The sequence below is a fragment of the Camellia sinensis genome, chromosome 3 (assembly GCF_055761805.1).
Source record: "Camellia sinensis isolate YWXY chromosome 3, ASM5576180v1, whole genome shotgun sequence".
Lineage (NCBI taxonomy): Eukaryota > Viridiplantae > Streptophyta > Magnoliopsida > Ericales > Theaceae > Camellia > Camellia sinensis.
This window is the reverse complement of record NC_138963.1, coordinates 15,095,174-15,239,352: the sequence shown is the minus strand read 5'-3', so window position 1 is coordinate 15,239,352 and position 144,179 is coordinate 15,095,174. Positions and strand designations below refer to the sequence as shown.

General features: G+C 38.4%; 1 protein-coding gene, 2 long non-coding RNA genes and 1 pseudogene across 6 annotated transcripts; 3 read left to right on the top strand and 1 right to left on the bottom strand.

Moving 5' to 3' along the window:
* Positions 1 to 26,560: 26,560 nt before the first annotated feature.
* LOC145822348 (uncharacterized) lies at positions 26,561 to 33,590 on the top strand. The gene is made up of 3 exons (XR_014363475.1): positions 26,561 to 26,687; positions 28,985 to 32,875; positions 33,002 to 33,590. It is a non-coding gene; the product is annotated as an uncharacterized LOC145822348 (long non-coding RNA).
* A 46,810-nt stretch (positions 33,591 to 80,400) lies between these two features.
* LOC114278919 (laccase-7-like) lies at positions 80,401 to 88,662 on the top strand (annotated as a pseudogene).
* A 2,136-nt stretch (positions 88,663 to 90,798) lies between these two features.
* Positions 90,799 to 96,669, top strand: LOC114278918 (laccase-7-like). Its single transcript, XM_028221073.2, has 6 exons — positions 90,799 to 91,025; positions 91,116 to 91,267; positions 92,200 to 92,444; positions 94,876 to 95,004; positions 95,140 to 96,096; positions 96,323 to 96,669. The coding sequence occupies exons 1-6, from the start codon at positions 90,930 to 90,932 to the stop codon at positions 96,451 to 96,453; spliced, it is 1,710 nt and encodes a 569-aa protein (XP_028076874.1). The 5' UTR covers positions 90,799 to 90,929; the 3' UTR covers positions 96,454 to 96,669.
* Positions 96,670 to 128,881: 32,212 nt separating this feature from the next.
* On the bottom strand, positions 128,882 to 137,545 carry LOC145822346 (uncharacterized). 4 transcript variants are annotated; one of them, XR_014363472.1, is made up of 4 exons: positions 137,093 to 137,545; positions 136,610 to 136,663; positions 135,956 to 136,081; positions 128,882 to 129,331 (listed from the first exon to the last, which is right to left on the bottom strand). It is a non-coding gene; the product is annotated as an uncharacterized LOC145822346 (long non-coding RNA). The 4 variants fall into 4 exon arrangements; XR_014363474.1 differs by having other exon boundaries at positions 135,956 to 135,999; positions 137,093 to 137,541; XR_014363471.1 differs by having other exon boundaries at positions 136,610 to 137,543.
* Positions 137,546 to 144,179: the final 6,634 nt, after the last annotated feature.

Below are 144,179 nucleotides of genomic sequence, written 5' to 3'. Positions count from 1 at the left end.
AAAAACATGAATTAAATTTAAATTTGGACAAATATGAAAATAAATTCTAATTTATATTTGAGAATTAAAAATTAGTATGATTTTGAATTAAATTTCATACATGTAAATATTTTTGAAAGAGCCTTATAGCTTCAATTTATGTTTCATAAAATAAAGAAAGATGATTTTTGAAACATGGAGAATATGGCACCAAATCACACATGCATACATAAGTTTGTTGAATCTCATGAATTTGAGTGTTATTTCTACCATTTGAGATGAAATTAGAGTCTACATTTCACATGCATGCACAATCCATGAAAATATAGAATTTAAGTGCATGAGTCTTGAAGTTATGGAAATGAATTTGAAATAATTCGGGCTTATATGATGAATCCTTGGAGATTTGAGCTTCAAATCTTGTAGAATTGGCATTATATCATGTTAGAAGTTGTATGGTTGACATATAGGACAAATCATGTAGGTTGTAGAATTTAAAGTTATGTTTTGAAGCTCAAACAACATTTTAGAAAACCTATAAATCGACTTCATCGCTCGAGCGGAGAAGTAGCCGTTCGAGCGTAAAATGCAAGTAACTAGTATTTTTGTAGACCAAGGAGTCCGCTCAAGCGACCAATGTTACGCTCGAGCGAGGAACTATGTTTATGATAAGTTTGAAAAGCTGTTTCATGTCCCTGTTTCTATTCTCTTTTATTTCTAAGCACTCTTAGGCATACATTGAACATTATAAATAAATTAAAAGAGTAGAAAAGAAGCCCAAGAGGATTAAACAAGTTAAGAGTGGAATAAATTGTATTGTGACTCGATTTCTATGTGTCTGATGAATTGTGTAGGGTCAACTACAAAGGCGAACCAGGCATCTGAACACTGTGAGTAATACTTTAGTAAATATATGTTCATATATGCTATTTTAAATACTACTCATGTGTAAGTTTTCTAGATTGGTGAATTCGAATTATGAATGAATATTCTATTCATCTGATTGTGCTAGACTCTATAATGAAATTGAATAGTATGAAATCATTTGATTACATGGACCAAAGGTCATTCTGAATGAATATGACATTGGCCTAAAGGTCTATATATTTGACAAAGGATATGTTTGATAACAAATGAGCCCAAGGCTGTCTAATATGTGTGTCAAGGACACAAAATGGGCCTAAGGCCGTCTTTATATGAATACGATCATGATCCCGAGTGTAAATATGCGCATAGATATGAATATGGAAATGATGGACCTGAGGTCGTTTTGTATTATGATTAGGCCCGAGGCCGTTCTGTAATATCATTGGACAAGTATTTTGGACCCGAGGTTGTTCTGTATAAATGAGAACTTGGACCTGAGGTCGTTTTGCCCCTTTGATACACCTTGAACATGATGGATTGAACTTAAAGTCGTTCTGACTTGAATTCACATTTATTACGCATAAATATGAATTAATTAATTAAGAATCTCATTCATATAACCTATTTACTTTGGTATTATTCACTAGGCGTTAGCTCATTCTTTATTTATATATATGTCGGTGTAGGTGAGCAAATAGAGGATCAACATTAAAGTTTGTCCAGGAGTCCGCCTCTTTGTCAAGCCACCCAAGAGTGCCTCTATGTAGAGGCTTTGTTCTGTTTTGTCTTGTCAAGCTTGGGATAATCTTTGTACTTGGTTAGAAGTCCTTCACGTAGTGTGTCAGATATGATATAAAATGTCTTCGTACATGTATATATGAAAGTGTGTTAAGAATGTTTTAATTACTGCAGTTGATCATGCACGCACAACTCGATGGATATCATCATTTTTGTTTTTCTTCCACTTCAGGCCTCAATAAAATTAAATATTTTGAAATTTTGTCATTGAGGCTGTAGGTAATCTACGGATTACTGGCTAGTTACGACGCTAAACCTATAAGGGCGGGTTTGGGTCGTGACAAGTGCACTATAATATTAATTCCCCAAAGCAATTATGGTGCACTAAGAAAAGTTCAAATTGGCTACAATGAACATTATGTGATGCAATAAACAACTAGAATCAAGGAACCATCTATTCAAAGACAAAGTATTCATTTCTTCATTCATGAAACTATCTGTGGCTGGACGTAAAATGAGTGATGAAAGACAACGCTAGAGAATTGCTTGGGAGATAACATAACGCATTTAAATTTCAAAATATAATGCCATTTGATATGGGAGCAATCTTGGATAGAAGCTATGTTGCCTCAGCATCATATAATGCCATTTGATATGGGAACAATTGTGGATACTGTACAAAAATCTAGCATTCCAATTGATATTGTTATATCAAGAATTAAGTTTCATGTATAACCATTCAACAAGATAGTTTGCTAGATTCTGGCCCAACAACAACAAAATTTCAAGACAGGCTCATATAAATATTTTATAAGTAGCAATAGCAGTATGTCAATGATTACAGGTTTCAACACAAGTAAGCAATAGATCTCAATAACCAAATCCAGAGAGACGAGAAGGACGGGCTTGAGAGAGAGAGAGAGAGAGAGAAAGAGAAAGAAATCAATACCTCGTAGTGAAGCTTCGAAATCGATCGAGAAAGAGAACTTCAAAATCGAGATTGCTCTAAGATGAATCTCAAAATCGAAATCGCTCTGAGACCGATCTGAGAAATCAAGCACAACCTCTCCTGAGATCACTTCCTCTGCAATCGAAACCAACCTCTTTTTTCTCTTCGCAATCTCCCAAAGCTTCAGATTGATGTCGTAGAGAACAAAGGATGAATCAAGACACACACACACACAGAGAAAGAGAGAGAGGGGAGAGAGGGGGAGGAGCTTCAGAGCTTTAAATCGAAATCGCTTTGATGAATCTATATGAATCTCAAAGATGAATCTTAAAAAAAAATTGCTTTGAATCGAAATCTCTCTCAAGAGTTTAGAAGCAATTAGGGGTGAGCAAGAGAGAGGCGTAAGGATTGTGAAGGCGTGAGGATTCAAAATAAGGGTTTACAAAGCTTTAACAAGTATTCTCAGATTCAAAATAGGCGCATAAGGTAAAACGCATTTGAAGGCATTTTTAAACCCCTCCTATTCCAAAACAGGGTCGTTTTATTAACGAAATATGCGATGTTTTTATAAAACGTCGTTAAATATTAATAAAAGTGGCGTTTAAAAAAATGCCATTAAAAAAAGCCGCCTAAACCCCTCTTGAGATTGAAAGTATCAAAAAAAAATTATTTAAAGGGTAAATTACACTGACACCTCTTTGAGATTTGGTCTAATTGCATTCTATCCCCTGACGTTTTGGAAATTACATTTTCACTCCTACAGTTAATAGTCTCATTTCACAAACTTCCCCAACTTATATAAAAGACAACAACTCCTAATAGAAAAATATAGGAAATTACATTTAAAAAAAAAAAAAAACTAAAGCAAATGAAAGAAAAAAAAAAACAGAAAAAGTATAGCAAAGCAAAAAAAGAGAGACTGCATGAATTCAATATCTTCATTCCACCCAAAAAATTACAATGATAGGGGGGTTAGTGTAATTTTTCAAAAGTCAGGGAGTAGTATGTATTAAATCCAAATTCCAGGGAGTGTAAGTGAAATTTACCCTTATTTAAGACTTATCCTTATTATTAGTACTCCCTCCATCCTAAAATATTAGTCCTTTATTTTATTTTTTATTGTTTCAAAATATTAATCTCTTTTTAAAAATTAAAGAATAAAATAATAAGAATTTACTATTTTGTCATTCTTTCAAATTTATTAATAATACAAAAAGTATAATTGTGGCAATCGATATTCTCAAAAAAAATATTAATAAAAAATAATTTTAAAATACAATAATTGTATTATAAAAAAATTAAAATTTCTAAAAAATTTTATTATTTTAAGATGAAGGAGTATCATCAATATTATCATAATTAGAGGAAGCAACAATGATAAATATCTCTTTTTTTGAAGACTCTCACAACTCCTAGAGTGATCTACTCGACTCATGATGTGAACTCTATACATATATGAATGAATCCCACGTAGACATAAATGACATGAATCACTTTAAAAGTTATAGAAATATCCAAAAAGACTCATTTTTCTTTGAGGAAGGGAAGGTTGGATTGATTGAATAATGAGAAAGAACAGATCTCAAAAGCGACCGTTGTCCAACTGCAACTATTATGAAAACTGGTCCAATTCTATAGAAAAGTCAAATCTAATGATAATGATGGTGAAATTAAAAACTAAATGCTCAAACATTAATTCTATACAAATATTATATATATATATATATATATATATATATATATATATATTTCAGAACTCTAAATTAAAAATGTTTTAGAATTCTAAATTAAGAGTTCTAATAGAGTTTTAAGGATGGTAGGACTCAATTGATGTGATGTTTTGATTTTTTTTTTTTTTTTTTCATTTCAAAGCATATAAAACTTTCTTTAAAACTCTATTTTTAGAGGATGAATCATTGTCCAATTCTATATTAGCCAATGGCTAGTTTGGTACCAAAGAAGAAGAAATGAACCCTTGCTTAATGATAAGATTAAAAATCTCACTACAACATATAAGAGTTTTAGAGATCAAATGTTCTGATATCTAAAAATGAAAATTTTGTTACAAAAGACATTTAAGGACCAATTTCTATCGTCATGAAAATAGTAACTAAAAGAACGTCCTGAAAAAGTCAAAAATAAAGCTTTTAGCGACAAAATTTTGAAAATGTCACTAATAAATAGACTTTTAGAGACAAAATAATTTGGTCTCAAAATGGTTTATTTTTTTAGATAAAAAATTTGGCCTTAAAAGAATAATAATTTATCACTAATTTCTAATTTTCGTTGCTAAAAATATAATAACGACACTTTTCGCAATTAAAATATTTGGTTCCTAAAAATTAACTTTGTTCCTAAATTTTGGTCTCTAAAACCTTAATTTTTTATTTTTATTTTTATTTTTATTTATTTTTTTTAAGTGTCTTAAGATTGAAAATCTTGAGTCTAAGTCACATCAATACTAATTGAAAATTTTGAAATGTGTCATTTATGATGAGAGAAAATTACATAAATTTTTTGATGTATTATGTGTTTATATTTTTTAGTCAATCATCATTTATTATATTTTCTCATATTTTTTAATCATTTAATATAATACTTCACTTATTCTTCTTTTTTATCAATCATAATATCATAAAATATCAAGTATTCATATTTCGAAACTACTAGAGCTGATGTCAATTCATTCAATCACTAAAAAATGCGGATACCAACACATGAATGTCTCATATAGGTGCCATTTGGGAACAAAAGAAAAAAGCTATGTTTTGTAGCTTGGGCCAAGTGGCTTTTCTGCTATCAAACTATTTGGGAAGGTAGTTAAAAGCTACTTGTGAAATTAATATTACACCCTCCATGTTTAGGGGTGTAATTTTGGCTCGGCCCGGCCTAACTGAGCTCGAGTCGGGCCGGGTCTGTGTCAGGCCTTGTGGGCTTCCGCCAAAAATCTGGCCGGACCGGGCCGGCCTACGGGCCAAAAAAACTAGGCCCAGGCCTAAGCCCAGGCCCAGGGGTATTCAGGCTTTGGGCGGGCCAGTGGGTCGGGCCTCGGGCGGGGCCCATGGGCTTGGGCCTGGGCTCAGGCTTTGGGCGGGCCTAAACAATTTTTTTTATTTTTTTCACCAAATATTTATTATTTTCCATTAAAAATAACACTAGGCCTTGGATGAGTCGGGTTTTTGGGCGAGTCTTGAGAGGGGCCATGGGCCGGGCCAAGCGGGCGGGGCTTCAAAACGATGGCCCAGGCCTTGGCCCAAGGCCTCGGGCTGGGCTTGGGCTCGGGCCTTAACGGGTCGGGCTCACCTCAAGTCGCGGGGGGCTTCGAGCCACCCACGGGCCAAATTTACACCCCTGTCCATGTTGTTTAATAAGACACATGAGTGAAAGTGGTTACTATCTAAAATGGGTGGGGGGTATTTTGATCATTTGATTATGATGTGACAGCATAAATAAATAATCAACTTTGCAAATGACTTTCTGAAAAAGCTATAAAGTTTAATTAAAAGCCAAAAATTAGTTTTTAACCATTTTTCCAAAACATCATATAATAATTATTGAGTTATGCTAACATAGAAATGTTTGGGGCCTCGAATGGTTGAGCCTTGAATGTCTCGAATTTCTCTTCTTTTTTATTATTTGTTAGGACTTATTATTATTTGTTAGGCTGTGTTGGTTTTGTTGTTGTTGTTGTTTTTTTTTTTTTTTTTATTATTATTATTATTATTATTTGGAAGGGTGATTATGTGTAATGGTGTGCCAAAAAACTAAACATTCCGCACCCACTTACCCTGGGTGGTTTGATAAGGCGAGTGAATTGAGTTGGACTGGTCAGATGATAAAATTAACTGATCAGTTAGGAATAAAAATATAATAGGGACTCGTACAAAATTATATGAAATTAACAAATTTCAACTAGTAGCTTAACTGATCAGTCAATTTATCACCCAATTAGTCTAACTCAGGCTAAGTTGGTGCGAGATGTCCATAAACCAAACCAAACCAAACGAAGCCTTAAGTCCCATCAAATGGGGTCGGCTACATGAATCCTTCTTCTCCACGCGGCCCTATCAAAGGCCATTTCATTGGTCAAATTAAGTAGATTCATATCTCTATTTATAATGCTAGTCAACGTTAATCTAGGCCTAACTCGTCCCCTAACACTTCCATCTACCGTTACAGCATCGCATCTCTTCACCACTGCCTCTGTTGGTCTCCGTTGAATATGACCAAACCATCTCAAACGATTCTCTCTCAACTGATCTTCTATCGGTGCTACTCCTACCCATTCTCGAATACACTCATTCCTAATCCTGTCCTGTCTAGTCTTACCACACATCCACCTTAGCATCCTCATCTCAGCCACACTCATCTTATCTACATGTTGTTTCTTAGTTGCCCAACACTCCGTCCCATACAACATAGCTGGTCTAATAGCCGTTCTATAAAACTTACCTTTGAGTCTAGTAGGTATTCGTTTATCGCACAATACCCCAGACGCACTTCTCCACTTACACCATCCCGCCTTAATCCTATGGGCCACATCTGCATCAATCTCTCCCGCTGTTGTGATAATTGACCCTAAATAACGAAAATGTTCACTCTTAGGCAGTTCTTGGTTCTCAATCTTCACTTCTCCTCTGCTTTCATTGTTACTGTTACTAAATTTACACTCCATGTACTCTGTCTTAGTTCTGCTTATCCGAAATCCTTTAGATTCAAGAGCTTTTCTCCAGATCTCCAACTTTGTGTTAATTCCTTCTCTAGTCTCATCCACTAACACAATATCGTCTGCAAAAAGCATACACCATGGCACGTCATCCTGAATATTTATCGTCAACTCGTCCATAACTAAAGCAAAAAGATAAGGACTTAAGGTAGATCCTTGGTGTAACCCTACAGTGATAGGAAATTCATTTGTTTCTCCAGCTGGCGATCTAATAGTGGTCACCACCCCTTCATACATGTCCCTAATCACGTCCATCCTTCCAAAAAATTAAAAAAAAATTAAAAAAACAACCAAACCAACCCAACCAAGCCTAGCCCAACAAATAATAATAATAATAATAATAAAAGCAATGCCCAGCAAATAAAATAAAATAAAAATAAAAATCTATACTATATATTAAGCAAAAGAGGATTTTTAACCCCCCAAGACTTGTGGGAGTTTCAATATCCCAATCTAAATTTTCTAAATTTTTTATTTTTAAAAAAAAACTCAACATTTATTGATTTGGTCAAGATCTCCTGATCAGCATTTATTAACTTTTTTCAATCCACAAGTCTTTCCACGTGCCTGCATTTATTAATTTGGTCAAAATCTCCTGATCAGTATTTAAAATCCCCTCATACAAATAATTATAGATACAATCCGTGTATAGTTACTGTAGTACCCTTTTCAACTTCTCCCATACACTATGGTTAGTGATAAGATTGTTAAATTATTTTTATAAAAAATCTTAAAAAACATAATTTATATATTAAAAAAATCTAAAATAAATATTAATATTTATAATTATCCCGTACATAGCACGGGTGATAAGCTAATAAAAATAAAAAAGAAAGAGAGGAACTGTCGAGCCATTCGAACCTCGAGAATTTGAGCCTAGCACTGCTGACAAGCACTGCCGACAAATAATATATATCAACACTTTGCCAAAGTGATTATAAGAGGACAAAGTTGGGAGGCTCTATTTACACACCACTTTCCCTCTCAAGGCAAACCACTTCTAAAGACACACCAAAAATAATTTGCAAAAATAAATATTTTTCTCATCACAAACCACAAATTTTTATATTTACCCTCACTCACACACCCACCCACAACAATATACACACAAAGTTTCATCTTTGCTCCCAAACAACCACACATCCCACACCCACGATACTCATCTCCCCCCCATTCTCTATTCACACCGGTGAACACCATTGCTGAAAACACTCATCAAGAAGTCGTCGATGGTGTTGCTCAACACAGTTGGTAATAAATTGACTCATATAGTCAACAAGACCCCTAGATCCAACATTACTGCATTCCATGGATGCACAGTTTTGACAAAAAAAAAATTATAACTATTCGGTAGTACAGAGTTGAATTAAATGAAAAAGTTCGATCGTAGTAATCCGAACAAATTGCACTTGTTCGATTGTAGTTTGTTGAACAGATATGAAAAATCTAGAAATCCCCCAGATATTGATTTGTGATTATGTATCGATTTTAAGCAGAATATAACATTCTCAATCAAACAATCAAGACAAAGAGACACAACGATTTTACGTGAAAAAAATTGGATACCTCCAATCGTCATCAAAAAACCACGGGCAACAGCCACAAAACAATCCACTAAGAAGATTTAAAGGAATTACACAGGTATACTCTCAATTACCTAGCGAATCCACGCCTAATTAAACCAACCTCTGTGTGCCTCTTCCAACCCGTCTTCACCTCGGAATTGTCTTTACGATGAGCCACCCCGGAATCCACCAAAGCTTCAGGCTCGAATTGTTCAGAATCTACCGAAGAACAACTCTCTCTTTTGTAGAACAAACAAAACCTTTGATGTACTCTCTTTAAACCATGAGTTGAATACTCAATAAAACATCAAAGAAAACTAGCAAAATATCTCCAGATATAAACCCTAAAACCCAAGAAGAAGATCTGGAGTAGAAATCCTAAAATCTGACCCAACACGTGAATTTATAGAATCTATCCCGCGATCTCCGCTCGAGCACCCAACAACCCGCTCGAACGACTTCAGCAAAATATGCGCGTGATATAACAGAGGTCTGCTCGAGCGCGAAATCACATATCTTAGTACTTTTACAGGCGACCAAAACTGCTGGAACCAAGGATTCTCCGCTCGAGCGGGGTAATGTCCACTCTAGCGGACAGGCAACTTAGAATGCATTTTTCCATTTTACTTCGGGGGCGCTGCCCCTCGACCCCGCCTGAGCGCTGCCCCGGACCCGCCAAGGGGCGCTGCCCCTTGAACCCCCGCGAGTTGATTGGGCAGCTCGATCCCCGTCATAATCAGCAAAGTGGCAATCTTGAAAGTATTAGCATCACAAACTTCTCTGAAAGGCACAATTCGAGTTGGATTCGCATCTAAACACTCATAGCCTCACTGAAATAAAAGTGCGAAAATAAATACAACTGAAAGGAGTTTTGTCAAACGAGATTGCCCAGAATAAAACCTAACAATCTCCCCCTTTGACAATGCCGTGACAAAACACACCTAACAAATAAAATCTTAAACACCCCAACCCATTTCAGCCAACAAAAGCCAACTTCTTTCTCAAGGTCATGATCTGCAAAACAGTTATTAGTGCCACAATCTCCAAAACAACTATTAGTCCTACAAGAGTATATGAAAAAACAATAGACATATGACACAATTATCTTGAAACATGAGATGGAAAACATGAATGGATGAAAACTAAGACTTATGAAAAACAACTCTCAAACAACAAAAGCAAGATCACAAACCAACCCAAGCGAAGATATGACGATGTGAATACCAGGAACATGTAAGAAGGAAATAATTAGCAAACGATGCATAGAAACTTGCAAAACATATAGCCAATCTCCCTTACCAAACATATCAAAATATTCATGCTAAACAACTCTTGCAATGAAAAACCAAACTCCCTTACCAACCCAAATCAAGATGAACCAAACTCCCCATCACTAAAAGCAACCACAAATACTGAAAACAGTGAACAAAAAGAAAAAGACAAAAAAAAAATATGGTGGGGCAAGCAAGAAATCTCAGATTTGTATCTTAGAACACACAAGATTATCCAAGAAGCACAATTACAAGAAAACACAATGTGCACAGCCTCTAGAATATTCCTCATGAAAGAAAGTGATGCATTATGTGAAAGCATAGATCCCATGATAAAAGTGTGTGTGTGACTCTTGGAGTTCGACAAACACTAGATTCAATCCTAGTAGTGATATGAAAGCTGGACCTCCGACAAGAGAATCTAAGCACAACAAAGGAAAATCAAACCACTGGGAATCAAGGGGTATTTGGTGAGTAAAGGTGGAGGCTCCCCCTCAATCAATGAATCCTTTATTTTTCACATCTTTTTCTTTTCTTTCTTTTGCACATCCTTTTTTTTCTTTCTTTTGTACATTTTTTTCTTTTTCTTTTTCTTTTTCTTTTGCACATTCATTGGCGGCTGACACGCTCAAGAGTATGGAAACCGAACTAGAGAAGCATGGATATAATAAGGATGGCCTGGTTGGTGACTCTGAGGTAGCCTTTTCCTCATGGCTAGACTGCAAAGAATAGAGGGGAAAGCCGTGGAGGTGCAAAAAGATGGAAGATGGTTAAGAGACTCAACATCACCCATGATATGCTAGTATAGGTCAATTCCTCTAGAAAAGCAAACGATACAATGCCAGAAGTCCATAGAGAAAAATATTCACTAAGGCGGAAGACTCCAAAATTTGCTAATCCAAGAGTGTGTACAGAATGAGACATACTAATCAAAGAACACACACTCCAAAATGAGTAATGACCACAGAAAGCACACACATATTAACATGTAATGAATATTCTCATCAATTCCAATATGCACCAAGGACCACTCAAAAATTTCAAACTTGCAAAACCATACTAAGAAAATCTTTTTGAGTTTTTTTTTTTTTTTCAAAAATAAAGCAAGACAAAAAACGAACAAGCACGCATTTTTTATTTATTTATTAAAAGTAACACACAGAAACCCAAAAGCTAAAACAAATAAACAAATTAGCACAAATCAAGTTTTCTCACCCAAACCGCTTTAGTATGAACACAGTTGTGAGTATTGCGGTTCTTGGATGGTGTCTTGACGTTGTGGTTCCTTTCCCTTGCAATAGGAACCCGTCTTGACTTGGCTTCAAACTTCCAATTTTTAGGTCTAGGAAAATACATTCTCCCATGCAACTTATAACAATAAGGGCGAATATGACCATGCATACCACAATGATGACAAATAAAAACAGGATGTACAGGGTGTACCTTCTTTTCTTTTACCTTACTAACTCTAGGAAGTTTGAGAAGTCCATCCTTATGTTGAATTTTTTGTTCCCCCTTTCCTTGAGTTCTTATATCATGAGATGTGGAAGCACTCTGTTTTTGTTCGTTCTTACCACCAAAACCCAATGCCACTCTTGTCAGAACAAATTTGTTGAGACCCAATGATATTGTCCAAAGTCTTTGATCCTCTATTCCAAAGACCAATGGTAGCCATAGCACACTTGAGTTCTTCCTCTTTCTTGATCATTAGTTCTTCCAAAGCAACTTGAGACATCTCGAGAGTTTCAATTTTTCTTCATATGTTACATAGATTTGTTGTAGCTCGTTCCTCTCTATCTCACAAGTCAAGAGTTTTGCACAAAGAGCTTGTCGATCATTAGCTATCTTGATGGCATCAAGCCTAGCCTCAGAAATCTCCTCATTCAGTTTGACATTCTCACTTTCACATGCTTTGAGTTTCTTTGTGAGTTTGTCATTCAATTTGAATAAGTTAAGAGACTCCTTATATAACTTTTCATGATCACTCTCCGAGGATTCATCATCAGTAGTATTCTCAACTGACCTCTTCGAAGACTCTATTTGTCCTTCAGTTTCGGAAGCCGCCATGAAAGCAAGGAATTGTTTATATCCCTCTTCGCCTTAATCTTCGTTGTCACTTTCATCTTCATCAGATTCTGATTCATCATCCCAAGTGATGGCGAAGGCTTTCTTCTTCCTCAAACGAGTGGGGCATTCTGAAGTAAAGTGGCCAAATCCTTGGCATTCATAGCATTGGAGTCTTTCAGAGTTCCCTTGTATCTTTCCTTTCTCCTTCTTGGCTATAGAATTAATTTTGAGTTTATCTTTGCCTTTAGATTTATGAGAATGAGTAGATTCCAAAAGATTAGGATTCTTTTTCAAAAAAGATTTTTTAAATTGTTTAACAAAAGCAGCCGTAATCTTGGAATTTATCTCACAATCCTCATTAGAATCCTCTACCACTTTATGAGCACTACTATAAGCAATAGTATCTTTTTGTTTCTTTTTGAAATTCCTGTGTGCCTCATAAGTTTGGAGATTTCCAACCAACTGATCCAGCTTGAGGTTGTCAACATCTTGAGCCTCCTCAATAGCCATAACTTTTGGTTGGAACTGATTGGGCAAGGATCTCAAAAATTTTTCCACAACTTTGGATTCTGGAATTTTTTCACCTAAATTGAAGCTGGAATTTACAATGTCACTCAACTTCGCATAAAATTCATCAAAGGTCCCACTATCTTTCATTGAAAGGTTTTCGAAACTAGACGTGAGCCTTTGAAGTTTTGAACGTTTAACCGAAGGAGTGCCCTCATGAATAGTTTGTAATATATCCCAAGCCTCTTTTGCGACTTCACAATTGCAAATACGACTAAACTCTTTAGATGTGACAGCGCAAAAGAGAGAATTGATAGCTTTACTATTCCAGTTACTATTTTGGTAATCAGTTGTGTCCCACTTATCTATTGGTTTGGGAAAAGTTACTCCATCAATAGTAATTGTTGGTTCGGTCCACCCATTCATGACAGATTGCCAAACCTTTTCATCAATAGATCTCATCCGAGCTTTCCAAAAAGAATAATTAGATCCGTCAAGTAGGGGTGGTCGAACCATAGAATTTCCCTCACGAATTGAATCCATTATCACAAATCAAGCAAGATCTCGTTCTAAAAGAATATTTAAAAAAAAAAAAATAGAACGACCCGCTTTGATACCAATTGAAAAATCTAGAAATCCCCCATATGTTGATTTGTGATTATGTATCAATTTTAAGCAGAATATAACAATCCCAATCAAACAATCAAGACAAAGAGACACAACGATTTTACGTGGAAAAACCACAATTAGACACCTCCAATCGTGATCAAAAAATCACGGGCAACAGCCACAAAACAATCCACTAAGAATATTTAAAGGAATTACACAGGGATACTCTCAATTACCTAGCAAATCCACGCCTAATTGAACCAACCTCTATGTGCCTCTTCCAACACGTCTTCACCTCGGAATTGTCTTTACGATGAGCCACCCCGGAATCCACCAAAGCTTCAGGCTCGAATTGTTCAGAATCCACTGAAGAACAACTCTCTCTTTTGTAGAACAAACAAAACCTTTGATGTACTCTCTTTAAACTATGAGTTGAATACTCAATAAAACATCAAAGAAAATTAGCAAAATATCTCCATATATAAACCCTAGAACCCAAGAAGAAGATCTGGAGTAGAAATCCTAAAATCTGACCCAACACGCGAATTTATAGAATCTGTCCCGCGATCTCCGCTCGAGCACCCAACAGCCCACTCGAGCGGCTTCAGCAAAATATACGCGTGATATAACAGAGGTCGGCTCGAGCGCGAAATCACATATCTCAGTACTTTTACAGGCGACCAAACTGCTAGAACCAAGGATTCTCCGCTCGAGTGGGGTAATGTCCGCTCGAGCGGACAGGCAACTTAGAACGCATTTTTGCATTTTGCTTCGGGGGCGCTGCCCCGGACCCGCCAAGGGGTGCTGCTCCCTGGACCCCCGCGAGTTGACTGGGCAGCTCGATCCCCGTCATAATTAGCGAAGTGGCAATCTTGAAAGCATTAGCATCACAAACTTCTCTGAATGGCACAATTCGGGTTGGATTCGCATCTAAACACTCATAGCCTCATTGAAATAAAAGTGCGAAAATAAATACAACTGAAAGGAGTTTTGTCAAACGGGGTTGCTAAGAATAAAACCTAACAAGATGTAAGTTGTTCGATTGTAGGCTGTTGAACAGATATAAGTTGTTCGATTGTAGTTTGTCGAACAATGATATATCATTCACCTCTGGTTAACCGAACAACAATTTACCACCGATAAATGAAAACGAGAATGAAAACAACAAAAAAATAACCTTTTCATTAGTCCATTGTTCTGAATGAGAATTGTCAGATGCATCCTTCATTGAATTCAATCAAAATCTTCAATAATACTATATTTTTTATTATTTGTTGAAGGGTTTTTGATTTTAGTTTTAGGGTTTTTGGATTCTTGACGGAGAAAATACGTAAGGAACAAGTTTCAAATTGATGATTTATATTATATTGATTCTTGTCCTTTATGGTAAATAAACAAATGGGGTGTATCATAACTTGTCCTTTATAGTCATTTCACTTAAGGTTAAAATTGTAATAAAAAATAAATTAATTAATAATTTGTCTTGAGAAGAAAAGTGGTGTGTTAATAGAATGACCTGACAAAGTTTCTATGTCACAGTGTTCTTTTGGCCATTTTAATGTAGAAATTTTGCAAGAATGATATTTTTGACAATTATATGCAAACAGTATCAATTGGCTACTGATCTTTTGTCCCCAATTTTTATTTTTTATTTTTTATCATTCTATCTCATTCAGTGGTGGAGGGAAATGAGGATCACGGGGTCAGGTGCCCCCTGTAATTTGGGCTCTCTGTTTTTTTACAAATATAAAAAAAATATTTTAAATAAAAAAATTATAAAAATATTATTAGAGTAAAATGTCAATGACATTTTAAAAATTATAAGAACAATAATAATTGTTTTGATTGAAAAATAGACTATTATAAATCATATTATTTATGAAAAATTTTGAATATAACGGTGATGTTATTATTATTGACATGTAAGTATAAGTAATCTCATTATAAAGATATGAAATTTATTAGATTGTTAGTTACATTTGACATGTGAGGTTCACTCTCTATGTTTTTATTTACTATTAGTTAGTGATATCACATACTAATGATGAGGTAGTATTACCATTATATTGAATTTTTAATCAAATTTTGTATAAAAAAATAATTTATCATTATATAATTTATTTTAATACTTATATCTATATTTTTTTTTATATTGTCCATGATACACTAATTATAAATAACATTATTTTTTTGATGTTTCTCGAAATCAATCGTAAAAACTTGCGTGAAATATTTTCGTAAAATTTTTTAATATTATAATTAATAAATGCCTTTTTTTAATTTATTTTTCTGACACCGCCACTGATCTCAATGTATTTTCAATTATTAAATTATGTGTGCGAATATCAACATATTTGAATCTTAAGACATGATCCATTATCCATTGTTTAGAAGCACATTAGAACAGAAAAATAAAGAAATGACAGAAAATTCGGTGCCGAACCATCATATAGCTGACCACAAAAATAAATAAATAAATAAAGCAAAAACAAAACATTATAAATAAGTGATATATTCTTAAAATAATTACACTAGATGTGAAATCCTTATTTTTTACAAATTTGACTCACAAAAAATACTTATACTAAATACACACAAAAACGTAATCTAATACAAGAGATTTAAACTATCATAAAAATAAAAATATTTGTTCAAACATATGAGAGAATAAGATCGGCCATTTAAAAAACTTCAACACTCACATTGCTTTGTCGGGTTGTATTCTTGCGCCCCCCCAGGTTACCATTGGTTCTTGCCAGCTGTTTGGAAACTTATTAAATGGGTTTGATTTCTGTTTTTTGAATTTAATTTTTTTTAAATTATATATTTTTATTTTTTATATTTTTTATTTTTAGTGAATATTTTTAAAATTTTAAATAATTTTTTTACTTTTTTTAGATGTACCTTATTTATATTTGTAATTTATTTGGATTAAAATAATTAATAAAAATAAAATAGATTAAAATAAATAATAAAATAAAATTTTTATATTTAAATCATAATTTTTTTTTTAAACTATCAAATCAACTATAAAAATAAAAACAAAAACAATTATCATCTAAATATAATTTTTTTAATTAAATTAAAATAGTTCAATAATAAAAAAGCCAACTACAATAATCAAGCCATAATAATGATGTTGATGGTTTGGCTAGTGAGCGTACGGTTGCAAACATAATGGGATTTTGCATCAGTCTCGTCAACAAACACTTGAAAATGCCTTTTTAGCAATTTTGTTTAAACTTTTTTTTTTTTTTTTTGAATTTTTTGAATTAAATTTTTTTTACAATTTTAAGTTCTACTCAAGACTTCCTTGAAGAAAAAAAAACTGAAAAAGGTAAGTAGTTGTTTGAGATATGTTATATAAATGTACTTTTTGATTTTTTAGTTAAAAAAATAGAGAAAAAAATATATATTTAAGATAAATTTTTAACTTTTTACGAAAGATATATAATAAAATATTGTAGTAAAATCAAAATGACAATTTTACTCTTTTGACTTTTAAGTTTTAACTTTTAACTTTTTGACTTTTTAGGTAGTTGAATTCAAAGGTACTACAAGAAATCAGCTTTTTAGAGACAAATTTATTCCATCCCTAAAATGTAATATTTATTGGAAAAAACTTTAGCCAACTAATTTCTTCGGTTGCAAAATTTGTCCCAAATGCCTCGTCCAGAAAAGCCAAAAATTGATTTTTAGAGACAAAATTTTGCATATGTCACTATAAATAGACTTTTAGAAACAAAAATATATAATCGCAAAAAGTTTCGATTTTGAGACAACCAAAATTTGTCTCTAAAAGTCTAATTACATTCCAGGTCAAAAGAAGCAATTATGGCGACAAAAAATTACTTTTTGAGACAACAAAAATTGGTCTCTAAAAGTTTTAATTTTTGAGACAAATGAAAGTGGTGGATAAAAATTTTAATTTTGAAGACAATTAAAAGTGATCTGTAAAGGTTACAATTTTTTTGATACAACTAAAATTAGTCTCTAAAAATTTGATATATATATATATGCCTCTTTGATTTTGTAACAATTACTATAAAGATACTAGTTTGAACATCAACTTATATTCCTATCTATCTTGATTTCTCAACAATCAAACAGAAAATATCCGCAAACAATTCTTAACTATTTTGTGTGTTGGTAAAGCATTAAACTTTTTTAACATTACATAAAAGATGCCTTTGCGTGCATATCATAGGGATAGAGAATAACTATTAACTTACGAATATCAGATTTCTCTAAAACTTAACGTGATATATAAACCAGAAATTGACAGTCACTACAAATATTGCATTCCGATCCGTAGCCTATATAACAAGAACACAAAATGAGCATAAACACTCGTTAAAACCAAAACAGAGCGAGGCTCATGCATAGGCAACTGGAAGAAGTTCAAAAAAAAAAAACTACTACGTCGCATATAGAAAGCATTGCTAAATCCTACAAGTAGTATCATCAACTAAATACTGAGACCCCTCATTTACAAAAGAACGGATTCATTGATGACTCTGAAAATCAAAATCCATCTCCTTCCTGCAAGGGCTCACTTAAGAAAGTGGATTCATCAATCCCGCAATCTCAAGAAACCCAACTCGGTCTCGCCCTACAAAAATTTTCTTCAGCTTTTCATCACAGATTATGACCTTCTTGTTTTCAGGATCCTAACAATGAGAAGAAAAAAAACGAGTCAGTATAAAAAATGGTTTGTTAGCAACTAATTGTGAAAGTTTTAACAACCCATTTATTAAAAAAAAAATGCACATTACATTCATGTATATTAGCAAAGGAAATGGTAAAAAAATTAACTATAGCTACTTCGGAGGAATAAATATGCATATACATATAATACATTACTGGTGGTTAAAGCTTTTTAAGGCTCTGTTTACCCAAGTCCACCACTGGACAGTTAACAACTACTAGTTACTCCTTTGAATTCTGTCCAAAGGCTCAATATTGGAAATGAAAACACCTCATTCATTTAGCATATAGATAGCAACAAATGGTTAAATAGCTAGCAAGTTGTTTTCACCAAAAGGAATATAAGAAACAAGTTATTTCACATTTAACTTTATCGGATACTTACCAGTGTATGTGTAACACTGTCTGACTCCAACACCTATCCGTGCAAACAGAGCGTAAATAGACATAAATAATAATAAAAAATCAGAAGAGAAAAATTACATAAAAAGATCTCTCGTATCAACGACTTTACTCGTATAAGAGAACAGACCAGCTCCCACATCTCCAAACATGATCATTTTTCAAGACTAGTACCATCAATGGTGAAAGCAAAGTACCCAACAACTTTCCCCAATATTAGCCAACATCAGCTAGGGTAACCAGTTCAAATATCTCAACCCACAAACAAGACAACTATTCCTATTCCTATTACTACAACACCAAGTGTAAGCTACATGCATGTATAAACACACACAGGCAATACAAAAATTATAGAGTAATTGGCAGCAGGATCAGTTTGGTGTAGTGATGTTCCTCTTTCAGTAGCTTTTTTGGCCCTATTTTAATTCAAGCTACTGAATAATCAACTATTTTAACACATACATTTCCCCTGAATTAAAATAATCAACTATTTTAATTCAAGCTACTGAAATGTATGAAGTATTCATGTGTAAAACTTGTGACGTAACTTCATGCACTGATTCTGATGTAAATGGGTGCAGCGTAGACGATCGAACTGATTTAAAAGATGCATGGGGTGCAGGTGTTGATTGAGAAAGTGTTGAGGGACCCATATTAATGCAAAGCATTGTAGAAGAGTTGTCAGTGAATTTAGAGCAAGCCAGCTGCTGCCTGTGAGACTACTTATAATGTATTTGACTAAACTGGCTACAAACATGTGAGACCATCACCAACAAAAAACAACTAACACAAAGTATAGGAGAGGGGCACAAATGCAATCAAAATGTCTGACGAAAATTTCTAACGAAGAGTGGGCATGTCGCAGTTCTTAATGAAAAAGTGAATCCTAGCTGAAGCCAAGGACGGAGGGATATTTGGATGTGTAACGAGGCAAAACCAAAGACAAGTCAGAGTTGATTCTAAAAGAGGACTTAAGTTTATATCCACTTGCCCCATGTGTAATATGAGATGGTACATAACATTATTACCAGTACAGTTGCAAATTAACAAAATAAGAACAACAATAATTTATCAATACAAAAACACAAATGTCTATGAAAAGTAATGGCAGCCTGTCTTACCTTAATGACTAAATTATTGGCAACTGTTCCAATAAGAAGAGGACCTGCAAATGGCAGTATCCATGTTGCAAATATCAAGAAACGAAACAGCTATCCAGATAGTGCAAACCAGATGAAGAATATTGTCTACACATAAATAAATACAAAGTGAGCTAACAGAAAATTGCACAGCCGGAGACTACAATATATGAAAATTGAAATACTTAAATGTAATTCATGAATATTAGGCTACCAGTATTAGTTTCAAAAACAAAATTAAAATCATTGCCTTGTCTATTCCCAATTTAATATACTCATCATGGAATAGGTGCTCCCTTTGACTAATATTTACATAATTAATATTATGTATCACACTTGCTGATTCAATCAAAGCTCAAATTCTCAATATAGCAGCCGTAACAGATTAGAAATCTAATCCAAACTATTGGATGGACCTGTTGTTCTCTATTAACTTTGACCCACCATAAAGTTCATTAGCCATGATGAACAACATCATGCCACATAGTTCAATCAAGAAGTGCACAGCATGCAACATGAAATTGGGTGATACTCATAGCAAAACTTTTTCCAATAGGAGTGTTCGAAAAGTCATTAAGTTGCTTCCTGTACTGCAAGAATAGAAAAAAACAAGAAATCAGTACAATTAACAAAACTTCTCTTTCAGCAACACAAAAAACAAGAAGTCATCTTCTAGCACCAACAAATAACAAAGCAACACAACTAATACAAATTAAACTACACAATTGTTCGTAACTAAGACCACAAAAATTCATAACTTTTCTCAAGATAAGGGGAGTGCATAAGTGCATTTCCAAAAAATAAGGTGAGTAATTTTGAATCACCACAAGGCCAATAATTGTAGCTCCAAAAGGACTGCTCATATAAGCATTTCATGAAACAACCTATATGCATACAATAATAAAGCAGTTTTAGTAATTAGTTGATCCTAATAGTCTTTTCAGCATTGTACCACATATTTAAAAAAGATTAAGACTCAATTGAATTGAATGAATTATTACAGAGTTTACAATCTCTATTTATACAAAACTATATCAGCTAACCAAACCATAACTAACTACTAAACTTAACTATAGTTAAGTTCTAACAAACTATCTACAACTAACTAACTAATTACAACCCTGCTCGTGTATGGGGCTGCAGCTGTGATTGTGTAGACAGTTGAAACTGTGGCTGAGATTGCAGCAGCTCAAGCACTTAGATTTGGATGATTTGGAACTGTGGCTGAGATTGCAGCAGCTCAAGCACTTAGACTTGGATGATTTGGATGATGCTAGCTGCTGTGGTTCAGGTGGTTTATCATTCCCCCTCAAACGAGTAGGGCTAGGAAGAATAGAGAGTTTGGCTTGCAGATATTGAAACTGAGGAATAGACAAGGGCTTTATGAAAATATCAGCAATTTGGTCAGTGGTGGAAATATAGCTAATGTTGAGCTTCTTGGCTTCCACCCTTTCTCTGACAAAGTGATAGTCAATCTCTATATGCTTGGTACGAGCATGGAAAATAGGATTTTTAGCCATGGCAATAGCAGATAGATTATCACACCAAAGAGTAGGTGTAGGAACAGTAATATGAAGCTCCGCTAGGAGCATACCAAGCCAACTAAGCTAGGAGGAAGTCTGAGCCAAAGCCCTGTATTCTTCAGAGGAAAACTTGGACACTGTTGGCTGCTTCTTAGTAGTCCAAGCAATCAAGTTAGGTCCAAGATAAACACAGTAACCAGTGGTGGACCGTCTATCAACTGGATCTCCAGCCCAATCAGAATCCGAGAAAGCATTAAGGATAAGAGGACCACTGGAAAAATGGAGACCATAAGACAAAGTGCCCTTAAGATATCGTAGTAATCTCTTGACAGCAGCAAAATGATTATTGGAAGGAGCTTGCATGAATTGATAGGCATGGTCAGTGCTTTAAAAAGCCCTAGGCGCATCGAGGCACCAAGGTCACCTGGAGCCTAAGCCCTGAGGCGCGAGGCAAGGCGCACGCCCCACCAAAGCGAGGCGCAAGTTATAGAAGTTAAGCAAAATATTAATAAAGCACAATTTTCAACATAAACAAATATTTAATATGTATATTATTAATTTTTTTAATAAGAAGAAAAAAAATAATTAATTTTTTAATATATATATATTATTTTATTTATTTATTATATTTTTTAAATAATGTGTTTTAATTAATTTTTTTATTTTATTTTATATATATGTGTTTATTTTTAAATAATTAATGTATTTTATTTTACATATTATCTATAAGTATATTATATATTATATAATAGGTATTGTATTATATTATATATATAAATCAATTATATTTTATATATTATAAGTATATTGTATATTATATATTATATATTATATAATAGGTATTATATAATATTATATATATATATATATATGAATTAAGAAGAAAAAGGGAGAGACAGAAGAGAGAGAGAGGTAGATCGCCATCGCGAGAGAGAGAGAGAGTGATCGTGAACGAGACAGGAGAGAGAGAGAGAGAGATCGCAATCGCGACCGCGAGAGAGAGAGAGTGATCGTGGCGAGACAGAAGCGAGAAGAAGACAACGAAAGAAGGGAAGAGAAGAGAAGACGAAGACGAAGAAGAAGAGAAAAAGCAGAGAGAGGAGAAGAAGCAGAGAAGAGAAGAAGAGGAGAAGAGAGCAGAACCTGTTGGAGTGGAAGAAAGCTGAGGCGCACAAGGCGCTCGCCTTGCGCTTCGTAATAAGGCGCTCGCCTCATCGCCTAGGCAGCGCTTCCCCTGTGTCGCCTCGCCTCACCATGACTGAGACGCAAAGCTGGGCCTTGCCTCGCCTTGAGCTTAGGCGCGCGCCTAAGCGCGCTTTTTAAAACACTGGGCATGGTTGACTGCAAAGGCTAGATCAGGTTTAGTAATAGTCATGTATTGAAGTGCACCAACTAAACTGCGATAAAGAGATGGTTGAGAAAAGGGTAGATCATCAGTGGAAGAGGAATGAGAATTCTTAGTAGCCATAGGAGAGGAGTATGGCTTACAAGAACTCATACCAGCTTTAACTAAAAGATCTGAAGCATATTTATGCTGAGAACGAACATAGCCAGTGGATGCAGGAACAACTGAAATGCCAAGAAAGTAGTTGATGAAGCCAAGTTCTTTTATAGAAAAAGCAGAATGATTGCTTGAACAAGGGTTTGAATATACAGAGAATCACTCACTGTGAGGAGAATATCATTCACATATATGAGAAGGATGGTAATGGATGTGGAGGTTTTCTTAACAAATAAAGAGGAGTCACATTGGCTAGGAATGAAATCCTGAGTGAGGAGAAAATTAGAGAAAGTAGAGAACTAAGCTCTTGGAGCTTGCTTCAAGCCATAAAGAGCCTTGTTAAGTTTGCAGACAAAGGATGGTTGATTGGACTGAACAAAACCTTGTGGTTGATGCATATAGACCTCTTCTTCAAGAATACTATGTAGAAAAGCATTAGAAATGTCCATTTGATTGATTGGCCAATTAAAATGAAGAGCAAGGCAAAGTAGAACGCGAATGGCAGGTTGTTTGGCTACAGGACTGAAGGTTTCATGATAGCCCACCCCTTCAATTCGAAGAAAACCCTTGGCCACCAATAGAGCCTTATACCTAGCTATGAAGCCATTTGAATTTTTCTTATGTATGAAGACCCATTTACAACCAATAGCCTGCTTACCAGAAGGAAAAGGAACCAGAGTCCAAGTGCCCTGCCTCTGAAGTGCCTCATATTCATCAACCATGGCAGCTTGCCAAGCAGGAGAAGAGAGAGACTGCTAATAAGTTTGTGGCTCAACAAGGTCTACAGAAGCAAGCAAACAAGCAGAGGGAAGTCTAGTCTTGGATCTGGTGGGCATAGGGTGAGCATTAGAAGAAGCAAGAGGTGGAAGATCAACAAAACAAAAGAGATGGGAATCTGAGAATCATGACAGGCTGGAGGAGCTGCAAGACTAACCGAAGAAGGAGGAACAGCAGGATTGACAGGAACTGTAGAACTGGGTAGAGAAATAGGAACTTCAGGACTGATTGAAGGATCTGCAGCAGAACTGTTTGAGGATGAAGAATGACCAGTAGATGAGGAGAAAGGAGCTGAACAAGGCTGCTGAGACTGAGAAGATGCCCAGAAAAAATTATGCAAATGAGAAACAGATGAGGAGGATGAAGATGATGAGGAAGATGCAGTTTGAAAAGGAAACAAGTGTTCATCAAAGATCGCATGTCTGGAAGTATATATTTTGCCTGTTTGAGTATCAAGACATTGGTACCCTTTAGTAGAATGTTGATAGCCTATAAAAACACAAGGAACAGACTTTGGCTGAAGCTTATAAGAAGTATAGGGTCTTAACCATGGATAACATCTGCAGCCAAAAGTCTTTAAGAAAGAATAATCAAGTTTGTGTTTGAATAAAGCCTTATAAGGAGTAAGATGATTAAGCTTGAGAGTAGGATGTCTATTAATAAGAAACACAGCAGTGGCAAGGGCATCCACCCAGTAAGACAAAGGGAGAGATGAGTGATGCATAAGAGTGATTGTAGTCTCAATAAGATGCCTATGTTTCCTTTCAACTACTCCATTTTGAGCAGGTGTATGAAGACAACTCAATTGATGTTCAATGTCTTTTTGGCAGAGAAACAATAAAAATTCTTTACTGAGATATTCACCTCCATTGTCACTTCTCAAAATCTGAAGTTTGGTAGTAAATTGAGTTTCAACAAAAGCTTTAAACTCAAGAAATTTAGTAAAATCCTCACTCTTGTAATGAAGAGGGAACAACCACGTAAATTTGCTAAAATCATCAATGAACAACACATAGTATTTAAAACCTGAAATGGAAGGGGAGAAAGGACCCCAAACATCAATGTAAATAAGTGCCAATGGCTTATTGATAGTAGAATTGGACAAACTAAATGATAATCTATAACTTTTTGACATACAACAATGTTCACAGAGACTAGAACCATTATTGGAAAGAACAGAAGCTGAACCTACTAAATGACCATGTGAAAGAAGATGATGAAGTTTCTTAGAGGAAGGATGGCCAAGTCGAAAATGCCAATTAGGAGCTTGAAGAGAAGATTGCAGAACATTTGAGACATGCTGGTGTTGCTGCAGTAGAGGTGGAGGAAGAAGAAAGGAAAAGATAGAGACCATTGGTATAGCATCCTTCATACAGCACTTTCTGAGTACTCTTGTCCTGAAAAAGAAAAGAATTCTCATCAAAAGTAATGGTACAATGGTTGTCTACAGCCAACTGATGAACTGAAAGTAAATTGGAATAGAGATTGGGAGCATAAAGCATTTTCGTGAGATGAAAGGGAAATGAGAGAGTAGGAAGAAGTCCTTTACCAGTATGTGCAATTGGTAAGGTAGTTCCATCACCAATGGCAACCTGAACATGACCTTGATATGACTGATAGAGGGACATATTACTGAGATCATGTGTCATGTGATTTGTGGCACCTGAATCAAGAAACCAATGGGAATCAGGCTGTGATGAGCTAGTAACTGGTGTCGATGCAACATATGCCTTGGAGTGACCTTGAGATTGTGAGAATTCAGTGAAATAGAAACGCTGAGTAGGCTGAAAGGCAAAATCAAGTCTATGCCAGCACTCTAGGGTAGTATGATTTACTTTTCCACAGATTTGACAAGTCACTTGTGCACGAGCAGTAGTACTAGTTCTACCTCGAGAAAATTGATTTGGACCTCCTCTCTGATAGTGACTAGTCTGAGAGTGACTGGTCTGAGAAAGCTGAGAAGATTGACCTCGAGATCTGCCCCCATCTCTGCATCTATATGAATTTCTGCCTCTATATGAACCTCTGTGACCTCCTCGAGAAGAATAATGGCCTCTGTTAATAGCATAGGCAAATGGAACTTCTGAAGCTTGATTTTGTTTCAGAGCAGCTTCAACATGTATAGCTTCTGAGCAGAGTAGAGAGCACAGAGTATCCATAGTGATAGGTGCAAATCTAGCACGAATTATAGTTTTCAAAGCATTATAGTCATCAGGTAAACCATTGAGAATTAACAGAACTAAATCCTCATCATCCACTGGGGATGAAGCTAAAGCTAGCTAATCTGCAATTGTCTTGAATTGACTAAGATAATCTTCCATTGTTGCTCCTTTTTTAACAAGTCTGCTAAGCTTGTTCTTTAACTGATGAATGTGAGACCTCAACAGAGAGATGAATCTTTTTACAAGAGTACTCCAAACCTCATTACTGGTTTGACAATGCATCACAGTCGTAGAGACAGATGGAGACAAAGTTACTGTTAAACAGCTTAGAAGATGTGCATCAATGGTGAGCCAGTGAGTATGATTTAGATTCAGAATTTCATGATTACTTGAATCTAATACAACCGGTGGAGGACAAACCTCAGATCTATCAACATATCCAAGAAGCTTTGTTGCTTTTAATATGTTCTACATCTGACTCTTCCATACTATATAATTTGTGGAATCAAGTTTTGTGGAGACAAAAGCATTGAGATTTGAAATCAGCAATGTGAGATTTGGAGGTAGAACAGAGGTGTGTGTAGAAGAACCTATTGCAGCTATGGTGGTTGAATCAGTAGCAGCCATTGAAGCTTCTTGCTTCAAAGATCGAAGCTTAGAAGAGCCTAGGGCTCTGATACCATAAAAAAGATTAAGACTCAATTGAATTGAATGAATTATTACAGAGTTTACAATCTTTATTTATACAAAAACTATATCAGCTAACCTAACCATAACTAACTACTAAACTTAACTATAGTTAAGTTCTAACAAACTATCTACAACTAACTAACTAATTACAACACTGCACGTGTATGGGGCTGCACCTGTGATTGTGTAGACAGTTGGAACTGTGGCTGAGATTGCAGCAGCTCAAGCACTTAGACTCGGATGATTTGGATGATGCTAGCTGCTGTGGTTCAAGTGGTTCAGGTGGTTTATCAATATTAACAATCTGTAAAAAAAATAAAATAACTTTTTTTTTTTTTTTTGGTGATATAGCAAGATATCGCTTTGCAATCCAACCATATTAAAACATCCTAAGATTCATCAGATCTATTGAATGAAACAAATAACAATTACTCAAACATTCTGAATAAATGCTCTCTTAGGCTGAAGCAGAAGAACTTCATGCCCAGCTCCTCTCACTGTGGCAAAGGTTAGTCCATCATACACCTCTGTCCACCATCCTACCTATTTATAGAAAATTAGTATACCATTTACAGAATGTTATTTTCCTAGATGGAGCATTTATTCTTTTCCAACTCAATAGCCACAATCACAAGAGAAGAACACAAAACAAAACACACAGAAAGAGAGAGAGATGAACAGTTTGTAAGGAATTTATCAGAGCAATTACGATGAAAAATCAGAAAACAATAACAGAGAGATGAACAGTTTGTAAGGAATTTGTTATGAAAACACTTCTAATGCAAACAAACAATCAAAAATAAAAAATTGTTTCAAATCATTAGTCTCGCAAAAAAAAAAAAAAAAAAAAAAAATCTCAAATCAAATCAAAATCATTCAGGAGCAGTGAATTATCTATTTTCAATGGCGATTCAAGTCTATGGATACAAATATTTTACCTTAAAATTGACCTATCTCTCTTCAATGGTGATTCAAGTATATGATTAATCAGTATGATTTTACCTCTTTCAATCCTTTTTAGCTTCAGCTTCGAGGAATCAAGCTAATATACCATCGATTTGATTGATCGAGATTTACGCTTCTTTTGGTTGGAAAATTTGGAGATAGATTTAGAAAAGAAAAATATAAAAATTTGTGAAGTGAAATATAAACACAATATTTTATTTATATTTTATTTTATTTATTTATTTATTTATTTTAAATTCTTTTTCAAATTCTTAAACTAAGGGTTGGTTTGGGTGTTCTAAAAAAATACACTTTTTATTTTTTAACGAAAGGATGTGTAGAAAAGTAGAGAAGTGATGTGATGAAAAAAAAATAAAAAAAAAAGATAAATTATATAAGTTATGTCAAACTTACCCTAAATACAGCATTAGGGATGAGAGAGAGAGAGAGAGAGAGAGAGAGAGAGAGAGGGAGGGGGGGAAGAAGGAAATGAAATCCCCATTGCTGAACCTCAAACAATGAAAATAAAATAAAATAATGTATGAGTTAGTTTATTGGGACCAACGAAAGTTGTAGGCAAAAAGTCAATAATTTTTTTTTGGCAATTAAATAGTTTTGTCTTAAAAATGTAACAGTAGGATTAAATATATATTTTTAAATTTTTTTTTATTTTATCTTTAAAAATATAATTTTTAGAGAAAAATTATTTTTACTTCTAAAAATTTGTAAATAAAATCTTAATTTATTATAGTAAGGGCAAAATAATAATTTTACCCTAATGACTTTCCTTACGAGCTATTCTTAAATAATATTGACTTTTTTTTTTAATTTTTTAATAATTTTTTAACTTTTTTAATTTATCCCAAATAAGGCCTAAGTTTAAAAGAAAGCATTTTTTAACTAATCTCCAACAGAAGAGGGTCATGCTAACATGTGTTTTAAGGTAGATATTAAGAAAGTTTAAAAAAGAGGAAATATCATTTCTTCCTTAAGCTATTACGCGTTTTTTACGTTGACCCTCATATTTCAATTTATTTTAATTTAGTACTCGAACTTTTCACAAATTGATCAATTAGATCCCTGCTGTTACATTCCGTCCACAATTGGACGGAATGTGCTGATGTAGGGGACAAATTGATTTTTAAAGTATAGTTTAGGGGGCAAATTGATTTGGGGGGTAAAATGAAAATTTAAATGAATTTTGGTACCATGTCAGCACATTTCATCCAATTATAGACGGAATGCGACGGCAGAGGTCAAATTGATCAAAAATTTAAAAGTTTAGGTATAAAATTGATATTAATCGAAGTCTAGGGATCAACATGAAAAGTGCGTGATAGTTTGGAAGAGAAAATAATATTTCCTCTTTAAAAAATTTGTTCATTTTTTATTACACACTTTCATACAAAATTAATAATTTCTTTTTTAAAAAATAAAAATTAAATAAATAAAAAAGAAGAAGAAGAAATCATCTTAATATTTTTATAACTTCTCAAATCCTCAAGTTTGGTTAGTTTGGAGTTTTGCATCACTTCGTCTGCACCACATTAAGAATTGGGAAATCTCATTGGAATGTGGCAAAATTCTTTATTATTTTTTTAAGGTGAGTTTTAGATGTCTAATTTATATAATATTATTATTAAGAAAATTACAGTGGTAGTTTTTGTAATGGTTTTTTTTTTTTTTTTTGGATGTATTTATTTAGTCCCTATGTTCTAATTACAATATTATTATTCTTTCATTTTGCATTTTGTGTCTAAACAGGTCCAATTGATAACAATCATAAAAATTAATTACATCAATGGTCCTTATATAGTACCAAACACTTTAAAACACTTTTTTTTTTTTTTTTTGTTACAGGAAAATCCTCTCACTCTCCCGCAGGTCCAAGGCAGTGCCCCTTGAGGAGATCACCAGGGTATCCTGTTGTCCGTTCCGAGTAAGAGACTATAACCTGGAAGCTTGTCCCGACCTCCCAAGACAAGCTCCACTTAAGTCAGGACTCGCACAGCTGGGGAGCATTAAACCCACACCAAACTGCTGATTAAGTATCCTGAGGTCAACCTCCTAACCAACTGTGCTAGGCCTAAGAGATTGGCCCAAAGAAGAATCGAACCCAGGACCTAGGGGCTTAAACCCCAGACCCTTACCAGGTTGCCACCCACCCCTGGGTTTTAAAACACTTTTCATTTAGTTAATTAAATAAGTCTTATACAATAGTTTTCAAATTGAAATAAGGTTGCTTGAAAAAACAGTTAAACATGTGTTTAAACTACCCTAAAATTACACCAACTACATCCCATACGTCAAGTCCTATGATGAGAACGTAATTACATTTGGACTTTAAAGCCATCGATGTTACAATCAAAATTTAGACATTATTTTATTTTTATCCTTGTACTTTGTCATGTTTTTCAAAGACACTCCCAGACTATTATTATTTTCACGCGTACCCCTATACTATGTGAATTCCTTTTAATTTTACCCCTGCCGTCTATTTCTATCAAGGAAGTGGACGGAATGGGTGACGTGACCCCCTATACTTTCACATGGAGAGAAAATTAAATAACCTGGCTGAGCATAATCAAGTTACATACATTGGGGTTACTTAGAACTCCCAAAATTGCAATTAGGGCTTTTAATTTTTTAGCAAAATTCCAAAATCAAAGCTGAGAGTGAACAACAACTGTGAAATCACATTCAAATTAAAGGTTGATCGATGGGTTGGGTGCTAAGAGAGAAGAATAACGGTGGAGGAAGACAAACACATGTATATGGTATGTATGTTTTATTATTTTTTTTAATGTTGTTTTAAGTTATTTTTTGTTGTTGTTGGAAATCACATGTGTTTGATGTTAACATTATTTTAGGAAGGTAAAATCTTTGTTTATTTGTATGTGACATGGATTTGTTAATGAAATTTGTTTATATTTGTTTCGGTTTGGACAGTTTTACTTTAAGAAAATCCTTGTTTATGTTTGTTTGAAATTGATGAACACATATGAAATCTTTGTTTTTTTAGTTGTTTGTATTTCACATAAATGACTACTTGTTTATTATTTATCTATCTTTATTGTAATGTAATAGGATTTTATCATTGTGAGTTCCATTGAATAGTAGTGTTAATGGCACATTTCAAATTCAAAATGTAGAAGATGGATCTGGGTATTTTATAATCAAAATGCATCATGGAGGTATGGTGAGGTATATTCCACAGAGGGTTTACAGTGGTTGTATGGTAAGTCATTTTGACTTTTGTCATTCAGATCAAATTTCCATTACAAAGTTGTGTTGCATGGCTAAGGAATTAGGACATAGGCCAAGTAACTATTACAGTAAGGTTAGTGGTTATAGTGGGATGGAGTTATTAAAATTTGATGCTGATGTATTGATGTTAGACACATATGTGGATGAAAACAGAGTAATATATGTTTATATAGGACACAATTTGGATGATTATGTAAGTACACAAAGTAGTCAAGTAGGCTCAAGTGTAGAAACAAGTAAGAGTAAAGGGGTAATGCCTGATGTTGAATTAGAGCAAGATGAAGATAGTGATGAATATGATCCTGACCAGTCAGACTCATCCTCTGATGAGTCTGAAAAATATAATGACAGTGACTATGAGCAAGGTGATGATGATGCTTTATATGATAAACATGTTGACAAAGATGTGAAATTTGGTGGTTTAGGAAGTAGTAAGGATGCTATGGGTGATGTGGCTAACAATGATGACCTACAAAGCATGGACAACTCATCTGATGAGTTAAGAAGCCTTCATAGCTCCTCTGATGAAGATAGTCAGTAAACTAGGATTAAGTATCCTGTTTTCAGTGAGAGTGACATGCATAATCTTACATTCCAACTTGGCATGGAGTTCAAAACAAATGTGTTTTTTTAGAGATACTGTGAAGGAGTATGCTATTAAGTGGGTCAAACAAATCACATTTACTAAGAGTGACAAACAGAGGGTTAGGGCAGAGTGCAAATCGGGTTGTCCTTAGGTTTGCTATGCTTCTTTTGTGAAGGGTGAAGGGGTGTTTAGAATCAAAACTTTTGTAGATGAACACATATGCAACAAAACATTTGATATGCTACATGTGAGTAGTAGATGATTGTCAATAAGTATTGGGAAAGGATTAGGTTAAACCCTAACTGGCCAATTAAGTCATTGGCAGACACCATTACAACAGAGCACAATGTCAAAGTTGACCTGCAGAAAGTGAGAAGGGCAAAAATTAAGGCTCTCACAATAATTGAGGGTACTGCATCTGAACAATTTGCAATGCTTTGGGGTTATGTAGAAAAGATTAGAAGTAGTAATCCAGGAACAACAATTTCCATGAAGGTGAAAGAAGTTCCAAAAGTTCATGAAGAGGATGCGCAAATGCCCAAGTTTAAGAGATTGTATTTGAAGAAGAGTTTCCAAAATGCTTGTAGACCAGTCATTGGAGTGGATGGTTGTCATTTAAAAAGGCCACATGGCGGAGTGTTGTTGACTGTAGTGGGGATGGATGCAAATAATTGTATATTCCTATTTGCCTATGCCATTATTGAGAAGGAGAAGAAGAAAACACGGTTGTGGTTTCTGAATTTGTTGGGGAAAGACTTGAATATTGTGAATTCTCATTATTACACTTTCATAAGTGACAAACAGAAGGGCCTAATTGATGCAGTGGCTGAGCTCTTTCCAAATGTCTCACGTAGGTTTTGTGTAAGGCATTTGTACAACAATTTCAAGGGTTAATTTAAAGGTAGAGTATTGAAGGATTTGTTATGGAAGGCAGCCAGGGCAACCACTGTTGGTGTATTCACTAAAGTTATGGAAGAAATGAAAGGAGTTGATGAAAAAGCATACAATTGGTTTGCTAGAAGAGCACCAATCCATTAGAGTAGGAGTCACTTTCACAGTTTCCCTAAGTGTGACATTTTGTTGAATAATCTTTGTGAGTGTTTCAATGAAAGCATATTGTAGGCTAAGGATCAACCTGTGCTGTCCATGTTAAAGAAGATAAGAGTAATGTTGATGAAAACAGTTCAAAAAAGAAATGAAGCAATGAAAAGGTACAACAGAAGTGATATATGTCCTAAGATTTAGAAGATTTTGGAAAACGTCAAGGTGGGTGCAGTTGGATGGATTCCTAGATGGAATGGGGGTTCTCAATATGAAGTTGTTGGCCCATATGGTGAGCAATATAAGGTGGACTTGAAAGAATGGACTTGTGGATGTAGGAAATGGGATCTGTCAGGCCTTCATTGTGTCCATGTTGTGGCTGCTGCAAACTATATGGATGAAAAACCAAAAAAGTATGTGCATCATTACTATAAAGTTGAAAACTACCTGAGGATTTATAAGAACATGTTGACTCCAATCAATGGTAGACAAGTCAATATGGTAAAGTGCTACCACCTGATGTAAAGAAGAGAGTTGGGAGGCCAAGACTGAAAAGAGGAAGGGCACAGATGTCCCAATTGATGCAACTGATTCAAGTAAGCCGGGAAGGAGGGGAACTCAGATGACATGCAAGAATTGTGGGAAGTTGGGACACAACAAAAAGACATGCAAAGTCAAAGGCCAATTCACCTACCTGAAAGACCCTATGAGTTCCAGTCAAGTAATTTATATTTATTTATTTTTTTCAATTTTGTTAACTTACACATTGCTAACTTTTGTTTTTTAGTTTTTGCAGTGCCAGCATGAAGGAAGCCAATGTCAGGCCCAGACTGAATAGGAGCCAAACTTAAAGTCAGGTAAAATAAAGCCTGGTTGGGAGTCAGGTTACAAAAGCAACTCAAGTTAGGAAGAAGAAGCAGGCTGTAAGTTTTGCAAAGGCCTCTTCGTTGCATATGTCCTAACAATGATGATGGCTATTATAGGTAACAAGGAGAAAGGTTATGAGAACAACTGACTCAACTCCATTGCATGCAAGTTAGGATGTGCCAGGGTCTGCAGTAACTTCCAATACTAACATTCCTGTGCAAGCTCAAATGAGATGGAGAGGAAGAGTGGTGTACAATGCTAGTGATGTCAAATCTGTTGTGGGTCAAACCAAGAATGCAGCTAACACAGAGTAATGGATGTGAAGGACCACCGTTTTTTTTTTTTAAAATGTTGGAGAAGGTTTTTGCTACTTTTGTTCATGAAATACAATGTAATGGATGTGAATGTTTTTGCTACTTTTGTTCATATTCCATAACCTTCATAGTGGTAGGGGCTTTTTGTACATTTGAAGCCTAGTTTTTGTATTGGCTGCCCCTTTCTTAGTATATGTTTTGAACAACAAGAGTGGCGAGTGTATAATTGATCAACGTTTGAATGATAATTTACTGTTGATTTGCTGTTGTTTCCAAGTCATGATGTTCATTGGTTATGTTCACAATTGTTGATATTCATTGTTCATTGGTGATGTTCATTGTTTATTGAATTTGGAGTGATAATTATGGTCACAAATTGTGTACCTACTTCTGTATGTTTCCTTTGTCTATGTCAGAGTCAGAAAACACAAAATAATGGAGACAACATTAATAAGTCACCAAGTGCACAATTTTCATCTCAAAAACATATTTTCTATTAACAACACTTCACCCATTGCATATGATTCATAAACAGGATATAGACTTCATTCATTCTTACACTACCATACAACTTCAAACTTTACATTTTAAACCATATTCCTACAACCAACCATGACAAAACCAAGCAAATCCATAGTTTCCTCTCTCTTCGAGTCCTTCTCTTCAGTTGTGCTTTCATTTTATTTATAGTGATCTCGGTTTTCCTCTCATGTTTACTGTATTCCGGACTCGGTTCCGTTGGTAGTTGTTGTTGTCTGTATTTCATTTCTGTCCTTTAACTCTTTGTATTTGAGTTTAGAATTGCCTTAGGCGTGTTTCGAACAGGTTGGTTGAGCTTTTGTCCCAACTCTTGTTGCCCAGATTTTTAGTGATCCGCTCGAGCGGGTCTTCTTGCGCTCGAGCGGAGTTTGCATACCTTCAGTAGTTTGTCCGTCTGCAAAAAAATACTACAGATGTGTTTTTCACACTCGAACGGATTTCTTTACGCTCGAGCGGGTATCCTTGCGCTCGAGCGGATGTTCAATGTCTGTAAAAATACTGGAAGAAGGTAATCTACGCTCGAGCGGGTGGAGTTTTGCAGTTGTGTCTTGGAGCTCGAGCGTGTATCCTTGCGCTCGAGCGGGTCCAGTTTTTGTGTTTGACGCTCGAGCGTCCTATTCTCTGCTGTAACAGGTCATACGTATATCAGTTGGCAGCTGGGCCATTTTAGATCACTTTTTCAACTCTGTCTCTCTCTCTTACTTTTCAAAAACCTATTTTGAGAGCTTCTCTCACTACATTTCACCTTCTCTCTAGGGTTTGATCTAGTTTGAGTGATCTCCTACCCTTGGTCCTTTGTAAAAAGTGTGGAGCTTGGTGAGGGCTACCTTTTGATCAGAAAATTTCTTGGTTTGGAGCACTTTGAGTTTTTTTCATCTTCTCCTTTGAGTTCCGAATTTGAGGTAGGGATAACTACTCATCTTTATGGTCTTGACATAAACATGTAGTTATTTTGATTAAATGTTGATTAGGGAAAGTTTGGGAGTTAGGGTTTCAAAAGTTATAAAGAGGGGTTTTGTGATTTTAACCCATAAACTTGAATTTTAGGTCTTAAAGAGAGATTAATGATGTTGTTGTTAATATTTGAGCCTTAGGGTCACTGTTGAGGAAGAGAGAGGAAAGCCCTAATTCTTGTTATGAATTAATTTATATAATTAATTTGGGAATGTTATGGAAATATGAAATTTAGTTGGAAATAATGAAATTGACTCATTATGAAGTAGAATGGTGGAGTTGGGCTTAATAATCACTCACCTTGTGAATTGTTGATAATTTATCTGTTGATGCATTTATTATCAGTTTAGAAATAATTGTTTTGGACTACCGGTGGAGGGTAGTCTTGATTGTTGTAGACAATGCATGATGATTAGGCGAATTAAAACTAATCAATTGAATATGTCATCGAATATGATGGTTGGAATAATATATCAAATTTGTGTATTGATTGGACATGTATATAATAAACGTTTATATACATTGTATTGTGTGGGAGGAGATAGGGGATGTACTCCACGGTTTAGGAGGAGATAAGGGATGGACTCCTAAACTGGATATTGTTTGGCAGAAGATAGGGGATGGACTCCATTGATACAGCAAATATGTGTATCATATATAAAGTATGGAAGTGTTTTATTTGAGATTGATACAGCAAATCTGTGTATTATTTGTGAAGTACAGAAGTGTTTAATATGAATTGTTATCTCATTTGAAATTGAAAGTATTGTTGATATGAGTCGTTATCTCATTTGAAAATTGAATTGTTGATAAAGGAAATGTGTTAGAATGAGATGTAATCTCATTTGATTTGTTTGGCCATGTTCTGAGCCATGTTTATTAATTGAAACTGTATAAGTAAAGGAAATTTGTGACAACCCTCACCACGGATTAACTGTTAAACTGTGACTGAATATGATAAATAACTGATTAGACTGAAATTCTGAACTGATTGATTGAGTGTATTAGTTTAATTGCAATCTATCTGTTTGACTGCTAAATGATCTATTCATGTTTTATGTTTTAAACTGCAAATTGAAGGCCTTATCGGCAGTTGAATATGAAATTGATTAGTGTTTTATGCTAATTAGAATTTATGTGATTTTATGGCATGTTTAATTGAAATTTGATTTAGTATGATTAAATTAGATTAAAGAATGTTAAATTGCTTTAGTTGGTTTAATTACCAAACTTGCCATTGAGTGGCCATTTCCTACACCCTTGTTAGTGACTTAACCATTGCATTATAAACACCATCTCAACCATTTTCTCCAAAGACCAAACCGACAAGAGAGAGAGAGGTAGGAGAGAATTGTTTCATCTTGAATTTAGCTTGGAATTTGAAGGAATTGGAGGATTAAGTGCATAGTAGGCTCCCACACATGAAATTGAAGACTTAAGGTAGCGAATTTCCCTTTTTAATCATGAATTTCAGTAGATTCTTGCATGGTTTATGATATATTGAAGATTGGAGTCAAGTATTAGTTTAAAATGTTGAATTGAGAGCTAGATCATGCATGCATGTGCACATTATTGAGTTTTAAGGTGGCTTCATGGAAATTCTTGCATGCAAGTTTACATTCTTTTCTAGCCCATGAATTCATCATATTCTTGAGCTCCCTCTTGTCTTGGATCATGTTTTAGGGCATTAGAAGTCATTAGAATTCATGCATGTTACACGTACATTGTGTTCATGAAGTTTTGTTTGAATTTGTGTTTAATTGAACTACCTTTGGGCTTTGATTTTGCAAATTGATCTTTGAAACATGTCATATTATAAGTTTTAAAGTGTTTTCCAGAAAATTAGCCCAAAAGGATCGAATTTGATGCATTTAAAGTTGGTTTTGAGCTTGGAGGTTCAATCTGAAAATTCCAGATTTTGGACCCACGCTCGACCATAAGCCTTTGCGCTCGAGCGTACACTCTGAATACTTGCATCCCGCTCGATTGGGGAAAGTAACGCTCAAGCGTGAAATGCGTGTATCCAGTACTTTGCATGTGTTTACAGTCCGCTCGAGCGAGGGAATGCACGCTCGAGCAAGGACCTGAGTCTCATGCTCGAGCGTTTATCGAGCGCCCATCGAGTGTATTTTTGTGCATCTAGTACTTTTATTGTAGTTTACAGTCCACTCGAGCGAAGGAAGTCACGCTCGATCGGAGCTCCTTTGTCTGCATGTCCACTCGAGCGTAGAAAGCCACGCTAGAGCGAGATCCCTGTTTTCTGAAAATTTTGAAAAGTGTTTTAAAGTGCATCTTTGCATCCTCATTTTATCCTAGGCATTCCTAGGCCTAGTTTAAGGCATCTTAATGAGGATATTGATATAGAACCACACCGAGTCAAGATAGGGACTAAGTTATTGTTTCCCAAACGTACAACTTAGTGTGTGTTCATCCTGTAACTGTGTAGGGTTGGCATTCGAGGACACTCACTAGCCTATCTGTAGCCCAGAACTCTGTGAGGAACAATGTTATAAAGATATGTTCAATCATGAATATTTTCTGAATGATTAACTGTACTGCTTTCCGAAATGATATTTCTTACTGAATGAATGTTTGTCCTATTTGCGAACTGTATTCGTGGCATCCTTAGCAATTACTGTTACTGTTACAAAGATCTATGTCGGTTCCCATGTTGGAACCACTACTATTTATTGATACGATCGCCATCAACTGACTGTTCGGTCTAATAAGACCAATTGTACTGTTTGCTATTGGATATACCACATATGATTATTATGGTTTATAAATGACTATTATGGCATGAAATATGAGTCACAAATTGAATGACTGATATACTGTTATAACTGACTGTTTTAAACACTGGAAGGACATTCATTCTTAACCTCTTTATGCATATGTTATTCACTGGGTTTTAGCTCACTGTTTATATATATATATATATATATATGTAGGTGTACAGGCATTGGATCGGAGCTAAGAGCGTTGGGTTAAACTCCCTTTTTGTCAAGCCAACCAATCTGCCTCACTTCGAGGTTCCAAGTGTGTTCAAGCTAAGGCTGCTTTGGGGTGTTTCAGATTTCCCCTTTCTGTTTCTGTTGAATAAACTATATAGATTTGTATTGTACTGTTATGGTAAGGATTTGGTCCCTAACTTGAATGTCTGTATATAATGTATGTACATACTGTTTTGCTTATAAATGTGAACATGATCGAAAAAGTCTTTTTGCATACAGACTATCACAACTCATTGGACATCGTTTATTACTGTTTTGGCTTCCGCCAGCCCCTGTACTTTGTATTACTGTTGTTACTATTAAGCAGGTCTTCGGTAATCACGGATTACTGGCCGGTTACGGTGCTAAACCCATAGGGACGGGTTTGGGTCGTGACAAAAGTGAAACGAAGCACGGACATATTTGTCATGGAATTAAATGTGTTATAAGCTGGTTTATATGAGTTAAACGTTTATCAAATGCTAATGTTTTAGTTATTGCTCATACTATGTTTAGCATATCTCTACTGGGCGTTGGCTCACCCTATATGGGACATCATTTTCAGGTGCAGGTGACATGCCACCTCCAAGGACGTAGCTTGGGAGGCTTGAGGCTGTTAGACCTTTTTGTTGTTCTATTTTGTATTACATGTAAATTCAGGCCAAGGGCTTAATTGTGTAAAGAGTTAGAACTCTATTTTGTTGAACCTAAGTGTTAACTTGGTGTAGACACCCCATTTTTGACCGTCCTCAAGACTTGGATGTCACCGTTTGAACACTCGGTGATTATCCATGTTTGCGTTCGTTTGGAGTTCCCGGAGGCCTCGGGTCGCGTGCCTTGCCTCAGGATCTCCGAACTCGACCGTTGAGTGTCTGGTTTTGCACCAAACACTTGTGTTCTGCCTTGGAAGGGAAGGGTAGGGCTTGTGGACCATCCCCACCCATCACCGGCAGTGGCTAGAGGCCACCGGCTAGTTTTTGCTGCCACCGGCAATGTATATTGCCGGCCGGCACTATTTGTTGCCAGTCAGCACTTTTTAGTGCCGGCCGGCACTCTTTTTGGCCAAGATGGCATTTTTGGCCGGCCGATTACTGTGCATCTGCTTTTGCAGATATTTTAAGACAGCTGTCTTGCTTTTTGCTCCCCACCATGCACGTGTATGGAGGGATCTCCCTCTTATGAAGCTTGTCTTGTAAGCTTTACAAGACAAGAAGTGCCATATAGAGAGGAGAGGTCTCTTGGCTTAGGGGGGTTAGACATTTTAAGATATTTTGAGAGCAAAAACAGCCATTGTTAGGGTTTGAGATCTAGGGTTAGGGTTTGTTACACCTTATCTCTCTCTTTTTCCCTCTTGTGTGTGTTTTAGTGTGTTTAGTCCATACTATTGCACATAAACACCTAGTGTTTCACCTTCCTCTTGGAATTGAGGTTCTAAGGGACTGATTTTGAAGTGTTGGTGTTGGATTCAAGCTAAAGGAGGCCATTGGAGCACCATTTGTGAAAGAGTCTTCAAGGGTGAGAACCTAGTCTCCTTTTTCCCCATTTTTGTATTGATTTTCTACCTATCTTAGAGCTGTTTTTGTACTTATTGTATAATACAAAAAAGTTCTGTTTTTAGGCCCTCTTTATTTTTTATTAAGAGTGTTTTGTTGTTTGAGGGTGGTTGACCCCCCTTAGGCCTTGAAAGGCCTCATTCTGAGCCATTTTGTGCTAGCTCCGGGATTTTAGTGTTGGGGTCTCTTCACCACTGAAATCTTGAGGGATTTCAGTGGTAAAGATGATGCCTTAAAGTCCCAAGAAGGAGAGGGCCACCCCCTCTCCTTGTTGTCCTTGAAAAGGGCATGTTTTGGCCTCTTGAGGGAGCATCATGATAGAGTGTGTATTGACCATGACTTGGCTATTTTTTATGCTTAATATGTCATGTTATGCCTCTGTTTTTACTTGGTTTTGGTACTCCATGCATGCTTAGCATAGTTGCCTTGTAATGCCTTGTTATGCCTTAACATGTCTTAGGTTGTTAGCCTTTGTTGGAGCATGTTTTAGGCTTAGTCTTGTGAAGATTTTGTGCATGTTTTGCCATGTTCTAGGTCTGTCCTAGGTTGTTTGGGTCGAATTTGGCATGCATCATATAGCCCCTTTGTATTTAGGCTTGTTGGCCTTGAGCATATGAATGTATAGCATGGCATCTTTGCATTGTTTTGGTGATTTGGGACCACCCTATAAGCTATTTCAGTCCCATTTTCATGCTTGCTTGATTGCCTTGCATGCCTCTTTGATGCTTTGGAAGCATGTGTTGCATGCTCCATGTTTTGACCATTTGTGCATGCCTTTGTTTTTGAGTCATTTAGATGCCATCTAAGTGGTCTTTTGGGCCTTATGTTATGTGCTAAAATTCTATTTTTAGTCATTTAGTCCATGCCATGTTTGGTCTTGCTAAGTGTAGTTCAATGCCCCATTGGTTTGCTTTGAACACTTGGACTATTTGTTGCATGTTTGGCTTGATTTTGTTGCTTGGTTTGGCACCATCCTAACATGCATTTTTAGAGCTCATGTTGCATGCTAATTAGTCCATGATCCCCCTTTCAAATGTGTTTGAGGGTTGTTCAACTTGTGCCCAAGTGTTGGCCTTTCAACATGTGTATGTGTGCATGTGTATTTGGCCCCTCATTTTAGCATTATGGCTACTGTTTTAGGCCTATTTAGAGCTGCCTAATTCATGTTTAAGTCCATCTTCCCATCTATTTGCATTGCCATATGTATGCTTGTATGCTTGCATAAGCTTGTCCCCATGCCATGTTGCATCCTTAGCTTGTATGCTTAGGTTGCATTGTATTTTGCATGCATTCCTTGCCCCCTTGATTTGGTGATAGGGATTAGGACTTTGGTTTGATTTGGTTTGCATGCATTTGAAATCAAAGTTACATACTTGGTTCTTCAGGCCATCATGCATGGAAATGCGTGATTGGTGGTCCGAGAATCGAGGCACATGCCCCTTTGAGTCATTATCATGATAAGGGACATGGTTGGTGCATATATGCCTTGAATTGTGCTGCCATGCTTTGCCTTGCCCTCTGTTGCTGTCATTTACAGATTCTGCAGGAACACTCTGCCGACCGGCAGTGTAAGGTGCCGACCGGCAACAATTACTCTGCCGACAGCTTCATTTTGTGCCGATGGCCACACACCACTGCCGGTGGTAATTCCACTCAGCCGGTGGCACTCCCCAGTGTCCAAGGATGCAGTCCTGAGGTTTTGACAGCCTCCAAAGGAGTGAAGGAAGGAAAACAGAGGCAGCCTATGTATGGCGGCGCGTTTCCCGAGGTGGTTTATCTGTTTTCTTAGCTTAATTTAATTTGTTAATTAAATTAATTAATTTGTAATTATTAATTATCCTGCGTAGTTAATTAATTTGTAATATTTATTTGGTCCCTCCGAGTGAGGGCAAATCTGTAATAAGTGTGCGTGGGTGGTGTGTATGTCTTCCAATCCCCACTTCTTTCTTCCCTTTTATTTACCTGCTTATGATGGTAGATTAGGGCACATTTATTTTAGCATACCTTATGCTATGCATGCGTGCATTCATGCATTTGTTGACATGCATCAGGCTCGGCACATCATGCTAACTGCATTCGTACTTTAATTTCAAAATTGAATATGTGATAGTTGATCGCATTTCGTATGCCATGTTTAGGGTTAGCCGAGCCTACCTAGATTGCATTTTTGCATGTGATGCATTAGCCATTTTTAACATGAACTAGGACATGCATGTTTGCTAACTAGTTTACTGTTTTGGCACGGAGTACGATGTAAGTATTTATGCTTTAGCATCCCGCATGTATGTGAGTGTTGCCATGACAGTATGCCTGCCATGCGGCTAAGTGCTTATATGAGATAAACTGTTTTGAATGCCTGTGGGTGGAGGTTGGATTGTTTAAGTTGGAAAAACTCGTTGAAATCCGTATTTTAGCCTACTTGCGAGTAGCAAATTCCAAAGTGCTTTTCAAAACAAACGGATATGCAATGCTTATTTCCAAATTAGACAATCTAGTCTATACTTGTTTGCTGCGCGCATAACATAGTAATTCTAGGCTAACAATTGGAATAAGAACACGTAAAGTTTTCAAAATCGGATATCATGATTAGTAGAGGCAGGTCTTTGGACCGGGCGAAAGGGGGTGCTCATAGCTGACCTTCCCCGATCGTACCCAAGCTCCCGAGCCGAGACAACTCCGGTGATGACGAACATGTGGCCTTCGGCACCGAGTCAGGGTTTCCTAAATTTTCCCATTTAAAAAAAAATATTTAGGTGGCGACTTTGTATCTGGCAAAGCAGTCCATGTTTGGCACTACTTTTTCAAAAATCTGTTTCTCAAAACGATTTACCAGATTTGGACTCTTTGGTTCAGATTAAGAACTGTGATACAAATCGAGTCCGAACTGTAGCAGCGAGGTCCCCCTCCGCGGGCGCGTCTACAGTTTCTGGCGACTCTGCTGGGGACTTTAGAGAGCTTGACTCGAATTCATGATATCCTGTTTTGATTTCGCTTATGTGTTTCTTTGCATTGCATGTGCATTGGTGCGCCTAGGAACACAGTGTTTGCCATCTGCCATTCCTGAACGGTTTGCCGGAGGCTTTTCTTGTCAAGGCATGTCCATAAGGCTGACCGGCTATGGGCTCTGACAGCATGGGAACACAAACCCCGGTTTTACCGAGGCACCCTTTTGCGACCATTCGACCTAGTACATATTCGGATCCATAGTGACCATTCCAAGTTAGGACAGGTTGCTTACTCGATGTTAGGTTGTTTGAAAACCGCTGTGTGCGTAGTGAAACCCTAGCTCCTGACGAAATAGGACAGGGAAACCCTACCCTAACATAGGGGTGTTTTGGCTCTCTTTACTTGCTATGTGCTTCTAGAATGTGTTTCTACAGGAAAAGTACATGTCAGTTTGTGAGTTTGAGTATCGGGCCCGAGGGCACCAGAATCAGTATTGTTGAAAATCAGTTATCAAGAATCAGTTATCCGCGGGTATCAGATTCAGTATTTTGGGAACAGAAATCTGGGGAACAGTGATCAGCAGTAAGGTACAGTTGTCTGGCCACACCCGTATTTAATCCGATTGGGGCTGAAATGCTGTTTGTTTCTCCTTTCAGTTCAGAGAGTCGCAGAGTTGATACAGAATAGTCAGTGTCTCCCCTTTGCCGAGGCAGGATTTATGGTGGCACAAAATTTAGAAGAAATTGTGGTTATGACGGCTGCATTGGAGCAGGGGACCGCTCCGCAGAGTGAGGCCAGCATCAGTATGTCACACCCACCCAGGTCGCCCGTTGTGCACCCGGTCTGGGCTCCCCAGTTATATCAGGCTCGTGAGCCCACCACCTTCGAATTGATGGGAATGATAGGTGACCTCCAGAGGACCGTGGCCGATCAAGCCTATGGAATGTCGGCTTCACCGCCAGCGGCGCCATATGCCGGGAATTTCATACCACAGGAGCCCCCGCTACTGGGGCGGATTGTGATAGAGCTCAGCCAGCCAGAGGTGGCTTCCAGCTACAGCCGCGACATGCCAGCACCGACCCAGACCCTTGATCAGGCTGAGGCCAGAGGAAAAGAAAAGGCAAAGGTAGACGCCGATCCTATTGAACAACTGCTGTGGGCAGTCGAGGCTCTGAAAGTCAGAGGGATGAACAAGCAACAAACATCTGCGATAGTGACCAAAGTTGTAGATGATGTTTTCCCCGCTCCAATCAAAGGCAGTTCAAGCCAGGCAGAAAACCGGGATGGGCCCCGTCATGCCCAGACAATTCCTGTCATTCCCAACCCCGCACCGGGAAAGGTTCAAAAAGCCAAGGCAGTGCCAGCCGACCCTTTCGCCAGCGCATCTGGCAAGAATCCTCAAACTTCAAAGTACCTGCCCCGAGGGCGCAGGGTCTTTCACGACCTCTACATGCCTTTGTCTAAGGCATTACTAATATTGGCGAAGAATGGGCATCTTAAACCTTTGGAGCCTCGGCCACTCCCGAAGAATCTCCCCGCCACGCATGATGCTACCTTGTACTGCGCGTACCACCAACAGTCCGGTCACAGTACCGATGGGTGTTCCCGCCTTCGTCATGAAGTGCAGGATTTGATCGATAACAAGGTTATCCTCCCACCCACCTCAACCAAGTCCGTTACCACCCAGTTGTTGGATTTCGAGGGCTCAGATACTGCGAGTATGTAAAGTGAACCACCTGCGGGCGACATTTGGTATATTTTGGATGAAGCGTCTGGCACGCATTTTTGAGCATCGGTGAAACCGAGTTTTGTAAATCCTGGCTTGGATATCGAATCAGTCTTTTGTTTTGAGTCTGTCTCTTTGTCTTGAGTCAGTCTTTTTTTGCTTAAGGGCCTGTCTTGTTGTATCGAGTCAGTCCCCTTTGTATATAATACCAGGTGATTCTGGGGTTGTTGCCTCGAACACCGTTTTGTTTTGTAATTATCTGTTTTGTTTTGAGTCTGTTTCTGCCGAGGGGCCAGTTGCACCAACAAACCCGAGTGAAACAGCTGTTGCTATCTCAACTTCATGCTTGCTTTCAGCATAAGTGCCAGAGAATTTGATTGGGCTGACAGTACATCTCGTCTGCTCCCCTGCGTGCCAAACTCATTGCATTAACCTAAGTTTTCCAAAAAAAACAAACCTTTTGAACACTGCGGTGATAAAAACGAAGAGGAAGGAATTCCTCGGGTTTTGCAAAATTTTGATCATTTTGAGAGAAAGAGAGGCGTGCTAAGCCTTTTAATGAATGAAACCATGCTTGTCAGCGTGAGTACTGAGAAGGATCCTGGCCTGATCCAGATTGGTTCCGCACTATCTTCGGCGCGAGTGATTTGTCGCTTTCTTAAAAACTTTCAAAAACAAATGTTTTACGCGGCCCTGTGAAGACTTGTGTGGAATCCCTCTTGAGGTCGCGCAGCCTAGGATCGCTCTTAGCCTCAAGATTCAACCTGTTTGTTTTCCGACTTTGAACCCGTTCAGAACGTTCAGAAAGTTCAACGGACAAACGCCGTGAAAGGTCTGTATGGCCAGTTTGGAAACAGCCCTCGAGCAAGAGGCACCAAAGCCGAATCAGAAGGAGTAGATCTCACCAGAAGAAGCTCGTAGAGCAACCGTGATGGATTCTTCTGCAAATCATTGCAACAGCCGTTCTCCTAGACACAGGAGGGGTTTCCAGTTCAGGAACCATTTGGCATGGACTTGCTACACTTTTACCATTTGAGAGGCTCGCTGGGCCGAAAACCCGGAAGGGCGGCCCAGGCAAAAGTTAGAGCAAGAGAAAAATACAAGAAAAGAAAAGAAAAAAAGAGAAGAAGCAAAAAAAAAAGAAAAAAAAAGGAGAAAAAAAAAGAAGAAGCAAAAATACAAAAAAGAAAAGAAAAAAGGAAATAGAAAATGAAAAGAAGCTCGCAAGGTCGAAAACCCGCATTGGGCGCCTTGGCAAAAGTGAGAGCCAAACAAAGTGAAGGTTAAAATACCCGAGTGTACCTTAACCGGAACTACGTGAGGCTTGATTCCCATGTTTGGGATACGTAGGCAACTTCATCATGAAGTCCAGCCCCCAACGCTTTCATAGCGTCTCAGTCCATGCAATGGTTTCGATTTCATCCCAAAGTCCAGTCACCAATACCCTCCAAGGTGATTGTGTCCATATATTTGTTGTGACCGTCTTCGTCATCGCTGTGTCCAAGAGTTCGGCCACCGCCAATGAAGACTATCTGCGGATTGCTGCGGCACCACCCAAACAAGGGGCAACTTTCCGTTGCCACGAGCTGCCGTGAGCCACCATTCAAACTAGGGGCAACTTTCCGTTGCCTCCCACCCCCTTCAAACCAGGGGCAATTTTCCATTGCCTCCGATCCGAGGTTGCGCATCTCGAAGAGTAAGTTCCAAGCTCGTTGAGCATTGACTGTTTGCAAAAATAGTTTTTGAAATTTTTTACTGAGGTTGACTATTTTCTCGAAAACTATTTCATTTTCCAAAACTGGACCATTGTCTTGGACCCAAAAAGGAAAATTTTCAGTGTTTACAGCCTGACTTGCACGGTTTTCAAATCAAAAATCGAACAAGTACGTTAATCCGGCTCTCATTTTGATCAAACTTGTTTTAGTAGAAAACCGAAACGAAAAGAATGGTTAAAATGATGAACCAGGGGCACAGTTAAGCCAGGCGTTCTGTCTTTCCCCCGTCATCGACGTACTTGCCGGAAGAGCACTCTACCCGCCAGAAGAAATAGCTGTGAGCTAACGGTGTTGAGCATGAACCCACACCGTTCTATTTATCCATCAATCACCCCGGGGAGGGATGAAAAATGAGAGAATGAAGAATAGAGAGGTGTAAGTTGAGAGAAAAGTAAGGAAAAGGTTTTTGAGAGAAAATTCGAGCTTGAGAGTCGAGTGATGTGAGAATCACAAATCAGACAGGGTGGGAAATAATGCTTAGAGAAACTGGCTCCTCGTGGTCTGAGGTCCCCCGTCTTCGTCAACGCGTCTGTGTGTCGTGTCTCTTTCACTTGACGGTCTCGTCTCTTGTTTGTAGTCTTTCCCGAGCGTGTCTCGTTGTGTTTAGGTCGTGTACCTCTTTGTTTGAGCCCTCCCCGCTGTGTTCAGTTGTAGGCTCGATATCCCGGTTTGAAAAACCCTCATTCGATTTCAAAAATCATTTACACTCAGAATGCTGCGCCATTCTCTACATTTGAACGTGTTTCGACTCCAACAGGTTCCATCTTTGAGGTCCGTCCTGTTAGATTGGGCCGTTTGTTCAGAATTTGCTGTGTGCAAAATGAATCGAATGCTGTGTTATGGGCTGTATGCAGGTTAATCCCCAACAGAGTAAGGGCTGTGTGTCCAAGAATCAGGCAGTGGGTTGCTTGGGTTATTTTGCTGTTGGCTGTTTAAGTTATCTGGTTATTACAGTGCGAGTGTTCAATTTTCAGATAACCAATCAATTTCATTTACATTGAGGTGTAACATGATGAGATACGATGCAATACATGAGATATGCAAATGTAACACTTTTTAAGCAAAAATCTGTTCATTTCATAATCTTTTTCAAGTACAAAATTTTGAAGAAAACAAAATCTGCCTGCGGCAGTACAAGGTAATCTATCTACCGACAAAAAAACAAAAGTACAAGAAAGAAGAAAAATGACAAAAATCCGCATCTGTATCGAGCACTCCAAGGGCCGTCAGTCTGTCCTGGTCCTTTTCCTGGACGAGGGTCCAGGAGCATCATCAGCGTCGTCATCAAAGCCCGAGCTAGAACCGCCTCCGGACTCCTCCTCCGATGACTCGGACTCCGCCTCGGCCTCCGCCTCTGACTCCTCGTCATCATCATCGTCCGGGACTGGAGCTCGCGAGCTACTCCCGACATGAGTACGCCCTCCCCTGGTACGGGGAAATATCCGGCCCTCCTCATCTCTCCCCCGGGCAGGGACAGAAGGTCCAGCTGGAGCACCTCCTGCCATGGGAATCTGGAAAGGAGGCTGAAAAAGTACACAAAAGGGAGATGCATCAGTATACTGTAGACAGTTTATCAGTGCAGAATGCAATGCCGAGTACAGTGTATGAATGCCGTGAGCTGTCTATCAGTGCAGAATGCAGTGTGTGAGTACAGTGTATGAATGCCGTGATCAGTCTATCAGTGCAGAATGCAGTGTGTGAGTACAGTGTATGAATGCCGTGGGCAGTTTAAACAGTGCAGAATGCAGTGTATGCAGTGTGTCAGATACTGTGAGATCAGTGTATCAGGTGTTGTGCCGTGCGTCAGATTATGTGAAGCAGTGTATGAATGGTTGAGGCCAGTGTCAGAAGAACATATCGGTATGCTGTAGAGGGCTAGGAGGTCAAATGTCCGCTGAAGCATCCCCATCATCGAGGCATTCATCGCCAACGACTGACGGGTGTACTCAGAAGAAGCCTGCAAAAGTATCAGATGCATCAATATTCTGTGAAATATCAAATAAACTGAAAATGAATGACTATACAAAAGTGCAGTAATACATACTGGAGGTAGATCGGGGACATCGATGAACTCGTGACCAGCCGGTGGAGGGGCGAAGGGGATCTGATAGGTCGACCCACCCTGCCCCTGGAAAGTCAGTACAGCGGGCAGGGCAGGCCAGCCAGCTCCCCGTCCTCCCTGCACTCCGCCCCTGCCACAGACCCAGGCCCTCCTCGCAGCCCCTACTCCAACTCCCGCTCCGGCCCCAGCCGCCGATGCCACAGGCCTGGCCCCCTCTGCTCGACGGCCGCTCAGAAGTCGCATCAGGTACGTCCGCACGTACTCCTGATAGTCTCCGGTGCCTCTGAAGCCGGCCTCCTCCCAGCCAATGGTGTAGTCGTCCATCTGTTTGCTGGTGAGCCTCTCGGTCTCCCTCATATCCGCAGGAGGGTGAACCGGGACTATCTGCTCAGGTAACCCCAGGGTCTGGCGTAGGAAACGCTCCCCCAGGTACCAAGCCCGACAGACCGGGCCCTCAAGCAACATCCGGAAACGCGAGGTCTCCTCCGCACCAGCGAACCGATCCCGCATTGCCGCCGGCAAGGGAGCCCACGGCCGCCATGTGATTTGAAAGTGACAGACAGATTGTTATCTACTGTTATTGAAAATGCAGTGGAAAAGCAAACCCTAAATGAACTGCAAGTAAAACATACCTCCGCAGGGGTGATAGTGTCGAAGTATCGGCGGAAGAAGCCGAAAGTCTCCCGTGATCGCCGGGTGCATCTCCCGTCGAAGCGACTTGAAAACGGGACGGCCAGAGGAGTCTCCGCAACTGGCACAGGAGCAAGCCTAGGAAAGTAGGCGTAAACCCACAGCTGCAAGGTAAATACCAGTGCATTTATCAGAAAAAGCAGAATATGCAGAATAAAGCAGAAATGGCAGAGCCGTGTGTTGTGCAGTGTATTGTGTGCAGTGTACAGTGTGAGCAGTGTACAGTTAGTGTGAAGCAGAATGTATGTGTCTGCCGTGTGTACAGTATACAGCAAGTATAAAGCAGACTACAGTGTGTGCAGTGTACAGAATACAGAAAGTATAGAGCAGAAATGTAAAAAGCGGAGAAGAAGTGTACCTCCCAAGCCCGCCAGTAACCTCCGAGTAGCTGGCCGCTGCCGCGAGAAGCCGAGCTCATGTACCCGTAGAGAGTGGACAGAGCGGCGCCGCCCCAATCATAGTGCAGAATGTCCCGGACGTCCACCAGTGCGCTGAGAAGACAGAGAGGCACGGTGTTCGCCCGGTCGGCGAAGATGGTAGTCCCGAACAGGAACATGAGGAAGCCGCGAGCATACCTCTCCACGTCCTCCGGGGTCATCTGCGCCTCCTCCTCTAACACGGGCTGGACTCGAAACTGGACCTCGAACCAGGAGTATCGAACGAAACCTGGGCGAGCTAGGGGTGGCACCTCCCCCAGTAGATGGACCTGAGCCGCGGTCCACTCGTTCATGTCGATGTCGAAAGGGATCGGATCACCCCCTACCCCGATGCCTGTGAGCATCGAGAAATCATAAGGGGTCATCGTCATGTCCCCTGCAGTGGAAAAATGAAAAGAATCGGTGGTGTCCCACCATCTCTCCGCCAGAGCAGCAAGGAGAGGCCTGCATGTGGAAAGCCTGGAGAGTCCTCGGCAGAAGGCACCGAAACCCGCTCGATCCACGATGCATCGGACTGCATCAGGGAGCTCACCGTACCACTCCCGAGCGCCAGTATTCCCATACCCACGGATGGTATGGGAACCCTCCTGTAAACAGAAAATAACAATTGCAAGACAACATTCAAAATGCAGTTTTGGAAAAGCAGATGAAGCATGTGTGCAAGTTTGACAGATTCAGGCAAATACTGGGTGCCGGTGTGCTTACAGTGAAATACGTGTGATGTGTCAGCGTGTTTGGGTGTTTCAGAACAGATATAGCATGTGTGCAAATTTAACAGATTCAGACATATACTGGGTGCCAGTGTGTATGTAGTGAACTACAGCGAGTGTAGTGTGTTTGAGTGATTCGGGGCTAGTGCAGTGTGTGTGCATGTGTCAGTCTCAAGCAGATATCAGTTGTATGTATGTTTATAGTCAACTACAGTCTACAGCATATCAGTTTTCAGCAGTTAAAGAATACAACTAGCTATGACAGTTTTTGTATCCTACATTGCGGAAAGTAAAGCAGAAGACAAAGAATTACCTCGGAAGTGCCGAATGAAAGGTGGGAGGTAGGCTCACACAGTAGTAGCTCAGGCGCCACGTGCCTCTCAAAGCTCCGGAACTGACGCAGGCCGTCGGGGGGCAGAACATGGATCGCCGGTCGGTAGATCGCCGGGTCGAACGGGCGCTCGCTCAGTGGTAGGAGCTCGACCCCGGGATCCATCTCGTGGTCCGGGGGAGTCCCGCCACGTGGAATGTCGTCCGCCATATCGAAAATGATGAGAAAATGGCCGGAGGAAGGAAAACCGGGCCGGAATACGAAGAGTCAACCGAAAAAGTCGACTCCCGAGAGGGTCGAAAATGGCCGGGAAGGCCGGAATGTGAAAAGGCACGGAAATGAAGAGGAAAACGAGGGGAACAAACCCCGAAAAGGCGGGAACGCCAAACGAGGCACCGAAACGAAAATGTGATCGGTTGAAAATGTCCGAAACACGAAGAAAATCGCGAATCCGACGACGAAACGGGCGTAGAACGCGAAGAAACGGAGAAACGGGGGGACAACAACGCTCTAGAGAGAGAAAGTAGAGGTTTTCGGCGGTAGAGGAATGAGAAATTAGGGTTTGGAACCCTATTTTAAAATGCCCAAGTTGAAAAGTCGAAACTGCCCCGAATCAGCAACTGTTTGCCGGTCGGCAATGTTTTGTGCCGGCCGGCACTTTTTTGTGCTGATGGAGTTATTTTTCAGCCGGTGGACAGCCAGTGGCCTCCCCTCCCGGTCGGTGGTGTTTCCACAGCCTTGTTTAGGCCATGTGAGAAGTTTTGGGTCTTCATAGCTCAAGAAGGTGCAAGAAAGTGCATTTTTGACGCTCAACCGGCCTCCGTTTTGACCTCGGGTCGTGTCTTCTGTGCGTGGCACTCCAATTCATACAAGGTGTATCCTTTCCGTATCCTTTTGACTTTTACAAGGTCCAAAAGTTGCCCCATGTGTATCGCATATTAATCGCACTGTTTTGTGCATTTCAATCAATCGCACTGTTTTGTGCATTTCAAGCCGGCGCACTGTTTTGTGCATTTCAAATCGGCGCACTATTTTGTGCATTCAAACCACTCGCACTGTTTTGTGCATTTCAAAATCAATCGCGCTATTTTGCGCATCTCATTGCATTTTGCATGCATTCCATCGCACTGTCTTGTGCACTCGCGTTGTCTAACGCATCGCGCTATTTTGCGCATCATACCGTCGTGCATGCACGGTCTGGCGAGACCTTAAACACGTACGGGCTGGCGAGACCTTAAACACGCATGGTCTGGCGAGACCTTAAACACGCACGGTCTAGGAGACCCTAAATCCTCTGAAGGTGCAATTCCTTCGGTGTTTGTCGTGCCCGAACGACTGTTGATAAGTTGCATCATACATGTATCTTAAGCCGCGTGTTGTCGCGCATTCCATGCAACAAGCATTTTATACATCATTTGCATTGCATCTCAAAAACAAAAAAACAACAAAAAAGCGCATTGTCATGCATCATCGTAGATAGTTGCATTGTTATGCATCATTGTAATATAGTGTATATTGCATTGTAGATTGCATGCATTCATTGCATACATCCTGCATCACGGTCTAAGAGACCTTAAATCCTCTAAAGGCGCAATTCCTTTGGTGTTTGTCGTGCCCGAACGACTTTCGGTGGTCTGGTAAAGCCACCCGTCTATGTTTGCGGTGAGTTCCTAGAAGACCAACTGGGACGGTGGAAACTAGAGTTCGAACGGCTTATGCCTAGAACGCAAAGGTTCGGGAGTTTCGAGACTAGAGTCTGGTTTAAATAGCCAGGGGTGTATCCTCAGCTTGAAATCTGTATGGAAGCCCCATAGATTGAGGCAGCATGTCTACGCCTCAGTTCTGGATACTGAACCAACCTAGTATATCGCCCTGTTGGTAAGATAGGGAAAGCTGCAATCATAGCCGTTGCATCACAGTGCATTGTCATGCATTTCCATTGTAGCTTGCATGCATCCATTGCATTTTCCCCAGTAGTCGCATCGCACTGCATTGTCATGCACTTGTGTAAATATCCATCCCATTGCATATTTGTAGATATTGCATTGTAGATTGCATGCATTCACTGCATCGCCTTCCACCTATGGCTTGCGCCTTTCCAGGTTAAGCTTGGTTCGGTATGTGCCCTTACTTTTCATGTTAAAACACAGTTCTGCATGTGTATCGCGCCGATTCCACGCTGATATGTTGGTTGAGGGTTGCGGCACCTTTTCTGTGTTACACATGGCTCGTATGTGTACATGCCTTTCCTAGGCAAGATTTGGTTTGGCTTGCGTGCCATATCCATTGTATCCGTATCCATTTCGTTGCATATTTGTAGATATTGCATTATAGATTGCATGCATTCATTGCATCGCCTTCCGCCTATGGCTTGCGCCTTTCCAGGTTGAGCTTGGTCCGGTATGTGCCCTTACTTTTCATGATAAAACACAGTTCTGCATGTGTATCGCGCCGATTCCACGCTGATATGTTGGTTGAGGGTTGCGGCACCTTTTCTGTGTTACACATGGCCTGTATGCGTACATACCTTTCCTAGGCAAGATTTGGTTTGGCCTGCGTGCCATATCCATTGCCATCTTCCTAGCATATCCATACATATTACATTGTAGTGTAATTTTTGCATCCGGCATTAGGATCGTAGTCCTTTCTCCAGCGGGTCGTTTCCCCACTTATGTCAATTCCACCCAATACTTGTTCTTGCGTCTATCTACAATGCTCATAGTTCAGTTGACCGTTCTATGGTAGACAGACTTGTTATCTCCATCAATCTATTTGACATAGGTGTGATTTCGAGCCGCTCATGATTGGATCATGATTCAATTGCTTTGCATGTAGCTTGCATTGTTTCAATTACATTGCATCTTCATTTGCATTATTTATACATTGTTTTGTATATATTGCATATCGTTTTGCATCCGTTTTGCATCCATTTTTCATTGTCATGCATGTTGTTAACAATATTGTATCTGTTAAGTTTGTTTTCTTTGCAGGAACGATATTGTATGTACGGTTCATTTGAGGTTGGTGCAACCAGACGAGCCGCACAGGTATTGTATCTCCCGAGTGAGACGTATTGAGAATTGCATAATTCTCTTACATCCTTTCTGCATTGTAGTGGAGTTTGGTGTATGCTAGCTTAAAACTGTCGTATGTATGCTTCGTTACAGCTTTCTTTGCATGATCATAAGTTATGCTCGGCTTCGTGCATTGTCTTGCATTTTGCCCCTGCCTTCGGGCGCATATCTTGATTGTCTTGCATGTTTGTCTAAGTCTTCGGCCTTGTCAAAAATGGGTCGTCTCTGGGCTTTGACATTCACTCCCGTCATTGTTATGACTTCCGAGTTCTGTCAAAGAGGGGCAACTGTAGACACCCCATTTTTGACCGTCCTCAAGACTTGGACGTCACCGTTTGAACACTCGGTGATTATCCATGTTTGCGTTCGTTTGGAGTTCCCGGAGGCCTCGGCTCGCGTGCCTTGCCTCAGGATCTCCGAACTCGACCGTTTAGTGTCTGGTTTTGCACCAAACACTTGTGTTTTGCCTTGGAAGGGCAGGGTAGGGCTTGTGGACCATCCCCACCCATCACCGGCAGTGGCTAGAGGCCACCGGCTAGTTTTTGCTGCCACCGGCAATGTATATTGTCGGCCGGCACTATTTGTTGCCAGTCAGCACTTTTTAGTGCCGGCCGGCACTCTTTTTGGCCAAGATGGCATTTTTGGCCGGCCGATTACTGTGCATCTGCTTTTGCAGATATTTTAAGATAGCTGTCTTGCTTTTTGCTCCCCTCCATACACGTGTATGGAGGGATCTCCCTCTTATGAAGCTTGTCTTGTAAGCTTTACAAGACAAGAAGTGCCATATAGAGAGGAGAGGTCTCTTGGCTTAGGGGGGTTAGACATTTTAAGATATTTTGAGAGCAAAAACAGCCATTGTTAGGGTTTGAGATCTAGGGTTAGGGTTTGTTACACCTTATCTCTCTCTTTTTCACTCTTGTGTGTGTTTTAGTGTGTTTAGTCCATACTATTGCACACAAACACCTAGTGTTTCACCTTCCTCTTGGAACTGAGGTTCTAAGGGACTGATTTTGAAGTTTTGGTGTTGGATTCAAGCTAAAGGAGGCCATTGGAGCACCATTTGTGAAGGGGTTTTCAAGGGTGAGAACCTAGTCTCCTTTTTCTCCATTTTTGTATTGATTTTCTACCTATCTTAGAGCTGTTTTTGTACTTATTGTATAATACAAAAAAGTTTTGTTTTTAGGCCCTCTTTATTGTTTATTAAGAGTGTTTTGTTGTTTGAGGGTGGTTGACCCCCTTTAGGCCTTGAAAGGCCTCATTCTGAGCCATTTTGTGCTAGCTCCGGGATTTTGGTGTTGGGGTCTCTTCACCACTGAAATCTTGAGGGATTTCAGTGGTAAAGATGATGCCTTAAAGTCCCAAGAAGGAGAGGGCCACCCCCTCTCCTTGTTGTCCTTGAAAAGGGCATGTTTTGGCCTCTTGAGGGAGCATCATGATAGAGTGTGTATTGACCATGACTTGGCTGTTTTTTATGCTTAATATGTCATGTTATGCCTCTGTTTTTACTTGGTTTTGGTACTCCATGCATGCTTAGCATAGTTGCCTTGTAATGCCTTGTTATGCCTTAACATGTCTTAGGTTGTTAGCCTTTGTTGGAGCATGTTTTAGGCTTAGTCTTGTGAAGATTTTGTGCATGTTTTGCCATGTTCTAGGTCTGTCCTAGGTTGTTTGGGTCGAATTTGGCATGCATCATATAGCCCCTTTGTATTTAGGCTTGTTGGCCTTGAGCATATGAATGTATAGCATGGCATCTTTGCATTGTTTTGGTGATTTGGGACCACCCTATAAGCTATTTCAGTCCCATTTTCATGCTTGCTTGATTGCCTTGCATGCCTCTTTGATGCTTTGGAAGCATGTGTTGCATGCTCCATGTTTTGACTATTTGTGCATGCCTTTGTTTTTGAGTCATTTAGATGCCATCTAAGTGGTCTTTTGGGCCTTATGTTATGTGCTAAAATTCTGTTTTTAGTCATTTAGTCCATGCCATGTTTGGTCTTGCTAAGTGTAGTTCAATGCCCCATTGGTTTGCTTTGAACACTTGGACTATTTGTTGCATGTTTGGCTTGATTTTGTTGCTTGGTTTGGCACCATCCTAACATGCATTTTTAGAGCTCATGTTGCATGCTAATTAGTCCATGATCCCCCTTTCAAATGTGTTTGAGGGTTGTTCAACTTGTGCCCAAGTGTTGGCCTTTCAACATGTGTATGTGTGCATGTGTATTTGGCCCCTCATTTTAGCATTATGGCTACTGTTTTAGGCCTATTTAGAGCTGCCTAATTCATGTTTAAGTCCATCTTCCCATCTATTTGCATTGCCATATATATGCTTGTATGCTTGCATAAGCTTGTCCCCATGCCATGTTGCATCCTTAGCTTGTATGCTTAGGTTGCATTGCATTTTGCATGCATTCCTTGCCCCCTTGATTTGGTGATAGGGATTAGGACTTTGGTTTGATTTGGTTTGCATGCATTTGAAATCAAAGTTGCATACTTGGTTCTTCGGGCCATCATGCATGGAAATGCGTGATTGGTGGTCCGAGAATCGAGGCACATGCCCCTTTGAGTCATTATCATGATAAGGGACATGGTTGGTGCATATATGCCTTGAATTGTGCTGCCATGCTTTGCCTTGCCCTCTGTTGCTGTCATTTGCAGATTCTGCAGGAACACTCTACCGACCGGCAGTGTAAGGTGCTGACCGGCAACAATTACTCTGTCGACAGCTTCATTTTGTGCCGATGGCCACACACCACTGCCGGTGGTAATTCCACTCAGCCGGTGGCACTCCCCAGTGTCCAGGGATGCAGTTCTGAGGTTTTGACAGCCTCCAAAGGAGTGAAGGAAGGAAAACGGACGCAGCCTATGTATGGCGGCGCGTTTCCCGAGGTGGTTTATCTGTTTTCTTAGCTTAATTTAATTTGTTAATTAAATTAATTAATTTGTAATTATTAATTAGCCTGCGTAGTTAATTAATTTGTAATATTTATTTGGTCCCTCCGAGTGAGGGCAAATCTGTAATAAGTGTGCGTGGGTGGTGTGTATGTCTTCCAATCCCCACTTCTTTCTTCCCTTTTATTTACCTGCTTATGATGGTAGATTAGGGCACATTTATTTTAGCATACCTTATGCTATGCATGCGTGCATTCATGCATTTGTTGACATGCATCAGGCTCGGCACATCATGCTAACTGCATTCGTACTTTAATTTCAAAATTGAATATGTGATAGTTGATTGCATTTCGTATGCCATGTTTAGGGTTAGCCGAGCCTACCTAGATTGCATTTTTGCATGTGATGCATTATCCATTTTTAACATGAACTAGGACATGCATGTTTGCTAACTAGTTTACTGTTTTGGCACGGAGTACGATGTAAGTATTTATGCTTTAGCATCCCGCATGTATGTGAGTGTTGCCATGACAGTATGCCTGCCATGCGGCTAAGTGCTTATATGAGATAAACTGTTTTGAATGCCTATGGGTGGAGGTTGGATTGTTTGAGTTGGAAAAACTCGTTGAAATCCGTATTTTAGCCTACTTACGAGTAGCAAATTCCAAAGCGCTTTTCAAAACAAACGGATATGCAATGCTTATTTCCAAATTAGACAATCTAGTCTATACTTGTTTGCTACGCGCATAACATAGTAATTCTAGGCTAACAATTGGAATAAGAACACGTAAAGTTTTCAAAATCGGATATCATGGTTAGTAGAGGCCGGTCTTCGGACCGGGCGAAAGGGGGTGCTCATAGCTGACCTTCCCCGATCGTACCCAAGCTCCCGAGCCGAGACAACTCCGGTGATGACGGCACCGAGTCAGGGTTTCCTAAATTTCCCCATTTTAAAAAAAATATTTAGGTGGCGACTCTGTATCTGGAAAAGCAGTCCATGTTTGGCACTACTTTTTCAAAAATCTGTTTCTCAAAACGATTTGCCAGATTTGGACTCTTTGGTTCAGATTAAGAACCGTGATACAAATCGAGTCCGAACTGTAGCAGCGAGGTCCCCCTCCGCGGGCGCGTCTACACTTGGAAAGTTAAGCCCGGAGGGCATTTCTTTTGTTTTCAACATGTAATATTTTTAGACTGGAACTCTGATGAATGGGAATACGTTTATTTCTCTTTAGTTTATGCATGTCAAGAATGTATGATTTATGGGTTAAATTTTGAGGGCGTTACATTATTCAACTTCTTCAACAGCCTAGGAATGATTTGCACTGCCCGATCGCACATGGGTGGGTCTATCTAGGTAAAATGATTATAACCACTGTTAGGGCAACTAACAAATCTCCTCCCAAGATTTATGCCGATCCATGCTGCGTGTATCAGTCTTCTTCTTCCACAAACATTGTAAAGCATCTCGTCTACACCACTTGCGTTCCATTTACCTTGATTTCTTGAGCTGCTATTGTTCCTCATTTCTTCGCTCCATTTGATTTCATTAATGCTCTTTTTTTTTTCTTCTATTTGCAGTAATCGGCTAGTAATCCGTGATTACCGAAGGCCTGCTTAACAGTAAAGACAGTAATACAGAGTACAGGGGCTGGCGACAGCCAAAATAGTAATAAACGATGTCTAATGAGCTGTGACAGTTTGTATGCAAAAAGACTTTTTCAATCATGTTCACATTCATAAGCAAAACAGTATATACATACATCATAGACAGGCATTCAGGACAGGGACCTAATCCCTATCAGAACAGTACAGTGCCAGTCTATACAGTCTATACAAAACAGAAACAGAAGGGTGAACCTAAAACACCCCAAAACAGCCTTGGCTTGACACACGCGGAACCTCGAAGTGAGGCACAGTGGTTGGCTTGACAAAAAGGGAGTTTAACCCAATGCTCCTAGCTCCGTTTCGGTGCCTGTACACCTACATATATATATAAACAGTGAGCTAAAGCCCAGTGAATAACATATGCGTAAAGAGGTTAAGAATGGATGTTCTTCCAGTATTTAAAACAGTCAGTTATAACAGTATATCAATCATTCAATTAGTGGCTCATATTTCATGCCATAACAGTCATTTATAAACCATAATAGTCATATGTGGTACATCCAATAGCAAACAGTACAGTGGGTCTTATCAGACCGAACAATCAGTTGATGGCCATCATATCAGTAAACAGTAGTGGTTCCAACATGGGAATCGACAGAGATCTCTGTAACAGTAGCAATAACAGTAAATTGCTATGGATGCCACGAATAGAGTTCGCATATAGGACAAACATTCATTCAGTAAGAAATATCATTTCAGAAAGCAGTACAGTTGATAATTCAGAAAATATTCATGATTGAACATATCTTTACAGCATTGTTACTCACAGAGTTCTGGGCTACAGATAGGCTAGTGAGCGTCCTTGGATGCCAACCCTACACAGTTACAAGATGAACACACACTAAACTGTACGTTTGGGAAACAATAACCTAGTCCCTATCTTGACTCGGTGTGGTTCTACATCAATATCCTCATTAAGATGCCTTAAACTAGGCCTAGGAATGCCTAGGATGGAATGAGGATGCAAAAATGTGCTTTAAAATACTTTTCAAAATTTTTAGAAAACAGGGGTCTCGCTCGAGCGTGGCTTTCTACGCTCGAGCGGACATGCAGGTGAAGGTCTCCACTCGAGCGTGACTTTCTCCGCTCGAGCGGACTGTAAACTCAAGCAAAAGTACTGGATGCACGAAATTCACGCTCGATAGGCGCTTGATCTTCGCTCGAGCATGAGACACAAGTCCTCGCTCGAGCGTGCATTATCTCGCTCGAGCGGACTGTCAACATGTGAAAAGTACTGGATACACGCATTTCACGCTCGGGCGTTACTTTCCCCGCTCGAGCGGACTGCATGAACTCAGAGTGTACGCTCAAGCGTGGAGTTCCTCACTCGAGCGTGGATCCAAAATCTAGAATTTCCAGATTTGTCTCCAAGCACAAAACTCAATCTTTAAAGCTTCAAATTCGATCCCTTTGGGCCAATTTTCTAGAAAACACTTTAAAACTCATAATATGACATGTTTCAAAGATCAATTTGCAAAATCAAGGCCCAAAGGTAGTTCAAAGAAAACACAATTCCAACAATAACTTCAAGAACATGATGTACATGCAACAAGCATGAATTTAATCAACTTCAAAGCTTCTAATACAAGAACAAATGAGCCAAGCCTTTCAAAACCATGATAAATTCATGAACTATAACCCAAATATGGACTGCATGTGAGGATTCTATGAAAATAACCTCAAAATTCAAGAATGTAAACATACATGCATGGATTGCTACTCAATTCAACATTTTAAACCAAATCTTGACTCTAAACTCTAATTCACCATGAACCATGCAAGAAGTAACTCAAATTCACAATGGAGAAGATGAATTCTCTACCTTAGGTCCTCAATTTCAAAGGTAGAAGCTCAAATATGCAATGAATTCTTCAAATCTTCTAAGCCTCCAAGCCAAATTCTTGATGAGCTAAGTTTTCTCCTGCTCTCCCTCTCTCTCTCTCTCACACGGCTATGGCCTCAAAAGAGTGATGAAGAGTGATGCCAACATATGCTAATCAAGACTAAACAACTGGTCTAGCAAAGTCCACTTAATGGCATTTTGGTAAATAAGCCAACTAATGTAATTTAACATCATTTAATCTAATTTAATTATGCCAAATCAAATTTCAATTAAACATACCATAAAATCACATAAATTTTAATTAACATAAGACATTAATTGATTTCAGATTCGGCCGCCGATAAGGCCTTCAATTTGCAGTTCAAGTATAAAACATGAACAGATCATTTACCAGTCAAACAGATGATATGCATTTAAAACAATACACTTATGCAGTCAATTCAGAATTCTAGTCACATCAGTTACTTAATCATTTTCAGTCTCAGTTTAGCAGTAATCAGTGGTATTATCAGTAAACAGTGGCGAGGGTTGTCACATCTCTTCATTGGAACCCTAGAAAGTGGTGTAGAGATTGGAGATTGAGAGAGAAGGATTGGAACCCTAGTTTTAAATCTGTGTAAAACTTAATATTTGCATATTTATGGCTTAAATTTTAAATAATGAGAGATGAGAATTATCTATTCCAATACTTAATTGAATGTATTTTTATGGACTCTCGTTTTTTATATAGATTTAAAATTTATATAAAAAACCAGAGTCCTTCAGATTCTGAGGAGAAGCCATGGCTTCTTATGCTTGTGTTAGGCAAGTCCTCCAGCCCAAATGTACTAAATATTCCCAATTTCAATTGAGCCCATCTTGGGTCGTTCCTGGTTCACTCCAGGCTACATGAATTTTCCAGCCACCGGAAGATGAGGATGGAGTGTCTTTGGGGACCATGAAATTGCCTTTGGACATTGACATTCCTAGATTTGAAAGCTTGCTTTTCCAGGTACTTCTTACTTTGTCCAGTGAGCCAGTGACTTAGCTTCTTGTGTGTTTTTAAGTGTCGTTTTTGTTGGGATCTGGGATCCCGCCCAAGACCTTATAGAAATCATTGCAAGCAGAAAAACACACCCACACACAAGGAGACACAATATTTTACGTGGTTCGGCCCAATGCCTACGTCCACGGGAGAGTAACCGGTTATCACTATACCAATGAGGAGATTACAGAAAGATTACAATAGAGGAGGAGCTCACACTCTCCTCACTCAGCCACTCACCCGTCTCCCTCGCTCACACCGAGGGAGACGGTCTCTCCGCCTCACATCTCTCACTCTCTTTGTTGTCTCACGGTTTGCTCACTTACTCACGTTTTGCTCTCTCCTCTCAACCTCCATTTATAGGTGAGGGAGTAGGTGGGAGAGCCTTTGGGCAGCCTCCAACCTTGACTCTTCAAGATGGTTGGTGGCCTTCCATTGTTGACCAAGGTGTGTTCCCATGGAAGAGCATCACCTCCTTCACATGGGGTGAATTCAACAAATCACCCCCTCAACCCATGTGAGGTGATCCACTGCACATACTGCTGCTAATCTTGTCACGCCCAAATTCAACATAGTTTGCATCTCCTCACTGAGACGCTGCATCCCCTGAAGCTAGAGATAAAACACCAGAGATACAAGAGGAGGAGGGAATCCGACATCCTCAACTCAACTCACACCACTATCTGATTTGGAGAGAGCCACTGCTCCTATCTCCCACAGATCTCTTCCATGCTTCCTGTCTCGGATGTCTATACCTGCTATCCTTGAACTTGCGCAACCAAAATATCCGACACCCCCTGATTGCACCCCCCGCTTGGATGCCCTTGACTATCATGCAACTCCTTGCATGATGAACACTGGAGCAACTAGAAAACTTCAGAGTTTGACACATCAACATCCTCAAGTTTCCTTGCTCGGAGCTTATTTCTGAACAACCAGCCTTTGCCCTTCTGCACTTCTGAACAACCTCCTGGCGTTTCCACATACGCTTGTTGTCTGTGCTGCAATCCCTGATGTTCGGTTCTGTCTCACTTGTCCGTACTGATGTTTGACAGTTAGCCCTTCTGTCAAGACAACTTCCACCGGTCTGTACAAGTTACCACTATCCAACTCCGTGCATAGTGCTCGCACCCATGGCTTCTGGTCTCCCTGCGTCAAGCTTGCTTGAGAGATCTGCATCAACTCTATCCTCCACTGCCATGGAACTAAAGAAACCACCATAGAGAAATAAGACTTGCCACTCCTTGGCACGCACTCTTGCGTTTTACCTGTCTCAATTTCTCTATCTGGAAGTTCCTGTGAACTGTCAACAACCCGCTGCTGCACACTCTTCTCGCGCCTCTGTACGACACTCTAGCGTACCCTTGCACTGTTGCACGTCTGCAATTGTACTTCTGCGCTTAGTATGCTCCTCTGCAACTATTGTTCTACATGTCCACATACCATTAGTACCTTCTCGTATACAGTAGCTCCAACAGCCACAGTATTTCCCTAAGCCTGTACTGGTTGCCAAATCATCTATCCGTCGATGAATGGTCTTCTCTTTTGATTGAACCAGATCCTCCGAATACCTCAACAACCAGGAAAGTTCCCAGGAAAGACTGGTGGGGTCACAACCGGTCCCACTTAAGAACCAGTCTCCTTAGACAGTGTCTTTTTGACAGAACTTTCCTAGACCTTTGATCTTGAGATAATCATGTCTGCAATCCTCTGATCGCCCCTGACCAATCCTGATCTCCCTCGATCTGCCATTTGATCAAGCCTGATCTCCTCTGGTCTTCAATGATCTATCACAATCTGTATCTGGTTGTCCAATCGGGTCAGAATCTGCCCATTCTAACCTCTTCAGTGAATCCGCAGCGTTCCACAATATCCGGCAACCTTCCTTCGAGTATTGAAGATGGCAAACACCCATGTTTTGACAATCTTTCCAAACCGTTCAGAATTTCACTATTCTGTCCTCGCGGTTGCGTCCGGAGCGGTCCGTTTAGCTAGAACCAACCTTCGCTGCACTTCCAGGGACCTCACTGAAAACTTTCCCCGAAAACTGGGCCACACCACAATTTTCTGAAAATTCTGGGCCAAATTGCAATTTTCAGAAGTTCAGGGAATATTCCGTGTACCAACAGAATATTCCGTCCACTGCCCCTGACGCCGTCTGCCACTTTAATCTGCCTTCTTTTTACAGAAACTCCATCTCCAAAATCTGACCGTACGGATGTGTCCGGAATACTCCAAATAGTCGGAAACCACTATTGGATCACCAAAAACGGACTCCAAATGGCTTCGATCTAGCCAAAACATTTTGTACGCCTCAGATCTGCGGCTGTACCTTCGCCGCGAAACACAGGATTCTTCCTCCTGCGGATGACGTGGTAGCTGACGTGGCACGCGCGTGCCACACACGCGCCTCCCCCACTCGTCTTCTTCCTTCTTCCGCGCGTGGGGCGCGTGCCTGCGACTGGTCCGACGCGCCGGCTGCCTTCACGGCGCGTGGCGGCGCGTGCCGAGACTGGGCCTCACGCGCCTTCTTCAGGCGGCGCGTGGGGGCGCGTGCCAACTCTTCTGGGTGTCTGCTTTATATGGTTGGACTCCTCTTCTCGAGCCCTTGCTCCTGGTATGCTCAAAACCTGATTTCGAGCAACTTGATTTCTGGGCAGTTTCGGACAACACGCTGTTTTTGTTCCGAAACGCCACCGACGAGGCTCTGATACCACTTGTTGGGATCTGGGATCCCGCCCAAGACCTTATAGAAATCATTGCAAGCAGAAAAACACACCCACACACAAGGAGACACAATATTTTACGTGGTTCGGCCCAATGCCTACGTCCACGGGAGAGTAACCGGTTATCACTATACCAATGAGGAGATTACAGAAAGATTACAATAGAGGAGGAGCTCACACTCTCCTCACTCAGCCACTCACCCGTCTCCCTCGCTCACACCGAGGGAGACGGTCTCTCCGCCTCACATCTCTCACTCTCTTTGTTGTCTCACGGTTTGCTCACTTACTCACGTTTTGCTCTCTCCTCTCAACCTCCATTTATAGGTGAGGGAGTAGGTGGGAGAGCCTTTGGGCAGCCTCCAACCTTGACTCTTCAAGATGGTTGGTGGCCTTCCATTGTTGACCAAGGTGTGTTCCCATGGAAGAGCATCACCTCCTTCACATGGGGTGAATTCAACAGTTTTTATGAAATTTATGAACTTTTGGCTCACTTAAATTGGGAAAAAAAGAAAAGAAAAGTAAAAGTTGTCTTTTTAATTCAGTTTGTATTTTCCTTAACTATTCTTCACTCTGTTGTCAAAATGCACTTTCCTTTATCTGGAAATTACTCGGTGATGTAGATATTTAATGCAATAATTTTTTATATTATCTTCCTATTGATCACTTGATGCTTATGGTTCTATACTTCTTTGGATTCTATTGTTTCAGCACTGCACTATGTTAGGCAAACTATCTTCATATATTAAGTCAACTCCTTTTCCCCCTCACAAATTTTTTTTTTTTTTGGGCTCAAATTCCTATCTGAAAGTCTGACTTTTTCCTTTGGTGGTATATGCAACTTCTTTACCTTATTATGGGCCATAATATGTGAAAAATTGTAAGAGTGGCAGTAGTTTAAGAAGTTGGTCTTTTCTCTTCATTTGCAGGATCCTCAGAGAAAAGGTTGACTCCTATTGAGGAATTGACATCTCTGGACTTGAAAACGTAAGTTTATTGACTTGGAGGAACTTATAAATAAATCCGTCATGCAACATAGCTTTTTTGTCTTTTTCTTGAAGGGATTGCCATAAGATATACTTTTCTGAAGCATTTGCTAGTCATGGTTCATTTATATTTTCAGAGACCTTAGTTTACCTAATGTTGCCTTGATAATTGAGTTAATATAGACCTGCTCTCATAGTACTAGTAAATCTCATCTAGAATGAAAATGTTTTGTTGTTAAGAGTTGATTAAATTGATGCTTAGATGTGGTATACAGTTTTCTGGAGTTCGGAAGACATACATGGCTTATAACTTTTATCTCCAATTTATGTGTTTCGTGATATGGTGGTTTAGTCATTCAAAAGAAGTATATTTTGTTTCTTACCAGTCAACATTATTAGGGTTCTTCTTTTCCTTTTTCATGAAGGTATGGTATTTGAACCTAGTTAAACTACTGTTGTGGGCCAAAGTATTTAGAGATTTTGTTGGTTTGATGTTTGACATTAACTTTGGGGAACTAGGAATTATAGATTGCCTGATGTGTTGTTTAACTAGAATATAAAAAATCTAAAAAACACAAATACAGACATGAGACGTGAATGCAACACGGCTCGAAGATTTTCAGAAAATACAGAACTTGACATGGCAAATTTTTTTTAATTTTATATGTATAACTGTAACACTAACACCTATAAATCATAAAAATAATGAAAAAGGATTAATTTAAAGGAAAGCTTGGATGGTAGGTTGCAATGGAGCAACCTTATCGCTGCCCACTCTCTATTCATTGGACACAGTTGAAAATGATAATGTGAGGTGTTCCGATGTAATGGGAACTGTCCTTGACTCACTATAGTCAAAACCCTGATGTGGGAACTGTTTTTGACTCAATACAGTCAAACCTCAACAAATTTGAATACCTGCTTCACTCTCAACATCTGTTAATCCATGTTGTTTCACAATATTGTGCCCTTTTATCTGTTGTTTGTGTCAATTATCCAACCCCGTGCTACTAAGCCCAAGTGTATGTGAGAACTATTAATAGAACTCCCTGTGGATAGTTTCAATAAGAGTTGGTTATCTTCTTTGTACTTTGTATGTTACTTGTTTCTTTCTTCTTGAATGGAGGTTTAATTACAATTAAAAAAAGTTTTCATTAAGAATCAAATGGCAAATGGGGGACTTGCACCATGAACTTTTGATTAATCTCAAAACAACCCGAACTTTAGGATATTGAATTTAAAGGTATTAAACTTTCTTAAACATGTTGCTTTTATTGGTAATGATTATCTTCATCGTCCAAGCCAACTAGCTTAATCTTCTTCTTCTTCTTCTTCTTTTCTTTTTTATTGAGTATTATTGCCTTAATTGTTGAATTTGTGTTGGGTTACTACTTTATACGGAAAGTAAGAGTCTAAATTGTAGAAATGATATTAGAATGACCACATACAATAAATCATTCCTCTGTTCAATGACTTTTCTGACTTGTAAATAAATGGAACCTTTATTCTTAATTATATTTCCTCTCAGTTCACAATAAAATTTGTTATCTTGTGTGATGAGAGTGAGATTGAGAGAAAGGAGATGGGGAGGATGAAAATGAGGGTTTCAATGGGAGGGAAGCAGATTTAGAAAAAAATAATTTCTCCCAAAAAAGAAACAACTTTTTTCTTGTGGCATCTTAAGTGAAATTCCATTGAGGTTGTGTTTATATTTTGGATTTGTAGAGGTTTACAAAGAGAGAAGAAAAAGAAAGGGAACAGAGTTTCCAATTCTTCTCTTTTTTACAAATCCCTCCACAAATTCAAGATACCAAATATTACTGAAAAATATATAATGGTTGAGTGGCATGTTTTAAAACATGCTAGTAAATTACTTTTGTCACACTTTTTGCTGGAAAATGCCACCAAATCATATTTTTCTTGTAGTGTATATTTATTATACTTGATTGGATCTACTTGACAGTTCCCTCGATTCCAAGGAAAGATTTGGTGAGCAGCCTAAAAATTGGATTAGTCTGAAAAGTGAACTATATAGTTACGCAATTCAATTCTCATGGTAGCTGGATTCTAAGTTGTGGACTCAATAAAGAAGATGATGTGAATTCAATTCTATCATCTGATTATAATAGAAGGAATAATGAAAAAGTAGTGCATTATGTGCTACTTAAGATGTATCATCTAAGGTGCTACTGAAAACATGAACCCTGACATATTATTCACCAGGTGGCTCTCCTCTTTCAAACCTGGGATTGTTGATAACTAAAGGATTCTTCTATATAGATCAAACAACATTTAACTCGACGTTTCTTTTCCCCCTTTTTATGGACTCTAGTTTTTTTCCCCTTTGTCGTCGTTGCAGTGGGCAAACAGTCTTTGCCAAGGAGCTACTTTGCCACTTCCTATGCCTCTAAAGGTTGGTAATTGTATGTATTTTTATTATTTATTATATATGCCTTCTAAACCACTAGTAAGATGAATATGTTCATGGGATTGTTATGAAAGTGCTTACTTGAGCCTAGGCAATGAGGCTTGTCCCAATATTTGTGCAACTTACCCACTCATACGAAGTCTTTGAAATCCTCATTAAGGTCCGGTTTAGTGTCAGTTTTTTAGGGCTTCTTATAATTATATATATGTCTTTTGGAAATTTGTGTTTGAATATTTAGTGTAACTTGCTTACAAGGCACACGCGACTTGTAGGAGAAGACGGGACTCAAAACCGATACCCAATTTTGAATGTAGAGCCTAATTTCCGTTTATGAAAACTTGTTCTTTACAAACTCTTTTTTTATCTGTTTGATATACTAAAATGCTCAAACGGCATCGGATGTCAACGAAACATGACACACACGACTAACTAGGCACAAGTGACTTGCAGGAGAAGACAGGACTTGAAACCTATTTCCGGTTTTGAATCCAGAGTCTAATTTCCGTTTATGAAAACTTATTCCTTACAAACTCTTTTTTGAACTGGTTAACACACTAAAATGCTCAAACAGGCTTGGATGTCAACGAAACTTGACAAGCACAACATACTAGGCACACATGACTTGTAGGAGAAGATGGGACTCGAAACCGATTCCCAGTTTTGAATCCAGAGCCTAATTTTTGTTTATGAAAACTTGTTCACTAAAATAGTCAAACGGCATCGAATGTCAACGAAACTTGACACATACAACTAACTAGAAACAAATGACTTGTAGGAGAAGACGGAACTCGAAACCGTTTCTCGGTTTTGAATCTACAGCCTAATTTTTGTTTATGAAAACTTGTTCTTTACAAACTCTTTTCATCTTTTGTGTTTATTCGATTATTGTTAGATTATAGCACAATGTGTTCAATCACTACCTGATTTTAATGGTATTGAAAAAATCTAGAAATCCCCTAGATGTTGATTTGTGATTATGTATCAATTTTAAGTAGTATATAACAATCCCAATCAAACAATCAAGAAAAATCGACACAACGATTTTACGTGGAAAAACCACAATTGGACACCTCCAATTATGATAAAAAAAATCACGGGCAACAGCCACAAAACAATCCCTAAGAAAATATAAAGGAATTACACAGGTTGTCACGACCCAAACCCGGCCCTATGGGTTTAGCACCGTAACCGGCCAGTAATCCGAGATTACCGAAGGCCTGCTGAACAGTAATACAGTGAAACAGAGTACAGGGCCTGGCGGAAGCCAATACAGTAAATAAATAGTGTCCATTGAGCTGTGACAGCCTGTATGCAAAAAGGCTTTTCATACATTATACAAAAACAGTACAGAACAGTATACACAATATTCACATCCATCTAACTAGGGATTCAATCCCACATAACAGTACAGAAAACATTCCGTCTGTACAACACAGTATACAAAATTAACAGTCATACAGTACAGGGACCTACTCCCTTTACAACAGTACAGTAAACGGTCATATGTGGTACATCCATTAGCATAACGGTAACAGTAGGTCCTAAAAGACCGAACAGTAATGATGGCCATCAGTCAGTAAACAGTAGTGGTTCCACGAGGGAACCGACAGAGATCTCTGTGACAGTAACAGTAACAGTAAACCGTAGATACTAAGGATGCCACAGTACAGTTCAGAAATAAAGGACATACATTCATTCAGTAAATAATACCAGTTCAGTAAACAGTTCAGTTCAGTATTCAGAAGATAATCAGTTGAACATATCTTTACACAATTATTACTCACAGAGTTTGGGCTACAGTATGCTAGAGCGTGTCTCCCCAGTTGCCAACCCTACACAGTTCACAGGTTGAACACACTAAGCTACACAGTTGGGAAATCTCATAACTTAATCCCTAATTTGCCTTGGTGTGTTCTACAATGATATCCTCATCAAGATGCCTTAAACTAGGCCTAAGAATGCCTAGGATGGGATGAGGATGCAGAAATACACTTAGAAAATATTTTGCAAAGTTTGCTGAAAATAAGAGCCTCGCTCGAGCGAGACTTTCTACGCTCGAGCGTAAGTCCAAAATCAAAGGCTTCGCTCGAGCGAGGAATCCTTCGCTCGAGCGGTCTGCAAAACAGTAAAAGTACTGGATGCTGAAATTTTACGCGCGATCGTCGCTCGATGGTCGCTCGAGCGGAGCCCTGGACAAAGGTGCTCGCTCGAGCGTGGAATCCTTCGCTCGAGCGAGGAAGCCAAATCTGAAATTTCCAGATTTGCCTCCCAAGCTCAAACCAAGCATTCAACCACTCCAAACTCGACCTCTTGGGCCCAAATTCTGGAAAACATCATTAAATTCAATGTATAACAAGTTTCAAAGCTCAATTTATGAATTCAAGCCCCAAGGGTGAGTCAATTAAAACCATTTTCAAACCCATTTTCAAGAATATGAAGAACATGCAAACATGCAAGGATTTAAACCAAATCAAAGCTTCAAAGCTTGTTCAAATGAGCTCATTCTTTTCAAAACAAGATGAAAACATGGTCTACTCTTACAACATGGACATGCATGTAACCATTTACCATGAATTCAACTCAAAACTCATTAATTCAACCATGCATGCAAGAAATGAGCTTCAATTCACCATTAATGACCCAAATCATGACTTAGTTCTACAATGAAGCATGAACCATGCAAGAACTAGTTCAATAGCATCAATAAGAAGATAAGATCCTTACCTAGAGCTTGAATTAGAAGACTAGGAGCTCAAATATGCAATCTATACTTCAATTCCTTCAATTCTCCAAGCAAAACCCAAGGTAGAATTCAATTCCTCTCACTCTCTCTCCTCTCCTCCCTCTTGGTCGGCAATGAGAAGGAAAAAGGCTGAGGAAATGTTTTGATTCAATGTGTGCAAGGTTCTAGCATCACTAGGTAGTGTGCCACTAAGGGTGGCAACATGGTAAATAAACCGAACTCTTTAATTAGCTTATTTAATCTAATTTTAATCATACCTAATCAATTTTCAGATAAATATACCATAAAATCACATTAATTATGAGGGTCACGGAACATCAATCGGTTTCTAGTTCGGCCGCCGATAAGGCCTTCAATTAGCAGTTTAAACATATAAGCATGAACAGATAATCAGACAATCAAACAGATAGAATGCAATTAACTAACATATACTCAGTCAATTCAGTTTCAATTTCAGTCAGTCGGTTCAGTATTTCATTGAGTTCGATTATCAGTCAGTTATCAGTCATTATCAGTTTTCGTTTAACAGTAATCGGTGATTAACGGTAATCAATCGGTCATAAATCAGTAAACAGTACGAGGGTTGTTACAGTCTCCCCTCCTTATAAAGAGTTTAGTCCTCTAAACTCGAGTTACCTTCATTCTGGAAGAAAACAGGATTCAGTGGAAACAGTTCAGGATATTGTTTAGCCATGTCATCTTCCCTTTCCCAAGTGGCATACACGCCACCATGGTTCTGCCAGTCAACTTTCACTAACGGGATCTCTTTGTTTCTCAGTTTCTTGATCCGTCGGTTTACAATCTGTATAGGCCGTTCCTCGTAAGTGTAGGCATCACTCAACACTACGTGGGTAGGCTCTATTACATGGAAGGGATCCCGGAGATAGTCTCTTAACATAGAAATGTGGAAAACATTATGCATGTGTTCCATTTCAGGAGGGAGCGCAACTTGATACGCCACCGGATTGATTTTCTCAATAATCTCATATGGTCCGACGTATCTTGGCGCTAACTTGCCTTTGACTCCAAAACGAGTCTGGCCCTTCATTGGTGTCACTTTCACAAAAACGTGATCACCCACTTCATACTCTCTGTCCCGTCTTCTGACATCTGCATAACTTTTCTGTCTACTCTGTGCAGTTTTCAGTCTTTGCTGTATCAGTTTCACTTTCTCAGTTGTTTCATACACAATCTCGGGCCCAAGCAAAGGCCCATCTCCAACTTCTGCCCAGCAAATTGGAGATCTACATTTTCTGCCATACAATGCCTCAAAAGGCGCCATACCAATACTCGAATGGTAGCTGTTGTTGTAGGCGAATTCAGCTAAGGGCAAGTGACTTTCCCAGTTTCCCTGAAAATCAAGGACACACATTCTCAGTAAATCCTCCAGAGTTTGGATGGTCCTTTCTGATTGGCCATCTGTCTGAGGATGATAGGCACTACTCAGTCTCAGTTCAGTACCCAGTGCAGTTTGTAGGCTTTGCCAAAACCTCGATGTAAACTTCGAATCCCTGTCAGAAACAATAGACACAGGCACTCCATGCAGTCTTACAATTTCATCAATATAGATAACAGCCAATTTGTCCGCATTATAGATTGTCTTGACAGGTAAGAAGTGAGCAGATTTGGTTAGTCTATCAACAATAACCCAAATTGAATCCATACCTTTTCTGGAGCGAGGTAAACCAACGACAAAATCCATCGTGATATGCTCCCATTTCCACTCTGGTATGGGTAAGGGTTGCAATAGTCCGGCAGGTCGTTGATGTTCAGCTTTGACCTGTTGGCAATGAAGACATTTGGATACAAAATCAGCAATCTCTTTCTTCATTCCCGGCCACCAGAAATTCTGTTTCAGATCTTGGTACATTTTCGTATTCCCCGGATGGATAGACAATTTCGAATTGTGGCCTTCTTGCAGAACTCTTCTTTTCAGTTCAGTATCATTTGGTACACACAGTCTTTCTTGAACTTTCAGTACATTATTCTCAAATTTGAATCCCGGTCTCGGTTTAGATTCTCTTTCTTCGATGATCTTCTTCAAGAAGTCATCCAGTTGCTGTTTTTCTTTAATTTCCTCAATCAGTGCCGGTTGAGCAGAAATAGCAGCTAAGGTTCCACCTTGTTCCCGTAAAACAATTTCAATTTCAGATTTTTCAAGGTCACAAAGCAACTCTTTCTGTCCTGTAAGCAAACATGCTAAGTTTCCAATCGATTTCCGGCTCAATGCATCGGCAACGGTATTGGCTTTTCCTGGGTGGTACAAGATCTGTAGGTCGTAATCCTTTATCAGTTCTAGCCATCTCCGCTGTCTCATATTCAGTTCTTTCTGTGTGAAGAAATACTTTAAGCTCTTGTGGTCGGTGTATACTTCACATGTCACCCCATACAGGTAGTGACGCCAGATTTTCAGTGCAAATACTACTGCAGCAAGTTCCAGATCATGGGTTGGGTAGTTCTTTTCATGTGGTCTCAGTTGTCGGGAAGCATAAGCTATAACCTTCCCATTCTGCATTAAAACACATCCCAAACCCTTATGAGAAGCATCACTAAATACAGTATAACCATCCGTACCTGAGGGTAAAGTCAAAACTGGTGCAGTCACAAGTCGAGTTTTCAACTCCTGGAAAGCAGATTCTCTTTGGTCGGTCCAGTCAAATGATGTCCCCTTCTGAGTTAACTGAGTCAATGGTAGGGCAATTTTGGAGAAATCTTTGACAAATCTTCTGTAATATCCAGCCAATCCCAAAAAGCTTCGGACTTCGGTCACATTTGTTGGTCTAGGCCAGTTCACCACAGCTTCAATTTTCTGCGGATCAACAGAAATTCCATCTTTGCTAACAACATGCCCCAAAAACATAACATGGTCAAGCCAAAATTCACATTTAGACAGTTTAGCATACAGTTTCTGTTCTCTTAGGGTTTGTAGGGCAAGTCTCAGATGATGTTCATGCTGTTCTATACTTTTGGAGTAAATCAATATGTCATCGATAAATACAACAATAAAGTCATCAAGGTACGGTTTAAAAAATCTGTTCATGAGGTCCATAAAAGCAGCTGGTGCATTCGTGACTCCAAAAGGCATAACCAAAAATTCGTAATGTCCATACCTTGTTCTAAAAGCAGTTTTATCAATGTCTTCCGGTTTAACCTTCAGTTGATGATATCCGGATCTAAGATCAATCTTGGAAAATACTTTAGCACCCTGTAACTGATCAAACAGGTCATCAATACGCGGTAATGGGTATTTATTCTTTACAGTTACCTTGTTCAATTCACGGTAGTCAATGCACAGTCTCAGTGAGCCATCTTTCTTCTTGACAAACAAAATAGGAGCACCCCATGGCGAAGTGCTAGGTCTGATAAACTTCTTATCCAGCAGTTCCTGCAGTTGTACTTTCAGTTCCTTCAGTTCAGTTGGAGCCATTCTGTAAGGAGCTTTAGAAACTGGTTGTGTTCCGGGAATCACATCAACGGTAAATTCAATCTCCCTATCGGTCAAATCTCCTGGAAGATTATCTGGAAAAACATCTGGAAATTCCCTGACTATAGGAATACAATTCACATCAGTTTTAACACTATCATCAGTAGACACAGTCAGTACAGAACACAGATATCCTTTACACCCCTTTCTAATTAATTTAACAGCTTTTACTGATGAAATCAAATACGGAGGAGGTACTACTCCACTCCCATTAAACACAAATTCAGGCAAACCAGGTGGACGGAAAACAACTTGCTTGGTCACACAGTCAATAGTGGCATGATAGTTTTGTAACCAATCCATCCCCAATATTACGTCAAAATGATCAATGTTCAATGGCAGTAAATCAATAAACAGATGCATATCCCCAACAATAATTTCACATGCGGGGTACATATAAGCACATGTCATGGATCCCCCTACGGGTGATGATACGGCTAGCAGATAGTTCATGGGTTCTAAGGGTCTATCCAATTTCCGTGAAAAAGCATATGATACATAAGAATGCGTAGACCCCGAATCAATTAATACATATGCATTTTGTGCACAAATAGAGAGAATACCTGACACAACGGTCTCGGTATTCTGCACATCTCCCGGTACTAGTGCGAACACTCGGCCTTGCCTCACAGGCTCTTTCCCCGTAACTCTGGGGTTAGGCTTTGGTGGAGCATTTGATGCTGCTGCGCTTGGTGCAGCTTTACTATTGCCTTGAGGAGCAGAAGGGCAATCTTTAACCATGTGGCCCACCTTGCCACACCTGTAACAAGCTCCAGATAATTTGTGACAAACCCCTTTGTGCCTGTTGCCACATACAGAGCAGGGTGGAATGAACCCACTCCCTTGGCTGGGGCTAGTTGTCAACCCCGTATTCTGTTTCTTGTTGGCTGGGTTGTGCTTGCCTTTCTTAAATTTGAAACCCTGCCTTTTACCATGCCATTCAGTTGTTGGTGTCTCAGATTGTTTCACTGCTGCAATGTTTGACTCGGCCATCAATGCCCGGTCGAGAACACCCACAAAAGTCGGTAATTTCAAAACATTTATCCGGTCAAGTATTGCCACATTAAGGCCACCTTCAAATTTCCTGGCCTTCTTATATTCAGTATCCACCATATGCGGTGCATATCTAGCAAGCTCAGTAAATTTCGTCTCATATTCCGCAACAGTCATTGTGCCCTGCTTCAGCTGTTCAAACTCAGTTACTTTTCTATCCCTAACACACTGAGGGAAGTACTTTTCAAAGAAGGACTCCTTGAACTGAGCCCAAGTCATAACAGTGTTTGTTTCGCGAATCAACATCCACCACCTTCTAGCCTCTTCTTGTAGGGTGAAGGTAGCTAACAATACTTTGTTTGCTTCTGAGCACGGAAACACTTCGAACAATTTTTCCGTTTCCAGAACCCAAGCTTCAGCTTTTAACGGTTCAAGGCCTCCCTGAAAGGATGGCGGTTTCATCTTGCTGGATTTATGGGTGAGAGCAATAATATCCCCATCATCCACGTTAACATTAGGTTCCGGCTGTACCGGAGGAGGAGGAGGTGGGGGCGGTTGGTTCTGTTGTTGTTCAAGTCTAGCAGTTATCAGTTCTATCATTCTTTCCATTCTTTCCATTCTTGCCTCAGTGGATGAGGACTCAGGTTCATTTGCATTGTCCATTTCACTATAAGCAGTTATAACAGTTTTATACATAAGCAGTCATTTGTTTAACAGTTTAACACATTAGCGGATATTCAGTCATAACGTAATCACACACTTAACATGCTCATGAGATGCCCTAATAACTTTCTAGGACACCCTATAGCTCATTTGGACACGTGTGTGCGGTATAACTCGTGGTTAAGTATCGCTCTGATACCACTCTGTCACGACCCAAACCCGGCCCTATGGGTTTAGCACCGTAACCGGCCAGTAATCCGAGATTACCGAAGGCCTGCTGAACAGTAATACAGTGAAACAGAGTACAGGGCCTGGCGGAAGCCAATACAGTAAATAAATAGTGTCCATTGAGCTGTGACAGCCTGTATGCAAAAAGGCTTTTCATACATTATACAAAAACAGTACAGAACAGTATACACAATATTCACATCCATCTAACTAGGGATTCAATCCCACATAACAGTACAGAAAACATTCCGTCTGTACAACACAGTATACAAAATTAACAGTCATACAGTACAGGGACCTACTCCTTTTACAACAGTACAGTAAACGGTCATATGTGGTACATCCATTAGCATAACGGTAACAGTAGGTCCTAAAAGACCGAACAGTAATGATGGCCATCAGTCAGTAAACAGTAGTGGTTCCACGAGGGAACCGACAGAGATCTCTGTGACAGTAACAGTAACAGTAAACCGTAGATACTAAGGATGCCACAGTACAGTTCAGAAATAAAGGACATACATTCATTCAGTAAATAATACCAGTTCAGTAAACAGTTCAGTTCAGTATTCAGAAGATAATCAGTTGAACATATCTTTACACAATTGTTACTCACAGAGTTTGGGCTACAGTATGCTAGAGCGTGTCTCCCCAGTTGCCAACCCTACACAGTTCACAGGTTGAACACACTAAGCTACACAGTTGGGAAATCTCATAACTTAATCCCTAATTTGCCTTGGTGTGTTCTACAATGATATCCTCATCAAGATGCCTTAAACTAGGCCTAAGAATGCCTAGGATGGGATGAGGATGCAGAAATACACTTAGAAAATATTTTGCAAAGTTTGCTGAAAATAAGAGCCTCGCTCGAGCGAGACTTTCTACGCTCGAGCGTAAGTCCAAAATCAAAGGCTTCGCTCGAGCGAGGAATCCTTCGCTCGAGCGGTCTGCAAAACAGTAAAAGTACTGGATGCTGAAATTTTACGCGCGATCGTCGCTCGATGGTCGCTCGAGCGGAGCCCTGGACAAAGGTGCTCGCTCGAGCGTGGAATCCTTCGCTCGAGCGAGGAAGCCAAATCTGAAATTTCCAGATTTGCCTCCCAAGCTCAAACCAAGCATTCAACCACTCCAAACTCGACCTCTTGGGCCCAAATTCTGGAAAACATCATTAAATTCAATGTATAACAAGTTTCAAAGCTCAATTTATGAATTCAAGCCCCAAGGGTGAGTCAATTAAAACCATTTTCAAACCCATTTTCAAGAATATGAAGAACATGCAAACATGCAAGGATTTAAACCAAATCAAAGCTTCAAAGCTTGTTCAAATGAGCTCATTCTTTTCAAAACAAGATGAAAACATGGTCTACTCTTACAACATGGACATGCATGTAACCATTTACCATGAATTCAACTCAAAACTCATTAATTCAACCATGCATGCAAGAAATGAGCTTCAATTCACCATTAATGACCCAAATCATGACTTAGTTCTACAATGAAGCATGAACCATGCAAGAACTAGTTCAATAGCATCAATAAGAAGATAAGATCCTTACCTAGAGCTTGAATTAGAAGACTAGGAGCTCAAATATGCAATCTATACTTCAATTCCTTCAATTCTCCAAGCAAAACCCAAGGTAGAATTCAATTCCTCTCACTCTCTCTCCTCTCCTCCCTCTTGGTCGGCAATGAGAAGGAAAAAGGCTGAGGAAATGTTTTGATTCAATGTGTGCAAGGTTCTAGCATCACTAGGTAGTGTGCCACTAAGGGTGGCAACATGGTAAATAAACCGAACTCTTTAATTAGCTTATTTAATCTAATTTTAATCATACCTAATCAATTTTCAGATAAATATACCATAAAATCACATTAATTATGAGGGTCACGGAACATCAATCGGTTTCTAGTTCGGCCGCCGATAAGGCCTTCAATTAGCAGTTTAAACATATAAGCATGAACAGATAATCAGACAATCAAACAGATAGAATGCAATTAACTAACATATACTCAGTCAATTCAGTTTCAATTTCAGTCAGTCGGTTCAGTATTTCATTGAGTTCGATTATCAGTCAGTTATCAGTCATTATCAGTTTTCGTTTAACAGTAATCGGTGATTAACGGTAATCAATCGGTCATAAATCAGTAAACAGTACGAGGGTTGTTACACAGGTATACTCTCAATTACCTAGTGAATCCACGCCCGAATTGAACCAACCCCTATGTGCCTCTTCCAACCCCGTCTTCACCTTAGAATTGTCTTGACGATGAGCCACTCTAGAATCCATCAAAGCTTCAGGCTCGAATTCTTCAGAATCCACCGAAGAACAACTCTCTCTTTTGTGTAGAACAAACAAATAATCCTTTGATGTATACTTTTTAAACCATGAGTTGAATACTCAATCAAAACATCAAAGAAAACTCGCAAAATATCCCCAGATATAAACCTTAATATCCAAAAAGAAGATCTGAAGGAGTAATCTTAAAATCTGACAAAAACACGTACTTAGAGAAATCTGGGACTGCGAACTCGAGCGAGGAACTAATTTTGCGTGTTTTTCCACAAGTGGCTTCGCTTGAGCCAAACAACCTGCGCTCGAGCGTAAAATCATCATTCTCAGGTTTTTTATATGGACGCAGCCTTCGCTCGAGCAAACACTCCTTCGCTCGAGCGAGCATGGGCGGATATGTAACTTCGAATGCAATTTTGCATTTTGCTTCAGGGGCGCTGCCCTCGATCCCACCTAGGCGCTGCCCCGGACCCACCAAGAGGCGCTGCCCCCTGGACCCCCGCGAGCTGACCGGGCAGCTCGACCCCCGTCATAATTAGTGAAGTGGCAATCTTGAAAGTATTAACATCACAAACTTCTCTGCAAGGCACAATTTAGGTTGGATTCACATCTAAAAACTCATAGTCTCATTGAAATAAAAAGTGCGAGAACAAATACAACTGAAAGGAGTTTTGTCAAACGGGATTGCCAAGAATAAAAACCTAACATGTATAATCATCATTGTAGGATGTAATTAAAGTTTCTTTGGATAGTTCACGTATGTTAGGTTTTTATTCTTGGCAATCCCGTTTGACAAAACTCCTTTGAGTTGTAATTTTATTTACATTTTTTTTTCAGTGAGGCTATGAGTTTATTAGATGCGAATCCAACCCGAATCGAGCCTTTCAAAGAAGTTTGTGATGTTAATACTTTCAATATTGCCACTTCGCTGATTATGACGGGGGTCGAGCTGCCCGGTCAGCTCGCGGCCGAAGCAAATTGCAAAATTACATTCAAAATTGCATGTCCGCCCATGTTCGCTCGAGCCAAGGAATGCTCGCTCGAGCTAAGTTCGCTCGAGCCAAGGAGTTCTCGCTCGAGCTAAGGATTGCGTCCATACAAAAACCTTAAATAGTGGTGTGCTCGCTCGAGCCAAGGCACTAGTAGAAATCACAAAAGTTAAGCTCCTCGCTCGAGCGAGCTTCAAAATCCGGATTTCTATAGGAGTTGGTTTTCTTCCAAAACTAGGATTACTTTTAGTTTTCTATAAGTAGTTGGTTTTCTCCCAAAACTATACTACTCCTCAATTCCTCCAGATCTTTTTTTTGGTTCTTAAGGTTTATATCTGGGGATATTTTGTTAGTTTTCTTTGATGTTTTATTGAGTATTCAACTCATGGTTTAAAGAGAGTACATCAAAGGTTTTGTTTGTTATATACAAAAGAGAGAGTTATTCTTCGGTGGATTCTGAAGAATTCGAGCCTGAAACTTCGGTGGATTCTGGTGTGGCTCATTGTAAAGACAATTCCGACGTAAAGACGGGGTTGGAAGAGGCACATAGAGGTTGGTTCAATTAGGCATGGATTTGCTAGGTAATTGAGAGTATACCTGTGTAATTCCTTTAAATCTTCTTAGTGGATTGTTTTGTGGCTATTGCCCGCTGTTTTTTTATCACAGTTGGAGGTGTCTAATTGTGATTTTTCCATGTAAAATCGTTGTGTCTCTTTGTCTTGATTGTTTGATTGGGATTGTTATATTCTGCTTACAATTGATACATAATCACAAATCAACATCTAGGAGGTTTCTAGATTTTTCAACGTATACCAATAGTCCAATTGGCGGATGGACTTATTATTAGTGACGATTTGTTGTATGAATTGATGGAGTTCCAATTGGCCCTGAATATTGCAAAGTCTGTCTTAAAAGTGAAATAGCCGAACGCTCTTTTAGAAACAACATTCTGAGGTCTAAGAACAGTTGGAGAAACTGTTGGAAGATACATTGTGTGGCACTTGATTCATATATATGTTACAATCTTTCTTTTTTTGTATTTATTTATTTATTGAAATAAATATTAAATGTTTTACATTTATTGTAAGCTTGAAATTAATTATATTGTAATTTTTTTTTATTTTCTCTTTGCAGAGGCAACCCTTTTGAGTACGTGATGATATTTTCGCATATCGATATTGGAGCTTACAATTTTATTTATGTATTCATTTATTTATTGAAATAAATATCCAATGTTTTACATTTTCTGTAAGCTTGATATTAATTATATTGTAAACAATTTTTTTTTTGTTTCTTTTTATAGATGCAACCCTTTTGAGTACGTGATGATATCTTCGCATGTCGATATTACAGCTTACAATCTTTTTTATTTATTTATTTTTTGAAATAAATATTAAATGTTTTACATTTTTTAGAAGTTTGAAATTAATTATATTGTAAATGATTTTTTTGTATTTTTTTTTTTGCAGATGCAACCCCTTTTGAGTACGTGATGATATTTTCGCTGATCGATATTGGAGCTTACCGTTGATATTAAAACAAACTATAATACATATGTTTTTTTATTTGTATTATCGATACTTTTGCTTCACTTTAGGTACAAAAATTTAAATTCTTGAATATAAAAAATTATTAGTATTGTTGGAGAATGTTTTATATATTTTTGTAAAGAATATTTGGTTGACAATTGTTACAGGGTACATATTTATGTATGATTTTGTGAATGTGAATGTGGATTTGTGTGGATGTGGATGTATTTTATTTTAGAAAATATTAATAATTTGTACAAAAAATGAATTAATAAACTATATATTGATTTTATAATAATAATTTTATTGCGACAATAATAACCGTCGCTAATGTAATCATCATTTCCTTACATTTTGTTAGCGACAGGTTAACTTGTAGTATATACATATTAGTTCAAATCTTTAGCGATGGTTTAAATTGTTGCAAGTATAGTATTCATTTAATTCTACTTTTTTGCGACGTTCTAGACTGTCGCTAATAATACTTTTTGCGACGTTAAATACCATCGCTAAAAAAGTTTTGGCGATGGTAACCAACATCGTCACTAAAAGTGAAGTTTTTCCCTCCTTTTTTGTGTCAGGTTAAACCGTCACAAAAATAATTGATTAGCCGTCGCCGCAAGAACGCGACGGTTTGTAACCGTCGCAAATACTTTTTGTCACGCCCCCTTCCGCCACCCCTCATTTTCCATCGCTACTCCGTCGCAAAAGACTTTTTGCGACGATATATGGACCTTTTGCGACGTTTGAGACCGTCGCAAAAAGTCTGGTTTTTAGTAGTGACAATAGATTGTTTTATAAAACTTTAAAAATAAAAATAAAAAACCCCACATTCTAAGGAGAAACTACAGCACTTCTCATATAAAAAGAGAGAGAAAGCTTATTCTCATCTTTGTCTTTTTTTGTCTCTTTATCTATTGTTTTGGTTAGGCAATGGCAATGGCTCGTCCTTTGTTCTTGCTAGCTTGTGCTTTTGCTTTTCTAGCTTCTTCATGCTCCTCTGCTGCAGTTGTGGAGCATACTTTTTATGTAATCTATCCCGTCTTACATATTTGCATGTTTTTTCAAACTTGTAATGTTAAATTGGCTACGTATTGATTTCGTTTACGTTGTTTTAGGTGCAAAAATTGACTGTTCAACTATTATGCCACCAACAAGTCATTACTACAGTAAATGGAAGCCTTCCCGGCCCAATAATACAAGTTCACGAGGGCGACACGCTTTTGTTCATGTCTTTAACAAGTCTCCCTATAATCTTACCATTCACTAGTAATATAGCTTTTTACAAATTAGACAAAGTGTGATAGTATTTTGTTATTTTATCGCGACAGAGTAAGATAGTTAATGAAGCTTTACACCAAATAATTTATATCTAGATTTTTTTCATTATCACCCACCCCTTTGAAGATGTACCTTGACTTTTCATTTATTGGATGCTATTTGTTCTCCGATAATTTTGTCAGAGTCTTTTATAAAATTATTTTTCTAGTCCCAACAACATCGACAACTGGAACATATATTATTTTATCAAAGTTAATTGTAATATTATATATTCTAATCTTTGTTATTACTAGAGTTGAAAACATGCCAAACCGAGTTTTTGAGCGTTCAAACTTGTTTATTAAGAATTAGTCAAACTCAAGTTCAAGTCGAGCTTAAATAATCAACCTTGAGCTTGGCTCATCAAATATTTAATAAACTCGAGCTTGCTCGATTACATAAACGAGTTGAGTTCGAGCTGAAGTTTAAGCTTGACCAAAAAAAAAAAACTTAAATTAATTTACTTATTAAGATAAAAAAAATATATAAAAAATTATGAGCAAAATATACAAGAATACTTATATTAAAATAAATTGCATCAATCAAATATGTAAATTTACACAATTACCAAACATAAATAGAAAAAAAAATAGATTATTGAAAATTTATTTGATATATTATTAAAAATAAATATTAATTTAATTATTTTTATTATGGTCACAAGCCTTATCAAGTTGAATTGAGCTTAAGCCTACTCAAATTTGGCTCGATTAACAAATAAGCATAAAAATCAAGCTCGAATTCGTTCATTTAGTAAATGAGCCAACCTTGAGTTGTTCGTTTACAGCCCTAATTATTAGCAACTGCATGGATTTGTGTTATTATTACCATAATTATTGTTACAACTATCGTTATCGATGCTTAAAGTAGTATCCTCATATATGTATGCAGGCATGGGATTTTCCAGCTACTTAGTGGTTGGGCAGATGGACCTGGATATGCAACTCAATGTCCAATACTTCCTGGAAATAGCTACACTTATCTATTCACCATCACTGGCCAAGAAGGAACACTTTGGTGGCATGCACATGTCCAGTGGCTCTGTGCAACTATTCACGGAGCATTAATCATCCGCCCAAGAGTTGGTCATTCGTACCCATTCCCAAATCCGCAAAAAGAATTTCCAATTCTTTTAGGTACATACCAACCCCTTTGTCGACTCGACTTGAAATTTTCTCATGCTTCATTATTGAGAATATAATATGAATAATAAAATCATCTCTCTAACAACTTAAATTTTTAAATATACTGGTGGTCAACAATTTAATATACTATCAGAGCAAGGAATAGAACATAGATTCAAAGATATCATTTACTTGATAATTAAAATACTTGAATGTGTCTAGCCAATTTATGGAGGAGAATTCTGCCACACATGAAGGTAAGTATTGAGAATATAATATTAAGAGGAAATATCATTTCGCCTCCAAAACTTTTACACATTTTCAATTTGACCCTCATATTTCGATTAATATCAGTTTTACACTCAAACTTTAGAAATTTTGATCAATTTGGCCCTTACCCTCACATTTCGTCTACAATTAAGGAATGTGCTGACGTGGTACCAAAATTTATTTGAAATTTTATTTTACCCCCAAACAAACCTTAAAAATCAATTTGCCCTCCAAACTATACCTTAAAAATTAATTTACCCCCCCATATTAGCACATTCCAATTCAATTGTACATGGAATGTGACGGCAAGGCCAGATTTATCAAAATTTTAAAAGTTTGGGTGTAAAATTGATACTAATCGAAGTCTGAGGGTCAAATTGAAAAATGAGTGAAAGTTTAGGAGACGAAATGATATTTTCTCTAATATTAATAATAAAGTTGTCCCTGTTCAAACCTCATCGTCTATGTCACATATAAAATATTTGCACGTGTTTTACCTGCTAATAGATAATATAATTTACATTATGAAGTTGCCCCCTATTCGAACCTTACTGTTTACTTGACAATTAAAATACTTGCACGTGTTTGGTCTGCTAATGAAGGAGAACCTCGTCTATTTGGTAATTGTAATACTTTCACATGTTTGGCTTGTTTATGAAGAAAAACCCGATCATACATGGAGGGACATGTTGAAAATATAATATAAATAATAAAATTACAACAATGTTAAATTTACACAATTTCTTCTTCCTTCCCAAAAAAAAAAAAAAAATATCTCTCGAATGAGCTGACGAGATAGAATGTATGAAAGGAGAGTTATGAGGGAATATTCAAGTGTGGGTCAACTTTTCAAATTTTACTTGCTATGTCATTCGGGGAGATTTGAGAGAGAAATTGTGTGGAAGAATCATTTTTCATTTCTCTCTCTCTCTCTCTATATGTTTAAATATTTAAATAGGAAAATGACATAAAAATTTACTTTTTAGATTCATTTTCTAAACTCAATGATGTATTAAGAAGATGATTGGTGGATAATTACATAATATTTAATTATCAACTAATCCATTTCTTGACACATTACTGGGTCTAGAAAGTAAATCTAACTTTTATACCTGAATAACAATGCTCTTTTAAAGAATACCAAAAAAAAAAAAAAAAAAAAAAAAACAATGCTCTTTTAAATAAGTTAAATAATTAATTATTTAATAGTCATAATTAATACATTCATGACGATAGTTGACAATTTAACAGGTAACATGACCAAAGGTGGCCAATATAATAACGGGAAATGTTTGGTAGCTCTAAAAAGAGTCCCCCTAATCCCCCTAATTTCCAATTTTGGAAACTGTTTTCTTTTTTTTTTTTTTTTTTTAAACCTGAAATGGAATTTCGGGGGATTCGGGCTCCCCCAATTCAGGGGATGAATCACGGCCCTATAATAAACTTGTTACATGAGAATTAAAATTCCATTACCTAGTTTTTTAAGAAAACAAGTAAGATGCTTTTTTATTTTAAAAATTCTTAATAGTAATGCACAGTTGGACTATTGCTAGTCATTAGAATTTCAAATATTTTTCTAATCCTCCAAAAGTCAATCCAACTAAATATTGGCTCGTTTGATAGAGCTTATTTCTAACTTATTAAAATTTTTAACTTAATTTAAGCTATTTTGATGTGTTTGGTTCAGCTTAACAATACAGCTTATAGCTTTTTGTAAGTCAAAAATCAACTTATTCTTTAAGTGGGGGAGGAGAAGCTTAATTTATAAGTAAAAAATCAGCTTATGTTCACAGTTATAAGTTATAAGCTGTTAGGCTATAAATTATAATCACTTTCCCACAGCTCTACCAAACGGAACCATTAACTACAAAAGCTTTACTCGTACCACAAAATTACATATTTTATATACATTAGTATTTTATTCTTTTCTTTTGTACAACCAATCTTGTTTGATTTATTCCTCTTTTCTGAAAATTTATTGGTTTTTTTTTCATTGAATATTTTAATTGTTTAAGAAAATTTTTAGTTGTTAGATATACCTAATATAAATACACTTACAAATTATAATATTTGTAAAAAAAATCTTTACAAATTTCTCTAAATACCAAAAATATCAACGAAAACACAAAAATTCAATACATTTTCGTATTCTTGTATATTTATTGATTTTTTTAAATATTGTTTTACAAATATTTTATTTTTTAAATATATTTAGGTTATGTGTATTTAAAAAGTAAAATATTCGTTAAAATATTTTTAAAAATTCACTATAAATAAAAGAATTTTTACTAGTGAATGTAAAATATGTAATCTTGAGGTTCGAAACTTTTGGAATTAATATTTGGCTGGTTTGACTTCTAGAAGATTAAGGAAAACACATCTGTTGGTACTTGGTTTCTTTTTTATATTTTAAGAGCTGTGTACTCTTCTCTTTACATTAAAGAAAGAAAGAAAAAAAAAAAAACAATCGTAATTTATAGAAGACTAGAAAAATATATATTTGACATAAATTCACATCTCAAATGAGAAACACTCATTGTTAGTTGTGGGGATATAATTTTTTAATGACAACACGTGGCTGGGGTGTCACCGAAGTGCCAGCCGAGGTGCCACGTGTCCTAATCATGACGTTGAGGTTATCTCGGTTAGGCCGAGGTTATCTGCAAAGACACCGGAATCCAGAATAAGCGGATAAAGGACAAGAGTCCTAGAATGAGAGAGGATTTCAATTTGGGTAAAGATAAGACTCTTAGAGAGTTTATCCCAATCCTACTGAAAGTCTAAGATTAGCAGTAATCCTAAGTCCATTGAAGCTAGGCTTCTATTGGGACTAGGTTTGTGTTGGCTATAAAAGAGAGGCACCCTCATGGGTCTAAGGTATGCTTTTTATCCTCTGAATAGTGAGTTAAGCACTTTTGCTATCTTTGAGAGATAACTGACTGGATCGTCGAAATGCCCCCAGGTGGATGAACCACTGCCGGAATCTCTTCTTTTTGTGACAGGTCATTCGGGCTTAATCTATTCTGCTAGTGTTCTCCAGTTGAGTGCTTGATTAGCAGTGTGGTCGGAAATTGACACATACAATTTGGCACCGTCTGTGGGAAAGAAAAGAAAATAGATGGCCAACGATGGACAGAAAGAGAAGGTTGGGGACGACACCCCTACTGAGAGTGGGAAACATATTGACCTTGACGTCGAAAAAGACAACTGCAACGAAGAGACTCATGATAAGAATCACGGAGGAAAGGACATCGGCTAGGAGGGCGACGTACCGAAGAAATCGGACCGGAGCGGGTATTATAACGAGGACGACCTCCAGGTAAGGAAAGATAGATGCTTGCGGAGGGACAACGAGATGAAGGGAATGACGGACAAATTGGCAGAGCTGCAAATGGTCGTCAATTTCATGATGCAGAACAACGTCATGTAGTCATCGTTCCTTTACAAGATACATCGATTCCAGCGGCCAAGAAAGATGCCCAGAAAGGGGGGTAGAAAACGGTTCCTGCAGTCCCTCAGCATGGCAGGACCAAGGGACATTCTCACCGGCCTTCGCAGGAGGTTGGGCATGGAGAATCCCAGAAGACACGTCGAACAAAAGAAACCTGCACCAAAGAACATCGGGATGTTCAGGGGAAGGAACTCTGTTTTAACATGACTAGTGAAGGGAGGTCCAAAAGGACTCACAATGACACTAAGGTCATGTTTGTTTGGGTGGACATGAGATTGGGATTGGACTATAGTCCAATAAAATTATTAATCCGATGTTTGGTTAAACAATTAAATTACGGACTAATTATTTTAAACTTGACTATTACTTAAGATAGGATACATAATCCAACGGATTCGTAATCTTAGGACTATTAGTCATGGGAATGCTAATCCAGTCCGCCCAAACAAACATGACCTAAAAGTAGTGAATCAAAAGGGCTGGAGAATGATGTTTAGGAGTTGGAATTTACAAACTATGGTTGGTTTAACACTTGTAGAAATTTTAAAAATTTACAAGTTGAAATTAAACCAAGGTCATGTTTAACACTTGTTGAAATTTTAAGAAAAATTTACAAGCTGAAGTTGAACCGGGGTTATGATTAAAAGAAGGAATGATATTGGTTCCATCACTTTAGGATGCCAAGATAATAGAACCTAGGGGACAGCTGTGGGGACATAATTTTTGAATGACAACACGTGGCCGAGGTGTCACCGAAGTGCCAGCAGAGGTGCCACGTGTCTTGGTCATGACGCCGAGGTCATCTTAGTTAGGCCGAGGTTATCTGCAAAGATACTGAAATCTGGGATAAGCGGATAAGGGACAAGAGTACTAGAATGAGAGAGGATTTCAGTTTGGGTAAAGATAAGACTCTTAGAGAGTTTATCCTAATCTTACTGAGAGTCCAAGATTAGCAGTAATTCTAAGTCTATTGAAACTAGACTTTTATTAGGACTAGGTTTGTGTTGGCTATAAAAGAAAGGCACTCTCATAGGTCTAAGGTATGCTTTTTACGCTCTGAATAGTGAGTTAAATACTTTTGCTATCTTTGAGAGATAACTGACTTGATCATCGGAGTGCCCCCGGGTGAATGAACCACCGCTAGAATCTCTTCTTTTTGTGACAGGTCATTCGGGCTTAATCTATTCTGCCAGTATTCTCCAACTGAGTGCTTAATTGGCAGTGTGGTCAGAAATTGACACACATTGTTGCAGGAGAGCATGGCTAGATTATTCAAGAGCAAACACTAGTCCTACCCATTAAATTATGATTGCAGGAGAGTGGTGGAATGCTAATATTATTGATGTTGAGAATGAAGGACTTGCAAGTGGTGGTGCGCCCAACATTTCTAATGCTTTCGCCATAAACAGCCGGCCTGGCGATTTATATCCATGCTCTTCAAATAGTGAGTAATAAGTAAAAAGTAACACTCCATGCTCCAACTGTGCATGTTGAGTTTCTAAGTTAGTTGGCTATATGTCGAGTCTCAGTTTTTACTTAACCAATCCCTAACTTTTAACTTATGGTGATTTTTCTATTATTAGGAACATACAAGATCGAGGTGGTAAAAGGGAAAACATATCTCTTGCGCATCATCAACGCTGCACTCAATAACCAGTTCTTTTTCAAGATAGCAAACCACAACAAGACTGTTGTTGCCGTTGATACTAGTTATACTATTCTAATAGTCACTGATATCGTTGTTGTTTCACCCAACCAAACCACCGACATTCTCTTTACCGCCGATCAACCACCAGCCTCTTACTACATGGCGGCACATGCCCATGCTAGCGCAGTAAGTTCACCATTTGACAATACAACCACCACCGGGATCATCATCTATGAGGATGCCACTCCATCAACCCCACAGATGCCAGTTCTACCGGCTTTCAATGACACATCAACGGCCCATAAGTTTTCTAGCAATCTAACTGGGCTTGTGAATGGGCTTCACTGGACCCCAGTCCCACTCGAAATCGATGAACAGATGTTTGTGACAGTAGGCTTGGGCTTGGTAGCATGTGGAGAGACTGCGAATGCCACTTGTGCAGGCCCGTTCGTCCAACGATTAGGTGCAAGCATGAACAATGCATCCTTTCAATTCCCTACCAAGTTATCGAGGTTGCAAGCCTTCTTCAACAATGTTGATGGGATCTACACTACTGACTTTCCAAGTCAACCACCATTGGTGTTTGACTATACAAATTCCAATAACAACTTCAACACGTCCGTTATAATGACAACAAAGTCAACCAAAGTGAAAAAAGTCAAGTTCAATTCGACTATTCAGATTGTGATGCAGAACACAGCCTTGGTTGGTATAAAGAACCACCCTATTCACTTGCATGGATTCAACTTCTATGTGCTGGCTCAAGGGTTTGGAAACTATGACCCAATAAACGATTCCAAAAAGTTCAACCTCATCAATCCGCAAATACGTAACACTATTGGTGTGCCAGTCGGCGGTTGGGCTGTCATCAAATTTCAGGCAAACAATCCAAATAAATGATGTTCTATCATGATTCTATCATCTTAATATGGTAGCTTAATTACTGACCAATTCTCCTTTTTAACACACTTTTCAAGGTCAGGATGCTCAATATTTTTCACAAAATTTGTGGATACAATTTTAACAATATTCATGTAGAAATTTAATTTTATATATAATGTACATGTATATTGTATAAGCAATTAATTAATTTTTTTTGGAAAATTTGGTGGATATAGGTGTATGGTTGATGCATTGTCACTTGGATGTGCACTTGCCATGGGGATTGGCGACGGCATTTGTTGTTGAGAATGGTCCAACACCATCAACTACATTACCTCCACCTCCTCTAGATCTACCCCACTGTTAAGAGTTGTTCTACAATGTTTTCTAATACTCTTGTTTTTGTTTTTATTTTTATGATTGCTTTCATTTTCACTATATTTTTTATTTTCATGCTTTCGTCCATTATAACAAATTTCCAATAAAGGTAGCCAAGGATTTATTCTTTCAACTTTGTATTAAGTTTGTGTTCTTTGGAGTGAAATAATATCACGAGTGCTTAAAATCTTCATAGTTCTTAACAAGTGAAGTTACTCAATAACCTCTTCAAACCAAAAAGGAAAAAAAAAACAAATTTTGATTTTTTTTTTTTTTTTTTTTTTTTTTTAAGAACTGGTTCCAAATGAGGCCTTACTTTTCTAGATTGGCATCTAATTGAGATACCTTGATAGATAAGTGAACAATTATCCATCCAATATTGAGTAACTTTCTCCATTACCCAAGAAATTTGGTTGCATTCGAAAAGATGAGGAATAAATTATTTTCTCCTTTTTGAGCTCTTACTCAAACTCTGAAAGTCTATCTTATTATGAAGAAAAGAGTATCCACAAAAAAATATAAATGAGCATTTCTTGCAAACTATACTCAAAGAACATCTAGTATGCCACCATATATATGAAATCGAGATAGTTGGAGAGTTGACAAAACCGTATGCTTTTCGTCACAAAATCAATAAAATGGAAAAAATGGATTAGAATTTTTGGGCCTATGTTCGTTGCAAAAAAATTGCACGCTTAGTGATGTACCAATTGATCAAAATGGTGCTTGAGTTGCTTTCGTTCGTGGCGTGGTCTTGTGAGTTGAATCCTAAATTAAGCTTAAATCGGCTTCTTTTTTTTTTTTTAGTGACTTTTTTAAGTAAAAAAAAAAAAAGAGGTCGTTAGGATGGCATGGGCCTTGTGTAAATAATGTTGTGAGCTGATTGCCCTTTGAACCCATAAAAGAGGTCCTTAGAATATTCCGGTCCAGCTCAGTATATTTCCAACATAAACCCGGCCCAACCTTTCAATATAGACTCTTCTTTCGTTCTTTTTTGGGTCAAGGATTTGTATTTGCACTACAAAAAAAATTAAAGTTTTAGATACCAAAATTTAGGAATAAAATTATTTTTTAAGAATCAAATATTTTTGTTACGAAAAGTGTCGTTATTATATTTTTAGCAACAAAAATTAGATATTAGTGATGAATTATTATCATTTTAAGACCAAATTTTTTATCTCAAAAAATAAAACATTTTGAAACCAAATTATTTTATCCCTAAAAGTCTATTTATTAATGACATTTTCAAAATTTTGTCGCTAAAGGCCTTGTTTTGGACTTTTCGGGACGACCTTTAATGACTATCTTTAAGACAATAAAAATTTGTCCCAATGTCTTTTGCAACAAAATTTTTATTTTTAAAGATCAAAACATTTAGTTTCTAAAATTCTTATTTGTTGTAATGTTGGACCAAAACAATTAACGATAGATTAGTAAAGTGAAAAAATAAAAAAAAGAAATATAAGTTAATTTTCTTCACTTTTTTCTTCTATTTCTTTTTCTTTGACAAATTTTCTCTCAAATTTTTAAACCAGCACAACTTTTAAAAATAGCAAATATTTTTACTCCATTCACTTAACTTGGACCATTTAAAGCATTATCTTTGCTCCAATCTCTCTCATTACACTGCTAGAAATGAGGCTCTTAGAAGTGTTTAAAATAATTTAGTCCCTATAATTCTAGTTACAATATTATTCTTTCATTTTGCATTTGGTGTCTAAACAGGTCCAATTGATAACAATCATAAAAATTAATTACATTAATGGTCCTTATACAGTACCAAACACTTTAAAATACTTTTCATTTAGTTAATTAAATAAGTCTTAGACAATAGTTTTCAAATTGAAATAAGGTTGCTTGAAAAAACAGTTAAACATGTGTTTAAACTACCCCTCAAAATTACACCAACTACATCCCATACGTCAAGTCCTATGATGAGAACGTAATTACATTTGGACTTTAAAGCCATTGATGTTGCAATCAAAATTTACCTAATTGGATCAAATTGCTTCTATATTTTGCTTGAACCACCAAAAGTTCTATGATGACTTTTTTGTTCCATTTATTTATTTATTTATTTTGATGGCTAACTCTAGCTGTTAGACAACTGTGTTTTGATTAATATATTCAGACCCTAAGTCAAATTACTTGTCAAAACATTTAGGTTCTTATTCTCATGCAATCGTGCGAAAGGCGAGAATTTGTTTATATATATAAGACCTTATGCAAAGGAATTGCATAACAAACACAAAACAATAGACTGCTTTATAAAACATTAAAAATAAAAAAAACCCCACATTCTAAGGAGAAACTACAGCACTTCTCATATAAAAAGAGAGAGAGCTTATTCTCATCTTTGTCTCTTTTGTCTCTTCATCTATTGCTTTGGCAATGGCAATGGCTCGCCCTTTGTTCTTGCTAGCTTGTGTTTTTGCTTTTCTAGCTTCTTCATTCTCCTCTGCTGCAGTTGTGGAGCATACTTTTTATGTAATCTATCCCGTCTTACATATTTGCATGTTTTTTCAAACTTGTAATGTTAAATTTGGTTACATATTGATTTTGTTTACGTTGTTTCAGGTGCAAAACTTGACTGTTCAACTACTGTGTCACCACCAAGTCATTACTGCAGTAAATGGAAGCCTTCCCGGCCCAATAATACAAGTTCACGAGGGTGACACGCTCATTGTTCATGTTTTTAACAAGTCTCCCTACAATCTTACCATTCACTGGTAATATAGCTTTTTACAAATTAGACAAAGTGTGATAGTATTTTGTTATTTTATCGTGATAGTATTTTGTTATTTTATCGCGAGTATGATAGTTAATGAAACTTTACACCAAATAATTTATATCTAGATCTTTTTCATTATCACCCACCCCTTTGAAGATGTACCTTGACTTCTCATTTATTGGATGCTATTTTCTCTGACAATTTTGTCCAAGTCTATTATAACATTATTTTTCTAGTCCCAACAACATTGACAACTTGAACATATATTATTTTATCAAAGTTAATTGTAATATTATATGTTTATTACTAGGGCTAGAAACAAGCCGAACCGAGTTTTTGAGTGTTCAAACTTGTTTATTAAGAATTAGTCAAACTCGAGTTCAAGTCGAGCTTAAAAAACCGACTATGAGCTTGGCTCATCAAATATTTAATAAACTTGAGCTCGCTTGATTGCATAAACGAGCCCGAGTTCGAGCTGAAGTTCAAGCTTGAAATAAAGAAGAAAAAAAAACTTAAATTAATTTACTTATTAAGATAAAAAAATATAAAATTATGAGCAAAATATGCAAGAATACTTATATTAAAATAAATTGCATCAATCAAATATGTAAATTTATACAAATACTAAACATAAATAGAAAAATAAATTAGATTATTGAAATTTTTTTGAAATATTTAATTTAATTATTTTTATGGTCACAAGCCTTATCAAGCTGAACTAAGCTTATGTCTACTCAAATTTGGCTCGATTAACAAATGAGCATAAAAATCGAGCTCGAGTTCGTTCAATTAGTAAATGAGCCAAGCTCGAGCTGTTTGTTTGCATCCCTAATTATTAGCAAGTGCATGGGTTTGTGTTATTATTACCGTAATTATTATTACAACTATCGTTATCGATGCTTAAAATAGTGTCCTCATATATGTATGCAGGCATGGGATTTTCCAGCTACTTAGTGGTTGGGCAGATGGACCTGAATATGCAACTCAATGTCCGATACTTCCTGGAAATAGCTACACTTATCGATTCACCATCACTGGCCAAGAAGGAACACTTTGGTGGCATGCACACGTCCGGTGGCTCCGTGCAACTGTTCACGGAGCATTAATCATCCGCCCAAGAGTTGGTCATTCGTATCCATTCCCAAATCCGCAAAAAGAATTTCCAATTCTTTTAGGTACATACCAACCCCTTTGTTGACTCTACTTGAAATTTTCTCATGCTTCATTGTTGATAATATAATATAAATAATAAAATTCTCTCTCTAACAACTTAAATTTTTAAATATACTGGTAGTCAACAATTTAATATATTATTAGAGCAAACAATAGAACATAGATTCAAAGCTTATCATTTACCTGATAATTAAAATACTTGAATGTGTCTAGCCAGTTTATGGAGGAGAATTTGGCCACACATAAAGGTGCGTATTGAGAATATAATATTGAGAGGAAATATCATTTTACCCCCCCCAAACTTTTACTTGTTTTTCAATTTGACCCTCATACTTCGATTAATATCAATTTTACACTCAAACTTTAGAAATGTTGATCAATATGGCTCCTACCGTCACATTCTGTCTATAATTGAGGAATGTGCTGATGTAGTATCAAAATTCATTTGAAATTTCATTTTACCCCCAAACAAACCTTAAAATTCAATTTTCCCTCCAAACAATACCTTAAAAATTAATTCTCCCCCCCTCCCAATATCAACACATTCCATCCAATTGTAAATGGCATGTGACGGCAAGGCCAAATTGATCAAAATTTTAAAAGTTTGAGTGTAAAATTGATATTAATCAAAGTCTGGGGGTTAAATTGAGAATTGGGTGAAAGTTTGGGAGACGAAATGATATTTTCTCTAATATTAACAATAAAGTTGTCTCTGCTCATACCTCATCATCGATGTCATAAATAAAATATTTACACAGGTTTTACCCTCTAATAGATAATATAATTTACATTATGAAGCTGCCCCTATTCGAACCTTACTGTCTACTTGATAATTAAAATGCTTGCACCTATTTGGTCTGCTAATGAAGGAGAACCTCGTCTACTTGGTAATTGTAATACATTCACATGTTTGGCTTGTTAATGAAGGAAAACCCAATCATACATGGAGGGACATGTTGAGAATATAATATAAATAATAAAATTACAGTAGTGTTGAATTCACACAATTTCTTCCTCCTCTAAAAAAAAAAAAAAAAACCCTTGAATGAGCTGACAAGATAGAATGTATGCAGGGAGAGTTATGAGAGAATATTCAAGTGTGGGTCAACTTTTCAAATTTACTTGCTACGTCATTCGGGGAGATTTGAGAGAGAAATTGTGTAGAAAAATCATTTTTTATTTTTTTTTCTCTCTCTATGTTTAAATTTTTAAATAGGAAAATGACATAAAAGTTTACTTTTTAGATGCACTTTCTAAACTCAATGATGTATTAAGAAGATGATTGGCGGATAATTACAGAATATTTAATTATCAACTAATCCATTTCTTGATACAGTACTGGGTTTAGAAAGTAAATTTAACTTTTATACCTGAATAACAATGCTCTTTTAAAGAATACCCAAAAAAAATGTTCTTTTAAATAAGTTAAATAATTAATAATTTAATATTCATAATTAATAGATTCATGACTATAGTTGACAATTTAACAGGTAACATGACCAAAGGTGGCCAATATAATGAGAATGAAAATTCCATTATCTAGTTTTTTAAGAAAACAAATAAGATGCTTTTTAATTTTAAAAATTCTTAATAGTAATGGACAGTTGGACCATAGCTAGTCATTAGAATTTAAAAATATTTTTCTAATCCTCTAAAAGTCAATCCAACCAAATATTAACTACAAAAGCTTTATTCGTATCTCAAAATTACATATTTTATATATATTAGTATTTTATTCTTTTCTTTTGTACTACAAATCTTGTTTGCTTTATTCCCCTTTCTGAAAATTTATTAGTTTTTTTTTCTTTTCATTGAATTTTTTAATATTTTAAGAAAAAATTTTAGTTTTTAGATATACCTAATATAAATATACTTACAAATTATAATATTTGCAAAAAAAAAAAATTTACAAATTTCACTAAATATCAAAAATATCAACAAAAATACAAAAACTCAATATATTTTCATATTCTTGTGTATTTATTAATTTTTTAAAATAATTTTTTATAAATATTTTATTTTTTAAGTGCATCTAGGTTTGATGTATCTAAAAAGTAAAAGATTTAGTTAAAATATTTTTAAAAATTCACTAAAAATAAGTAGAATTTTTACTAATGAATGTAAAATATGTAATCTTGAGGTTCGAAACTTTTGGAATTAATATTTGGCTGGTTTGACTTCTAGAAGATTAAGGAAAACACATCTGTTGGTACTTGGTTTCTTTTTGATGTTTTAAGAGCTGTGTACTCTTCTCTTTACATTAAAGAAAGAAAGAAAAAACACATTTGTAATCTATAGAAGACTAGAAAAAAATATATTTGACATAGATTCACATCTCAAATGAGAAACACCAATTGTTAGTTATATTGATTTTAATGTGGCTAGATTATTCAAGAGCTAACACTAGTCCTATCCATTAAATTGTGATTGCAGGAGAGTGGTGGAATGCTAATGTTATTGACGTTGAGAACCAAGGACTTGCAAGTGGTGGTGCGCCCAACATTTCCGATGCTTTCACCATAAACGGCCGGCCTGGCAATCAATATCCATGCTCTTCAAATAGTGAGTAATAAGTAAAAACACTTCATGCTCCAACTGTGCATGTTGAATTTCTAAGTTAGTTGGCTATATGTCAAGTCTCAGTTTTTACTTAACCAATCCCTAACTTTTAACATATGGTGATTTTTCCATTATTAGGAACATACAAGATCGAGGTGGTAAAAGGGAAAACATATCTCTTGCGCGTCATCAACGCTGCACTCAATAACCAGCTCTTTTTCAAGATAGCAAACCACAACATGACAATTGTTGCCGTTGATGCTAGTTATACTGTACCAATAGTCACTGACGTCGTTGTTATTGCACCTGGCCAAACCACCGACGTTCTCTTTACCGCTGACCAACCACCAGCCTCTTACTACATGGCGGCACATGCCTATGCTAGCGCAGCAGGTGTACCATTTGATAGTACAACCACCACCGGGATCATCATCTATGAGAATGCCACTCCATCAACTCCACAAATGCCAGTTCTACCGGCTTTCAATGACACACCAACGGCCCACAAGTTTTCTAGCAATCTAACTGGGCTTGTGAATGGGCCTCACTGGACCCCAGTCCCACTCCAAATCGATGAACAGATGTTTGTGACAGTAGGCTTGGGCTTGGTAGCATGTGGAGGGACTGCGAATGCCACTTGTGCAGGCCCATTACGGCAACGATTAGGTGCAAGCATGAACAATGCATCCTTTCAATTCCCGACCAAGTTATCGATGTTGCAAGCCTTCTTCAGCAATGTTGATGGGATCTACACTACTGACTTTCCAAGTCAACCACCATTGGTGTTTGACTATACAAATTCCAATAACAACTTCAACACGTCCATCATAATGACAACAAAGTCAACCAAAGTGAAAAAAGTCAAGTTCAATTCGACTATTCAGATTGTGATGCAGAACACAGCCTTGGTTGGTATAGAGAACCACCCTATTCACTTGCATGGATTCAACTTCTATGTGCTGGCTCAAGGGTTTGGAAACTATGACCCAATAAACGATCCCCAAAAGTTCAACCTCATCAATCCGCAAATACGTAACACTATTGGTGTGCCAGTCGGAGGTTGGGCTGTCATCAGATTTCAGGCAAACAATCCAGGTAAATTATGTTCTATCATGATTCTATCATCTTAATATGGTAGCTTAATTACAACCAATTTTCCTTTTTAACACACTTTTCAGGTCAGGACGCTCAATATTTTTCACAAAATTTGTGGATACAATTTTAACAATATTCATGTAGATATTTAATTTTATATATATAATGTACATGTATATTGTATAATCAACTAATTTATGTTTTTTGGAAACTTTGGTGGATATAGGTGTATGGTTGATGCATTGTCACTTGGATGTGCACTTGCCATGGGGACTGGCGACAGCATTTGTTGTTGAGAATGGTCCAACACCATCAACTACATTACCTCCACCTCCTCCAGATCTACCCCAATGTTAAGAGTTGTTCTACGATGTTTTCTAATACTTTGTTTTTGTTTTTATTTCTATGATTGCTTTCATTTTCACTATATTTTTTATTTTCATGCTTTTGTCCATTACAACAAATTTCTAATAAAGGTAGCCAAGGATTTATTCTTTCAACTTTGTATTAAGTTTGTATTCATTGGATTGAAATAATATTATGAGTATTTAAAATCTTCATAGTTCTTAACAAGTGAAGTTACTCGATAACCTCTTCAAACCAAAAAGGAAAAAAGAAAACAAATTTTGATTTAATTTTTTTATATTTTAAGAACTAGTTCCAAATGAGGCCTTAATGTCTTTTTCTAGTTTTGGCATCTAATTGAGATACCTTGATATATAAGTGAACAATTATCCATCCAATAGTGAGCTACTTTCTCCATTACACAAGAAATATTAGTGATGAATTATTTTTCTTTTGGGACCAAATTTTTTGTCTCAAGAAATAAAACATTTTGAAACCAAATTATTTTGTCCTTAAAAGTCTATTTATTAGTGACATTTTCAAAATTTTGTCGCTAAAAGTCTTATTTTGGACTTTTCAGGACAACCTTTTAGCGATTATTTTTATGACGATAAAAATTAGCCCTTAAATGTCTTTTGCAACAGAATTTTCATTTTTAGAGATGAAAATATTTAGTCTCTAAAATTCTTTTGTTGTAGTGTTGGACCAAAAAAATTAACGACAGATTAGTAAAGTGAAAAAATAAAATAAAGAAATAGAAGTTAATTTTCTTCACTTTTTTCTTCTATTTCTTTTTCTTTGACAAATTTTCTCTCAAATTTTTAAACCAACACAACTTTTAAAAATAGCAAATATTTTTACTCCATTCGCTTAACTTGGACCATTTAAAGAATTATCTTTGCTCCAATCTCTCTCTCATTACGCTACTAGAAATGAGGCTTTTAGTACCAAATGTCGAAGATGCGGCCGTTGCTGGATCTTTATGGCATTTTAAAAGCTTCATTATATTAGCATAGAACACCGCTAAATGTGTTATATAACGGTAACATGACATCACGCCAGTATTTAACAACGTTTTTAAAATGTCGTGATGGCTTTTTTCTATTTTAAAAATATAACACTGTAGTGCCATTTGAAAAACGCCGTTATAGCTTCAATTTTATTTTTTATTTTTTAATTTTTTGAAATTGTGCTAATTCTGAGATGCATAAGCCCTCAAAAACACTTTGGCAAGTACAGTAGCAAAAGGAAAACAGGCCTTCAACTACAAACACAAATACAAATACAAAAACAAAAAAAAAAAAAAAATCAAATGTATTTGTTTCAAGAGAACATACATAAATATGGTGCCAAGTAAATTCTGGTTGTGACACAGCTCAATATATCTCATAGCTATTCAAGAAGAACAAACAAAATCTCATGCCAATGTATTACACAATAATCGATACTGTTTTTATGGAGAACCATCAGCTTTCGATCCAGTAGGACGCATTAGTTTCCATAAAAAAAATTAGGACAACAATTTCTCAAATATCACTTGTTCCATTAAAAACAAACATAATTTCATGTTAAGAATCTATAAAAGCACAAAAATAAGGGTGCATAATATTGAATTCTATCTCTCTTTGTTCTTGAAGTTCGTCAGGCCATATCTCTATCAAGTTATCCATTTTGCATTGACAGACAACTTCTCAAGGGACGTCAATTTAACTTGTAAAGTTGATTTCACAGGGTTAAAAGCATGATTAAACACCCCAAACTTTATTTCCATTTAATTTTTAAATTAATTTACTTCAAAGTTAAATCATTAAACTTCAATATTTCTTTAAAAAAAAATTGAATATTCAAATTTAACTATACATTACTTAAAGTTTCTAATTTCAAGGTGTTATAAGAAACAAGATAATAATCATAGGAAACAAGATGCGCATAACTATACAAGGCTTGGCATTATAAAGGAATAAGATTTAAGTACAAAATGGAATGGAATGAAAAAAAAATCCCAGAAAACCAATACTTGCTACATGTAAAAGATGCTCATGTACAAAATTTCCCAATGCACATGTATGATAGTTTTGACATGCACATAAACTTTTTAAATTAACATTGAAGATAACATCTCATAATCTTTTAAAAATTCAACACCAAATCACATCATATCTTAATAGATTTAGAAAGTTGAGAAATTAAAAACTAGCAATGTAGACTGCTGCCTATGTAATGGGTTTGAGGGTGCAACAATTGGATCAACAGGCACACCTGCAACTTGCAATTGAGATTCCAAAAACTCAATTCATGACTGAAAATCTGTGCGTATAGCCTGAATTTGTTTCTACCTTACGTCATGCATCTCTGACTCAAACTGCATTTGATACCGTTGAAGTTGCTCTTGAACTTGTTCCTAAACTTGAGTTTGGAAAATACGATTCTGCTATTGTGATCGCCTATATCCACCTCCAAAAACATCAGTGGAGGACGGTCCCAATCCAAATTTCGGAACATGACCAGGTCTCTCTGGGCACATAACTTGTGTGAAGATTTGCCCATGTAATGCTGCAAGGTCAGTTGAAGATCCCTCCATGTAATCCGTTAACTTATTCATTTGAGGCTGCAGGTTTGAATTCAATAATTAGCCTCCAATATATATATAAATCATATTAAAAGTCTAGAAATAAAGTACTATCACATACTATAACCTTACTAACTGAATCACTATTTGACATCCCATCTTTTATGCGTGCGACCATCCATGCCTGTGGTCAACTAGCAGGAACCCCATTGTTCTTTTTCGTCTCTTGTAAATAAAAGACAACCAAAATCTTAAGATAAATAAGAGTTGATCAAACATGGGAGAAAAAACAAAAAGGTAAATGTATTCATAGTTCATTATAAGAGAATTGCCTATAAATATATGAATAGCTAGCAACATCATTTTATATAGATATATGATGTCCAACATTATTCACAAAATCTCTAATAGACTTTATTTATAGAAGTGCCAACATGAAGTTAGGCCCAAACTTGTCAATGAGTTGGGTATGGGTATGTAATTTCCGTAGCACAAATTTATCATTAAAACATATCTCATGAGATATACAACAAGTTGAACAAAAACTTCCACAAAGTTATGTACTAAGCATGCTTGAACATTGTCTACAACAAAGGTAAACATAAAGCAAAAGCTTATTTAAACAGTTAACAAGTCAAGAATTATAATAAAAATAAAAATAAAAAATAACCAAAGGAATTTAAACATCCAAGGAACATCACTCCCTAATTAATGGGATTTATTTTCGGGAGCCAAATTGGAATTAAATAGTGCAATTAGTGGAGAAGTTTCCCTACAAAAAAAGAATTAAAAAAAAAAAAACCCAAAATGAGCTGAAAGTAGAAACACAAAAGAAAAAGAAGATTGAGAGGGTTAAACTTCATCTACATCATCATGTCCCAATCAATAAGATTTGATTAAATAAACTAACCGTGGTTGTTAGGCCCTTAAGTCTTGTCAATTCCACGAACAAACTTGTGTAATCGAGTTGTAATTTCTGTGCTGTTTTGTGTTGCTCGCTCGAGCGAAGAAGGCCTCGCTCGAGCGAAGGACTGCGTCTGGCTGCAAACCTGAAAGAGGTCATTGTGCGCTCGAGCGAAGCATTGGAGGCTCGAGCGAAGAACTGCATCTGCGTTCAAACCTGAAAGAGTTTATTCCTCGCTCGAGCGAAGACTTTATGGCTCGAGCGAAGGTACTTATGGAAGTCACGCGAGATAAGCTTCTCGCTCGAGCGAGATAAGCTTCGCTCGAGCGAGCTTCCGAATCCGGAATTTTATAAGTAGTTGGTTTCTCCAAACTTTAGGATTACTTTTTAGATCTACTTTGAGATTTTCTGAGGTCTTCTTGTAGAGAGATTTTGGTGAGTTTTCCTTGATGTCTTGAGAAGAGTTCTTCACTCATGATCTAAAATACATACATCAAGGAGTTGGTTTCTTTAAATTCAAGAGAGAGTTCTCTTCGGTGGATTCCGAAGATTCTAACGTATAGTTTCAAAAGGTGTTTGATTCTATATGTGAGTGAGGTTGTGGAATCAACTTCAAGATTGATCAGTTCCGAGACGAAGTCGTGAAAAAGAGTTACAGAAGATTCGAAGACAGATTGACTAAGTTGGGTAATCTTTGTATGATATCTTTGTAATCTTTTTACTTCAGTAATGGATTGATTTGTGGCGTTTCGCCCGTGGTTTTTTAATTATAGTTGGAGGTGTCCAATTGTGGTTTTTTCCACGTTAAAATCGTTTGTGTCGATTTATTATTTAATCTGAAAAACAAACAATCTAAATCACTTTCGTAAGTGCTTGTTGATTTAGATTGTGTGTTTTGGATTTTTGGGATTTGGAATATTTTAATCTTGATCTAATCACGAATCACTTAGATTTTCATACCAATTGAAAAATCTAGAAATCCCCTAGATGTTGATTTGTGATTATGTATCAATTTTAAGCAGAATATAACAATCCCAATCAAACAATCAAGACAAAGAGACACAACTATTTAACGTGGAAAAAACCACAATTGGACACCTCCAACTATGATCAAAAAATCATGGGCAACAGCCACAAGACAATCCACTAAGAAGAATTAAAGGAATTACACAGGTATACTCTCAATTACCTAGCGAATCCACAACGCCTAATTGAACCAACCTTTATGTGCCTCTTCCAACCCCATCTTCACCACGGAATTGTCTTTCTGATGAGCCACTCTGGATTCCACCAAAGCTTCAGGCTCGAATTCTTCAGAATCCACAACTGAAGAACAACTCTCTCTTTTGTGTATAACAAGCAAACCTTTGATGTACTCTCTTTAAATCATGAGTTGAAGACTCAATAAAAGCATCAAAGAAAACAAACAAAATATCTCCAGATATAAACCTTAAGATCCAAAAAATAAGATCTGGAGAACTTTAATCAATACCTTAGTTTTGGGAGAAAACCAAGTATTTATAGAGAACCAAAAGTAATCCTAGATTGGGAAGAAAACAAACTCCTTGAGAAATCCGGATTCTGAGGCTCGCTCGAGCGAAGCTTTTCTGGCTCGAGCGAGCAGTGTATTTTTCATGATTTCTACTAGTGCCTTGGCTCGAGCGACGGATCCTTGGCTCGAGCGAGGAATACACTCTTTCAGGTTTTTGTATGGACGCAATCCTTGGCTCGAGCGCGCATTCCTTGGCTCGAGCGAGCAAGCCCTAGCTCGAGCGAGAATTCCTTGGCTCGAGCGAGCAACGACGGACATGCAATTTTGAATGCAATTTTGCATTTTGCTTCAGCCGCGAGCTGACCCCCGTAATAATCAGCGAAGTGGCAATCTTGAAAGCATTAACATCACAAACTTCTCTGCATGGTTCGATTCGGGTTTGGATTCGCATCTAATAAACTCATAGCCTCACTGAAATAAAAGTGCGAAAATAAATACATCTGAAAGGAGTTTTGTCAAACGGGGTTGCCAAGAATAAAAACCTAAAGGAGTTTTGCTTTTTCTTAAAAATTTGGTGGGCTTCATAAGTCTGCAAATTTCCAACCAATTGATCGAGCTTGAGGGTATCAACATTCTGAGCCTCCTCAATGGCTGTCACCTTTGGTTGGAACCTCTCGGGAAGGGACCTCAAAATTTTTCCAACAACTTTTGCTTCCGGGATTTTTTCACCGAGAGTGAAACAGGAATTCACGATATCACTGAGTTTTGCATAAAATTCATCGAATGTCTCATCGTCACACATAAAAAGGGTTTCAAAGGCGGACGTGAGACGTTGAAGTTTTGCCCTTTTAACAGAGGTAGTACCTTCGTGAATCATTTCAAGAATATCCCACGGCTCTTTTGCTATTTCACACGTGCAAATTCGACGGAATTCTTCAGGTGTGACAGAGCAGAAGAGGGAGTTGAGAGCTTTGCTGTTCCAACTCGAATTCTGGTAATCGGTTGTGTCCCATTTATCAAGGGGTTTAGGAATATCAATCCCATCCATGGTGATTGTAGGTTCACTCCACCCAAAGATTACGGAGTGCCAAACTTTCTCATCGATGGATTTTAAAAATGCTCTCATACGAGCTTTCCAATAAGAATAGTTTGTACCGTCAAGTAATGGGGGTCTATGAGTCGAGTTACCTTCACGAATAGAATCCATGATACTAATCACACAAAATCACACTCCTATAGTTTTGAAAAAAACAAAGAGTGACCTGCTCTAATACCAATTGAAAATCTAAGTGATTCGTGATTAGATCAAGATTAAAATATTCCAAATCCCAAAAATCCAAAACACACAATCTAAATCAACAAGCACTTACGAAAGTGATTTAGATTGTTTGTTTTTCAGATTAAATAATAAATCGACACAAACGATTTTAACGTGGAAAAAATCACAATTGGACACCTCCAACTATGATTAAAAAAACCACGGGCGAAACGCCACAAATCAATCCACTACTGAAGTAAAAAGATTACAAAGATATCATACAAAGATTACCCAACTTAGTCAATCTGTCTTCAAATCTTCTGTAACTCTTTTTCACGACTTCGTCTCGGAACTGATCAATCTTGAAGTTGATTCCACAACCTCACTCACATATAGAATCAAACACCTTTTGAAACTATACGCTAGAATCTTCGGAATCCACCGAAGAGAACTCTCTCTTGAATTTAAAGAAACCAACTCCTTGATGTATGTATTTTAGATCATGAGTGAAGAACTCTTCTCAAGACATCAAGGAAAACTCACCAAAATCTCTCTACAAGAAGACCTCAGAAAATCTCAAAGTAGATCTAAAAAGTAATCCTAAAGTTTGGAGAAACCAACTACTTATAAAATTCCGGATTCGGAAGCTCGCTCGAGCGAAGCTTATCTCGCTCGAGCGAGAAGCTTATCTCGCGTGACTTCCATAAGTACCTTCGCTCGAGCCATAAAGTCTTCGCTCAAGCGAGGAATAAACTCTTTCAGGTTTGAACGCAGATGCAGTTCTTCGCTCGAGCCTCCAATGCTTCGCTCGAGCGCACAATGACCTCTTTCAGGTTTGCAGCCAGACGCAGTCCTTCGCTCGAGCAAGGCCTTCTTCGCTCGAGCGAGCAACACAAAACAGCACAGAAATTACAACTCAATTACACAAGTTTGTTCGTGGAATTGACAAGACTTAGGGGCCTAACAGTGGTTTTAAATAAACTAACCGTGCCAGCTGAGTTATCCACAAAAGAACAACAATATGGCCAAGACAATATCAGTTTAACCATAAAAAGCTCGGCAAACTTTGAGTCTTGATTTCACTCAACTCAAAACAAAGTCATATATTGGTAAAAAATTTTTAATTGATGTGAGAATAATTATACCTCCAGTCGAACTTGAGAAAGGCTTTCGGCTTGGTCTATGATGTAATGTCTTCTTCTTCCAGATTTTTCTATTCTTCTTGCTTGATTTCTGTCAAATATGAAATTTATTTAAGATGTTATAAAAAATTATCATATATAAATATTTTTTCACATAAATAAAATTATACCGATGCACTCTGAGTGCCCTAATAGTAGACCAAAGCCCGCCATTGATCCTCATGTACTCTATCTGGTCAATAAGCCAACCTTTTTGCATCATTCTTGAAGGGTTTGTATCCTATTTTTTTCACTTGACTTTTCCAATCTCTCTATTTCTTCCCAAATGAAGCCATTATTGTTCTCTTAATGGATTCATCTGCATCCGTATGAACCTGCATTACAATTATACACACTTGCAATATGCAATGTCAACTATACTTGTAATATGCATTTCATATGGAATACAATTGTAACTAACACTGCACCTTTTCAACTTATTTCATATTAAATATCCATATATACCTTTATCTCTCTCCATATGTTATCTTTGTTTTGTTTTGGAACATAATGCCAAGTCGTAAAAGTGAGTGGTGCAAGCCTTTCATCTCATGCCAAAACATCCAATGTGAAGCAAAGGATGTGTATCCTTCAACTACTTGAGTCAACTCATTTGAAACAGCTTTTAAAATGCCATCTTCACTAGTACCCCTTTGACCATGCACATATGTGAGATCCCCTGTCTGCTTTTGTGTGGCTTAACTTGAGCTAGGACCTACAAAACCTAACCAAATCATGTAAGTCAATTTTTTGAGGTCATGGATCAAGAATTTTATATGACAACAGAGTGTATTTTCAGTTCCAAGTTTTGTAATCATTTTAATGACTTAAAAAGTCAATCAATCGAGGAATTAGTCTTCAAAGAGAACCAAAAACAAAATTAGTCATTTGCAGTCCAAATATCTTTCAAAACCAGACAACATACATACAACAAGCCTTGGTGATAACCTGTTAGGTTAACCAAACCACTGAAAATTTGATTAAGATTTGTTTGCAAAGAGAAATGAAGTAGAGTGACAGATCTATGGGAAAAAGTAACATGCAGTAGGAGAGGGTTGATCTAAATCTCAGAAGATCTCCTAAATAAAGCTAGATAACAATATCATAGCAACTAAACATGGCAACACAGATGAACAGTACAGAGTATCCCTGGTTTCCACCACATTTCTTTCTTTTTGCTTTCCTCATAACCAAAAAGACTAAAAATAAATTTAAGAAAATCCACTGCCACTTGACTTAATTACTGCCCTGGGTTTCTGTAAATTGTTAACTACTAAACACAGCAAATCAAAGCGTAATCATCATTCAGGTACAAAAATAATAATAATAATTTTTGATAATAAGGAAACTTGACTTCATTACGGCCCTGTGCTCTAATTTGTGTTCCATCCTCTGTGCTCCTAGACTTTTTGATAATAATAATAATAATACATGTACAAAAATACCTGCGAAACTAAAAGAAAGACCATGGGGCTACAACTGATGTAGCACTAAATAATTTCATTTAGCTAGCTCCTAAACACAGCAAATCAAAGCGTAATCATCATCCAACTGCAAGTGTACCCTCTTGATTTATCAAAATAAAAAATATTTTTGAAAATAAAACCAGTAACCACCACATGTCCCCGAGTACCCAACAGGTTATCAAATATATAAATAAGTAAAATTATTCATCATTATAGTTCATTTTATTTTGCCAAACTAGTTTTTCATTTTTCTGATTTTTTTTTTTTTTTTTGCACAAAAGAGATTTTTGAAACTAAACATAAAAACTGCTGGGACCGAACTCCAAAATAAAGTGAAATGTGGATACAAATCAAAGTTGACAAAGCAAAAACAATGAGAAAAAAAAGAAAGAAAGAAAGAAAGAAAGATTAGTTATAGAGTTATTTTAGCAAGGATTATTTGCATCATATTGCACCAGAGGAAAGCATCAAAAAAGAAAAAAAAAACATCAAGAGTGATATAGAACAATAAGCAAACAAGCAAATATTTTTGTGATCCTTAAAAGCATATGAATTAAATTACCCACAAATGCACCATCTAAATACTCTTTATGAAAGTACTGTCAAGAAGTAGCAAAAAAAAGGCAACCGTCTAATTACTCTTTACACAACAAGTATTGTAAAACAGAAACAAATACTTTCATTTTTTATACCAAATTTTATCATACACACATTTGGGTATTGAAATAATGTCTTCATCTTGTGTATGATACTAAAGTGAAAAGCAAGTCCACCATCACTATTGGTGCTGGTGTTGATGATGGTGGTGGATCGTACTGGTGGCATAGGAGTCATGACAAGTTTAGCGATGCCGGCCTTAAAGATAGGCTACAACTATTATGGGCATGATGCAAAGTCGTTGCTGTGACTGTGATGACTTGGACACTGAGTTTAGTACACTACAAATTTACGCAATAGTTTAATAAGACACAATTGAACACACAATTACATATAACACACCTAAAACGGAAAATATGTAATTAATTAAGATCATTATCCTTAGAATTCCCAGCAATTCTTATTAATATCTCGTGGTGACATTTTTGATACCTCAACATCGTCAAACATTCCATGACAAACTGTGATATCAGACAAGATGGACATATTAGGAGATTATGGGCGCCCGTAACACACATACAAAATAAATTGTATTGCATTGCAAAATTGTATTGATCACTGTGAAGACTGATACTTTAAGCAATATGAACAACATTATTGATGTTTTGTAATGAGTTCATTAAGTTGTTCACATTTTTAGAATTTTTTCATATTTTTTTTATAATTCTTTAGCATTTTGTATGACATAGCTTTACGTATTGCCAATACTGCAATGTAAGCAAATCAAATTTGAGGTTCCCTCATTAGCAACCAATCCTATGACTTTGAACCACAATTGTGGGATTTGAGGTAGAGAATTTCCATCAATAGGAGAGGCCATCATACAATGGTCCATGAGTCTAGCTGTGATGTGTGGTAGGTTATTCATGCAATCAGACATATCAGTTAGCTGTAATGTGTCAAGAAGCGCATTGAAGTAAATAAATACTTTATAAAACAAAAAAAGTTTGGGACTTAGTTGCCAGCAGGTGTGTAAACACCCTACTGTCAAAAAACAAAACGCTATTGCTAAAACAATTCAATAGAAGAAGAAGAAATAAAAATAATGCTTCTAGTTGTAAAGAGGCCAAATTTTAGTCTTCAAGATAGAAAAATCAAACATTATATTGAAAAATCAGAAAATATTAATCTAGATCACGTCAGAGAATCAAGAAAAAAAAATAAGGAATTCAAATTCAAAATGTACAACAATGGATTAATCTAGCTCACAAAATCAAAGGCTATATTAGACCAAACTACTCCATGATTGACGCTTCAGAATAAGGAAACAAAGTGAATATATATGAGAATCTTAAAATTCTACTATCCTTTGCTATAACCACACATTGTGCTTTTAATTATCCAAACTCAATTTTTTAAAAAATAACCATGCGTTATGATAGATAGGACTATAGATCTAACCTAAAAACACCATAAGAAAATATCAAGCAACCCCAAAGTTTATACGTACCAGTTGAAACAAAGCCATGTGATGTACTACCGCTACGTGATATGGAAGGAAGACTGCCTAGTAGATGCCATGATGTCGATGGATCGGGTATGACTCTCATCTTGAGTGTGGCCTTAGTCTCATCTGAACAAGAACTGCTAGAGCTTGATTGCTTAATTTCACTAGAAGAATGGTCAGAGCTAGAACTCATAGATAATATCTACAAAGAAACTACAAACATAAGAGCAAGGACATGCTAATCTATAAAGAAACTGCATTCAAAACAGAATAAGAGTACATGAAAGGTAAAAATGGCCATTTAAAGAAAGCTACAAAGGTATAAAAGCAAAGATTTTATTAACATAAATATCCATACAGAAAACACAAATGTAAAAGTGAATATGCAACCAATTACAATATCATATCATTTCTTCGTTATCTTCAAATTGCTCTGTCAATGTTTAAAGAGGTCCAATAATTTCATCAACAGTTGTTCTATCAATACCTTGCCTAACCCAATTTATGTCCTCACAAGTGAAGGAAGCTACATCTAACTCTTGATCACCAAATCCTTCCATTTCGTTGTGATGTAGTCCTTCATCAATAGTTGGTTGTTCTCTACAAGCTTCATATAAGTCTCTAGGTTTCAACTTGAGTATAACATTCCAATTTTCTTCAACAGAATCATTAACATAAAGGACTTGCTGTGCTTGAGATGCTAGGATGAATGGCTCATCACTGTCTTGTTTCTTCGTATATAATAAGTGATTGAAATTAACAAGTGTAAAACCAAAATCATTTTGTTATCAATCCAGTTGCACATGAATAATAGGTATCTATGGTTGTATGAGTAATATAATTCAATAATATATGTCATATATCCATAGTACGCTACATCACCTTCCACTGGATTAATGTCTTTAGCATTTGCATAGCTAAAAGTCTTTGCCTTTATCATAACCCCATTATTCTGAGTTTTTCTTCTCAAATCACGACTTCTAGTATGATACCTAATATCATTAATTATATACTCATTAAATCTGATGGCCTTTTGGCTGGGTCCCAAAGCCATAATTTTAATCTCATCTGACAACGCTACATTTTTAGTAGCTAACAGCTCTGTAACCTATTTTTAAAAGAAAGTGATCAATATTAAACATCAATTAACAACTTCAAAAATATAGAAACACATGCACTTACATGAGAATTGAACCATTTAGGAAACTCATTATTGTGACGACGATCCACATCATAATCTCTAAGACAACGATGTGACCGCTTAATAAATTTACGATGTTCCCTACACAATTAAACTATTTGTAAAATGCAAGATAATTATGGTTGGTATAAATACATTCACAATGAGACAAAGGTTGCGCATATCTTACTCTCGATATGGGACAACCGCAACAATGTTAAATAATACATATCGATGAGCCTATACCCATGTTGTGTTATCAAGCACAAACCCTTTTCTTTTTCCTAAAGCCCGCCCATTAATATCTCAAGATTGTCGCTTACATCATAATTCCTTAACAGTCAATGCAATTTCGACTCGACATCATGCAAGCACCTTGAGCAAAATGTCATACATTCTTCGACTAAGTATTCTTGTGCAATTGAACCTTTAGGATGACTTCGATTATGCATGTATGATTTAAGTGTCATAAGACACCTATAAAGAAAAAAATGCATACATGACTTCCAAGTATAAACAAGCAAATATCTACAAAATTGTCACGACCCAAACCCGGCCCTATGGGTTTAGCACCGTAACTGGCCAGTAATCCGAGATTACCAAAGGCCTACTGAACAGTAATACAGTAAAACAGAGTACAGGGCCTGGCGGAAGCCAAAACAGTAGATAAACAATGCCCAATGAGCTGTGACAGTTTGTATGCAAAAAGACTTTTCATACATATATACATAATCAGTACAGAACAGTATGCACAATTCGTACAATCATTCAGACTAGGGACTCAATCCCTTACATAACAGTACAGTAAACATTCAGTCTATACAGTACACAAAATAGTACGACAGTACAGAAGGGGGAATGTAAAACACCCCTAAGCCTTAACATGATAGGCTCGGAACCTCGCAGTGAGGCACATAGGCTGGCTTGACAAAACTGGAGTAACCCTGACGCTCCTAGCCGCGGTCTAGTGCCTGTACACTTACATATATATATGAGCAGTGAGCTAAAGCCCAGTGAATAACATAAAGCGTAAAGAGGTTTAAGAATGAATGTCCTTACAGTATGAAAACAGTTTATTTAAACAGTATTTTAGTCATTCAGTCAGTACAGTCATATGTGGCACACCCATTAGCATAACAGTACAGTAAACAATAGGTTTTAAAAGACCGAACAGTAATGATGGCCATCAGTCAGTGAACAGTAGTGGTTCCAACAAGGGAACCGACAGAGATCTCTGTAACAGTAAGAGTAAACAGTAGGTGCTAAGGATACCACAGTACAATTCAGAATATAGGACATACATTCATTCAATTAACAGTAGTCAGTTCAGAATGCAGTACAGTTCAGTTGTTCAGAAAATAGTCATCTGTGAACATATCTTTACACAATCGTTACTCACAGAGTTCTGGGCTACAGTAAAGCTAGAGCGCGTCCCCAGTCGCCAACCCTACACAGTTAACAGATTGAACACACACTAAGCTATACAATTGGGAAAGATAATAATTTAACCCCTAAATGCCTCGGTGTGTTCTACATCTATATCCTCAACAAGACGCCTTAAACTAGGCCTAAGAATGCCTAGGATGGAATGAGGCTGCAAAGATGTGATCAGAAAACAGTTTCAGAATTTTCAGAAAAACAGAGTCCCGCTCGAGCTCAGGTTTCCCCGCTCGAGCGGACATGCAACAAAGGTACACACTCAAGCGTCAACTTTCCCGCTCGAGTGTACTGTAAAAGTACTGGATGTGTGAAATCTCCGCTCGACGGACGCTCGATCGTGAGACACATGCCTCCGCTCGAGCGCCCAATACTCCGCTCGAACGGACTGTAAAACAGTGCGCAGAAATACTAGATGCTCGGATTCCACGCTCGAGCGCCACTTTCCACGCTCGAGCGGGAGTGCAAAATCTGGGAATTCCAGATTGCACCTCTAAGCCAAAAACCAAGTTTTGATGCATTAAATTCAGTCCTCTTGGGCTCACTCCTGGAAAACATTTGCAAATGCATAGTATAACATAATTCAAAACTCAATTTGAGAAACCAAAGCCCAAGGGTGTTTAATTCAAACCCAATTTCAAACCAATTTCATGAACAAGAAGGACATGCAAACATGCATGAATTCAAACCAATTTAAAGCTTCAATTTGATGCTCTAAGGAGCCAATTGTTTCCAAAACATGATGAAATCATGGACTTAAACATAATTATGAGCATGCATGTAACATTTTGCCATGAAAATAACTCAAAACTCTACAATACAAACATGCATGCATGGAATGAGCTTCAATGCAACAATTTAAACCACTTCTAGGCTCAACTCTTCAAATTAGCATGAAACATGCAAGGACTATCTTAAACACAACAATGGGAGGTTGAATTCCTTACCTAGAGCTTGAATTTCGAGGTGAGGAAGCTTAATTTGCAACCTATGTTCCAATTCCTTCAATTACCAAGCAATTCACAAGCAAAATTGAGATGAAATCCACTCCTCTAGTTTCTCTCTCTCTATGGTCGGCAATTACAAGGAAGAAGGCTGATGAATTGTGTGTTTAAGTGTATCATAAGGCTCAAATATGTTATATTGAGTGGGCCACTAAGGGTTAGTTTGGTAATTAAGTCCAAGACTTGCAATCCATCAATATTTAATCTAATTTAATCATACCATGTCGATTTTCAGATAAAGACACCATAAAATCACATTAATTCCCATGATCCTAAAACATCAGTCAATTTCTGGTTCGGCCGCCGATAAGGCCTTCAATTAACAGTTTGAACATAAAACATGAACAGATCAAATAAAGAATCAACAGATAGAATGCAATTTAAACAGATACAGTCAGTCAATTAATTTCAGATTCCAGTCAGTCAGTTCAGTACTTTAATCAGTTCAATTATCAGTCATAATCAGTTCAGTTGCACGGTAATCAATGTTTATCAGTGAGCAGTGGTGAGGGTTATTACAGTCTCCCCTCCTTATAAAGAGTTTAGTCCTCTAAACTCGAGTTACCTTTATTCTGGAAGAAAACAAGATTCAGTGGAAACAGTTCAGGATATCTTTTGGCCATGTCATCTTCCCTTTCCCAAGTGACATACACGCCACCATGGTTTTGCCAGTCAACTTTTACCAGCGGGATTTCTTTGTTTCTCAACTTCTTGATCCGTCTGTTCACAATCTGTATGGGCCGTTCCTCGTAAGTGTAGTCATCACTCAGCACTACACGAGTAGGCTCTATTACATGGAAAGGATCCCGGAGATAGTCTCTCAACATAGAAATGTGGAAGATGTTATGCATATGCTCTATTTCAGGAGGAAGCGCAACTTGATACGCCACCAGATTGATTTTCTCAATAATCTCATATGGTCCGACGTATCTCGGTGCTAACTTGCCTTTGACTCCAAAACGAGTCTGACCTTTCATTGGTGTCACTTTCACAAATACGTGATCACCCACTTCATACTCTCTATCTCGTCTTCTGACATCAGCATAACTCTTCTGTCTGCTCTGCGCAGTTTTCAGTCTCTGTTGTATCAGTTTCACTTTTTCAGTTGTTTCATATACAATCTCGGGCCCAAACAAAGGCCCGTCTCCAACTTCTGCCCAGCAAATCAGAGATCTACATTTTCTGCCATACAATGCCTCGAAAGGCGCCATACCAATACTTGAATGATAGCTGTTGTTGTAGGCGAATTCAGCCAATGGCAAATGGCTTTCCCAGTTTCCCTGAAAATCAAGGATACACATTCTCAGTAAATCCTCTAGAGTCTGGATGGTTCTTTCTGACTGGCCATCTGTCTGAGGATGATAGGCACTACTCAGTCTCAATTCAGTACCCAGTGCAGTCTATAGGCTTTGCCAAAACCTCGATGTAAACTTCGAATCCCTGTCAGAAACAATGGACACAAGCACTCCATGCAGTCTAACAATTTCATCAATATAGAGTATAGCCAATTTGTCCGCATTATAAATTGTCTTAACAGGTAAGAAGTGAGCAGATTTAGTCAGTCTATCAACAATAACCCAAATCGAGTCCATACCTTTACTGGAGCGAGGCAACCCAACGATAAAATCCATAGTAATATGTTCCCATTTCCACTCCGGTATTGGTAAGGGCTGCAATAAGCCTGCGGGTCGTTGATGTTCGGCTTTAACTTGTTGGCAATGAAGACATTTCGATACAAAATCAGCAATTTCTTTCTTCATTCCCGGCCACCAGAAATTCAGTTTCAGGTCTTGGTGCATTTTCGTATTCCCTGGATGGATAGAAAACTTTGAACTGTGGCCCTCTTGCAGAACTCTTCTTTTCAGTTCAGTATCATTCGGTACACACAGACTTTCTTGAAATTTCAGTACATTGTTTTCAAATTTGAACCCCGGTCTCGGTTTAGATTCTCTTTCTTCAATGATCTTCTTCAAGAAGTCATCCTGTTGCTGTTTCTCTTTAATTTCTTCAATCAGTGCCGGTTGAGCAGAAATAGCAGCTAGGGTTCCACCTTGTTCTCGCAAAACAATTTCTATCTCAGATTTTTCAAGGTCACAAAGCAGTTCTTTCTGTCCAGTGAGTAAACAGGCTAAGTTCCCAATTGATTTCCGACTCAATGCATCGGCAACGGTATTGGCTTTTCCGGGATGGTACAATAGCTGCAGGTCATAATCTTTAATCAGTTCTAGCCATCTCCTCTATCTCATGTTCAGTTCTTTCTGTGTGAAGAAATATTGCAAACTCTTGTGGTCGGTATATACTTCACATGTCACCCCGTACAGATAGTGACGCCAAATTTTTAATGCAAATACCACTGCAGCAAGTTCTAAGTCATGGGTCGGGTAGTTCTTTTCGTGCGGTCTCAGTTATCGGAAAGCATAGGCAATTACTCTCCCATTCTGCATTAAAACACATCCCAAACCCTTATGAGAAGCATCACTAAACACAGTATAACCATCCGTACCTGAAGGTAAGGTCAGAACAGGTGCAGTCACAAGTCGAGTTTTCAACTCCTGGAAGACAGATTCCCTTTGGTCAGTCCAGTCAAATGATATTCCTTTCTGAGTCAGTTGAGTCAAAGGTAAAGCAATTTTGGAGAAATCTCTGACAAATCTTCTGTAATATCCAGCCAAACCCAAAAAGCTTCGGACTTCAGTCACGTTGGTTGGTCTAGGCCAGTTCACTACAGCTTCGATTTTCTGCGGATCAACGGAAATTCCATCTTTGCTAACAACATGCCCCCAAAACATAACATGGTCAAGCCAAAATTCACATTTAGACAGTTTAGCATACAGTTTCTGTTCTCTTAAGGTTTGTAGGACAAGTCTCAGATGATGTTCATGTTCTTCTATACTCTCGGAGTAAATCAATATGTCATCAATACGCGGTAATGGGTATTTATTCTTTACAGTTACCTTATTCAGTTCACGATAGTCAATGCACAGTCTCAGTGAGCCGTCTTTCTTCTTTACAAATAAAACAGGTGCGCCCCACGGTGAGGTACTAGGTCTGATGAACTTTTTGTCTAACAGTTCTTGCAATTGCACTTTCAGTTCTTTCAGTTCAGTTGGAGCCATTCGGTAAGGAGCTTTAGATACTGGCTGTGTTCCGGGAATCACATCAACGGTAAATTCAATCTCCCTGTCAATCAAATCCCCTGGAAGATTATCTGGAAAAATGTCTGGGAATTCTCTGACTATAGGAATACAGTTCACATTAGCATTATCATCAGTAGACACAGTCAATACAGAACACAGATATCCCTTACATCCCTTTCTAATCAGTTTAACAGCTTTCACAGATGAAATCAGATATGGGGGAGGTACTACTCCAACCCCATTAAACACAAATTCAGGCAAACCAGGGGGACGGAAAACTACTTGTTTCGTTACACAGTCTATGGTGGCATGATATTTCGTTAACCAGTCCATCCCCAATATTACGTCAAAATGATCAATGTTCAATGGCAGTAAGTCAATAAACAGATGTGCATCTCCAACAATAATTTCACAAGCAGGGTACATGTATGCACAGGTCATAGATCCCCCAACGGGTGATGATACAGCTAACAGATAGTTCATAGGTTCTAAGGGTCTAGTCAATTTACGCGAAAAAGTATGCGACACATAAGAATGCGTAGACCCCGAATCAATCAGTACATAAGCATTCTGAGTACAAATAGAGAGAATACCTGACACAATGGTCTCAGTATTTTGGACGTCTCCCGGTGCTAGGGCGAACACTCTGCCCTGCCTCACAAGCTCTTTTCCGGTAGCTTTAGGGTTCGGTTTTGGTGTGACAGTTGATGCCGCTACGCTTGGTGTAGCTTTACTACTGGCCTGCGGCGCAGAGGGACAGTCTTTAACCATGTGGCCCACTTTGCCACACCTGTAACAGGCTCCGGATATTTTGTAACAGACTCCCTTGTGATTTTTACCACACTCAGAACAGGGCGGTATTGTATGGTTTCCTTGACTAGACATAGTCGTTGACCCCGTATTCTGTTTCTTGTTCAATGGACTATGCTTGCCTTTCTTAAACTTGAAACTCTGCATTTTACCCCGCCATTCAGACAATGGTGTTTCAGTTTTCAGTGCTTCAATATTTGATTTAGCCATCAAGGCTCTGTCAAGGACATTTACATAGTTCGGTAGTTTCAAAACATTTATTCGGTCAAGAATTGCAACATTAAGGCCGCCTTTAAATTTTCTGGCCTTCTTATAATCAGTGTCCACCATATGCGGTGCATATCTAGCAATCTCGGTGAACTTCGTCTCATATTCGGCAACGGACATGGTGCCCTGTTTCAGCTGTTCAAACTCAGTTACTTTTCTGTCCCTAACACACTGAGGGAAGTACTTTTCAAAGAAGGCTCCCTTGAATTGAGCCCAAGTCAGAATGGTATTTTCATCACGGATGAGCATCCACCACCTTCTAGCTTCTTCTTGTAATGTAAAGGTGGCTAACAGTACCTTGTGTGCTTCAGAGCATGGGAGAACTTCAAACAATTTTTCAATCTCCAGGACCCATGTTTCAGCTTTTAACGGTTTAAGGCCTCCCTGAAAGGACGGCGGTTTCATTTTGCTGAACTTCTGGGTCAGAGCAATTATATCCCCATCATTTACATTCACATTTTGTTCCGGTACAACCGGAGGAGGAGGTAGGGGCTGTTGATTCTGTTGTTGGTCCAGTCTTGCAGTTATCAGTTCCATCATTTGTTCCAGTCTGGCCATTCTGGCCTCAGAGGATAAGGTTTCAGTTTCATTTGCAGTGTTTGCGTTATCCATTTCACTATAAGCAGTTATAACAGTTTTAAACATAAGTAATCATTTGTTTAACAGTTTAACACGTTAGCATATATTCAGTCCTAACATAACCACACACTTATCATGCTCATGAGATGCCCTAATTACTTTTCTAGGACACCCTATAGCTCATTTGGGCACGTGTGTGCGGTATAACTCGTGGTTAAGTATCGCTCTGATACCACTATGTCACGACCCAAACCCGGCCCTATGGGTTTAGCACCATAACCGGCCAGTAATCCGAGATTACCAAAGGCCTGTTGAACAGTAATACAGTAAAACAGAGTACAGGGCCTGGCGGAAGCCAAAACAGTAGATAAACAATGCCCAATGAGCTGTGACAGTCTGTATGCAAAAAGACTTTTCATACATATATACATAATCAGTACAGAACAGTATGCACAATTCGTACAATCATTCAGACTAGGGACTCAATCCCTTACATAACAGTACAGTAAACATTCAGTCTATACAGTACACAAAATAGTATGACAGTACAGAAGGGGGAATGTAAAACACCCCTAAGCCTTAACATGATAGGCTCGGAACCTCGCAGTGAGGCACATAGGCTGGCTTGACAAAACTGGAGTAACCCTGACGCTCCTAGCCGCAGTCTGGTGCCTGTACACCTACATATATATATGAGCAGTGAGCTAAAGCCCAGTGAATAACATAAAGCGTAAAGAGGTTTAAGAATGAATGTCCTTACAGTATGAAAACAGTTCATTTAAACAGTATTTCAGTCATTCAGTCAGTACAGTCATATGTGGTACACCCATTAGCATAACAGTACAGTAAACAGTAGGTTTTAAAAGACCGAACAGTAATGATGGCCATCAGTCAGTGAACAGTAGTGGTTCCAACAAGGGAACCGACAGAGATCTCTGTAACAGTAAGAGTAAACAGTAGGTGCTAAGGATACCACAGTACAATTCAGAATATAGGACATACATTCATTCAATTAACAGTAGTCAGTTCAGAATGCAGTACAGTTCAGTTGTTCAGAAAATAGTCATTTGTGAACATATCTTTACACAATCGTTACTCACAGAGTTCTGGGCTACAGTAAAGCTAGAGCGCGTCCCCAGTCGCCAACCCTACACAGTTAACAGATTGAACACACACTAAGCTATACAATTGGGAAAGATAATAATTTAACCCCTAAATGCCTCGGTGTGTTCTACATCTATATCCTCAACAAGATGCCTTAAACTAGGCCTAAGAATGCCTAGGATGGAATGAGGATGCAAAGATGTGATCAGACAGAGTCCCGCTCGAGCTCAGGTTTCCCCGCTCGAGCGGACATGCAACAAAGGTACACGCTCGAGCATCAACTTTCCCGCTCGAGCATACTGTAAAAGTACTGGATGTGTGAAATCTCCGCTCGACGGACGCTCGATCGTGAGACACATGCCTCCGCTCGAGCGCCCAATACTCCGCTCGAACGGACTGTAAAACAGTGCGCAGAAATACTGGATGCTCGGATTCCACGCTCGAGCGCCACTTTCCACGCTCGAGCGGGAGTGCAAAATCTGGGAATTCCAGAATGCACCTCCAAGCCAAAAACCAAGTTTTGATGCATTAAATTCAGTCCTCTTGGGCTCATTTCCTGGAAAACATTTGCAAATGCATAGTATAACATAATTCAAAACTCAATTTGAGAAACCAAAGCCCAAGGATGTTTAATTCAAACCCAATTTCAAACCAATTTCATGAACAAGAAGGACATGCAAACATGCATGAATTCAAACCAATTTAAAGCTTCAATTTGATGCTCTAAGGAGCCAATTGTTTCCAAAACATGATGAAATCATGGACTTAAACATAATTATGAGCATGCATGTAACATTTTGCCATGAAAATAACTCAAAACTCTACAATACAAACATGCATGCATGGAATGAGCTTCAATGCAACAATTTAAACCACTTCTAGGCTCAACTCTTCAAATTAGCATGAAACATGCAAGGACTATCTTAAACACAACAATGGGAGGTTGAATTCCTTACCTAGAGCTTGAATTTCGAGGTGAGGAAGCTTAATTTGCAACCTATGTTCCAATTCCTTCAATTACCAAGCAATTCACAAGCAAAATTGAGATGAAATCCACTCCTCTAGTTTCTCTCTCTCTATGGTCGGCAATTACAAGGAAGAAGGCTGATGAATTGTGTGTTTAAGTGTATCATAAGGCTCAAATATGTTATATTGAGTGGGCCACTAAGGGTTAGTTTGGTAATTAAGTCCAAGACTTGCAATCCATCAATATTTAATCTAATTTAATCATACCATGTCGATTTTCAGATAAAGACACCATAAAATCACATTAATTCCCATGATCCTAAAACATCAGTCAATTTCTGGTTCGGCCGCCAATAAGGCCTTCAATTAACAGTTTGAACATAAAACATGAACAGATCAAATAAAGAATCAACAGATAGAATGCAATTTAAACAGATACAGTCAGTCAATTAATTCCAGATTCCAGTCAGTCAGTTCAGTACTTTAATCAGTTCAATTATCAGTCATAATCAGTTCAGTTGCACGATAATCAATGTTTATCAGTGAGCAGTGGCGAGGGTTATTACAAAAATGGACATTGGAGTAGAATTGCATACCTTTCTACAAAGTACATCCATCGATATTGCACCGGACCGACAATCTTCGCTTCCTCTTCTAGGTGAATGGGCAAGTGCACCATTATATTGAAAAATGATGGAGGAAAAATTCTCTCAAGATGGCAAAGTGTATGAGAAATATGGGACTGAAGATGATCTAGACCATCTACCTCTAAGGTTTTGGAGCATAACTGCCTAAAGAAATTACTTAATTTAATCGATGATTCGACCACTTTCTTTGGTAACAAATTTCTCACTGCTATTAGAAGTATTTGTTGCATGAGTCTATGGTTATCATGACTTTTTAGTCCAGATATGCTATGCTGTTTGAGGTTAACCCAATCAGAAATATTGGATGTATAACTATTTGGAACTTTTCTTCAGAAGTGCATAGAATAGACTTTTCTCTGTGTTGTTCATGGCAAAACATGCAGGAGGCAAATAATACTTGTTCCCAACCCTTTTCTGAGGATGTAGTGCCTTCCGAATTCCCATATCTTGCAAATCTCGACGAGTATTTAAATTGTCCTTCCATTTCCTATCAACATTTAATATCATCCACAATACATTATCACACACGTTTTTCTTAATGTGCATCACATCAACACTGTGGCGAATAAAATTATGCTTCCAATATGACAGCTCAAAGAAAATACTCTTCTTTTTCCAATTATGACCCGAGTCCTCCTCATTTTCCCCATTTCCTTTCCCCTTTCTATTTTGTTTGCTAGATTATTGACGCTTAGAATTCAATTTGAACTTAAGCTTAGACCCTAGTTATCATAGCACATTAGCCCCTGATAACCAAGTTTGACATCGTTCAAATTCAAGAGTGCCATCAAAAGACGCACAAGCTTTCTGAAATTTGTGACTCGCATTCAACCAACGACGATGCCCTACGTAACAAAATTTCCTGAAGTTCTTCAAATTTCGAGAATGACTATGTGTGTTGCAACAAAGACAAGCTAAAGCACCTTTCATGCTCCATCCAGAAAAAATTGCATAGACAGGAAAAAATCATTTATAGTCCATAATAACATAGCATGCATTTGAAACATTTGATTAGTTTCCGCATCATACGTGTCAACATCATTTTCCCATAATTCTTTCAATTCATCCACTATAAGGCGTAAGTAAACATAAATGTTATTTCTAGGTGAAGAAGGACCATCAATAAGTAATGCCATCATCATATAAGGTTGTTTCATGCACAACCATGGTGGCAAATTGTATGAAATAACAATAATTGGCCAACTTCTATAAGAGACATTCATTGTCTTGAATGGATTGAATCCATCCGCTACTAAATCTAGTCTAACATTGTGAGGCTCACTTGCAAACTTGGGATACAAATTATCAAAAATTTTCCAAACAGGAGAGTTAGCAAGATGTCTCATTTTGCCGTCATCAATTTGGCCCTCTGCATGCCATCTCATTAAAGAAGATGTTTTGGATAACATAAATAATCTTTGAAGTCTTGGAATTAAAGGAAAGTATCTGACAATCTTATGTGGAATTCTTTGTTGCTTCTTCTTAATATCGTTTTCCACCACTTCAGACTGTTTGTATCTAGACATATGACGTACTATGCAATTATCCATACTAGTCATTTCCTTCCAATATAGTGAGCAATCTCTTGGGCATGCATATGCCTTATGCTAATCGAGAACCAAGTCCCTAAGGAGTTTCCTAGTTGCATAAATGACTTTGGCAAAGTTTTACCCTTTAGAAACACATCCTTCAAAAGCTCAAGTAACATTGTGAATGACTTGTCACTCCATCCACTAAGGCATTTGATGTGCAATAACCGAACAACAAATAAGAGCGTTGAAAACTTCTAACACTCAAGATACAACTCTCTTTCAGCCTCCTTCAATAAATTGAAGAATTTTTCAGTTTTTTCATCTGGACCTTGTTTAATACCAGAACTTGCTGCCTCGTGAATAAAACCTAGTGGAGGAAGTCCAAATCCTTCTTATAGCATTTCATAAGTTTCATTACCATCATTTGAATTAGTTTTCCCGACATTCACATTGTGTGGCACAGGCGACAACAAATTCTCACCATAAAAAATCCAACCGGTATATTGTGGTTTAATGCAGTTGTTATGTCTTTTCCTCTTCTTACCTTTTTAATTTGGGTTTTTGAGTGTCTTGGACATGTCCAGAACAGGTTGGTTGGTTGTTGCTTTAGAACCTTGTTGCCCAGAATTTTGGTTTTCTGCTCTAGCGGGCCTTCTTACGCTCGAGCGGGTTTTGCAATCTCTCCGTACTTTGTGCGTCTGCAAAAATACTGCAAAAGTGTTTTTCACGCTCGAGTGAAGTTTCTTACGCTCGAGCAAGTCTGAGCTTGAGCGACTATCTGAAGTTTGTAAAATACTGGATGAGTGTATTCTACCCTCGAGCGAGTACCTTTGCGTTTGAGCGGGTAGTGCCTTGCTGTTGTGTCTTGGCGCTCGAGCGGCCTTTTTTGCGCTCGAGCAAGTCAAATTCTTGTGTCTGACACTCGAGCGTCAAACTCTCCGCTCGAGCGAACTGTACGTATATCAGATCGCGAAGATAACATTTTAAATCACTTTTTCTGTCCTTTCTCTCTCTAAAAATTTTCAAAATCGTAGGTTGAGAGCCTCTCTCTCTAAAATACCATCTCTCTCTACATTTTGACCTAGATCTAGTGATCTTCTCACCCTCCTTCCTTTGATAAAAAGTTGGAGCATCTCAAGATCTATCTTTCCATCCAAGTAGAAGTTGATTTCGTCATCCTTGGAGTTCATCCCTTGCTTGGCTCATCTTCTCTTCTTGAGGTAAGGATAATCTACTCATTTCTATGAGCTTTAACCTAAATGTTGGTCATTTTGTATAAATGGTGAGATTTGGAAATTTTGGGAAGTTAGGGTTTGAAATTTGAAATGTTTGAAAGGGGGGTTTTCTATTTTTGGGCTCCATTGTATATGTGAGGTCTTCAAATGGGTTTATATGTGTAGAATTGATGAAATTGAGTCTTAGGGTTGATGTTTGAGAAAGAGGGGGAAAATGCCTTAATTGGGATTAAATATATTATTTGTAGAAATAATGAAATCTCTATGGAAATATGAAATTAGTTTGAAAATCATGAAATTGGAGGAAATTGTGATTTGATGGTGTAGTTGGATTAATGAATCACTCACTTATGGAAAATGTGATTAATTAACTGTTGAGAAATGTACTTATCTGTCTAGAAATATCTGTTTTGGGCTATCGGTGGAGGATAGCCATGAGTGTTATAGAAACTGCATGATGATTAGGTAAATTGAAATTAATCGACTTAAATATGTCATTGAATATGACGGTTTGAAGTAAACATTGTATATGTGATTGAATTGGTCATTGTATATGACAACGTGTTTAAATACATTGTATATGTATCTAGTTTGAGAGGAGATAGGGGATATACTCCATTTTTTGGGAGAAGATAGGGGATAGACTCCATGGATAACTAAGTTGGCCGGAGTGTCCAGGGTGAAAGTCTTGAAATCTTATTTATATTTGGGTATCAGTTCCCTCGAACGTAGTTCCATAAAATTGCACGATAATGGAATTGTATGGTTGATGTTTATATGTGAAGTGTTGATAATATGAGTTGCAGTCTCATTTTGAATTGTTTGGATAATATTGAGCTATGTCAGTGAATTAATTTGGGTACTTAAAGTGAAGTGGGATTATTATGATGTACATGTTGTCTGGTTATGCAAATGGTGTAAATTGGTTTACAAGTGTTAAAACATTTATCGGATACTAATGTTTTAGTTAACTCTCATATAATGTCTAGCATATCTCTACTGGGTTTTGACTCACCCTACTTGGGACACCATTTTTCAGGTACAGGGGACATGCCACCTCCAAGGTCTTAGCTTGGGAGGTTTATGAGTTGAAGACTCCTTTTGATATTTTGTTTGATGTTAAATATAAATCCAAGCCAAGGGCTTTTTGTGTATAGAGTTAGAACTCTTCTTTTATTGTAACCAAGTGATAACTTGGAAAGCTATAAGTCCGTAGGGCATTTACTTTGTTGATAACATGTAATATCTTTTGTAAAGGAGATTCTGATGAATGAAAATGTATTCTTTTCTTTATGTTCATGGAACTTGTGAATGTATGATTTATGACTTAAATTGAGGGCGTTACAACTTGGTATCAGAGCATATCGGGTTTGAATACTTTGGGTACGTGGAAAGTGGTTAGTACCACAATGGGTTTGTCTCGTTTGTTAGAGACTTAAGTGTAATGTTATGTGCTTATGTGATAACATATTTGTGTGACTATATGGGTATGGGATTTAGTTTCTAGGATGTTGATCGGGTCCATGGGTTTTTGGGAGTCCTATTGGAAAGGCACTTGATCACTACCGTTTCTAACTGGAACTTTAGCAACCTCACGGGATGGTCATTATCCGGAAATGAAATTCGTAAGTGTTTATGTGATTATGTGCCTGTGTAGAGTGAATTATTGTTGTCCATTGTGTTAGAACATGAGTGAAATAGCTTCGGCGCATTTGTGAATGTGCTAATCCCTTTGTTACCTTTATTAGGATGTCAGGACGAGGTTGTGGTGGTAGGCGTAGTAGGCCTATGAGGTAGGAAATGCCCATACCGGATGAGATTCCGACACAGGAGGAAGGAGTTGGTCAGGCCAATGTGGCCGAGCCGATTAGTCAGCAGGCCATGGGCGGCCTTAGCCCGTGAAATGTCGGGAGCATTGAAGAAATCTATGGATATTCTCAAGGCTGAGAATCAAGTCCAGGCCCAAGTAGCTGAAGCAGGGCCGTTCTTTCTGAAGAAGGAGTTCTTCTGGTCGAATCCGGACGAGTTTTTGGGTGACCCTAAGGAGCCACTGAAGGCTGACAAGTGGTTGGAGTAGATGACGAAGACATTTGAGATGCTTGGCATCAAAGACGAAGGTTTGCGAGTGACCTTGGTGTCCTTCCAGTTGAAGGGAGACGCGAGTCAGTAGTGGAAGTATGTGCGGCGGCGCATTTGAGGGACTTGGAAGGCCTTTGTTGAGGCTTTCTAGGACAAGTACTTGCCTGCTATGGTAAGGGAGAAGTTGAGGGATCAATTTTCTCAGCTCAAGCAGTTGAATATACCAGTGGCGGACTTTGAGGCCACTTTTACTAGCTTGTCTAGGTTTGCACCTGAGTTAGTGGCGATTGAGGAATGCCGTTGTCTGAAGTTCAAGAAGAAATTAAAGACCGGGCTCATGTTTCGAGTTGTCGGGTCCATGATTAGAGACTATGGGTGTCTTGTGGAGGCTGCTGCCCATCTTGAGACCATTATGCATGCGGAGGAGTAGAGGATGAGGGGTTTTAGGAGGAGTCGGGATGGCCAGGGAGACGATAAGAGGCAGAGGGGTTCTAACCCTCAGCAATCCCAAATAGTGCATTCAAGTTCTATCTTTCTAGTGCCGAGTTTAGGTTCTGGGAGAGGCGTTCAGGGAAACGTCACATGTTTCAAATGTGGTCAGTTGGGCCACAAGTCTCCAGATTGCCCGCAAAGGGGAGGAGGGCAGCGTGCAGCATCATCTTCGGCCCGTTCTCAAGGCCAGAATCAACACAGAGGCCAGCCGCTTACTTGTTATCAGTGTGGGCAGGCGAGGCACCTGAAGAGGTTTTGTCCACAGTTGAGTGGCACACCTGGTGCATCTGGTTCGAGACAGACACAGAGTCACTAGCCGGCGCAGTCAGTTCAGGCCTCAAAGGCCAATCAGGGAGCTTCTTCGGCTCAGTCTGTGCAGCAGTCTTATGCCCCGAGAGGTGAGCAGGTGGATTAAAGACCTTCAGGGCGTGTGTATGCTGTTACAGCGCCGGATCTTGTACCTGCTCCATCAGTAGTGAGAGGTACCATTCTGTTTTGCTACTCGGTTGCTAATGTGTTAATTGATACGGGTGCATCCCACTCTTTTATGTCTTCTGCATTTGCATCTGTTTTGGAATTGGAGTTGGCACAGTTAGCATCTCCTATTTGTATTGTATCACCTGTTAGGGGTGAGATGGTTTTGAAACAAGGATGTCGGGGCTGTGATATAGAGGTCGCTGATCGTCGGCTTCTATTTTCTTTTGTATTGATGGTTATGTTTGGGTTTGATGTGATTTTGGGTATGGAGTAGTTATCGTCATACTGGGCTATTATAGATTGTTATCACCAAAGGGTTACTGTATGTACCTTGAGTGGCGAGTGTTTTCATTTCTTGGGGGATCGGGTTGGTAGAGTTTTACCACCGGTGTATGATCCGCGAGGGCGAAGTGAGCTTAGTTGTCTTCTCGCTAGCTTTATGAGTAGTGAATGTGATGAGACTCGGACTGAGTTGCCAAGAGTGGCTTGTGAGTACTCGGATGTTTTTCCTGAGGATCTTATTAGTTTACCACCCCATTGAGAGATCAAGTTCTCTATCGACTTAGTGCCTAGCACGGCACCGATTTCTATGGCACCGTATCGTTTTGCACCAGTGGAGTTGAGTGAGTTACAAGTTCAGTTCCAAGAACTGTTAGATAAGGGTTTTATTTGCCCTAGTACTTCGCATTAGGGAGCACTGGCCCTCTTTGCTAAAAAGAAAGATGGGGCTTTGAGACTTTGCATTGATTACTGAAAGTTAAACCGGGTTACGATTAAGAATAAGTGCCATATGCCTCGTATAGATGATCTATTCGATCAGTTGAAAGGATCCCGTTGCTTCTCTAAGATAGACTTGAGATCATGTTACCATCAGTTGAAGATCAGGGAGGAGGATATTCCGAAGACAGTATTCCGTACACGGTATGACCATTATGAGTTTCTGGTGATGCTTTTTGGGCTTAGCAATGCACCGGCTGTGTTTATGGATTTGATGAACCGGATTTTCCGAGAGTTCTTACACCGCTTTGTAGTCGTCTTTGTGGATGACATTCTGATTTATTCACCTTCTGAGAGGGAGCACAAGGAACACTTGCAAGTGGTGCTTGAGTTGCTTAGAGCCCATAAGCTGTACACTAAGTTTGGGAAGTGTGAGTTCTGGCTAAGAGAGGTTAAGTTCTTAGGCCATGTGGTATCCGGAAAGGAGTGATCGTAGATTCATCCAAGATAGAGACAGTGTAGGATTGGGCACAACCTAAGAACGTTTTTGAGATCCGTAGTTTTCTAGGATTGGCCGGGTATTACCGTCGGTTTGTGAAAGATTTCTCCAGGCTAGCATCGCCTTTGACTAGATTGACGTGGAAAGGGGTTAAATTTGTATGGAGTGAGACTTGTGAGAAGTCATTCCAAGAGCTTAAAGTTAGACTTACCACCGCTCCAGTCTTGATTATTCCGGAGAGGGGTTTGGGTTATGCAGTGTATTGTGATGCCTCACGAGAGGGTTTGGGTTTTGTATTAATGCAAGAGGGGAAAGTAGTAGCCTATGGCTTACGTCAGTTGAAAACACACGAGAGGAACTACCCTACTCACGACCTAGAGTTAGTAGCTGTAATATTTGCCTTGAAGATTTGGAGGCACTATCTTTATGGTAAGAGAATTGAGGTGTTCTTGGATCATAAGAGTCTGAAGTATCTGTTTACACAGAAAGACTTGAATTTGAGGCAGAGAAGCTGGATGGAGTTCATAGAAGATTATGACTTCGAGTTACATTATCATCCAGGGAAGGCCAATGTTGTGGCCGATGCCCTAAGCAGGAAGTCCATTAGTGATTTAGCTTGTATTGCTATCCGAGAATGGGAGATATTGGGTGCTTTTGGGGAGTTTGACTTGCATGTGGGCGAGTCTGTTAAGTCTATCACCTTGTTTTCTGTAGTTACATAACCTACACTTGTGAATTGGGTGTTAGAGGCATAGAAAGGTGACTTTGAGGTAGAATCCGTCCGGGAGAAGATCTCTAGTGGGAAGGTAGAGAAGGGTTTGACAGTGTATCCTGACCTGAGTGTGAGGTACCAACACCGTTTGTTTGTGCCGGAGTCTTGCCGAGAGAAAGTACTCCGAGAGTTTCACCATTTACGCCTTGCGGTGCATCCGGGAGGCACAAAGATGTATCGTGATTTGAATCGTCATTTTTAGTGGAGAGGTATGAAGAAGGATGTGGCAGTGTTTGTGTCAAAGTGTCTTACTTGTCAGCAAGTGAAGACCGAGCATCAGAGGTCAGCGAGTTTGTTACAACCCTTGCCTATAGCCGAGTAGAAATAGGAGCACGTCACGATGGATTTTGTCGTGAGTCTTTTGAGGACTTAACAGGATAGTGATGCCATTTGCGTGGTAGTTGACCGGTTGACCAAGTCGGCGCACTTTTTTCCTATGCTTGTAAGAGATTCAGTGGATTACCTTGCTGACTTGTATATTCGGGACATAGTGAGGTTACACGGGGTCCCAGTGTTGATTGTCTCTGATGGAGATTCGTATTTTACTGTTAGGTTGTGGCAGAGTTTGCAGAGTGCCTTGGGCACTAGATTGACTTTTAGTACGGCTTATCATCCTCAGACTGACGGGCAGTCCGAGCGCACTATTCAAATCCTTGAGGATATGCTTCGAGGCTGCGTCCTTGACTTTAAGGGGTCATGGGAGAGACACCTACCATTAGTGGAGTTTGCCTACAATAACAGCTTCTAATCGAGTATTCGTATGGCACCGTTTGAGGCCTTGTATGGCCGACCGTGTAGATCACCGGTGTGTTGGGTCGAGGTGGGTGATGCACCTTTACTAGGTCCAAAGTTGGTTCGAGAAACGACAGAGAAAGTGGCACTTATCCGTAAGAAGTTGGTTACGGCCCAAAGTCACCAAAAGAGTTATGCCGACCATAGGAGGAGGCCTTTGTTGTTCGAGGTGGGTGATCACGTCTTTTTGAAAATATCACCTAAATGAGGTTTGATGAGGTTTGGAAAGAGTAGGAAGTTGTCCCCTCAGTTTATTGGCCCTTTTGAAATCCTTGAGAGGATTGGGAAAGTTGCCTACCGTTTAGCGTTGCCGCCGCAATTGTTCGGAGTACATGACGTGTTTCATGTTAGTATGCTTCAGAAATATGAGCCGGATCCATCACATGTGTTGGATTAGACTGAGTTAGAAGTAGATGAGGATGCTTCATATGAGGAGAGATCGGTGAGGGTCTTGGATAGACGGGACCAAGTCTTGCGAGGCAAGACAATTCCCTTGGCCAAGGTGTTGTGGAAACATCACGGAGTCTAGGAAGCGACTTGGGAACGTGAATTGAAAGTCTGAGAGAAATATCCTGACCTGTTTATTAATGTTTGAGCATATGTTGGGGATATTGTTTTATTGTTGAACTCTAGAAACATTATATATGTTTTGGACTATGGAAATATTGTAATTGTTGAAAATGTCTCGGAAATGCGAGTTTATTTTAACATTGTATATGTTGAATGTATTGTCGAAATGCAAATATGCTATTAACATTGAATATGTTATGGAGATATGGAATATGTGTATTGAAATTAGTTGAATTTCGAAAGAATACATGTTGATAATGTATACTGAGCTATATATTTGTAAATTGTTCTCTCGAGAAGAGATAGAATGACCGGTGGATGGGTCATGATGGTAAATGTTGAATTATAATCATGCTGAAAATTGAAATGATCGTTATTTTGAAACTTGTAAAAAATTTCGGGGATGAAATTCTTTAAGGGGGAAAGGTTATAGTGATCCCGGTTTTTGACCCGGCTTCTATGGTGTTTCAGACTCGTGTCTTGTGGTTTAATGTTGTTGGTATGTCTTTTCCTCTTCTTACCCTTTTAATTTGGGTTTTTGAATGTCTTGGCCGTGTCTAGAACAGGTTGGTTGGTTGTTGGTCTAGAACGTTGTTGCCCAGAATTTTGGTCTTCCGCTCGAGCGGACCTTTTCGCGCTCAAGCGGGTTTTGCAATATCTCTGTACTTTGTGCGTCTGCAAAAATAGACTTTTAGAAACAAAAATATGTGGTTCCAAAAAGTTTTGATTTTGAGACAACCAAAATTTGTCTCTAAAAGTCTAATTACATTCCAGGTCAAAAGAAGCAATCATGGAGACAAAAAATTAATTTTTGAGACAACACAAATTGGTCTCTAAAAATTTTAGTTTATGGGACAAATAAAAGTGGTGGCTAAAAGTTTTAATTTTGGAGACAATTAAAAGTGATCTGTAAAGGTTTTAATTTTTTTGAGACAACTAAAATTGGTCTCTAAAAGTTTGATATATATATATATATATATTTGCCTTTTTGATTTTGTAACAATTACTATAAAGATACTAGTTTGAATATCAACTTATATTCCTGTCTTGATTTCTCAACAACCAAACAGAAAATATTCAGAGACAATTCTTGACTATTTTGTGTGTTTGTAAAGCATTAAACTTGTTTAACATTGCATAAAAGATGTCTTTGCTTGCATATCATACGGATAGAAAACAACAATAACTTATTTAGATTCCTCTAAAACTTAGCATGATATATAAACCAGAAATTGACAGTCACTACAAATATTGCATTCCGATCCATAGGCTATATAACAAGAACACAAAATGAGAATAAACACTCATTAAAACCAAAATAGAGTGGGGCTCATGCGTAGGCAATTGGAAGTTCAAAAAAAAAAAACTACTATGTCCCATATAAAGAGCATTGCTAAATCCAATAAGTAGTATCATCAACAAAATGCTGAGACCCCTCATTTACAAAAGAACAGATTCATCGATGACTTTGAAAATCAAAATCCATTCTCCTGCAAGGGCTCACTTAAGAAAGTGTGGATAAATCAATCCCGCAATCTCAAGAAACCCAACTCGGTCTCACCCTGCAAAAATTTTCTTTAGGTCTTCATCATATATTATGACCACCTTGTTTTCAGGATCCTAACAATGAGAAGAAAAAAAACATGTCAGCATAAAAAATGGCTTGTTAGCAACTAATTGTGAAAATTTTAACAACCCGTTTACTAAAAAAAAATGCACATTACATTCATGTATATTAGCAAAGGAAATGGAAAAAAAATTAACTATAACTACTTCAGAGGAATAAATATGCATATACATATAATACATTACTGGTGGTTAAAGCTTTTTGAGGCTCTATTTACCCAAGTCCACCACTGGATAGTTAACAGCTACTAGTTACTCCTTTGAATTCTGTCCAAAGGCTTAACATTGGAAATGAAAGCACCTCATTCTTTTAGCATATAGATAGCAACAAATGGTTAAATAGCTAACAAGTTGTTTTCACCTAAAAGAATATAAGAAACAAGTTATTTCACATTTAAATTTATCAGATACTACCCAGTGTACGTGTAACACTGTCAGACTCCAACACCTATCCGTGCAAACAGAGCATAAATAGACATAAATAATTGAAAGAAATATTGAGAGAGTGATTGAAAGAGCTAATACACTCTGTGATTCAATTGTGTATTAAACATGAAGAGAAGGCTCCATTATATAGGAGAGCTAATACAACATCATTATGATACAACATTATGAAAGAAAACATATAAAAATAAAAGTAGTCGAAAGTTGAAGGCACTACCTAAAGCACTACAATAAATCATCTGATGGAGAAGCACTAACTATTAAATATATATTAATGATATAAGCATGCTTGGTATTATTATATTAACAAATAGCTTGCTTGATTTCCAATACTCCCCCTCAAGCTACGTTGTAGATATTAATCATTCCCAATTTTTCCGTCAGATCTTCGAAGTGAACGCGAGCAAGAGCTTTTGTGAGAATGTCAGCCTTTTGATAGTTTGTTGGAGTGTAGCTGACTTGAAAAACTCCTTCTTCAATCTTTTCCTTGATGAAGTGTCGATCTATCTCCACGTGTTTCGTTCGATCATGATGAACCGGATTCTTAGCTATACTGATGGCGGCTTGGTTGTCGCAGTATAAAACCATGGGATGCTCAGATGGAACCCGTAATTCTTCTAACATCCTGTTCAACCAGATTCCCTCACGGATACCTAGTGCCATAGCACGAAATTCTGCCTCAGCACTACTACGGGCTACCACTGACTGTTTCTTGCTTCGCCATGTAACCGCGTTCCCCCAAACAAACGAACAATAGCCAGAAGTTGATCTTCGATCAGTCAATGAACCTGCCCAATCTGCATCTGAAAAAATCTCAATTTTTCTATTTGTTGTTCTTTGGAAGAAGAGACCCTTTCCCGGTGTCCTTTTTAGGTACCTCAATATTCTGATCACAGCAGTCATGTGTTTTTCGGTTGGATTATTCATGAATTGACTGACCACACTTACAGAGAAGCCGATGTCTGGCCTTGTATGAGAAAGATAAATGAGTTTTCCCACAAGACGTTGATATCTCCCTTTATCACTTGGTGCACTACCGTCACTTTCTTCCAGTTTGATAGTTGTGTCCATAGGTGTGTCTGCCGGCTTGCATCCTAGCATCCCTGTTTCATTCAGTAAGTCTAGAACGTATTTACGTTGTGAGACTGCTATACCTTTCTTTGACCTAGCAATCTCCATTCCAAGAAAGTACTTAAGGTTTCCAAGGTCTTTAATCTCAAATTCCTTTGTTAGGAATTTTTTAAGTAAGCCAATTTCCTCTTCATGATCACCTGTTAGAATTATGTCATCCACATAAACAATGATAATTGCCAATTTCCCTCCTAGGGAGTGCTTCACAAATAATGTATGATCGGATTGACATTGAACAAAACCGTACCCTTTCACTGCCTTAGTGAACCGTTCAAACCAGGCCCTGGGAGATTGTTTGAGACCATACAAGGATTTTTGGAGTCTGCAAACTTTGTTGAAATTTAATGTTGTCTCAAGTCCAGCAGGAATGTCCATGTAAACTTCGTCCTCTAAGTCACCATTGAGAAAGGCATTTTTCACATCAAGTTGGTGAAGTGTCCAATCGAGATTAGCTGCCAAGGATAAAAGTACACGAACAGTGTTGAGCTTGGCAACTGGAGCAAAGGTTTCTTGATAGTCAATGCCATAGGATTGGGAGAATCCTTTGGCGACCAACCGAGCTTTATAACGTTCTACATTACCATCTGCCTTGTGTTTTACTGTGAAAATCCACTTACACCCAACTGGTTTCTTTCCTCTTGGAAGATCAGTAATTGCCCAAGTACCATTCTTTTCCAGGGCCCGAACTTCCTCATTGACTGCCGCCTTCCACTTCGGATACTTGAAAGCTTCCTGAATATTCCGAGGAATGGGTATCTCCGTGATGCTAGAAGTGAAGGCACGAAACGAAGGTGATAGCTTATCATAAGAAATAAAGTTCCCAATGGGATGCTGAGTACATGATCTAACTCCTTTTCTCCAAGCTATGGGCATATTAAGAATACTATTTTCTAACTCAGAATTATCAGTACTATCTGTGGGAGGAAGATTGTCACCTGGAATGTTGCTTGGATTAGAACCCGGTTCAGCCTCATGGGATTGTTGAGAAATTGCTCCTTCCTCCGTTTCCTCTTGGATGTGCTCATTATCCCGCAAGTCAACAATGAACTCAGAATTTTCGGCAGGTAAAGATTGATTCAATGACTCAGGAGGTGTGGGATTTTTGGTGGTGATGGATGGCTCACTAAATGACTCAAGGGTCCAAAATTGATATTCCTGGGTTGGAGTCTCCCCCTGAAGAACGATTTTAGGGTAGTAAGATTGGGTTTCAAAAAATGTGACATCCATGGAATTGTAGAATTTCCTTGTGACCGGAGAGTAACACTTATACCCTTTTTGATGTGACGAATACCCAATGAAGATACACTTGAGCGACCTGGGATCAAGTTTACTTCGATACTGTTGATGGATATGAACAAAGACAGAACACCCGAAAATTTTTGGTGGGATAGTGGAGATGAGGCGAGTAGTTGGAAAGGATTTTAGGAGAAGTTGACAAGGAGTTTGGAATTGTAGTACCCTAGATGGCATCCTATTGATAAGGTAGGCTGCTGTAAGAACAGCTTCCCCCCAGAAGAATTGTGGAACAGTTGTGGAAAACATTCGCGATCTAGCAACATCTAACAAATGTCTATTTTTCCGTTCAGCGATGCCATTTTGTTGTGGGGTGTCAACACATGAACTTAAGTGAACTATCCCTTCTTTGGCTAAAAATTCTCCTAGAATGGAGTTGAAATAGTCCCGAGCATTATCAGATTTTAGAATTTGGATTTTTGACTGGAATTGTGTCTGAATCATAATTTGAAAATTTTTGAAAATTTGGCTTGTTTCAGATTTGTCTTTCATGAGGAAGACCCAGGTTAATCTAGTATGATCATCTATGAATGAGACAAACCACCTAGTACCAGTTACATTTTTTATTCTTGATGGACCCCAGATATCACTATGAATTAGTGAGAATGGACGAGACGCTTTATAGGATTGAATGGGAAAATGGGACCGTACATGCTTAGACAATTGACAGATTTCACAATCAAAAGGTTTTGGAGTTTTAAATAATGAAGGAAATAAATGCTTGAGATACATAACATTCGGATGACCTAAGCGATAGTGCCACAACATAATTGCTCTATCGTTATTTTGACACGAAACCGAAAAAGAACTACCACGAATTGCCGTTTGAGGTTGTTCCTGTGGATAGTGGCATTCCTTAAGGATGTAGAGTCCAGAGCATTCCTCAGCATTGCCAATCGTCTTCCCCGAATCCAAATCCTGAAATTCACAATGAGTGGAGAAAAAATTAGTAACACACCTCTTTTCCTTAGTGAGTTTACTAATTGACAATAAATTACAGTCCAAGTCAGGAACAAGGAGAACAGAGTTGAGAATAAGATTCCTAGACAGCACAACTGAACCTATACCAGCAACCTTTGATAGTGAACCATCTGCTATTCGGACCGTTAAATTATTTTGACATGAGCTATATGTATCAAAAATTGTTGCATCTCCCGTCATATGATCAGATGCTCCTGAGTCCACAATCCAAGATTTTTTACGTTTCTTACCAACAGTAAAGGCGTTCAAAGAATTACCTTTGTGAGCCAAGGTTCCGGATCCAATGATGTGGTTGGAAGACGAACCAGATTGTGACTGTAGTAGTTTCTGGAGCATCTCCATTTGCTCCTTGGTGAAAGGGCTTGCTTCAGGTTGTAGTGATCGTTCATTTGTACCTACATGATTACCTCGTCCTTCTTTCTCAAGAGGCTGACGTGGCTTCCAATCTGCTGGCTTTCCATGAATCTTCCAGCAAGTTTCTCTCGAGTGACCCGGCTTTCTACAATGATCACACCAAGGCCTACCTCCTTTATTTTTCTGACGGTTGTCAATAGGAGCGAATTGAGTCTTAAGAGCCGAGCTTTCTGCCATATTCAGTTGTTGATGGGATCCCATCATGAGTTTTTTCCGGCTTTCTTCGCGACGGACTTCAGAGAATGCCTCTCTAAGGCTAGGTAGCGGTTTTACTCCCATAATTCTTCCTCTGATTTCATCAAGATTTGTGTTTAATCCTAACAAGAATGTAAACACACGCTTCCCTTCGACAATCTTTTTATACAACAAACCATCAGCAACACACTGCCAGTTATGAACCTCAAACGTATCAAGTTGACGCCATAGACGAGTAAGGGTATTGAAATATTCAGTTACCGTAAGATTGTCTTGACGTAAATCGTGGAGGGAGCTTTCAAGCTGGATGATTTCAGATGTGTTTTCCTTGTCTGAAAACGTTTCTTTTGCCATGTCCCAGATCTCTTTGGCAGTATCAAATGACAGAAAATTTTCGCCAATGTCAGTGGTCATAGAGTTGACGAGCCACGACATGACCATGTTATTTTCAGCTATCCACCTTTTGTAGGTTGATGCTGTGGTTTCTGGTAGTGCTGAGGCTCCGGTGATGTAGTCGTCTTTCTCCTTTCCCCGTATAAACATTAATATGGATTGAGACCATTGCAAATAATTTTGCCCATTCAGTTTATGGGCGGTGATCGGAAGATGAGAGGTTTCCATTTGATGAGAGGATAAAGATGATGAGATGATAATATCAGAAGAAGAGGAGGATGAGTCGATAGCCATTCCAAAAGCTGGACCGTATTTAGGCATGAAATAGAAGAATAGATTTGAGTAGAAGAGAGAGACAACAAAAATATTGATGATGAGACAGGATTACACCTGCTCTGATACCATGAAAGAAATATTGAGAGAGTGATTGAAAGAGCTAATACACTCTGTGATTCAATTGTGTATTAAACATGAAGAGAAGGCTCCATTATATAGGAGAGCTAATACAACATCATTATGATACAACATTATGAAAGAAAACATATAAAAATAAAAGTAGCCGAAAGTTGAAGGCACTACCTAAAGCACTACAATAAATCATCTGATGGAGAAGCACTAACTATTAAATATATATTAATGATATAAGCATGCTTGGTATTATTATATTAACAAATAGCTTGCTTGATTTCCAATAATAATAATAAAAAATCATAAGAGAAAAATTACATAAAAAGATCTCTCATATCAACGACTCTACTCATACAAGAGAACAAACCAGCTCCCACATCTTCAAACATGATCATTTTTCAAGACTAATACCATCAATGGTGAAAGCAATACCCAACAACTTTCCCCAATATTAGCCAACATCAGCTAGGGTAACCAGTTCAAATATCTCAATCCACAAACAAGACAACTATTCCTATTACTACAACACCAAGTGTAAGCTACATGCATGTATAGACACACACAGGCAATATAAAAATTATAGAGTAATTGGCAGCAGGATCAGTTTGGTGTAGAGATGTTCCTCTTTCAGCAGCTTTTTTGGCCCTATTTTAATTCAAGCTACTGAATAATCAACTATTTTAACACATACATTTCCCCTGAATTAAAATAATTAACTATTTTAATTCAAGCTACTGAAATGTATGAAGTATCCGAGTGTAAAACTTGTGACGTAACTTCATGCACAGATTCTGATGTAAATGGGTGCAGTGTAGATGATCGAACTGATTTAATAGATGCATGGGGTGAAGGTGTTGATTGAGAAAGTGTTGAGGAACCCATATTAACGCAAAGCATTGTAGAAGAGTTGTCAGTGAATTTAGAGCAAGCCAGCTGCTGCCTGTGAGACTACTTATAATGTATTTGACTAAACTGGCTACAAACATGTGAGACCATCACCAACAAAAAACAACTAACAAAAAGTATAGGAGAGGGGCACAAATGCAATCAAAATGTCTGACGAAAATTTTTAACGAAGAGTGGGCATGTCGCAGTTCTTAATGAAAAAGTGAATCCTAGCTGAAGCCAAGGACGAAGGGATATTTGGATGTGTTACGAGGCAAAACCAAAGACAAGCCAGAGTTGATTTATCGAATGCTAAAAGAGGACTTAAGCTTATATCCAATTGCCCCATGTGTAATATGAGATGGTACATTACATTATTACCAGTACAGTTGCAAATTAAAAAAATTAGAACAACAATAATTTATCAATACAAAAACACAAATGTCTATGAAAAGTAATGGCAGCCTGTTTTACCTTAATGACTAAATTATTGGCAATTGTTCCAATAAGAAGAGGACCTGCAAATGGCAGTATCCATGTTGCAAATATCAAGAACCGAAACAGACATCTAGATAGTGCAAACCAGATGAAGAATATTGTCTACACATAAATAAATACAAAGTGAGCTAACAGAAAATTGCACAGCCAGAGACTACAATATATGAAAATTGAAATACTTAAATGTAATTCATGAATATTAGGCTACCAGTATTAGTTTCAAAAACAAAATTAAAATCATTGCCTTGTCTAACTTAATATACTTTGCTGGGGACCCCCAGTGACCCCCCAGTACCACATGGGGCTCTGCCATTGGCTGAAAGCAAAAAAAAAAAAAAAAAAAAAAAACAGTTTTTTGGACCAATCACAAGAGACCCCCAGCACCCCCACTGGGGGTCTCATGCATTTTCCTTAATATTATGTATCACACTTGCTGATTCAATCAAAACTCAAATTCTCAATATAGCAGCCATAATAGATTAGAAATCTAATCCAAACTATTGGATGGACCTGTTGTTCTCTATTAACTTTGACCCACCATAAAGTTCATTAGACATGATGAACAACATCATGCCACATAGTCCAATCAAGAAGTGCACAACATGCAACATGAAATTGGGTGATACTCACAACAAAACTTTTTCCAATAGGAGTGTTCAAAAAGTCATTAAGTTGCTTCATGTACTGCAAGAACAGGAAAAAACAAGAAATCAGTACAATTCATAAAACTTCTCTTTCAGCAACACAAAAAACAAGTCGTCTTCTAGCACCAACAAAAATTCATAACTTTTCTTAGGATAAGGGGAGTACATAACTGCATTTCCCAAAAATAAGGTGAGTAATTTTGAATCACCACAAGGCCAATAATGGTAGCACCAAAAGGACTATTCATATAAGCATTTCATCAAACAACTTATATGCATACAATAATAAAGCAGTTTTAGTAATTAGTTGATCCTAATAGTCTTTTCAGCATTGTACCACATATTAGCAATCTGTAAAAAAAATAATAATAATTTTTTTTTGTGATATAGCAAGATATTGCTTTGCAATCCAACCATATTAATATCCTAAGATTCATCAGATCTATTGAATGAAACAAATAACAATTACTCAAACATTCTGAATAAATGCTTTCTTAGGCTGAAACAAAGGAACTTCATGCCCAGCTCCTCTCAATGTGGCAAAGGTTAGTCCATCGTACACCTCTGTCCACCCTCCTACCTATTTACAGAAAATTAGTATATCATTTACAGAACGTTATTTTCCTAGCTGGGGCATTTATTCTTTTCCAACTCAATAGCCACATTCACAAGAGAAAAACACAAAACAAAACACACAGAAAGAGAGAGAGATGAACAGTTTGTAAGGAATTTATCAGAGCAATTACGATTAAAAATCAGAAAACAATAATTATTTTGTGCTAGTGGCTTCCCTCACAAATTACCTCGAATAGTATAGAATTTTTACTCTTTTTTGGGCAAATTACATATACCTCTCTCGAGATTTAGTTAAATTACAGATACTTCTTGAAGTTTCAGAAATTATAGTTACTCTCCTGAGGTTTATATTTTTATAACAAATTGTCCCTTGAGGTTTATATTTTCATAACAATTTGTCCTCTAATTTGTTATGTAAATCATACCTTTAGGGGTATCTGTAATTTCTCAAACTTTAAGGGAGTATCTGTAATTTTACTATACCTCGAGGGGGGTATATGTAATTTTCCCCAATTTTTTTTTTTAAATAACTTTTTGACTCTTTTAATTTATCCCAAACAAGTCCTAAGTTTAGAAAAAAGCATTTTTTAGCTAATCTCAAATAGAAGAGGTCGTGCATGATAGATATTAAGAAAGTTTAAAAAAGAGAAAATAACATTTTCTTTCCTAAACTATCATGCATTTTTCACGTTGACCCTTATAGTTTGATTTATTTCAATTTAGAACCTAAACTTTCCAAAAATTGATCAATGTAGACACTCCATTTTTGACCGACCTTAAGACTCAGACGTCACTGATTGAGCGCTCGGTGATATTGCATATTATGCTCGTTCTGAGGTTTCAGAGTCTCGGCTGCGAGCCTTGCCTCCAAACTTCCGGACTCTTTCGTATCTTGCCTCGATTTGCGAACCAAGCTCTATTTTCTCTGTTTTCTCTTCCCGAAGGAAGAGAGAGGTCTCGTAGATCATCTCTTAGTGGCCGTAAGCTACGTTTCGTGGTTGTAGGCCATTTCTCCCGTTTCGAGCCCGGTTTTCGATTTTTCGGAGCCGTTAGCCGTGTGCCTCGGTTTGGGACCGCCTAACCACCTCCGTTTGCTCCGGTTTTTGGTATACACCTTATTTCCTCCCTTTTGAGGGACACTGTGGCCTGAGAAACCAACTTCGTGGTTGAACCCCACCTCCGGTGCTTAACAGCCCATTTTCGGGGCGTCGGGCCGTGCGTTTCGGTCCCCCGAACCTCCGTTTTGCATCGGTTTTGGTTCATTTTTGGTGGAGACCTTACTTTCATGGTTAGGAAGCTTGTAGGAGGGTGGGAGGCCAGCAATTGTTCTGAAAAGCCAGCTTTTTTTCTTCATCGCTCTCCGTCGCCCGTTTTCTTCACTAAAAAGTTAATGTTGACCACCCCAGGGCCACTTTCTTCAGCCCTAAACCCCATATTTGTGTTGTACACACCTGGGAGGCCACCAATATTTGGTGGCCGACCAGCAATTATCCTTGACCCTTTTGAACCCCTCTAAAAAGCTAGCTTTTCTCTTCTAGGTCACTGTTTCTGGTTTTTCTCTATAGGGTTGTGTTGTGCTCATCTGGGAGGCCACCTTTCTGGGTAGGCCGACCAGAAATTGTGATTGACCCTTTTGACCCCTGGTCGGCCGACTAGGGGAGGTTGCCGACCGGCCCCCTGAACCTTCTGAACCTGGTTGGCCAGAATCCCCTCACCTGGTTCCTTCCAGCTGTACCCTCTGTTTTCCCCCAGATCTTGTATCCGAGAGGGGGTCTTTTGGGAGGGAAATTTGAATTTGATTTTTCCCCCCCTTTCCTTGCCTCTCTCTCTCTCTATAAGACCAGCACCTCTCCACCATTTCTGAGGGTTGACAAAAAACCAATTGGAGCCTTGCATACATACATCCTCCATCTCTCTCATTCAACCATCAAATACCTTTGTTCTTGGACCATTTCTACGCCACCTCATAACACCACACCTCCATACTCCATTCCAGCAACTTGGAGGTTATTTCTAGAGGTTAGGAGCACCATTTCTTCAACCAAAAGCTGCTGGTTCATTGGTCTTCAAGGGTGAGTCCTCTCTCTCCCTTTTCTAGTCTTTTCTTGCTCTATATCTAAGCCTTGCTTGCAAGCATTTTTGGGCTCTGACCCAAACTTTAAATAGTCATATTTTGAGCCCCTTTTAATGTTTGATCAAGGACCTCCGGCTGTTTGAGGTCTCCTACTACCACTTGCCTCTTTATCTCTCTTTTAGGCCAATTTTTTGCATAGTATTTTAGGCTTATTTGTGAGCTGTTTTGGACTTTTCCATAAACTTTGAAATATCTTGTTTTGGACTTTTGCATAAACTTTGTTGAAGGGCTCTCCTCTGTTTGAGAACAGAAGCTACCACTTGTCTCTTTACCCCTCTTTTAGGCCTTTTCTTGCATGATATTTTGGGCCTACTTGTGATTATTTTCGTGGTTTGATGCAAACTGTAAAGTGCCTTATTTTGAGCCCCTCTTCAAATTTTTTGAAGGGCTCTTGGCCATTTGGGGCCAGCTGCTGTCCCTTGTGTTTAATCTCTCTTTTAGGGCCATTTTCGCATAATAAATTAGCCCTATTTGTGTTCATTTTTTAGACTTGTTATAAACTGGAAACATGCATGTTTTGGGACTGTCTTGGCTCTATCTTCATACTTCATAATCAAATAATGCATGTTTTGTATAGTTATAGGTCAGTGCATGTGCCTAGTTTTGTGTTTCGGGACCATTCCATGCACCGGGTGCCACGTTTCCATGTTTCGGGGCTGTTTTGTATCATATTCCAGCGCTGAAATTTTATGTTTGCACACCATGTTTCATGCCTTGCCATGCTTTGTTAGAGTTGCATGCTATGCTTTAGGTCCGGTCCTCGGTTTGCGTACACATGTGCACGTATTTCGATAGTCTCATTTTCACCTAATGGCTACTGATATGGGTGTGGCTAAGGCCCACTCATGTTAGTGTAAGTCCATTGTGCATTGTGTATGCCATTTCATTTCATAGCATTGCGTATGCTAGGTAGTGTGTTAGAGCATTGTGTATGCCATGTTACATCATGCATTGTGTATGCCATTTCATAGCATTGTGTATGCTAGGTTGCATGTTAGGGTTGCATTCATGCATATCATGCATATTGCATTGTGCTTGGGATAGGAGTTAGCCCAAGCATCGGAAACGAGGTACGTTCCGTACTCCGAGTGACGGAACGTGTCTCAATTCCTTGTCACCGACACTCCGGATTATCCATGATGGAGTCTAGGTCTTGTTGTGTCCATATGTGCATTCATTTCATATTGAGTCGTGCAAATCGACTCATCGGCCATCATGCATCGAGATGCGAGATTGGTGGCACGAGGATCGAGGACTACACTCCCTGAAGAGTAGTCATGCATACATATGTGAAAATACTTTGCCATGCCCCTTTGTTGCTCTCTGTTGCAGCAAATCAAGAATCAGCAGCCTTCTGGAGCTTGGCACACATTCCAAGAACAATTGCAAACAGAGGCAAACCGGGACATCTCGAGGGATTCTCCACACAAGGCAACCCGAGCATGCATCATTCATCATCCGGAGCAGAGTCGAGGCAGTCCCTGGCTTGCATGCCAATTTATTGCTTTCCTAATTTAATTTGTTAATTAATTAGGGTTTTGTACATATTTGGACTGTAATTATTCATTTGGGACTGTATATTATTTATTCAGACCCTCCAAGCGAGGGCACAACTGTAATAAGTGTCTGTGTGTGTGTGTGATATATGTCTTCCAACCCCACGTCTTTCTCCCTTTTATTTATCCGCTTATGATGGTTAGATTAGGGCATGTTTCAATTAGCATACAGTATGATAGCATGTTTGCATTCATTCATCTGTTTTGCATACACCGGGCTCGGCGCATCATACTAACTGCATTGTATTTCAATTCCGAGTTGAATACGTGTTAGCTGTAGCATTTCATATGCCATGTTTAGAATAGCTGAGCCTGCTATAGTTGCATTTTTGCATGTGTTGCATTAGGCATTTCTGTATAGTTAGGATCATGCATGGATTTCTAATTGGCTTGTGTTTTGGCTTGGAGTACTCGGTAAGTTTTATGCTTTAGCATCCTTGCATGTGTGTCAGTGACTGCCATGATAGCATGCTTACCATGAGGTTAATTGCTTATGTGATATAACTGCCTGAATGCCTGTGGGTGAAGGTTGGGTTATTTGAGTTGGAGCAATTCATTAAAATGTGTGTCTTAAGCCCACTAGATAGTGGCAAAATCATGTTTTCTAAAGCCCACCCGAGGGTGGCAAATCCACGTCTTAGCCTACTTGCGAGTAGCACCATCAAACCATTTTCAAAATAAACAAACATGAAGTGTTTTGCTCCAATTCAGGCGACCCAGTCTATACTTGTATGCTGCGCGCATCACATAGTAAATCTAGGCTAATAACCGGAATAAGAACACATAATATTTTCAAAACTAGATATCATGGTTAGTAGAGGCCGATCTTTGATCGGGCGAGCAGGGGTGCTCACGAAGTGACCTTCCCCAATCGTACCCAAGTTCCCGAGCCGAGGCAACTTTGGTGATGGCGGACACGTGGCCTTAGGCAACGAGTCAGGATTTCCTAAATTTTCCAAAAATAAAACATTTAGGTGGCGACTCTGTATCTGAAAAAGCAGTCCATGTTTGGCACTTCTTTACAAAAAATCTGTTTTCAAAAAGATGATTTGCCAGATTTGGATTCTTTGGTTCAGATTAAGAACCATGACAATTTGAGGGTCCGAGCTGTAGTGAGCCCAAAACGAACAGAACGGGACCTCATCCCTCCCGGGGCGTTCGGGGACGTCTACAGTTTCTGGCGACTCTGCTGGGGAATTTAGAGAACTTGACTCGAACTCGTGATATCTGGTTTTGACTACACTTATCTGATTCTTCGCATTGCATTTGCATTGGTGTGCCTAGGACACCATGTTTGCCATCTACTATTCCTGAACGATTTGCCAGAGGCTTGTCTTGTCAAGGCATGACCATAAGGCTAACCGGTTGTGGGCTCTGCCAGTATGGGAACACAAACCCCAGTTTTACCGGGGCACCCTTTTGACCATTCGACCTAGTACATATTCGGAATCCGTAGTGACCATTCCAAACTAGGACAGGTTGCTTACCTGATAGGTTGTTTGAAACCGCTGCGTGCGTAGTGAAACCCTAGTTCCTGACAAAATAGGACAGGGAAACCTTACCCCAACATAGGGGTGTTTTGGCTCTCACTTGTTTGTTATGTGCTTTTGGAGTGCGTCTCTATACGAATGCATGTATCAATTTACAAGTTTGGGCATCAGGGCTGCGGGCGCCAAATCAGTATTTTGGGTATCAGGCCTGTGGGCATCAGTCAGTGTTTTAGAATCAGTTATCTGTGGGTACCTGATTCAGTTATTCGGGGACAGTAATTCAGGGATAATGATCAGTGTTTGAGGACAGTGTACTCTACTTATCAACTGTGTGTTGTTATGCCCAGCTGTGTGTTGCGTATTTATTTTAAGCTGTTATGCTGTCCGTTTATCTGGTTATTTATTTCCTTATTACTTTTTTTGCTAGGAGTAGTTTTAGCACAATTGCTTCAAACCAAGCAGATACTCCCCAAGCATTATGGACTCGAGGTCACCGACTCAATCGATTCGAGGATCTGGTTGACGGACAACCGGTGTTTCATTCTCTACCCCCAGTTGTCAGACAGAGGTCAAGAAGGCGTAGTGTATCCGAGCAGAGGTTGTCAGAGCAGTGGTCTACCCCATCAGCAGACAGTCAGATTGAGATCCCGATTGTTGCTATAGAAATAGACCTGCCAATAGTTCAGACAAATCAGGGCAGTATGGCGGCACAGACAGGAGTTGAGGAAATGATGCGTCAGATGCAAGAAACCATGAGAGTCATGCAGCAGGACGCTGTTCGCCGGGATGAGTTTGCCAAACAACAGGCCGAGATCATGGCCCAGCAAGCAGAACTGATTACCAGGCTGCAACAACAAACCGGAGCGTCTGCTTCACACCCGGTCCCTCCCCCACCGGGAATCCCAGCACTCGAAAAGGCACCAAATGTCCAGGCAGATACGGACATACCAACGGGGCCAGCTCCGCCCCCAATTCTGCCCTAGCTATTTAAGGCACCTACGCCTGTTAGTCAACCGGACTCTCATTTCGAGTTCAAGATAGACCATACATCACTAAAATTGAGCAAGCTCGAGAAGCTATTCAAAAAATCCCAGGAGGTAAAGGCTATTCCGGATATCGAGGACGGATATATCGACGTGGCTGTAACGTTGCCGGATAGATTCAAAATGCCGCAGATTGATCGCTTCGACGGATCTGGTGATCCTATGGTCCACCTCCGTTTATTCTCAGATATATTACGGCCAATGGGCCTCACCAGACCCCAGAAGCTTTCACTATTCGGCCGGACCCTGTCGGGTGTGGCCGCTATCTGGTATGCGAAGTTGGAGGACGATGTCAAGCGGAGTTGGGATGAAATGGCCGAGGCCTTTGTTGCGCAATACTCTTACAACACCCAAATTCAGATTACAACTCGTGATCTCGAAACAACAAGGCAGGAACCCAAAGAGAGTTTCTCAGATTTCGTGACCCGGTGGAGGGCAAAGGCCTCGATGATGACTTTAAGGCCCACTGATAAGGACCAGATCAGGATGATTGTGCGCAATCTCCAACCAAAACTGATGCAAAGAATGATTGTGCTCCCCTTTCCCACCTTTTCGGATCTGCACGAGATGGGGGTACAAATCGAAGATGCAATGAAACAGGGTCTGATTGACCAAGACAGAGAATAACCCCGAAGGACTTTTAACCGCAACAACAATGCAGGCCCGAGTGGCTCCACAACTGCAAGAACTTCGGAGGTAAACATGGTCTCCACCATTCCCCCTTCCCTTTCAAGACCCATGGCAGCCACACCCTTTT

What these genes read in the sequence shown, in the direction of transcription:
- LOC114278918 (XM_028221073.2), top strand. Translation starts at nt 90,930, where the DNA reads ATGGCAATGGCTCGCCCTTTGTTCTTGCTAGCTTGTGTTTTTGCTTTT. An exon ending in ATATCCATGCTCTTCAAATA is followed by an intron (nt 95,005 to 95,139) that starts GTGAGTAATAAG and finishes TTCCATTATTAG; the next exon opens with GAACATACAAGATCGAGGTG. An exon ending in ATTTCAGGCAAACAATCCAG is followed by an intron (nt 96,097 to 96,322) that starts GTAAATTATGTT and finishes TGGTGGATATAG; the next exon opens with GTGTATGGTTGATGCATTGT.